Source organism: Microtus oregoni, unplaced genomic scaffold (assembly GCF_018167655.1).
Source record: "Microtus oregoni isolate MIOR12 unplaced genomic scaffold, Mior012 000072F_ref0000427, whole genome shotgun sequence".
NCBI classification, from domain to species: Eukaryota; Metazoa; Chordata; class Mammalia; order Rodentia; family Cricetidae; genus Microtus; species Microtus oregoni.
In genome coordinates this window covers 7,524,949-7,669,127 of record NW_024543979.1, presented here as the reverse complement: position 1 = coordinate 7,669,127, position 144,179 = coordinate 7,524,949, and the positions used below count along the sequence as shown (strand labels likewise).

The following is a 144,179-nucleotide window of genomic DNA, read 5'->3' as shown; positions in this document are numbered from 1 at the left end:
CTGGAAGTAATTCTAGAAGATGACGTTCCCTCTCCCAACAAAGTTTGTCCTCAGGGTTAGGGACATCATTTAGGAGTTGATTATAATTGGTATAGGGTTGGGGGGAAAATTATGTAGGATTAGGGGTTTCTTTAAAAAAAAAAGAGGAAGTTGGATGCGATAATATAGATTATTGTGAGCTTACTCACACTAATAATAATAGTAAGTAATAGAGTGAATACTTGTGAGCTACTATTTATAGGCAATTTACACTGGTATAGATTCTTGTATATTGATACAAACTTATTGAATGTTCCTATTCTCATCTACAATATTTATACATCTAGGCAAAGTTATTTTGTCATATTCTATGCACGCATGCTTCTCTACCTCTGCTTAAGACATTTTGAATATTGACACAATTTTAGGGTATATTTATCATATTGCAATATACATTTCTACTTCTGAACAAGGTACTTACACATTTTGAGATCATTATCCTCATTTGTTGCACAGTTGTTTAAAGATTGTTTAATGTTCCAATATGAAGTCTTAGTCTTTAAGTTATATAGGTATTAAGATTCATAGGTCAGTAGTCATGCATGTTTGTCAGTTAGACTAATCAGGTTCTTTAGATACATAGAGATTATATTTTGCATAGGTAGGTAATCTTCAACCACTTCAAAGAGCTGTAGAATATGGCATTTAAATAACATAGGGTTCTGTTGACCTGAAACAGGATTATTCCCAAGAGAATGTTGAACACTGAAAACACTCTACTTGGAGCTTGTCTTCTTCTTGGCACAACTGGCTTTTGGGCAAGGAACTGCCCATGCATCAACCACTGACAAAATGCACGATGTCCAGACAGGACAAGCAGGATACAAGAAAAAATCTGTCAAATCCTGCCCAGACAGGGAAAGATGGTTTTGAAATAGTCCCTGCCTCTGAAAGTCTGCTACTCTAGGCCTTAGCCAAAGTTGGTTGCTCCAATGTTGCAAATGAGACTTTGGGTGATTGTTCAGGTGACAGTTGTTTCTATCATTTGTTGTATATTTAGGAAGTTGCTGGATTGCACTTCCTGCCTACTCAAGTAATGTTGCGGGAGGTCCTTCCACTCCTCCAGCCAATAGCCGCTGAGATACCAGACCATTGGGGCGTGGTCTCTCTCTTTAAAAAAGTGGAGTCTTCCCTCCTCGCTCTCTTCTGCTTTCCTGGTCTCCGCGGGAAAGGTGGTTCTGTAAGTCTATTTCCCCATTAAAGCTGTATATATTTTTACAATCTGTCTGCATTCATTTACGCCGCTACAAAGTAATATTATTTCCCTTCTCGGGTCTTCGTTGGGGTTAAAGACTAGATAATTGTAGTTACTTTCCTCTCATGACTTGGCTGAGTTATTTATTATACAAGACTTAAACTCATTAGGATAGGATAATTATTGAAACATTTATTACATGTTTCTTGCTTGATATTGCTTATGCTGGTTGTAATTCTAATTTTTATACCTGTTATTTGTTCTTATTGTATATAACTTTGTGTTAGGCTTAGAACTTATTTTTAAAAAAGGGGGAAATGCTGTAGGAATTTCTACTGCCAGTAGCCTTTATGTATCACATACACTTGGGTGTGGTCTCTTATACATATATGCGATGTAAAATGTACATCTGGCCTCTTTTCCAGCCCTGGGATTCGTTGCTGTTCCCCATCCCAGCAGAAGATTATGATCTGTGAGTCTTCCCCTAAACATATAACCCTCTATTATACTCAATTCTGAGCTAGTGTGGGATTTCTTTTAAGTGTCCTTCTTCACAACATCTCACTATACATCCCTTGACAGACTGGAATTTATTATCCAAATGAGGCTGGCTTTGAACTTAGAGATCTGTCTGCCTTTGCCTGCTGAGTGCTGGGATTAAAGGTGTGTACCACTATATCTGGCTGAGAAAATAAAAATGTAAAAGCTGTTCCTTTTTATCTCCCCTCCTCCCTATTCTTTGGCTCTCTCCATGGCCCAAGCAACCTGGGAAGACTATAGCACACACCACATACGTCCAACTCAAGTTACCTGGACAGACTATAGCACACACCACATGAGTCCAACTCAAGTTACCTGGACAGACTATAGCACACATCACATGCGTCCGACTCAAGTTACCTGGACAGACTATAGCACACATCACATGCGTCCAACTCAAGTTACCTGGACAGACTATAGCACACACCACATGCGTCCAACTCAAGTTACCTGGACAGACTATAGCACACACCACATGCGTCCAGCTCAAGTAACCTGTAACCTGGGCAGACTATAGCACATACCACATGCGTCCAGCTCAAGTAACCTGTAACCTGGGCAGACTATAGCACACACCACATGTGTCTGGCTCAAGTAACCTGGGTAGACTGTAGACACTTACCACATATGCCTAGTTAAGTTACCATTCTTTAAAGGAGCAGTCTGACATAAATATTTAAAAGGAAATGTTTATTATTAAATACATATTCCCAAAACATTCACATTTAAAAAAAATACACACAAGACAAAATGTATATACATGCTGATCAGTGCTCAAAACAGGATGAGTTTTCTGAGTGACAGGTCCCTAGAACCTGTCGTTATCCAAGGGGACTCCTCAGTAAGTCTACCCTTCCAACCCCTGGGAAACCAGAGCAGTTTATAACGTAAAAAACGCACAAATTGCTATGCAAGTCCTTAGCTGCTTTGTTTACTTCATTATCCTTCTTCCCAATCCACCTGAGACTCCAGTAACTATTTTTCTCTGAGCAAGGTCAACTTAGAACAGAAACACAGAGATCTGGATGCTCGCAGCAGACAAAACCCCCCACAATGTTCCCAGCTGTACACTCACCTTTCCTTGTGGCAGATACCTAATTAAATAATAAACTAAGACAGTGTGGAAAAAATGGTTGTACGAGGAAAAAAAGCATTTCCGCCTTATCAACAGCACGCACATCATTAGGCTGTCAATATAAACATGGGCTACACTCGGCAACGCACCAGACTGCAGCAAGCACTGTGTAACCTCCTTACATCTCTGCGGTAACTACCTGTGTTTATACGCACACCTACAGGAAAGATCTCTATCTCTCCTATACACCCCATGTACACAGCGTAGACCGCACAGATCTGGAAGCAATCTTTGTCATTCATTTAGGCCCTGTCATACCTGTGAATTTCATGACCTGTTCCTTGAACCCATGAATCAGACTAAGGCTGCTCTAGAAGTAGAGAAAACCAGGGAACTAAAGATCGGACTCTACTTGGTGGTTTAACTCAAAGGTCACGCCAGGACATCTGTTTGCAGTCTTACATCAGAGCAAATACTGTAATTTTAAAATAAGTTATTCATCCTCCCTGGACTTGGATGCAAACAAGAACCTGTGGTTACCTGCCCCACCTCAGACACAGCAGAGACAGTGAACGGAGAAACTGTATCAGGAGCTCATATCTTTAAAGAATGGATGCAATAAGGCTGCTTCTGCTGTTATTCGTGAAGCTGGGTTTAGATCCAGAAGTTTATCAAGCAGATCATAGGCCTCATCAGGCACTGCGTCCCAGCCTTCCAAGTTGGTAGTACACTCCATGGGATGAGTCTCACAGCCACTACTGTCCCCTCGATCCACGGAATCCTTCGAGTGCTGTGGTGGAGGTATTTGTACGGGGGAAGACGTGTTCTCTGGAGAAGCACACCCTGGTGGACTAGCTGCTAACTTGGGGGTGTTAGGGTCCAGACCCCTTAGACTCTCACAGAGTTTTCTCAGGTCTTGTGCTGGAACTTCTTTGCTACACAAAATTGATTTGCCTAAAAGAAAAAACAATTACCTGAATTTATCAGAAGCAACTCATGGTGATATCTTGTTTGTACAAATAAAGCTTGCCTCAAGATCAGAGCATGGAGCTTGCCACTAGCTCACCCTGTCTGCACAGACAGGGAGTTACATGGCTGGGTAGAGAGAGGAAGTGATGGGGTGGGGGAGACAAGAACTCAGTCTTCTTTTGGCTGGGAAGTTGAGTAGGTAAGGTTGGTTTTGCTTCTTCATCTCTCTGATCCCTCAGCATTCTCCCCTCCCCCCAATATTTGACTCCGGGCTTTTAAAAAGACCTATTAGAACTCGTGGTACAGCAACTTATGAGAAACATGTAAGACCAGTCATGTGCCTCACGAATGTATTCAACCTACACAGCTGAAAGCCAGGTTACAAAGTAGGGAACAGAAAACAGAAAGCAGGGATTTCCTGAGCTGACTGCCAACTTCTCTGCATACCGCAGGTATGTTAGGATGTTCTGGTAAACACATTTGGGCTTAGCTCAAGAATCATATGTGTGAGGTCTGTATTTAGAAAGGGCCTTGTTAAGCTTCTGTTAATCTGTGGAGGGTTGTTACTATGGTAACGAATGAAACATGTCTGTCTCACCTACAGACTTTGAGCTCCTTCAAGATTCAGATGTTTGGATCTCCTCAAACCTATGCATTCCTGGTGCACACGAGACACTGTCAATGTCTGCTGTGCTGGTCTAGATGAACCTGTCCTAAGCAGTAGCCGTGCCCTCTCCACTCTACCATCTGTAGTAAACGTTGTCTTCGACTAGGACTTCAGCTCACAATAAAGTGCCTGGGACCCCCCCAAGGCATGCTCATGAACAAACCAGATCTCAGTTTTTTCAAAACTATAAGGGTCAGGCGGGGAGGTAATCAGTGGATACAGCACTTGCTGTGTTCAGTGTGAGGACTCACGTTCTCGTTCCCACAATCCACCCAAATGCCCAGTAAGCGTGACAGCACACCTTTAATTCCAGTGCTCAATAGGCAGAGATGGGAGACCTCTCAGGGCAAACTAGCTTGTAAGAATAGCCGTATCATCAATCTGTGCCTCCGTGAGGAAGGAGAGCAAGAGGAGGGCTCCTGTGTCAACTTCAGGCCTCCACAAGCACACACGCGCGCGCGCGCACACACACACACACGTTTAAAAATGTAAATGCCTGTAAAATAACCTGCCACCAGTCTGTTGCCAGAATGGGCAAAAGTAAGGACAGAAACAGGTCATCGTCAACTGTATACTCCGAATCAGACAGAAACAGGTCACTGTCAGCTGTACACTTCCGCATCAGACAGAGATGCAGCTGTTAACAATGAGGCGCACACACAGGTCCCTTGATGGAGCATACAGCTTGCCAACAAAGCAATCTTGGTAGTAAAAAGCCTCCTTTACATATTCTAATATAATTACTGGACAGGAAAGAGGAGGGGGTGGGCAGGAATGGAGAAAGCCAAGGAAGCAAATGAACACAGACTAAGCTTGTGAGAATTTAACATGTGAGCCCATTTTTACTTTTAAAACTCACTTCTACTTTTGACAGGAAATTCGACCAGAGGAAGCAAGCCATACAGTTTTATTCCTAATTTATTAGCTTGCTCTGACATAAGATAAAGTCCAGCATGTTCTAGTGGCAGGGAATATTATTTTAAGGTTTGTTTCTTTTCTTTATGTTGCATTTATTTAACTCTGTGAAGCTGTTACTTTGCCTGTCTAAAATACCTGAGGGTAATAAAGAGCTGAACGGCCAACGGGCTGGGAGCAGAGAGCACATATATGATAAATATGGGAGAAAAGGATCGGAGAAGGAGGAGAGGACATCAGGGCCAGGCACCCCACACAGCGGCCACGGAGCCAGAGTGAAAGTAAGATTCACAGAAGTAAGAAAAGGAGAAAGTCCAGAGGTAAAAAGTAGATGGATAATTTAAGTTAAGAAAAGCTGGCTAGAAACCAGTCAGTCTAAGGCCGGGCTAGGTAAGAATCACCCTCGTATGTGATTTATTTGGGAGCTGGGTGGGGGTTCCCTCAAAAGAGCCAAACAAGTAAAAAAACATCACATGGCATCCTGGGCTGTGTGTGCATAAATGTTAGCACTTGGCCAGGGTACATTTAAATAAAGAACTGAGGGAAACACCCTAACGAACACATTCAGCCAGGATATGCTGTGTCAGGCATTTGTTTCTGTTCAGTTTTCTTTGAATCTATTCACCACCGCCACCTACAGCGGGACAGGCTCCACCATGAAGCAGCGTGTCTCTGGGCACCGAGTCTTTAGCGCCCAGCTCAGGTTTATAAGATCTGACTGAAGGAATTCCATTCGTGGCCTTCATTATAATAACTATCAATGAGGGAAATTCAAGCTTTTCAACAAAATGTTTTGGTACTGGCTGACAGGCTGCAGATCCCCAGCCTTCTTTTAAAGCTGTTTAATGGGAGGTAGAAAGTTTCACGCAGTTGAGAACAATTGTGAGCACGTCTCTGGGACGGAGTCCTAATTTCAGGACAGGATGTCAGTCTTCCCACGTTAGCATGTTCTAGTCTCTGGGACGGAGTCCTAATTTCAGGACAGATGTCACTCCTACCATGTAAGCATGTGCTAGTCTCTGTGACAGAGTCCTAATAAGTATTCCATTTTTCTAAATTGTATTTTCCATGTAGGCAGGGTGGGGGCAAAAGTATGTAGTTCTTAAAGTTTGTCAGTCAATTCTGATATGTATTTCTGTTTACAATCCCCTGGTCCTGGGGCTGGGCACACAGCAGCTTAGCTGCTGTGGAGCAGGCCACCTGAGTCTGTCCACGGCACCCCCTGATGAGCTGGGGAGCAGCAGTTGTACTACTGTTTGGAGAAGAGACACACGGTGGGATCTGAGTCTGGGCCACTAGAGCAAGGCTGAGGTTATTCTCAGGACCCCGTGGAACACATCTTCTCAGTCTGAACTTATATTGCTAATATTTAAGCTCACGAGCTGGGTGTGCTATCACACATCTGTAACACAAGCACTCAGGAGGCACAGGCAGGAGGACCTGTGAGTTCCACGCTGGCCTGGTATGTAGTAAGTGCCAGGCCAGCCATAAGTATACGAGACCCTGCCTCAAAAAGTAAAGAAATGACACGTATGTGTGACAATGTGCAGTAAACGAAGGTCGGGTAGTCTTACCTCTCGGCCTCCCTGACCCCAGGAAACTACACATTACCTTCCCTAGGGCGGTCCTTCCTTCCGCGCCAAGAACCTGACGCTTAATAAACAGCGCATTAAATTTTACTATTAAAAAAATTTATATAGTAAAAGTCCAATTACCACCAAAGAGTTAAGATTACAATGCTGACTTCTAGCTGGCTGACAAAGAAACGCAGAGCCCGGCTTCTGGTACCAGAGCCATTAGTGCTGTGATCCAGCAAATGGTTTAATGCTGTAAACAACCGTTTTCAGGCAAGAGACAATTTCCTAGGAGTCAAGGACTATGAATACCAAGAAAGATATTTGCAAGAACTTTGTAAGAATTTATTTAGCAATTTATAGGCGATAATGAAAAGCATCTGTCTTGCTCTAGGACATGAAACTCACCGAAAGCTTTAGCAGCCTGGACAGTTTCCCTGGACCCTCGGACTGTCATGATCTGAGCCAGAGCAGTTAAGTCGTCGCTGGCCTTGTAGAACGGGTATCGCCCACTGAGCAGAGAGAGCAGGATGACACCTGCTGACCACATGTCGATCGCTGTGACAGGAAACCAACGTTAGAACCCAGCCTCTGCTGTGAGCGTGCAGCCATCTGACTGGGGCTGCGGACCTTTCCTGTGAACTGACATCAACAGAGTCCCACCAAATAGTTCTGGAATGGCTACCTAAGTTTCTGAGGAGAAACTTTAATGTATGACCACAGCTCCAGTTCAACACTTCCTGAAAAGTACTTTTCTCTCTTCAACACACTGGGATTAGAAACATTTCATCACTGTGAGTAAATGTACATCACAATATAATCAGAGGAAATTCAACAACAGCTACATGGGCAGAAATCTGGATACTCTTCAGGAATGCACCTTGGTAGTGAGACACCGGGCATTAACACCAGCGCAGTGCAACCCTGGGTCTGAGCCAGGGAAAAACACAGCCAACCTGACTCGAGCCTCCTTGTCGCTGTCCCCGGCCGCTCACCACTGTCTGCTCCTCCACCCTGTGCTGAGGTTCCTCAGAATTCCAATCTCTTCCCTGCATATTTCCCACCTCCACCACAGTACAGCTACAGCCACCATTTATATCCTGATGCTCAACTGTGGCTCCATCCTAGCTCCTGCCCTGAGCTTAGGACTCTTACTCTGCAGGACATTCTATTTGGACGTGCCATGAATCTCAACCCGGCTACGGCTCAGTCCAGTTAGATCTTTCTCTCCTTCATTCTCGGTCTTGTTTCTGGACATGCCCACACCCCTCAGGCTAGCAATATAAACACACTGGATGCCGTTTCCCTCCAGTACCCAACCAACACCTACTAGCTGTGCTTGTCAATCCCTTACCTTCACCCTGTTACCAATTCACTCATTCATGTACTCCTTCCCTCAGCTGGACCTCTGTAGGACACTCAGAAGCTATTCCTTCTGCAGTCTCCTACAATACAATTCCTACTGTCTGTCCTTGATGGCATCTATGGCCCACAGTCCAAAGTTTAACAAGCGCCATCCGTGTCTTTCCTGTGTACCTCCAATCATGTCTTCATTTTTATTTTACACCAAGCAACACTAGACTCACGGCTTCCTCTACTGCTGACCGTGCTCTTTCTGCAGAGTCTCGGGTATGGTCACTGCCAGTCTCCAACTCTACAGTATTTCCTCTCCAGTCATCTCGAGGCCCCCCTTCACATGCCCTCAGTGTCTTGTGACCACGCGTCCTAACTGGAATGGAACGAGGCAGCCATGCTCATTTAAACGCCACTAGTGTCGCAGGGCAGGTTCATTACGAACGACTTCTCCGAGGCCCATGATCCACATGAGCAGTGGGCATCATCTCGTCCATCTAACATGGTGTCTCCAGGCCCCACCTCCACAAAAAGAGGCTCCTGCACTTCTGACAGGGTCTTCAAGGCTCTACGACTTCCTGGATTCTAGAAATCTCTTCTCCTTTTCAAAGTCTGTTAACTGTTATTGCATTATTTTCATGGTAACAAAATATTAAAAAAATGTGTCTGTGCCATGGAAAGCATTGTGCAGAAATTTCTGAGGTGGAAGAGAACAGGAAAGTGCTGCAGCCCTGACGCTAACAGGAACACTGGACAGCGCCCCATACAGGGTAAGTGCTGCGGCCCTGACACTAACAGGACTACTGGACAGCGCCCCCGATACAGGGTAAGTGCTGCGGCCCTGATGCTAACAGGACTACTGGACAGCGCCCCCGATACAGGGTAAGTGCTGCGGCCCTGATGCTAACAGGACTACTGGACAGCACCCCCCCCCCCATACAGGTATCCTTAGGAAAGAGCAGCAGCACAATCAGAAAGAGGAGCTGCTGCAGCTGCCAGGACCTCAACCTCAGGCATGGGGATAAGCGCTCTGGATGACTCCGCACCTCGAGATACATACCTGTAGTTTGGTTAGGACACTTGGTCAGGACCTCTGGTGCCCTGAATCCTGGTGTGCCTGCCCGAGGGGCAACCTGCTGCCGCCTTGTAAGGAAAAAGAAGACACCTAGTTACGTTAAAATTGAGCTATTAGTGGGGCATGGGGGATACATGCCTCAATCCATCCTAGCTTGAGAGACAGAAGCTAGCCTGGTCTACACAGGTAACAGTTCCAGGACAGCCTGGTCTACACAGACAGACAGAGCTCCAGGACAAGCTTTATTTATTAGAACACAAATAATATACCACTATATAAGCTACCAAATTAGTTCACATGAATTCTGCCCTGGTGTCAGCAGAAATAAAATTCGCATAAGCACTGAACACTCCCTGTGATAAACATTCGCAACTGACTTTCATTCTCCTCTGCCAACCCCACAAACTGGTGCTAGCCCAGATGGATTTCAACAGTTTTCAAGTATAAAAACAGATGGTAGGCAATAAAGTGTGATATAAAAACAGAATACAAGAGGAATTCATATAAAAACCCTTTGGTTGGGGGACCTTGAATTACTGATATACTCAGTCACGTGTAGATTTGAGTTAATAGGGAAGAACCTATAAAAACCAAGCCTAAAGGAAAAACTTTCCAGGCAGAGAAGCGTATGAAGCCTTATTTGGTTCTGGTCACTCAACAGGCAGGAGCAGTAAAGTCAACAGAAACAATGACTTCTGCGAGCATGTCTCCAAGCGCCTCCCCACCCACCCATAGCCGCATGTGAGGGCAAATGTGCTTTCCAGAGAAAGAGTTCTCATCACACGAATACGCGACAACTGTAATTTACCAGCGTGCGGCTGTGTACGGGGCCCATGTTTACTCCCTGCACCCACTAAACCAAGATCCCACCAGTCCTTCCCAGTCTAAGTGTGTCTGGCTCACCTTGCCAGGCAAATGCTGCACACTCTGTCTGTTCCGTAACAGTCGCAGGTCGGCATGGCCGGGCAGGAACTGGCAGTTTTCCTCACCACGCTAGTCACAGCTTTGGTAGAAACGGTTGCCTTTTTTGTTGCTAGCTTTCTTGAGATTACGTCCACAGTCTTTGATTGCTTTATGAGCTACAAAAAAAGTTGTATTTTCTATTTTTGTGGTATTTAACAGACACTTTCAAATGCCGGCATGGTAAAAAGCATTATCAGAAGCATGAACTTCACTCAAAACTGCTGAAGGAGCTACAGACTGCAATCAGCAGCTGTCTACTAAAATGCGTTAAGGCCGCTGGGCAGGGTCCTATATGTTAGTAATAGCTGAACTGGGAAGGCTGAGGCAGGATTCCAAGTTCGATGCCAGACTAGGCTGGGTAGTAAAATCCTGCCCCCCAAAAAAATAGTTTGGCTTTCTGTCTACTAACATTAAGACTCACTAGTTAGCGGGCAGATATGACGCTGTATTAGAACATGTCCTGACACACTAGAGAATCACCTAACAGCACCTACAGTTGCTAATTACCAAGGTCTGACTCCACTTCACAACTGTAACACGCAGTTACACTGCGTCCATCTGTCGTCCGAGCGCTTGCCGCCAGAGTTCCTAAGTCAATTTAACATCACCTATCCTGAAGGCACATTACAGGTCTATTTAACCTACTGTGTGGGGACTGAGGTGCTGCAAGCTCAGGTGGAGTCTAGCCCTGTTCTAAATGTTCCTCTAGAGAAAGAACAGCAACAGCTAACCAGAATTAAAAACTCCATCAAAAAACTTCAACTTTTGAGTAAAACTACCTTCTGCCAAAGCCAAACTCTACTCTAGTGCTAACTCTGGTGGATTCCCTGAGCTCGGCGGGCAGTTGGGCTGCGAAGCTACATTACTTACTTTCTCTGCAGGGCTCTCATGTGAAATGGAGCTTTGTATATTGAAATCTCTTTCTCCAAAAACAGAGCGCTGGACAGAAAGGCCTACAGATCCCTCCTACAATACGAAGGGAAACAGGGAAAACAAGGATTACATCTGTAACACTTTCTGCCAGCGGTACTCTGCTCGAGTTTCAGAACAAGACAGCTGCACCCAAGACATGAAGGAGAAATAGCTAGGCAACTTGTAACACCCACACCATGTCACCAGTCCACACACACACACACACACACACACACACACACACACAGTCCTCCACCACCACCACCGAAGTCTCTAAAGCCACTTGCACAGATGCTTCACGTTCCTGAGCAGCTAAAATGGAGACAGACACTTGACATTTTCCCCCATAATGCTTTTCAAAAAGGAGGACATCTACATTTTGTAACACACAGGGAACCCCTCCCCCATTTTATTATATAATGCACTCTATAACTGCAGAGACTGCAGGCTAACAGAGCAGGAACCTTTAGCCTGAATGGAGTAACAACCCTAGTGACGAGGCTCACCAACTGAAACGTGTGACCTTTAAAGGCCCAGCCTTCTATCCCCCTCTGACAGCTGATGGAGAACACTCTAAATGTTCGTATTTGAAAATGTAAAAGGCAGAACCTTTCCATCTTTTCCTGGCTTAATGTGAATCTGCGTGTTTGCGTAGGATCTTTTGACGGACGTTTTTGGGGCACACTGCTGATCCGCATTTTTAGGTGCTGGGCGACTCAGTGATCCCTTGTGTCCAGTGACTCCGTGGTACTTGTTTCGTGAACAACCTTCCTGCTGGGCCTCAGACTGGACAAACTTGAGAAGCTCAATTTTTGTGTCATGGGTTCCTTGGGCCAAACCAAAGTCCACCAAGGCATACCTAAGGAGCAATTTAATAACCTTAGTAACCTTAATAACATCCATCCAAACCATATCAGAAACTGCAATTCACTCCAGAACGATTAAGAATTTATGATGGGGGGGGTGGCTAAGAGATGCCTCAGCAGTAAGGAATACTGCCTGATCTTCCAAAGGACCCAGATTCAATTCCCAGTACCCATATGACCACTAAAACGGTCTGTAATTGCAGTTCCAGGGGATCTGAATATCAGAAAGGATGAATCCTTTAAGCGACCAGTCAGTTAAGCACCCTCTCTCTGCTTCTGGCCTGTGCGGAGACAAGGCAGAGGAGAGGGAGTGACAGAAACAGAAGGCGACACCCGTGGCCATTCAGGAGTGGGAGGTGGGAGGGGCTTAGAGTGGGCAACTTCCACTGAAACAAGTACAAAGAAATTACAGAAAAACACAGGCTACAGAATTGGTCTTAGTTTCCTGATCATACTAAGTATGATATACAGCATAAATACTATTTTCAGCTTATAACATCTCTTCCATATTTAATCAAAATGCACATAACAACTTTGGGGTTAAAAGGGCTCTAAGGTCAAAAAGGGCTAGATTCTAAGTTTGTCTCATCTAAGTGCGTATCTCATGATGTCCATGTGTTATGAAGATAATTTTATTTTCCTCGTTGCATCTCCTCTCCCCAATCACAATAAAAACGTGAACAGAAACAACGTGAGCACCGTGGTTGTTTATATTGTATGTCTATCTAAGAGACAACGTGAGCACCGTGGTTGTCTATGTTGTATGTCTAAGAGACACCGTGAGCACCGTGGTTGTTTATATTGTATGTCTATCTAAGAGACAACGTGAGCACCATGGTTGTCTATGTTGTATGTCTAAGAGACACCTTGAGCACCGTGGTTGTTTATATTGTATGTCTATCTAAGAGACAACATGAGCACTGTGGTTGTCTATGTTGTATGTCTATCTAAGAGACAACTTGAGCACCGTGGTTGTTTACATTGTATGTCTAAGAGATGAACTCCACAGTGCAAATTCAACTCTCATCTTTTCTGGGATTCTTCCTACTTACTTTTTCAGGCGTCTATTATATAAAAAGTTGCTGGGCTTCACATCACGGTGAACAATACCAAACTGATGAATCCGTTTCAAAGCAATGAAGAGATTAAACATATATTCCCGCACTTCTTCAAAGGAAAGAGAATTCAAAATGTCCTAAAATAGAGTTATGAACCAAGTCACAAAACTACTTCAGCTAAACATTTAGCTAAGCAAAGCTATAAAACTATTGAGACCTACCAGAAACGACTCATGTTCCAGATACGGCATGGCAATCACCACATGGTCATCCTTCCTGAAGCAGTACTTAACTCCCATGACGTTGTCCTGTCCCCTGGTGGGAAACGAACACACAATGCATCTTAGAGGGCAGGTCAGAGCGCTGCAGCTTTATCCCTTAAAAACTGAATTAGTTCAGCAACGCACATGTACTTACTACTGGAATATGCAACAAAATCACATTAGGGAATACAATCATTTAATTGGCATATAAAAGGTAAATTTTTCAAACAAAAATAGCACCAGTTATAAGGTTACTATGACAATCCAAAGATGAGAAATCCCGAGTTTTAAGTGAGGACATGGGCAGACAACAAGACAGATAAGAGGGGTCAGAACGAATGTAAGAGCCAGAGGGGACGGAGGCCTCCAAGGAAACAGTGTCCTTTTATTTTTATTATTGGCTTTTATTTTATTTTTTCTGTCTTACTAGTATTTTGTCTATATATTGTGGTTTCTGACCTTGTGTTTTTATGGGTTTTGTTTGGGTATGTGTGTGTGTTTCTCTTTTCATCCATTCAGAGATCCTCCTGCCTCCCAGCTCCTAAGAGAGAAGGTGCGCACCACCACACCTGGCCTCCCAGCTCCTAAGAGAGAAGGTGTGCACCACCACACCTGGCCTCCCAGCTCCTAAGAGAGAAGGTGTGCACCACCGCACCTGGCTTCAGTCTGTGCTCTGTTTGCCTGTTTGTTCACTGTCCACACAGAGAAAGGGTGAGGAACTGGGTGGATGGGAAGGCCCTAAAAGCAACTGGGGGAAAAGGAAACCATGATGAGAATATATTGTATGAAAAGTTCTTCAGTTAAAACAAAACCCCAAATTTCAGTCTGCCAACACCTCATGAAAAAGGTTATCCTCCACCCTTCTCACAAATGAGGGAACAAGACAAAGGAGAACGTCCCCAAAGCCACAAAAGGAGTTAAGTCGTGGAGGTCTGACTGAACCCAGGCAGTTTCCTCTGGAGTAGAGACTCCTACTCTCTGAGCTAGAAGGGGACGTTAGAAGGAAGTTATCAGTAGTTAGCAGTAAATTAGGAACACAAGAGATAGAAGCATCTAAAACCCAGTCAACAAGGCAGTAAAACCACACCTTCCCAATGGGAAGCCAAGCAAGGGACTGAGAACACACTGGCAGAAAAGACACCTTTTTTAGCTCAGGTTCTCACGTTATAGTTCATCTGGTCTAAAACCTCACAGAGATCCTTCTGCCTTAGCACTGCTGAGATTATAGGCATCGCCCGACTTGGGCAATGCCAGTTCAGGAGTAAAATGAAGAAGCTGAGGATGGTATCTACGTGTCTGGCTTGAACAACTGAGCAGGCAGATGTAGTGTCTTTTACACACAGGCAGAGGAGAACAATTGCTGGACTGGTTATTTTCTGGCTAGGCAAGACAGATTAAACTTTAGGGGTGTATGCGCACATCCAATACACAGACAAATTAATACATCATCTTGTTCATACATGGAAGCCAATAAAGTGGATCTCACAGAGTAGGAAGCAAAACAGGATCACTAGGGATTCAAGGTTAGTGATAATGGTTATCAAAACACATCTGGCTGCCATCAATAAGGCCTGGTGTTGTGCTGCACAGTAGGGTGACTATAGTTCAGTGCAATTTATTTACACATTTCATCTGAGGTCTGAAATACAAAGCAAGATAAACCTTTAAAGAGACAGAATTATTACTGCACCTGATTTTGCTTATATAAAATTATTATATCATGCTCTATAAATGTGCAATTATTTTGTGTCTGTTAAAAAAGTCAATTATGTTCAACAAAGAGAACAACAACTGAGTCTGCAGTCAGAAGCGTGTAGGCACAAGTGTGTAGTCACAAGTGTGTAGGCACAAGCGTGTAGGCACAAGTGTGTAGTCACAAGTGTGTAGGCACAAGTGTGTAGTCACAAGTGTGTAGGCAGAAGAGTGTAGGCACAAGTGTGTAGGCAGAAGAGTGTAGGCACAAGTGTGTAGGCACAAGTGTGTAGTCACAAGTGTGTAGGCACAAGCGTGTAGTCACAAGTGTGTAGGCACAAGCGTGTAGTCACAAGTGTGTAGGCACAAGCGTGTAGTCACAAGTGTGTAGGCACAAGTGTGTAGTCACAAGTGTGTAGGCACAAGTGTGTAGGCAGAAATGGTACGTGTAAATAACTTCTGAGAAACTGGCCGTTAAGGAGAGCTAAGGGGTAGCAGGGCAACCTGATGACCAAGGACAACTCAGAGCGAGTGGACACTGGTCACCACATCGTGTGTCAACAGGACTAACCGAGCTGAGTCTAGACGCCTAGGGGAAAGACAGGAAACAACAGGAGGAAAGGTTATCAGTCCTGGAGAGGGAGACAGTTCTTCCCACTAAGAACAAGCGTGGACCATAAGCCAAAGCCAGTATTTGCCAGGAAGGAAGGTTACAAAGAGATATGGGATAAAAACAGGAAGCTATGCTGGAGCTCAGGAGAAATCCCCTCTAAAAGGATTAACGGAAATTTAACCATGCCAGGTGTGGGCAAAGCACTAGCCAAGAGCAAAGAGGTGGCGGGAACTTCAGGCACAATCTCATCATTCCTGCAAACCACAGCCAGTTCCGTGAAACGCCCGCCAGTCGCCTACCCCGCAACGGTCAGACACTGAAGCTCTGCAGCAATTCTTACAGGATGGCTTGTTGGGATTAAGTGTTTCAGCGCAATTTTCTCTTCGTGTCCTACTTGCAACTGTGCCGTGGCCAAATAAACAGAGCTGAAGGTGCCTAGAAGCAATTCAGTAGATTTTTCAGTATTAGGCTTTAAAAATGTTAAGGTAAACAATGTTATAAGATTAATAAATGTCTCAATGGGATAAAAGACCAATTATGACTGTCTGTTTTACCCTAAATATTTATCACTTTCATTCTTTCCAAGGGGGAGAAAATCTGTCACCATAGCTACTAACATTATCATGATTTCAACAGTTTCACAATATAAGATATACCCTTAAATTACCTTCTCCGATTTTGTCCTTGATTTTGAACAGACTGACAAGCTGTGGAACAGCTTCACAAAGCTTCTCAATATCTTTTTTAATGCCTATGAGGGAAGTAAGAATTTATAGTTAGAATCAATGAGAGGTATTTTAAGGGTTTTGTTGTTGCTCATTTTGGTTTGGGACAGGGCTAGGCACACCCCCACCCCCAGATGTCCTAGAAGTCTCTCTGTAGACCAGGCTGGCCTTGAACTCACAGAGAGCTGGGATAAAAGGTGTGCACCACCACTGCCACCAGGCTTGGACAGGGTCTGTGAATCTCCCCTCTGACTCTCAAGTACCATTACAAGAATCTGCCATCACTGCTCAGCTTCTACAACTCCTTAGGTGAAAGAGAAATCAAGTCAGGTGTGGTGGCGCACGCCTTTAATCCCAGCACTTGGGCAGCAGAGGCAGGCGGATCTCTGAGTTCAAGGCCAGCATGGCCAACAGAGCAAGTTCCAGGACAGTTACACAGAGAAACCCTGTCTCGAAAAACCAAAAAAGACAAATCAATGAAATACATTTTAAAGCAAGTAATTAACCACAAAATGATAAACATTAAAATCCCATAGAGTTGCTAAAAAGTTGCAAGCTACAAAAGTTACCAGCAGGAATAAAAAAGACAGCCTCAAAAGCAAACATGGCGAATTTCTACAGACTAAGAGATACACAGCCAGTACATAGCTGGCCTTTAAGATGAAAATGCCAAGTTTAAAGCAAAGAGACCTAAAGCTGGGCAAGGTGGCCCACACAGCAGATCCAGCTCCTCAGGACCCTAAGGCAAGAAGAGCACTGGAGCCCCAGGAGAGGATGTGATAATACGTGCTGGTACTTCCAGAGCCTGGGACGTGGAAATGAGAGGGTCAGGAGTTCAAGGCCAGCCTCAAACACACAGTGAATTTGAGGCCAGACTGTCTCAAACACCCAAAATATATGAGATAAAATACAAACAAACATGCAGTGCGTGCTGCGATCACTAGGTGGCACACTAAGGGCACAACGCAATAGTCTTGAAAACAATTTCCTTCACCAAGACCCAAAATCTCCCAGGCTGTCAAAGTGTCATGCACAGATTGGTCAGTCCATTCTTAGACAGACGGCCTTCTAAGGTCCTCTAGTATGGGGTGGGGAGAAACTCATTTAATGTGTCCCCAAAGTTAACAGCATTCTGTCTTTGACCCCAGAAAATGGCTAATTTTAACTAAACACAAAAGTATAGATAAAGTGGAAGCAGTAACATAAAATCTAGTAAACTATTGACACGAAAAGAACCCCATAAAAATCATCAAATGAGCACGAGCTAGTTTCTCAAAATTATACTCAAAGTATATGGCATTTTCAAAGTGCTTTTCTCCGTGGTTCTTCTCCCTGCAGGGGTGTGGCCAGAGCTCAGGGCTCACTAGCTAGTGCACACATCACCTGGTTTCTGACGCAGCCTCACTACATAGCTCAGGCTGGTCCCAAGCTTGCAATCCTTTCTTCCTGAATCCTGGGACTCCAGGCACACGCCACTGCTTGGCCCTCAGATTTTCCTAACAGCACCGTGATGTTGGCACACTGACTATCTTGCCAGGCACAGCGGCACACAACTTTAGTCCCTCACTCAGGAGGCAAGAGGCAGGCATCTCCCTGCATGAGTTCCCAGCAGCCTGTTCTACACAGGAAGTTTGACGCAGCTAGCTAGGGTGTGCACAGAGAGAGACCCTGTCTAAATCAGATTCAGAAATCAAGGCAGAGAGGTTACATCCTTTGCTCAGTATCAGGGAGGCACCATGACGCTTACACTAACTCACAATCACTACCTTTAAAAATTTTCGACAACGTGTATACTCTTAAAATGAACAAACTCAAGCAACTGAGCTTCTCCAGGAATTTTAGTCTAGTAGAAGAGACAGACTCTTTTTTGTTGTTCTTTTCCTAAGACAGGGTTTCTCTGTAGCCGTGGCTGGGATTAAAGGCGTGCGCTGCCACTGCCCAGCCTAGACGGGTTGTGTCCTAGTGTGGAAAATGAAAGGACATTTTAAGAAGACAGAACTATGTACGCAGAGACACTGAGAAAGGAAAGAAAGATCGGGGCAAAGCCGAAAAGGGCAAAGCAGACAACGTAAGCGAAGGCTACAGAGTTCAAAGCAGAGAAACGACAAGGAGAAGACAGATTAAAGGGGAAGAGGAACAAGCGTCAGAGACCAGAGTCCAAGAGGAGCCAAACAGCCTCACCTCAGGGAGGCAACAACTTAAGCTGCATCCAACAGAGGAGACTCCACACAATTTCAACACAGGAGACTGTGTAACAACCCTGGAGATGGGGAGAGTAGGGTCTGTCTTGAGCACAGAGTTCATCTCTGTGAATAATCTAAGTTTCCTATCTATAGGCTTACATACATCATCATCACTATGGTTACTGGAATGCTGAGGACCAAACCTTGTGCACAATAGCGCAGCGCTCTACTGCTGGGCTGCATCACCAGCTGGTGCTTTATCATCTACAGGAGAATATAAAAGTTAGGATAAGAAGGTTCTAATAGTATCCGTGTCATTTGGGCATTATGTAGACAAAGCTGGCCTCAAACTCAGAGATCCTCCAGTCCCTGCATCCCAAGTGCATGAAAGGCTATGCCGCCACGACCAGCTATAGGAGCTTGAGAAACATCAATCACTGATTTATCGCTAACATCTAGAAAAGCGCCTGCATATATGAATATATAGTAAGTATCCATCACTTAGACATGTTCTCGGTCTCACCATAGAGCAACAGTATGGAGTATACTGACTTAATTTCCTATACTTAGGGGATCATGTAGTTTCATACAAGCTGAAATAAATTTTAAATAAAAAGAGATCAAACCAATACCTGCAACCACTGCAAGCATGCACTCGGACACACGCGAGTATCCCATACCCACTGTAAGGCACGCACGCGGGTATCCCGTACCCACTGTAGGGCACGCACTCGGGTATCCCGTACCCACTGTAGGGCACGCACTCAGGTATCCCGTACCTATTGTAAGGCACGCACTCGGGTATCCCGTACCCACTGTAGGGCACGCACGCGGGTATCCCGTACCCACTGTAGGGCACGCACGCGGGTATCCCATACCCACAGGTATCCCGTACCCACTGTAGGGCACGCACGCGGGTATCCCGTACCCACTGTAGGGCACGCACGCGGGTATCCCGTACCCACTGTAGGGCACGCACCCGGGTATCCCGTACTCACTGTAGGGCACGCACGCAGGTATCCCGTACCCACTGTAGGGCACGCACGCGGGTATCCCGTACCCACTGTAGGGCACGCACGCGGGTATCCCGTACCCACTGTAAGGCACGCACTCGGGTATCCCGTACCCACTGTAGGGCACGCACCCGGGCATCCCGTACCCACTGTAGGGCACGCACTCGGGTATCCCGTACCCACTGTAGGGCACGCACTCGGGTATCCCGTACCCACAGGTATCCCGTACCCACTGTAAGGCACGCACGCGGGTATCCCGTACCCACTGTAGGGCACGCACCCGGGCATCCCGTACCCACTGTAAGGCACGCACCCGGGCATCTCGTACCCACTGTAAGGATGTTTTACTTAGACAATCACTGTGGGAAACAGTGATTGTTTGCTATTGTCTACAGAGCTGTGTTTCTGAAGGAGCTCTATGGTCTTGGCATGACTCTGGTCACAAGACCCTCCTGGCACACCCGGAACACCTTGCTTTATTGGGTACTGCAAACAGTGCACAGTAAGGAATAAGCTGCAGGGGTGTGATGCTTCCTTCAGAAAACATGAAGATTAGATCAGGGCTTTGGTGTGAGGAACTTGTGTTAACAATCAATAAAGACACCTTTGCATGGCTGTTCTCCCTGCTGTGACAGAGCCTGAAATCCACCTGGAGTGACCCTCCATCTTTGATTATTCCACAATAAACAGGACACCCCCAAAGCAAAAGAAGTGCATACCATAAATTAAAAGTCAAAATTAGTATCTTTTTGGACAAGACTAAATCTCCTTGGGACAAAGACTATGGCTGCATTTTAGACCACATGGGCAGCAGGTACAGTGTGTATGAAGAGATACTACTTCTGTGGGTGGCCCTGAGACTGGGTGTCAAGTAGCCCGGGCTGGCCTTGAACCCCCGATCCTCAGGCCTCCACCTGCACCTGAGCTTATGGCTGTGGACCCCCACGGCCAGCTGAAGGGGCACGCTTTAGCTGGTAAGATACCATATTTTCAATCATCATCTTGAGTGGTGAGCTACAAATCATTCTATTTATTTCTATCTGTGAATTCTGTTTCTGAATACTTAAGATTCCTTCCCTGACAATTTCTAAAACCAAGCTTTCCCAGGTAAGGTGGGTCTGGAAGGGAAGTGCCAGTTTAGGCTTCATCAAACACGTTTCCCTAGAGAGTACTTAATGTCTGGAATAAATATTTGTTATCTAAAAGGACAAAGTTGGATTCCAATCCTCTCAAAATGCAACCCAATCCCAAGTCTAGATTTTATGAATTTATGCAACAACACGTGAAATCCTACATAAACACACGACTCAGTTTATGTGGATTTTGGTTTGTTTGTTTGTTTGTATTTCCGAGATTGTAATTCAATTACAGTTCAACGAATTAGAAAATGCAGAGAAGGGCCGGCTGGGTGTGCATTGTCTGAATTGGGGCATTAAACACATACCTGAAAGTTTAACATTCTGCTCATATTTTTTTAATGAGTCATCAGTGGGGCTCCTGTCACAGCCCTGCAGAGCAGAAAACGCCACCGGCTCCTCCATCTGAGCACCCAGTGAGGCTCCCACCACACACAACTGGAATGCCAAATGCCAACTACGGAGACATGGCCACAGGGGAGAGCAGAAGCTGTGAAAAACAGAACACTGTGAGAAAGGAGAACCCTGCACCAGGCACACCGCGCCAACTGCCCTCAACGGAACTAACATTAAAAAACACACCGTCAGTCCACCTCCCAGCCTGGAGGGCGGGACGAGCGGGGACTCCTGCGGGCTGGGGTGGAGCCGGCTCAGGCCGGCCTGGACACCCGCCCGCCCGCCGCGGGCTGTGGGGGAGGAACGGCGGTTTGACCCGAGAAGACCCGGGAGCAGAGCGCTCGCCAGGAGGCTGGCCCACGGCCCCGCTCTAACCGGGTGCCAACCGAGCGCCGGGTCGGACCGCAGCGGAATGAATGAAGGGGAGAGCGGAGGGCGAGCACCCCCACACCAACGGGGAGCTCAGTGCGCAGGCGCATGCACCCCTTCCCGCCGCGGGAGCTCAAAGGAAGGATGCTCGCAGGGCGACCAAACCTAAGTCAGAGGGGAACTCACCCCGGATCCCTCACAGTGTAGAGCTGGGGAGCAGCCTGTCAGAAACTCACCGTTTAGGAGAGCCCGGACTTGGACGGTCGCGGCCGCCAGGAGCGCCCACCGAGGCAATGCACCAATGCGCCTGCGCGAGTTTTCCCGCGCTGCTTTGAATTGTCATGCGCGCTCCGAAGTGCTCGGCTGCAAAAGGCTCGCCGGGGGCCGCTGGCGGAAGAGGTGTGGTCTAAGGCCGGCCCGGCGGGTCTGCTGGGGTTGCTCCAGGAGCAACAGCTCCGTCGAACCCTGGAGAGATCGAGGTTGGAGAAGGAAGGCCGGGCAAGGGTCCGTCCTTGGCTCTGTCCCAGCCACACACACACTGTGGCCGTCCAGACACTGGCACTTCTCGGGTCAAAAGGCCCTTAACTGAGTCCATTTTACTTTTCTCCACTGAAAACAAAAAGTGTAATTGCTGGTTTGTTGTGGCAGTAGAGGTGGGCAGTGCCCGACCGTGTATGTGGTTCATTTAGCCATGACAAGCCAGTTTTCAGGGTTTGAGCTAATAACGGCGCTGAACACGGCAGTCAAAAGCCATCCCAATCTCGAATCTTTTTTAAAATAACCAGTGAAGTGCCTACGTGCGTGGGCGTGGGGCGAACATGCCTGGGATTCCCACCACCCGTTGCATCCTCAGTGATTCTTACTGACCTGGCCACGACCCACTGCCGAGAGCTCGGTCAGGGGCGGGCCCGGAAATCACCCACCCACTCTACGCTGGCGTTTTGGCTGATCTTGTGCAGGTAACCGCAGCTCCCCAGCGCCTTGCCTTACCCAAACGAGAGCATTCCACAGCGCTCCTCACCACCCCTGGCTCTGGCGTGCTCGGATGACGCCCACCTCCACTAGACCAGCCTAGCCCCTGCATTCTTACCCCTGCGTCTTTCAAGAAGTTCCCTGGCCCTTCGTCAGGGAGAGGGGTGTTGATACAGACGTCCCCTTTAGGGCTGATCCCTTGGTCTCTTATTCTCACGACTTTGACCAGTTCCGCATCTAAGGACAGCTGTTGGGCAAGATATTATCTAAGCATATATTATAGATATTGATGACTGAGTTCTGGCTGCTCGGTTTTCGTGTGGAGGAGAGAGAGAGAGAAAGAGAGGGAGGGAGGGAGGGAGGGAGGGAGGGAGGGAGGGAGGGAGGGAGGAGACAGAGACAGACAGAGGGGGGGGAGAGAGAGAGAGAGAGAGAGAGAGAGAGAGACTGCGAAAGGGTGGCCCTAAGAGATTAAAAGAATCAGAAATCAAGGAAGAAAGTTTTACAGTTACAGAGGAGTGACCAGTGGGTAGCAATTGCTACATGGAAACTGAAGACACAGATTTAGACCCCTTGGCACCTGGCAGTGCTGGCACATGCCTTAATCCCAGCACTTGGGAGGTAGAGGCAGGCCAGCCTGGTTTACAGAGTGAATTCCAGGACAGGTTCCAAAGTTACAAAGAGAAACCCTGTCTCAAAACAAAAGAAAAAGATAGAACCTGTGGCCAAAAGTGAGGCAAAAAGATGGTATAGTAAAGTCTGATTTAAGAAGAAAGGATCTTCCCTCAACCTTTCTATAATCCTAGGAAAGTTCAGAGGGGCTGTTGGAAATTAATTTTTAATATAGCTGCAGGATGGTGACTCAAAGGTGAATTAAATTTGGTTCAAGTGAATGCAAAAATGAGTCCTCTCAGGAGAAACAAAACTGCCTGACCAGTTCACACGACAGTAAATAGGCGCGAATTTAATTCCAGCCAGTCTTTTTGCTGTTGGTTTGTACATCGTCAGTGTTCTGCAGTGTGAATACAAGACAGGGCTTTGTGCTTCGAGACGAGTTCTCTCCCAGTGCTGCAGCCCTGGTCCTTATGTCCCAAAGCCTGTGCATCGTGCAGTGAAGGAGGGAGAGAGCAGGAAGGAAAACTAGCTACCCCTCACTCTGAGCTGTGCCCTGCAGAAGTTTGTACTCAATCGCCTCTACTGGGTGAGGACAAAATCTGCCTACTCCAGCGAGGCCACTCCTACTCCAGGGAGGCCACGCCTGCTCCAGCGAGGCCCCACCTCCACACAGTGTCACTCCCTGGTGACTAAGCTTTCAAATATCTGAGTCCCCGGGGCCATTCCTAGTCCGACCACTGCAGTACGCGTGTACGTTGCTTTCAGCTTAGAGACACTTTCTTTAGTAGTTCCAAATCTAAGTTTATTCAACACCAGACACCCCCACCATGTTGCCCGAGTTAGATTTCATCAAGATCAAAGTTGTGTACCTCCGATGCACCGGAGGCCAGCTGGCACCACATCCTCCTTGGCCTCCAAAATCCGTCCCCAGAATCCCCAAAATAGGTTGGTGATGACATTGCCAAAGCAACCTGTGATTGGAAAGGTCTGAGGATGACAGAGGAAAGCACAGTTCAGGACAGACAGGTCCCGATGAGGTGGTCCCTTCTACCTCTGCCCTAACCATCAAAGCCCTCATGGAGCCACAAGACACAGAAAGAAACAGGAAAACATTAAACACCTAACAGATGCAGTACTGGTCTTTAGCCACAGAAGTTTCTAGAACGGTTACGGAGACCCTGGGTACCCCTGCACGGTTTATAGGCAGCAATGTGGTGGCCGCCCCCCTCGTGAGATCGCCTATGACAGCAGTGGAATGCCAATCTACATAAGAAGAGAAAATAGCTCGATTAAAAATCATCGAACAGCCAAAATGACTTTTTATTTTATAGATATGGGGTTGGTTTTGTTTGCCTGGGTGCATGTCTACTGTTCAGGGAGGTCAGAAGGGGCATTGGATCCCCTACAACTGGAGTTCTAAGTAGCTGTGAACGTATGTGTGGGCACTGGGAACACAGCAAGTGTTCTTAATCACTGAGTTTTTCCACAGCTCTAGGGTAAATTTTTACACGTGGTGTTAGATAAGGGTCTAATCTTGTGCTTTTTTTTAAAAAAATGCTATTCTTTTGTTGTATATACTCAGTTTTACTAGTACACTCACCAATATTTTTGTTTTTTTAACATAGGTAGGTATCAAAGAAAATGCTTATCTTAAATTCCATTTAAATATCCAAGTGACTTCATTCTCTATAGTTAGAAGAGGATACTCATTTTTGTCTTATTATTTTATAGCATAGTTGAAAGAGATTCAAATCTCAGGATTAAGTTTGAAACAACTTCTTAGAGAGAAGTCTGCTTATTATAAAAATTATCTGTCTACCTTGTTTGTTTATCCGTCCTTTTATGTGACATCTGTGGGTAAATGCGACCCAGTTTCAAAAATTAAAAACATGAAGGCTGGGGAGTTCTGAGAGAAACTTCTTGAAATGTAGCAGTGCAGAGAAAAGGAAAGAAGGAAGCAATAATGTGACTGCATTGAAGGAGCCCGCAGCTCACAAACTAAAAATAAAAGGCCCCAACATGTCTCAGGCCCTGGAAAAATTACCTTTTTGTTACTAAAGTTTAGAAATATGATCAAATTGACATTTAAGTGCTCAAATGTAAACATGGGAAGATGAGGGCTGGGCTCCAGGGTACTCCTAGGGCCAAGAACTCAAGCATCAGTGGAAAAGTTTTGCTGGCTCCTGGAATATCACAGTTGCAGTTTTCATGCTACAGTCTGTGTGTGCACAGCGTGCAGGCGTGTACATGCGTGTAAGGACACACATAGTAAAGAAACGTTACTAAGGAGTGTATTATTACCATGTGTTAAATCAGTTAATGTGGAGGAAGGTCACAAGTTTTTATCTTACTTTAGTATTAATAATACAAAATTATGATTAGTGTTTTCTGATAGTTCATTTCCTCCCTCCCTCCCTTTCTTCTTCTTCTCTCTCTCTTTTCCTCTCTTTTGTGGTCTTTTTTTTTTTTGAAACAGTGTGGTGATTTGCATGAGAATATCCCCCCTATGCCCAGAATACTTTGATTTTGAATATCCCATCCCAGTTGGCAGCACTGTAGGTAGGTTTAGGAGGTGCACTTTGGGGATTCAAAGCCACCTGCCAGTCCCAGTTTGTTCTCTGCTTACCACCTGGGATCAAGAAGCGAGCTCTAGGCTGCTGCCATGCCTGGTCTGTGAGGGTAATGGAGTCTCAGCACACTGGAACTGTAAATCTAGCCCCTCCTTTCTATAAGTCACCTTGGCCATAATGTTTTATCACATCGATGGAGAAGTAGCTAAGACTTGGGGCCTCATGTAACTCAGGCTTCCTGAAACTCGCCAAGTAGCTGAGGATAACCTTGAACTCCCGAACCTCCTGTGTTCTCGGTCCCAAGTGTTGGGATCACAGACAGTACCAGCGTGCGTGGATTCAGTGCCCCATCTGAAGCCAAGGCAAAGACACACTGAACCTTTCCTTGCTGCTGCTTGTGTAGCTGGGAAGAAACTGCTAATGCCAATACCAGTGATTGGAAACCTTAACAATTCAAATCCTACACTGTTACTTTTCTTTTGTGGATGTTTATGCACGTGAGTGTTTCCCCTGAAAGTGTCTTTGTCACACATGCAGCTGTTCACTTCCCATGGAGGCCAGAAGAGGGAGTCAAACCCCTGGAACTCAGATGGCTGTGAGTTCTGGGACTCAAACCTGAGTTCCCTGTGAGAACACTGAGCCATCTCTCCAGCTCTGTTGCTGATCCCTTCTGATACATTCTCACTCCCCCTCCCCCGTTATGTGGAAACTGGGATGTCACATGATCTGAAAACTGGAGCTTAAGTATGTGTGATGCCCGTTTACAACCCTGGAAGCTGCTCTGGCTTCTCCCAAGCTACGATTAGCCTTCCGCCCTAGAAATACTTCCTTGTGACTGACTGTTCCTCCAAGACAGGGCCTTTGAGCTCAGAGAAGGCCATATAGAAAGAAGCCGATGGGAGAAGCTCTCCTCAGGATCTCGAGTGATACACTTCGTATGTGGGCGTCTGCACATGTGTGGGAGGGTGCATGTTCGTATGCACGTGAGTGAAGGCTAGAGGACATCTCCAGGGCTCAGCATTGCGCTGGTGCCATCCACGCTTTGTTTGGGCGAGAGCCAGGCCTGCAGAGTCCACCCATCTCACGACACAAGCTCTCACTTTTTAAAAATGGGTTCTTGGGACTCAATTCAGGTTCTCTCTCTCGGAGGACAAGGCCTTCACCAATTAAGCCACCTCTCCAGCCCAAGCTACACACTTCAAGAGTATAAAGTCTACCACCTCTTATAATCATTATAGCATAGCCAAGAAAGTGGCTGCCTGTGGGGACCAAAGTCGGAGGAAAACACAGCCCACAAGTGAGAGTTACTAGTACCTTCTTTCAGACAATGTATAAAGCAGAACATCTCAAATATCACTCTTAAAATTAAAATTAGGAACCAATATGCATTCTGGTTTTCGGCCCTAGAAAGAGGCAACGGTTGTCTAAACACTCACCTCTCAAGCAGAGATCACATCTCCGGGACGGTGTTGGGTTTCACTATCTCAGACTTTCTTCTGCTCACATGAATCACATCTGGACCCTGTCAGAGCAGGTTAACTTTACACGATAACTCCTTGTAGCGGCACCTCTGGCCAGGGCCCTCCTTCTGTCACTCGTCCACCATCTTTCCCCATGAATAGTCACCATGAACATTAGAAAGGAGGGTAAGTTCCCATAAACGCCAGGTTGTGCTTGGGGAGAGGTGGGAAATGAGATTCTAACAATGAGCATTGCAAGTTGTTTATCTTTTCTTTTAGCAAATGTGTTCCCGTGATCTGCCCTCTTCCACGCCATTTTTTCTGGTTATCATTTTATATTTGCTCTTCTACAGCATGAGATTAGGAAGTCTTTGAGCAAAAGTAACAGAAGTGCTATTCAGTTGTGGACGTCCTGCAAACGTCCCATTCCCAGAATCCCAGGCTGTTGTCACTAGACCCCTGGGTCGCAGTATGGACGCATCAGTAACCGATCAGATGCTCGCCAAGTTAACTCCGCCTGTTACGAGTAAAGCAGTGGGCTTTAGTTCCCTCTTCTCCCTGTGATACTCTTGCAGGCCTCCTCAGCAGATCGTGAAGAGGAGGGCAACAATCGGTAAGGCAGGTCAGGCCCATGAGGGCCCACCCCATGCAGTCCAAGAAGCCCCTTTGCCATGTGAGAAGGGAACAAGGTAGAATCAGGGACTGCACCCCTGCGGTTCACGTTTATTCATTACTATCAAAGACCTGGAGGTCATAGGATCCTCAGCTGGCATGTGGCGTCCAGGGAGGTAAACTTAGTCCTCATGTGTAATTTAATCATCATTTAGTGATCTCCTAGTCGGCTTCTTTTTTTTTTTTTTTTTTTTTTGGTTTTTTCGAGACAAGGTTTCTCTGTGGTTTTGGAGCCTGTCCTGCAACTAGCTCTTGTAGACCAGGCTGGTCTCGAACTCACAGAGATCCGCCTGCCTCTGCCTCCCGAGTGCTGGGATTAAAGGCGTGCGCCACCACCGCCCGGCTCCTAGTCGGCTTCTTAAGATCTCTGGACCGCCATTCATTCGTCTTCAGCGTGCAGGGTTGGCTTCATGACTGACTTGTAAACACAGTGCCTTGTCCTGCCATACCTCAGGCCTCCCCTCCACCCTGTGCACGCTGCTATTGCTGTGATTTTAAAGCATCACAGTGATTTACACAGACCAAATCTATTGCTGTCCAGTCCTAGAAGTCAGAGTCCTGCTGGTTTTATTTTTTCATATTCTACACTGAGCCTTATACCTCTTTCTTTTCTAGAGACCCCTGCATTCTGTGGGCACCCTTCTCTTCTAACTATGCACCCATGCACTCTGCTTCTGTGTTGAGTCACATGGCTCCCTCTTGCTCAACTCTTCTGCTCCTAATTGCTCCTAACCTGGAGACTCTGGGCTAATTTCCGCGTCTCAGACGTCTTAGCTTCTATGTGAGTACTTTCCTTTGATCCATAAGATAGCAAACCTATCTGTCATAGTTTGATCCGTAAGATAGCAAACCTGTCTGTCATAGTTTGATCCGTAAGATAGCAAACCCGTCTGTCATAGTTTGGGGGGTTGGGAGATGGAATACTGTGTGAGGCATTATTCCGTCTCTCTAACCACCTAACAAGATCACTGTGAGGAACGAGGTGAAAGAATGCATGCCCACACATGCTCCTCTAACACATCATCTAGACCATTGGTTCTCAACCTGTGGTCATGACCCCTTTGCGGGGTCATAGGTCAGATATCCGCACATCAGCTTTTTGCATTATGATTCACATCAGCAGCAAAATTACAGTTACGAAGTAGCAAGGATATAGTTTTGTGATTGGGGGTCACCGCAACATGAAGAACTGTATTAAAGGGTTGCAGCATTGGGAAGCTTGAGAACCACTGCTCCGACCTTCTGTTATGAGGATGCACTTGTCTGGGCTCTCATCCTGGCCTTTTCTCTACTCTGATTTCCTCTGGTCCTTTCCTTCTCTCCCAAATCCCCAAGAAGTTGTAAATTCTGGGAGGGTCATTACACTCAGAGCTGGGTACAGTGGGCAGTGGCATCCTGAAAAACAGTCCCACCCCACCAAAGGAGGGTTGCTTTAAATGTCCCCACCCTAGAGAGTGCGGAGGGAGTCTTGCTCGGCTCATCTGAAAAGAGCCACCTGGTCCTCACAGTCCTCGAGAGCTGTGCTAGCTTGACTGGGCTAAGGCAAGACTGCAAACCATCAACTCCCAAACGACGAAAGCAGGCATGGAGATCCGGAGGCCAGGGAGGAAATTCCTCTCAAATGCCAGGAAAGTGTAAGAATGTGTATTCTCTAAGATAGGGTCAGCAAGTCCCCAGAGGGAAGCTCTGCCTCTTCTCACAACAGTGAAAAGTGGGGTCCTCGTGGGAACCAAGGGGCTACTCCAAGGAACATGGAAGGAAGGAGCTGTGGCTAAGGGAAAGAAGAGAATCCATTCATGTCTGGTTCAGAGCAGCTGCATGTGTCTGGGCCGGCAGAGACATTTGATAGGAGATACCAGTAACCTCCAGCATGTACCGCTGGCCTGTAAGGATCACCAAATACTGGCTTACCATGTTCAGTACCAGAGGCTTGGGACTTGCTTGTCTTGCCTTTTTGTTAGTTGTTGATTGGTCTTTGTTTGTTTATTTATTTTAGGTAGATTCTCACTATGAACACATGGTGATTCTCCTGCCTCTGCCTGTGCCACCATGCTGGCATTGTTCCATTCTCAAACATCGTGTTGCCATGTGGTTTCATTCTATTTGTGGTACTTCAGTTGAAGTTTTCCTTCCTTGTCTTTGAACTGGAATGGGCCTCCTGTCTTACAATATGGCTGGGTGAGCTGAGTTTGAAAGTCTATGCTGACAGACAGACTTGGTATTTGGAGGATGTTCTGTTTCAAAAAGCACAATGTTAGGATGTGCCACAGCATAGAGAAAACGGCTTTAAAAAAACACTGATCAGATTATTTTTATCTAGAATTTAATGTCACATAGTTTAGGACAAGATAGTTCTTAAAAAGGAGGAATAGTAATTGGGAAAAGAGATGGAGAGAGATCGGGGTGGGGGGGGCAGGTGTGGTCCATTATATCCTCTCATATACAGGAGGGAGTAACTGTCAGGGAAGGTCCATTATATCCTCTCATATACAGGAGGGAGTAACTGTCAGGGAAGTCTGCCTAGGTGATGGGACCAGAGAGCAGACAGCAGATGAAATCAGATCTCCAGCACCCTTGTGAAGTGCGGTGCAAGCTGGTGTGTCTGTACCCCAGCCCTGGGAGGTACCCCAATTCTGGGGGTCCCCATCCCTGTGAGTCAGAGGCAGGCAGATCCCCGGAGCGCACTGCCCAGCTAGCCCAGCCAGCGCCAGATTCAGAGTGGGGTGGTATCTCAGGAAATAAAGTGGAGAGGAAATGAGGAAAACACCTTTGTTGGAGAGAGTCTTGATTACTAATATTTTTCCCCACATGTAGTGAGATAAATGAGAGACCCGAGTTAAGGAAGATATTTCTATAAATCAACGATAAAATAAGATTTTCCATATAAACAGAAGTATATTTAGCCCTTTCTTTTTTAAATTGTTATCTTTTTTTTCTTTATTTGAGATAGGGTCTCACGATGTAGCTCTGACTGACCTAGAACTTGCTGTGTGAAGGAAACTGATCTTGCACTAGCGAAGTGATCAGATTTATGTCGGCATTCTTGGGTTTGTTCACATGCACACATGTACACTGCAGGCTCTGACGGTCCAGCTCCCTGACTCCGAAGTGTACCCCACTGCCGTATTTTTGGGGGAGACAAATGCTGTGCCCTCACATGGTGACACATGGACACATGGTGAAGACAAAGATAAGATGAGGATCTTAGTCTCGTCCCTGAGGAAGGATCCCTCTAGTTTTAATAGTCTAAAGAAACCAGCTCTTAGTGCTGTTACATTGGAGATTAAGTTTCAGCATGAGTTTGGAAGACTCCACTGACTTTGTTAAAAATCTTAGTTTTGTATAGAGAATGCTATTTTCAGCTGTATTGTTGGATTCCCTTTCTCTTTGAAATGTTCTTTTATAGAACTGAGTCATTATACTCTGAATAGCAATAAGGCTAGAGAGGAGACGAGGCCAGGCTTGCTCCTCTTATCACAAGCCTTTCCGAGAGGTACCAAAGGAGCCACATGAGACTACCTGACTCTCCCATTCCATGGTCGACCTCTTCAAGGTGCTACCGCTTTTCAGTAATGCCACCCCAAGAACCAAGTCTTCAGCCACAGTGGACCTGAAGGGGCCCAGCCTGTAGTCACGACAGTCCATCAGATGGGAGAAGAAGCCTGGTCTTTTGCTTTAGGTTTTAAGAGAAACATTTCTTGAAGGCGAAGAAAGGGTAAGAAAGGCTTCATGCTTGTGAATGCTCCCGGAAGCAGGTCTGGTTCTGTGGCATGGAGTAGCTGAGTCTCCTGCTCTGGACCTTGAGACTCACCTCGCTACACTCCTGAAACCACGTGTATTCCAAATTCTCTTTCAGGTGATCTTCTGATTTTCATGTTTATTTATCCCATATGGTTTCCTGCAGCCAGAATGTCTCTTTCATACACAACCAATTTAGTTCACATTCTCAGGCACGGGTTATGACAATGGCTGCCTCATTAAGTCTTCCTGATTCCTGGTCTCCATTCTTTAACTGATCTTCTATATAAATCTTCTTTGTGACCATATCAAAGTTAAACTCCTCTTTCTGGTTAGCAAGATCCTCCATAAGTCCAGCACTGATCCTTTTATGAATTGGTTTTCTAAGTCTTCCTTTAAACTGTTTCCTAACTGACCTGTTCTGTACCACATGATCTCTGTCAGCTACTCTCATCAAAGCCTGCCTTTGTCTTCATGGCCTACCTTTTTGGTCTATTCTCCCCTACTAATCAAAGTTTGTCCCTTCTTCCTTCTCTTCTTGTTTTCTTATTGCTCCTGTTGCTTCCTAAGGCGGTTCATGGCCTCTAAGGCGGTTGGTGGCCTCTGCTGAGTGAGCAGCAAGAGGAACCTCTGAAGCATTAAAATGCTTGCCAACTTCTTTTTCTTTCTGTGCACCCTACGGTCATCGTAGGAGGAATTCCGTGAGTGCATCTCAGTGCCACAGTCACAGTTGGCTGGACCAGATGCCATTGGTTAAGCCACCTCAGAGATATTTGTCATGCACCTGACCCCACTGTGGCCAGTCTTCTTTTAGGAAAGGCTGAAGCATTAGGAGAATGGCTTATTTGCCTTTGGCTAGCATGGCAAATACAACACCATTGATTCCTCATGCAGACACTACATCTACCAGTACATGAGGAGCACCAAAGCCAGGTTCCCTCTGATACTCCAGAGTTCCACATATCTTTGTTAATAATCTCTATCAACTGCAGTAAGCCTGTGCATGGTTTTTATTTAAGTCAAGAAGTTTTTTTTTAATCTCTCAGAAATATTTCAAATGGAAAGCACATGAGTGACCGGGCAAGACTGCTTGGCTGCCTTCCAAGAGACTCCACAAGATGAATTATCTTGGTGGATTTATCGCAGCCCATATCCTGGTTCTCAGCCTATAGATTTAGACTTTAGAAACTGGATTTTATCAACATAACAGATCTATTTGTCATCACTGGTACACATTAATCAGCTCACAAAGACAGATAGAAAAAGCCAATATATCTATATATTAGTAGTTGTCTCAAAGACTGGAATGCTTGACGGAACATCACGTTCAGCCAAAATCGGAGTAAGGAGGGTCTGTGTTATAACATCCATGGAGGGAGGAACTGCACACAGCCTTCAGCTGATAGCATTGCCAGGGAAGCTGGCAGCAAACTACCCTCTCTGCTGGGTTCCTTGAAGAAGTGATGGTCTTGCTTCAGTTCGGTATTTGGCAATGGATCATCTATAATGGAGATTTATCCATTCCAGGGACAAGGCTCTTGCATCTGTGTCCAAGGGTACTCTCTCTCTTGAATGATGACAGTAATAAGTCATAGCTAAGAAGCTGGTTCAGTGATTGGGTCTGGGGATTGAGGTAGAATTAGGAATTAGAGACCCCGCTCCCAGTTGCTTCATGACTCAAATACTTGGATGCACGATAGAGCTGTTTTATTTATGTAGAGAAGATGGTGCGTTCAGGATGCAGAGTGATACAGGGATGCCTTTGATATTTCCAGATTGAACTGTGGTGGAGGCCATTCTCTGTGCAGACCTGTTACTCAGAGTTGGGAGCTGTGCCAGAGACAAAGATTTGGGGTTTGTCAGCAGATATACAACTGAAGTCATAGGAGTTGACATAGGAGCCCCTGATGTTTTTCTCAGGGGACTGCACAGAGAACAAGGAGTAGAAGGCCCAGGGCGGGATTCTAGCTCACCAAAGCTTAACTGTTGGGAGGAAAATGAGAAGCAGATGTAAAAGACTGGGAAGAGTAGCCAACAAATCCGCTTCCATGGAAACCAAGGTCTGAGACTATTTACGCAAAGCGTGTGGGCGTTTTGAGTGGATGTAAGTTCCGAGTACAAATCAACACCCAATGCTGCCAGGAATAAAGTGTCTCGGATTTAGCACACCGGACACCGCCACAGACCAGACAGTGTTGCCCCCAAACTCACAAGCCTCCTCTTAAGGACTTCTAGGAGGCTTGGGAAAGTCCTCTGCACCACAGTGCATCTACCCTCTATGTACAGATGAGGAATTTAGCAGGATTAGCAACAGAAGAGCAGCAGCAGGAAGAGAAGCCTGCTGCTGGGGACCTGCAAGTAGTACCAGCAGTAGTGACGGGTGGATGAGGGTGAGACCGAGGAAGCTGAGAAGCCCGGGCTTGTGTCGAGCAAAGAAGTGGGTGTGTGTGCGTGCACTTCAGAGAGACAGAGCGCCAAATATGTGTTGATGAAGAGTGTCGTGGGGAGCTAAGAGTACTACAAAATACCTTTCTGAGAGGTGGAAATTAGCATGGGAGGGTCTTGGCAGTAGTCTAGGGTAGCCAGAGCTCGCTATGTAGACCAGGCTGCCCCTGAACTTACAACCCTTCCTGTCTTTGCCTCCTTGGTGTGCACCTGGCGTATAAGGTCAGGGGACAAGCTGTGGGAGCTGGTGTTCTTCTTCCACCATGTGGGTCTGAGGGTAAAAATTAAGTTGTCTTGGGCCTGGAGAGATGACTCCTCAGCTAAACACCCGCTGCTCTTCCGGAGGACCTGAGCTCAGGTCCCAGCACCCATCGCCCAGCATCTCACAGCTGCCTGTAACCACAGCTCCAGAGGATCCAGTGCCCTCTGTGTACCCACCGCAGGCACCCACACACGCAGCATGTGCACCCTTGGACATAGTACATACACAACTAAAAATAAAATAGATTAATAAAAAAGAAACCGAGTTATCGGGCTGGTGGCAAGCTCCCACACCTGCTGCTCCAGCTCGCCAGCCTGTCTGTCAGGACTGTCTGTGATCCACTGCCTTGGCCTGTGCCCACACCACCGCGAATGCGCCCAGTCTTGCTAATACACTTTCCTTTTGCTTTGTCTCATTCGTGGCTGTTTTAGTGGGATCATAGACAGCATCAATAAACCTCAACTATAAAGTCTGAAGGATCTGTATAGAGTTTGGTCCTGGTGTCTGAGAATATAAGAATTGAGGTTTAGAAGGTTGAGAAGACAGCTTCCACCGCTGCAAGACCTGAGTGAGCGCTACCGACAATTGATGCAATATCAGTTTTAAAGATTTGCATGCTACTCAGCCCTACTTTGTGAGCATGACGATTATAGAGTTGTATATAATAGTGATCAATAATCTATGATCAGAGATTTTAGAATCTAGAAGTAAATAAGCTTTAAAAATTATATGATAATATAGTGAAAATTATTAAAATCAAAATTTTTGGAATGTAATTTTGATCTTAATGAAGAGAAAAACAGTAATAGAATGAATAACAGAATAAATTTAATTAACTCTACCAAATATTTTATTTTTATTAATTACTTAAAAATTAATTTATCAGACTCTAAATGCACTAAAATAGGTGGCACTGACCAGAAATAGGTAATCTTCTTACTTTATAATATACTCATTTAATGAGTATTTATTAATAACACTAAAGTTTGATTAACATTTATTATGGGTAGGGAGACAGCTCAGTGGTGAAGAACGTTCGTTGCTCTTCAAGATAACCCATGTTGGGGCTCATAGCCACCTACAGCTCTAGCTCCTGGGGACCTGATGCTCTCATCTGGCTTTTGCAGGCCCTGGCGCTCAGGTGCACACATGCACACACACACACACACACACACACACTACAGATAAAAATAAGTCTTTAAAAAGTAGCAGCATTTCTTGGGGCAGGAAGGTGGCTCATTCAGTTACTTGCATGTTGCACAGCATGAGAACCCAAGTTCTGATTCCCACATGAGGCTGTGACCCAGCCCTAGGGAAGTACTGACGGGAGGATCCTAAAGGCTCCCTGGCCAGCCCATCCTGCAGAACAAGGAGCTCCAGTTCAGTGAGAGACCCTCAACAAGCAGGTGAGTGCAATTGAAGAAGACATACACATACAAATGTGTACATAAAAACACAAAAATCATATTTGTTTGGCAATAGCGTACTTCACACACTGACAAAATCTTTATGCTTAGGGTTTTTTTAATGTTTATAATTCATTATGACTTCCAAAAGGCAGATATCAAAGAATAAAGGTCCAAATACTTTGTATCTCTGACAAAAACTGATATGAGTGCCTACGGCATATAAAACATGTTCTATCTTAGCAACAGCCCTGTCCAGAGGACAAAAGATCCTAGAGTCAAAACATTACAGTTGGCTTCACAGTTCAGCTCAAGTTATTGGCACCTAAGAAAGGCTGGATTTGGGGATACAGTAAATTTTGTTTTTATTGGAATTCAAACAGTCAGCTCATGCAAAATAGGTAGGATGTTTTCCTTCCTAGTCTGGACTCTACTATCAGGAAAGGAAACAAATACAAAATTCACTGTTGCTGGTATTTTGCTTTAAAATTAAAACCAGGGTATGAATGGGGTCAGAACATGTTTGTTGTGATTTCTCACGTATTCCATATAACACACAGTGGAAACTGTACAGGGCTACATCAATCAAGTTAACCAAACCAAGCTTCATCATGCATTTAGTATTACCAACAACGTGTGCATGCTGAGCCATTGTTATAGGCCCACAATGCAATTCTGTGAAGAGCATTGGGCACTGTGGATGGGGTAGATGGGCCCACAATGCAATTCTATGCAGAATCCTGGGGACTGTGGATGGGGTAGGTGGGCCCACAATGCATTTCTGTGCAGAGCATTGGCGAGTTGAGTTCAAAGTGTGGGGGAAGTGGTCAAAAGTGATAAATTAGGAAGCAGCATACATAGAAGCAAGAATGAATCCTCTAGGAAGTGACAGTGAACGACAGAAGTCTGAGGTAGGATTGGAAATGAAAACAGAAGGGTCTATCCACCTAGCTTGCGTGCTATCCACCTAGCAGGCCACGCGGTGGTAGCATGGGAAGGAAATGAAGAATGACCAGATATTGTGTGGGAAGCACCATTCAGGGCCCCTGACCATATCTCCTAGGTCACTGTGTTTGTCTCTTGAATCTGCCTTGTACATAGTCAGCTGGATCGGGTAGAAATTTCTGATCTACACTGAGCCAGTTACATGTTTGAAAATTTGGAATTTGAATTGAGATATCTAATATGTTTGAAATCTCCCTGTAAATGGAGGCGGTACTAATTTAGAGGCTGTATTGCCTATGTAGATAGGAAACAGGGAAGCTTTGGGAGAAAAGTAGATGGTTTAGATATGTCTTATTTTTGTTGAAGTCTTAGGAACTGTGTCTTGAAGGATGCTAAGATGGGTGCTAGGGAAGGAAGCAAAATCAGAGATACTATTCATCTAAGTTAGGGCTTATGTTGCTGTGAGGAGATACCATGACTACAGCAACTCTTATAAAGGAAAACATTTAATTGGGCTGGCTTACAGTTTCAGAGGGTTAGTCCATTGTCATTACGGTGCAACATGGACTTGTGCAGGCAGACATGGTGCTGGAGAAGGAGCCAAGTACCTTACATCTTGACTTGTAGGCAAACGGAAGTGGTCTGAGATACTAGGTGGTATCTTGAGCATAGGAGACCTCATAACCTGCCCCCCATAGTGCATACTCCTGCAAAGCCACACTTCCCAGTAATGCCATTCCCTGAGTTTACGGAGGGCAGTTACATCCAAACTACTATGCTATGCCATCCATGGGTTGGGACAAGGAGGTATGGAATTAAGGTTAGAATACAGATAAAAATGTCTCGGGTCTAGAGAGATATCTCAGTGGTTAAGACCACATACAGCTCTTTCAGAGGACCCAAAGCAGTCTGTATCTTCCAAATCCAGTGGCTCCCAGCCTCCTTTAACACCATCTGTAGGGGATCGGATGCCTTTTTCTCATCTCCATAGACATCTTCCCTCATATGCACAACTCCACTCACAAAGACACAAATTCACATTTCATTCATGTATAAAAATAATAAATATTTTTAAAGATAGAGATAACAAAAAGTGACTGAGAGTAATTTCTACTCTAGCCTAAGTCTAACTCAGGAAGACCCTGTCACACACCCAGTAAAAGTAAGTGTCTGGGCTATTGCTCAACAGTGAGTGCTTGGTTAGTATGTATAAGGTCCTGGGTTACATCTCCAGCAACACATGTGTACATATGCGCGCGCGCACACGCACACACACATAACAGTTTTATATAGTAGACTACATTAGAGTTTCTTTGGCCAAACTAAATTTTAAAGCATGCAAGTTGCTTGATAATGGTTAAGTTTTAGTGTAATAGATTTAAATTTTTGACTTAAGCATTTCAACTGAAAGATATAATTCCAACTAACCAAGATTTATTAATTGATCAAAATAAGTGTTAAACACTGGTTACTCTGTGGGAACATAAGCACGTAGCCAAGACTCACTGGGTGATAGACATGCGGGATTTTGCTTATTTTCTCAAAGGCATCTTCAACAGAGGCATATTGGCCTAGTCATCTTAAACACCAGTCTACTCTCTTTCGCTTATAAAAACTCAGCTTGCTCAGGACTCAAGAACAAGGTCAGAGAAGCAGGAGCTCCATTACCTCCGCTGTCTGCTCCCTCATCCTCTTCCAGGTCTCCTGGCTCGAGGGCAGGAGCAGAAACACAGCAGAAAGGCTTTATTCTTTTTGCTTGATTGAATACTTTGTTGAAAATCCTGTGCATGACTGCTTCTCTTGGAAATGTTTCCCGGGCGTCTGTGCCCTCTCTGCAGTGGGTGTCTATTGACCAGTGTCTGCTGGACACCAGCGCTGCTCTTAGAGAAATGGCTCTGTAGGGGAGGTATGTAAATAACACTAAGCTGGAATACACCACCTAGAGATGGGCTTCCGACTACAAACTGCCCAGAACAATGTCGAGGTGGCTACCAGAGACTTTCCTGCCTCACAGCCCACTTCAGCCCCGCTCTTTCCCTTAACACAGAGACTGAACAACAAATGTTACCTCTCCCAGGACTTGGCAATTGACCCCAACTTTTCTTTTCAGAACCCCCCTAAAGATACTGCTGCCCCCAGACAGCAGGCAGTAAATTTAAGAATACGACACCCACATTCTCAAGAGGTGGGGTGGGTGGTTTTTGGTCTTTCATTGGGTTTTTTGTCATTGTTTAGGGTGATTGGTTACAAGTTGTTATTGGTAATGGTCAGGAAAAAAAATTGAACAGAGGGGTTTAGATTCAAGGTTCTTGTTTTGAAAAGAAAAAATGAGAACTATAGATATGACAAGATAAAAAGGTAGATTGAATCTACTCTGAAAAGAAAAAGAAGGGATATAGAAATAGGATAAAAGGTAGTTATTTACTTGTAGACCCATAGCCTGGAGTCTAGCATGATCGTCATCAGAGAGGCTGCATCCAGCAACCGAAGGTGCAGATGTAGAGACCCACAGCCACGCATTACGCAGAGCTGAGTGTCTCCTTTGGAAAAGGTTGCAGAAGAAACATAAGAGCCAGAGGGTTCAGAGTAATCACAAGTAAACAGCTAACAGAGTAAACTAATCAGGGCTCACAGCAGCTCACAAAGGCTGCACAAACAACCAGGGAGCCTGTACAGGTCTGCCTTTGGTCCTCTGAATTTATATTATGGTTGTGAGCTTGGTGTTCTTACAAGACTACTAATGGTGGGAATGGGTACTATCTCTGAGTCTTTTGCCTGCTTTTGGAATGCTTTTCCTAAATCAAATAATCAAATCATTAGGATAAATAAGCAAACTTTTGAATTTTGCAAGAGATGTGAATAATATAAAGAAAATAGAAATCAGGTGTGGTGGCACCTGTCTGTAGATCCAGAGTCCAGGAGGCCAAAGTCAAAGGATCATCATGAAGTTGAGCCAGGCTGGGCTACACAGTGAGGCCAGAGCCAGCCTTGGCTACATAGTGAGCTTGATGTCAGCCTGGGGTATCCAGAGAACATGAAGGTATCCCACTACCTACTAAGAAATCATTAGATTCCCCAGATCCCAGAGCTGTTGGTAATGTCCTAGGATGAAGGCCCAGGCCCAACCAGGGCAGATTCTTACCCGGTAAACAGAATGATTCTGGTTTTTTGTTGTTGTTCTTTTTTTTTTTTTTACCTTTATTTTATTTTGAGTGTTTTGCCTACATACATCTGTGTGCCATGTACATGAAATGCCTGCGAGGCCAGAAAAACTCTGGGACCAGAGTTACAGCCAGTTGTGAGCTGCCTTGTGGGTGCTGAGAATCAAACCTGGATCCTCTGGAAGAGCAGCCAGTGCTCTTAATCAATGGGCCATCTCTCCAGCCCCAAACAGGATTCTTATCAGGTAAACAGAAACTAAACTCAGAATTCCTCAGAAACCTCAGAATTCCTCAGAAACCTCACGCACGATGTGGGTCTCTGTCAGGAGAGCCACTGCTTTCCTTCTTGGCCCTCCAAGGTCGGCTACCTCAGGCAAAGCACATCTGCCTCCCACTTACCCTGTACAGCCTGGAACAACCCCAGGACCCACACTGCTGCCTGTGGTGTAAGATGCTTGCTTTCCCACACCGCTGCCTGTGGTGTAAGATGCTTGCTTTCCCACACTGCGCCTGTCGTGTAAGATGCTTGCTTTCCCACACCGCTGCCTGTGGTGTAAGATGCTTGCTTTCCCACACCGCTGCCTGTGGTGTAAGATGCTTGCTTTCCTGCACCGCTGCCTGTGGTGTAAGATGCTTGCTTTCCCGCACCGCTGCCTGTCGTGTAAGATGCTTGCTTTCCCACCAAGCCACCACTCTCCACTTTCATGAAGCAGCCAGCACTTCATCTCCCAGCAAACCGTTTTTCTACCCACGGAGTGGTCACGTTCAGTGGTCTCACTGCACCTTGCTTACAGAAAGTTTCATGTAAACTAGTATATGCAAGAAACCTACATTCTTGTCTCTGATACCTTCCTAATAAGTAAGATTTAAAATAAGTTCTGGTCGGATTCTGATATGGAGAAGTGAGTCTCAGGCAAGTTAATAGTCATACCCGCACCAATAACAGCCATAAAAATTTGGACAGAATATAGGTGATCAAATAAAAGCCTAGCCGGGCGGTGGTGGCGCACGCCTTTAATCCCAGCACTCGGGAGGCAGAGGCAGGCGGATCTCCGTGAGTTCGAGGCCAGCCTGGTCTACAAGAGCTAGTTCCAGGACAGGAACCAAAAGCTACGGAGAAACCCTGTCTCGAAAAATCAAAAAAAAAAAAAAAAAAAAAAAAAAAGATCAAATAAAAGCCTTCCTAAGGGTTCTGGAGACCGAACAGAGGCACAGCTTGGAACACAGCAGCAGAACCCCTCAATTCTGTCCAGTTTTGTGCTGCCCTAGGCTTGTTTACCTCGTCTATGTCCTGCTCATCCTGCCCTCTCTGTGTATCATGGCTTCTTTTGTGACTCCATCCTTCTTCCTATTCCTTACCATGTGACGCTGTGGCCGTGGAGAGACTGGTGGCCACAGTGCTTGCTCTACACATGTGAGTTTATAATCTTCAGATCCCACATAGATGCTGGGTGTCTCACCTGCTGCTATTCAAGCCTTGGAAGTCAGAGGCAGAAAATCCCTGAGGAAGGTAGCTGGTGAGACTGGTGATGTCTATGGAAGGGTGGTCAAGGGTGACTTCAGTATCAACCCTCAACCTCCACATGCCTTGCCCTTGAGTGCATGCACACCCTACACACGTGCATACTACACATACACTTGGAAATGAAAACATACGTAAGAGCAATACAACAGCTATAACATAGAGGGTGGAGGGGTTGGAAGCAAAAGAACCTAGTTGGCTGTAAGTTACTATACTAATACCAAACAAAAAATGTAAAATTTAAGAAGGCATATCAAAATAGCCAAGAAACTACTAAAATAATCATTAAAAAGCTAAGATATAAATTTTAAAAATAAAAGACTATTTAATCTCAAAGAAGGAAAAACAGAAAAACAATGTGACATAGAAATTAGCAAAATAGTAGACATGAATATAACCATACTATAATTACATTAACTATACATGGACTAAATATTCCAACAAAGAAATTAATATGATCAAAAGAGGTTAGAAATCAGAACTAACAATCTGCTGACTGTAAGAAGTGTACTTTAAGTGCAAAGATTTATTTTGGATATATATGTAGATACATTAATAGGTCCCAAAACTAAATCACAAATAGCTTATTTATTTTCAACAAAGTTTCCCTATAAATTCATCAGGGAAAAGAGAATAAACAAATGCTTCTAGAAACATGGGATGGTTTGTATGAAGACAACAACAAAGGCAAGCTAGTTTTACTTCACACTGCATAGGTTAACTCACATGCTTGAAAGACCTAAAGATAAAGCTGAATTATAAACCTGCCAGGAAATAAAGTAGAAAATATCTTTGCCAACTTGTGTCCGGAAAAACCCACAAATCACAAAGTTAAACAATCATGAACTGAACTTTCCCCAGTGAAATGTTTTCTGTTTTAAAGAGGAAAAGGAAGTCACAGTGCAGGTGAAAATATTCTCTATCATACTCCTGTATCAAAGGGCTGAGTGGTGTTCAGAATAAAGATGCAACAAGATCGCAACTCACTAGCAGCTCCTAAGGCTATGTTGAGTAAATGGAAATATCATTAATTTCATTAATTATCTAAGACATGGAAAGATGCCATTCTAACCACTAGAAACAGCCTGTTCTACAAAGCAACTTCCAGGACAGCTAGGGCTGTCACACAGAAACCCTGTCTTGAAAAACAAAACAAAAGAAAAACAGACAAACAAACAAACAAAAACCAGAAAAAAAAAACAAAAGGAAAGAAAAAAGAAAGAAAAGGACAAAATGAGAAAGCTTGACACTAAGCAATGTTCTTAGTTTGTCTTAGTTACCGTTCTATTGCTGTGTAGACACACCATGACCAAGGTGACTCTTACAAAAGAAAGCATTTAATTGGGGGAGTGCTCATTGCTTCAGGGGTTAGTTCATTATTATCAGGGTGGTGGAGCATGGTGTCCTGCCTCAGGAAGGCATGGTGTTGGAACAGTAGCTGAGAGCTTTGCATCCTGACCCACGGGCAGCAGATCTTCCACATCCAGCAAATTCTGATCCTGGGCCTGGTGTGAGCGCTAGAAACCTGAAAACCCATCCCTGGCAATACCTCCTCCAACAAGGACATGCCTCCTCATCCTTCTCCAACAGGTTACCAGCTAGGGGGTAAGCGTGCACACATATGAGCCCGTGGGCCTTCTTATTCAGACCACCACATGGCTGAAAATTAACTGGGACATCTTCCACTTGAGGCAGGAACAAGAAACGATATGGCCACTTTGGAAAACAACGTAGGACCTTCCTAAAAAGTGAAGCATACACTCCTGTACAATCGTTCATGCCTCTCTATTACATACACAAGAAACATGAACACATATGGCCTATCATATAAATACTTTTACTGAGGGGACTAGAGGATGACTGCTGGGTGAGGACACCTGCCATCAAGCCTGACTTACTGAGTTTGATCCCTCAGACTCACGTGGTGGAAGGAGAGAACAGACCCATGCAAGCCCTTCTCTGATCGTCACACACGTGCCGTGACACATGTGTCTTCCCTTCCCCACCCGAACATGCACAGAATAATAAAAATGTAGCAAAAAATTAAAAAAAATACCTTGCAGCTTTATTCATAATAAGCCCAAACTGGAAACACAGCCAGTGGTGAATGGACAAACACTCTGTAGTGATCCACACACGGGCTGTACCCGTCTACAATGGTAAATGAACCACACAGAACAGCAGTCATTCCACACGAGAACTGTACCGGTCAACATAGTAAATGAACCACACAGAACCACATCATCCCATACGAGGAGGACTGTATTGGTCAACAGTGGTAAATGAACCACACAGAACCACATCATCCCATACGAGGAGGACTGTATTGGTCAACAGTGGTAAATGAACCACACAGAACCACATCATCCCATACGAGGACTGTACCGGTCAACATAGTAAATGAACCACACAGAACCACATCATCCCATACGAGGAGGACTGTATTGGTCAACAGTGGTAAATGAACCACACAGAACCACATCATCCCATACGAGGAGGACTGTACCGGTCAACATAGTAAATGAACCACACAGAACCACATCATCCCATACGAGGACTGTACCGGTCAACATAGTAAATGAACCACACAGAACCACATCATCCCATACGAGGAGGACTGTATTGGTCAACAGTGGTAAATGAACCACACAGAACCACATCATCCCATACGAGGAGGACTATACCGGTCAACATAGTAAATGAACCACACAGAACCACATCATCCCATACGAGGACTGTACCGGTCAACATAGTAAATGAACCACACAGAACCACATCATCCCATACGAGGAGGACTGTATTGGTCAACAGTGGTAAATGAACCACACAGAACCACATCATCCCATACGAGGAGGACTGTACTGGTCAACATAGTAAATGAACCACACAGAACCACATCATCCCATACGAGGAGGACTGTATTGGTCAACATAGTAAATGAACCACACAGAACCACATCATCCCATACGAGGAGGACTGTACTGGTCAACATAGTAAATGAACCACACAGAACCACATCATCCCATACGAGGAGGACTGTATTGGTCAACATAGTAAATGAACCACACAGAACCACATCATCCCATATGAGGAGGACTGTATTGGTCAACAGTGGTAAATGAACCACACAGAACAGCAGTCATTCCACATGAGAACTGTACCGGTCAACATAGTAAATGAACCACACAGAACCACATCATCCCATACGAGGAGGACTGTATTGGTCAACAGTGGTAAATGAACCACACAGAAGAGCAGCTATCTGAAGGCATAAGATGCTGGCAGACAACCAATAGGGATGAAGGTCAAGAGGATTAGGCAGAATGAAAGAAACCAGACCCGAGATGCAGATTCCACTGATAGAGAACAGGAAGTGCCCCTTACGGATAAAAAGCAGGTCAGTGGTTGCTAGGGCTCAGGGCAGACAGGGCCAGTTGACTTTAGGAAGGAGGACCTCAGGGTCCTGGAGATGCTCTGTCAAGGCGGTGACTTCTTGAGTAGATACAGCTGTTATAACTCAGTGAGTTGTATTTTTAAGTGGGTACAGTTTGAGGTACATAAATTATTTATTCATAAATTTTATGATACAAAAATTGGCCTTGTTCATTACTCTTCCGGGCTGGAATCTATTTCTCATTCAGCACTGGTTTTGACTTGGTGATTCTGGGTCTGGTTTCAGAAGCCATGCCTATGAAAACATGGCCAAAGAATAAACATAAATACACTGCTCCAAGAGTCCCCGGAGCATCTGGAAGAAACCAGCTATTTCCTGAGTCTTCTTCTCTGGGTTATAGACTGCTGGATTTCATCCCAGGCTGTGTTTAGATATCCTTTAAGCCCCAGGCTGCCTAGCTTGCCTATTTTCCCACGGTAGTTTGTCAACAGTCCTGATAGGACGAAGTAGAAGCCAACGCTCTAGGAACCACCTGTCAAGCTTTGCTCAAGAGTAGCAAAAGAAGGGCCGCAGCCAGATAAACAATGTGAGTTTTCTGGCTCGCTACTCTTTTTAGTCTTTACAATCATTTTGTTTTAATATTCTCTGTGTATGGGCTTTGTATCTGTATGTATGCCTGTGTATCATGTGCATGCCTGGTTTCAGCAGAGACCAGAAAAGGGCATAGGATTCTCTGAACTGGAATAACGGACAGTTGTGAGCTACCTCATGGGTGCTGAGACTCAAACCTGAGTCCTTTGGATGAGGAACTAGTACTCTTAACCACTGAGCTATCTTCCCAGGTCCTAAGTTTTAAATCTTAAAGAAATTAATTATTATAGAATTTGCAGTATAATAAAGAGGTTTAAGTTATTTATTTGCTTAAGTTTTTGCTCCATTTTAGAACCCAGAAATGAAAATAGATAAGAATGTTCTGAGCGATCGTATCAGTTAGGAGACAGACTCCACTAGAGATAAATGCTTACAAGTGAGGCCTTAAGATGGCTTTGGGGCTGGGAAAGGGTGTTCAGCTCTGTGTCTGGATCTGCAGAAGTGTGCGTTCCCCCATTCACATCACAATTCCTACCTCCTGGAGTCAAACTTCCTGGAAGCTCCATGATCTTAGCCTTGGCAAAGAGGCCAAGAAACCATGACTACACGTATGTTTCATACTGAGGAGCGCAAAGCAATCTCCGTGGAAGGGAAACTCAAAGCATATGGTGACTGGATGGTTGGTGGTGGGAAATAAAATATTAACAAATGTCAGAGCAGCTCTGAGACTGTGCGGCACATACATGTTTTATGTGATCTGTGCATACCGTGGCAGAGCTGCCACTCAGGAGCAAAATCAAGAGAAAAATACTTTGTATACTCTATTTAAATCTACCCTGACAGTAGATGCTGCAAATACAGTGGAAATCTCTTCAAAGTTTTTAAACTTTTTTTTTTTTTTTGATTTTTGAGACAGGGTTTCTCCGTAGCTTTTGGTTCCTGTCCTGTCCTGGAACTAGCTCTTGTAGACCAGGCTGGCCTCGAACTCACAGAGATCTGCCTGCCTCTGCCTCCCGAGTGCTGAGATTAAAGGTCTGCACCACCACTGCCCGGCTTTTTTTTTTTTTTTGAGACAGGGTTTCTCTGTGTAGCCCTGGCTATCCTGGAACTCACTCTGTAGACCAGGCTAGCCTAGAACTCACAGAGATCCACCTGCCTCCAATTACTGCCTGGCCTATTAAACAAAAAAAAAACCAAAAACAAACAAACAAACAAACAAAAAAAAACCCAATGTCAATGTCTGTTTAAGGGCAGAAAGAAGAGCTAGGGGCCAGACAAAGGCAATTTCAGGTAATATAATATTCAATAACTTTTTTTTTTTTTGGTATTTAAAGGCAAGGTTTCTGCGTGTAGCCCTGGCTGCCCTGGAACTTGCTCAGTAGACCAGACTGGCCTTGAACTGGGATCCACCTGCCTCTGCCTCCTGAGCTCTGGGATTAAAGGTGTGTGCTACCACTGCCCAGCTTTGATGATAAAATATTTATATCAAGATATTTTCTAACTTACCTTGCTTTGCTTTAAGAATTTATTTTGTGTTTGCTTTTTGCCTGTGTATGTCTATGATAAGATGCTAGATCCCTGGAACTGGAGTTAAGCCATGATGTAGGGGCTGGGAATTAAACCCAGGACCTCAGGAGGAATAGCCATCTCTTCAGCCCTATCTTTCTTTGTTTGAGACAGGGTGTTGCTGTGTAGTCCTGGCTGGCCTGGAGCCCACTCTGCAGACAAAGCCTGCCTTTGCCAGCATTGACTCTCTTTTCATTAGAAAGATTGTTACCATGTTGGTACTTTGTAAAACTAAAGCTTAAGGAATAAGATCACTAAAAACAAAGCAAGCCACCCCACTTGCATTTGTATTAACTGTCACTATCTTGGTATTTCTAAACTTTAAATTTTTCATATTTGTATTATTTTGGTGAAAGGTAAGGTTCTATAGAATACTGCATTCTTGTAGGCTTTTTGAGACAGGATTTTTCTGTGTAGCCCTGGCTGTACTGGAACTCACTCTGTAGACCAGGCTAGCCTGGAACTCACAGAGATCCTCCTGCCTCTGCCTCTCCAGTACTGGGATTAAAGGCGTGCACCACCACCTGGTGAATACTGCATTCTTAAATGACTGAAAGTTTATTTTAAAGGAACATAGTAGCCATTTGCTGCTCTGTGCGCTGAACAGGGACAACTTCTCTGCACCCTTCTGCTGCTGAGTTCCATAATTTAAGACAACATCTTAGTTCGGCTGCTTTAACAAATTTCCACAGAATGGATATCTCAAACAGGTTAATGCTCTCATTTCCAAGATCTGAGACATCTAAGGCCACATGCTGGTAGATTTAGCTTCGGGTGAGAGACTTCCTCTGACTCTCCATGCATCTGCTTGGTTTGTTTGGTAGACAGGGTCTAATGCAACGCAGGCTAGCCTTGAACTGAATCCTGCCTCAGCTCCCCAGCTTCAGGGAACTCAGCCGCGTGTCCCTGAATCCGCCAACCTTTCTGATCTCCTACAAGGCCACTGATCTTATTCACTAAAGCTCCACTTTGAACTAATTGTTCCTCAAAGGTCCCACCTCTAAATACCATCACATTGGGAATTAGATTTCAACATTTGAATTTCTGCAAATTAGGTTAGTAAACATCTGGTCCATAGCAAATGTATCCTGTTTTGCTAAGACCCTTGCCTTCATTAACCCAATGCATCCTGCTGCTAGAGAGATGTTCTTCCAGAGGGCCTGAGCTCTGGGCTACCACCCACACTCCTTCAGGAGACCCACAGTCCAACTCCAGCTCTAGCCTCTCAGGAAACTGCACAAACATTTGTGTATTTTTTTCATCTTAAAAAACAAACGAACGGCTGGGCGGTGGTTGCGCACGCCTTTAATCGCCTTTAATCCCAGCAGAGGCAGGCAGATCTCTGTGAGTTCGAGGCCAGCCTAGTCTACAAGAGCTAGTTCCAGGACAGGCACCAAAGCTACAGAGAAACCTTGTCTTGAAAAAAAAAAAAAAAAACCCAACCAACCAAACAAACAAATGAACAAACAAACCCTATGAAAGGAACAGTAATTCAGCCTTTCTACTATGAACTATTTATGGAGCCAGAATTAGTCAGGCTTGGGCATGGTGGCGCACGCTTTTAATCCCAGCACTCGGAGACCAGAGGCAGGTGGATCTCTGAGTTCAAAGCCAGCCTGGTCTACAGACTGAGTTCTAGGACAGCCAGGGCTGCACAGAGAGATGCGGTCTTGGAAAAAAACAAACAAAACTCACAACAACAACAAAATAAAAGTTAAGAAATCTGTCTCGAAAAACCAAAAAAAAAAAAAAAAGAAATAGTCCATTTATTAGTTTATGTTCTGAAATAGTAGGTTTCGCAAGTTACAAGGATTGATTTTTATAGTCCAGGAGAGTTGAAAGAAATTGATATTATTGAACATTTATGAGTTAGGAATTAATACCATAGAGGATGACAAATTAAGATTTGAAGTTCAGTTTTTCCCCGTAAAGGTTATAGGTTACATAGTTGTTAGGCAGTAAACTCGCAAAGGGAAAAAAAAGACTAAGTCAGAAGAATTATATGGGGCCTGGTGGACAGAGGTGGAGGATTTTTTTTTTTTTAATCTAAACATCTCTGGGAGAAAGGGATCATTGAATCGCTATTTTGCCAGCTACAAGTTTTCCTATAAAAATACACCGGGCCAGTCCTCACAGGACAACTTTGCTAAAGACGTTTAAAAAGGTAACTTACGTTTGTAATTTGACTTTGCCGTTTAAAAACACGGCATTCTTGACTTGGTCATTCATCTTTAATCAATTCAAAGTCACTGAGACTTCTTAAATTTTTATTTGGTGGATGATTGATTTTCATTTTTCATGACAGTGTCTCTGTAGCCTTGACCGTCCTGGAACTCGCTCTTTAGACCAGTCTGTGCCCGAACTCACAGAGCTGTGTCTGCCTCTGTCTCCTGAGTGCTGGGAGTAAAGGCGTGCACCACCACCGCCCGGCTGCGCTGCGACTTTTAAAAATACTTATTTCTGGGGCTGGAGAGATGGCTCAGTGGTTAAGAGCATTGCCTGCTCTTCCAAAGGTCCTGAGTTCAATTTCCAGCAACCACATGGTGGCTCACAACCATCTGAAATGAGAACTGATACCCTCTTCTTGCCTTCAAGCAAACACACAGACAGAATATTGTATACATAATAAATAAATAAATATTAAAAAAACACTTATTTCTGAACTAAAGTTGTCATAGTAATGGTGACCTATTGGTTGCCATTTTAAACGAGACACTTAAGGTCCTTTTTAGGTCTGAGAACACCGGGTCCCAGAGCAGCGGTGGTTAGGACGGTTAGCAGAGCCCTGGGTGTCCTGCCCAGCCACGCGCGGCTCGAACCCAGCGACCCTGCCGCGGGGAACGGTTGCGCTGGGAGCGGGAGGGGCGCCGCCAATCCATTCCTTGGAGTTTGACTGAGCCAGGCTTGGGGGGGGGGGGGGGAGGTCGTTGGAGGAACCGGCGGATCGGCACTCGGCGCTGCGGCCTGGGCCTGGCGGGCCTCAGGCGTGGGGAGCGAGTGAGCGACCGGCCGGTGTGAGGGGGCCTGAGTGAGTGGGGAGGGCGCGTGGGCGAGCATGGCGCGTGGGTGAGGGGGAGGCGTGGGTGAGCAGGGAGCGTGAGCGGGGATGGGGCGCGTGGGTGAGGGGAGGCGTGGGTGAGCATGGCGCGTGGGTGGGCAGGGGGCGTGGACGTGGAGGGCTAGTGGGCAGCTCCGCCTGGCGCCCTCTGCTGGGCGGACTGGTGAGCGCGCTCGACTTTCCTGTCAGTGGGAGGCCTGAGGCGCGGAGCTGTCGGGGTGGGGGTGGGGGTGGGGGGTCCCCGCGAGCACAGGGCCGCGGACCCGGACCGAGGGGTCCCCGCGTGCACAGGGCTGCGAACCCAGAGCCCCGGGTCCATTTTTCCCTCAGCTCCTATCAGATTCGCTGGGGGCGTTTGCGGGGCTCCGTCGTCACTGATGAATGACTCTAGCTAGGCAGTAATCGTGTGAGGACTCGTGCCCTTCTGAAATAAGCATTTGTTTGTTTATTGTGTCGCCTCGGCTATCCCGGAGTTCCCTGTGCAACCCTCCACCTGCTTCAGCCTCTCCTGTTGGCATCACCCACCCACGTCTAAGTACGTTTTTAAATGTGCAATTTTTAAGAAACCCACAACCCGGTAATTTTATACACTAAGTGAAAGATTACAGAGAATGCGATATTAAAGTTGCCAATAGAGTTAGAGAAAGGTGTGTTAACTTCTACAAGCAGCAAACTATGAACTGTAAAAGTGAGGTGATTGCTTACTGCGTTTTGGACTCCATTTTGTGGGGAAACGGTTTTTGTTGTGGCCCAGGCTGACCTCAGCTGAGACCGGCCTTAGATGCTCCTGACTCCACCTTCCCAGGCCTGGATTTTACACTCCCACCACCATGCTTAGATCTGAAATAAGAATTTTGAGGTAATTTAGAATATCTAAATATAACCCTGAAACATTAATTAAAAATTTATCAACTCATGTCAAAATGTGGCAGGGTTTATTTTAGATACTATGTTTTTAAAAAATTATTTATTTACATGATGTAAGTTCCAAATTCACCATCTTTTTAGAGCCTTAATGGTGTGACTACATGAATCTTGAGCTAGAAGAAAAACTCAAAAATTAAACTTAACATTAATTAGGGGTAATCAGTTAGCTGAAATTGTCTTATTTTATAAGTTGGTTGCTAGTACATGCATTCCACAATGAATTTTTATTGATTATATGCTCTCTGTCAGGAACTGTTTTAGGTTATTGAAACACATAAGAAAAAACAATCCCTTCTTTGCAGAGAGAAAGATAAACAACTAAGTACACAGTACCAATTATAGATAAATGTTATAAAGAAAAATAATGCAGGAGAGAGGGATGGGAAATTTGAGATAAAAATTTTACCATAGTGCTTCAGAATAATATATATATTAATATATGTGTGTGTATGTTAATATATATGTGGTGTTTTTATTATGTACTACAATGTTTGCTGTTACTTTGTACTAGAGCTAGAAAAAATTCTTGTGACAGTATTTTCTGTTTATTTAGGTCTTTTTGTATAGTATAACATTTAAAATTAGTTTTAATATGTTTTGTTGTCTTATTTTCTTTTAGAAGAAAAAATTTGATCATACATGATAATAATGAGATTTTCTACTTAAACACTGAGGTAGCAGAGCCATGTAAACCTGGTTTGATGGGTTTTAATAAACTTCTTGTTGATTAAAATACAGTTCTGACGCTAGACAGGAAACATTGCAGCTTCTTGAACAATAAATACCAAGTTGATTAGCATAGGTTTTTCAAATAGCTTTTCAAGTTCTGAAATTGTTTGCATAAGTAGACGTAAAGATTTGTTAGCGTGTTTCAGGATGACTCCCTTGTTCTTTCTGCCATTTTCCTAGGCATGTTATCATGCAGTCAAGATGGTGTTTATAGAATCGTGTTTACTTGTTTTATTTTTTTGCTTTCCTTTTGTTGGTGAGTTTCCGAGAGCTTTGGGGTCCAGCCCAAAGACTCTCTTCAGGGTTCAGATTGGACGCTACAACAGGTGAAAAGAACTTTTTTCTTAGGTTATCTGAGGGTGACCTCTCTCAGTATGTGCTTTTCCTCATCGATCTCTTTATTGTTCTGTTACTATCCTAATTCTCCCGTCCTACTTCTAATTCCTCCTAGCGTTTTTTCCCCTAGTTCTTCTCCTAGCTTCAAAACTTGTCTTCTTACAGGAGCCCTGAAGCAATAAAAAATTACAAGAGTTACCTCTCATTGGTCAGAAGCACATTCCTAGGTTAAGCAATAGGGAGCTTTTAGGACGGAGGCTGTTCATTCATTTCCGGCTGCCCAGACCCTAAGTAATCACACAGAAATTGTTATTAATTAAATCATGGCTCAGCCTATTAGCTCAGGCTTATTAACCTACTATTACATCTTAAATTAACCCTTTCCTATTATTATGTATTTTGCCACGAGGCTCATGGTTTACAGGTAAGGTTCCAGGGTGGGGTGTCTGTCTCCTTCAGCAGCTACAGACAGGTTTTGAAGTGGCTATGGTCCTTGTAGGACAAATAGATCTAGTTATGAAGCATGTCCCAGCACATTGTCTGTACACCAAAATTTTATAGCTAAATGAAAAGTCATCTTCCTGACCACCCACAGATACATGTGCCCACACGTCTGAGATGCAATCATGAGATCACATGTAGACACCACATGAAAATGCATGGTACTGGAGAGACACCAAACTGCTTTAGCAAAAGTGGGCAACAGAGTCCAGGGTTGATGTCCTCCAGACCTGGCCTGGAGTCACTCCTCTGGTGGGCTGATAGCTGGATTATCAGTTGTCACATGCTGTATGTTCCCACAGCCTCTGACAGGGACTGGGTGATTAATACATTGAGAAGAGTAAAATAAATAAGTAAGTATAATCCAAATAACTAAAACAATGAACCCCCCCCCCCCCCAATGTTCTGGTTCAGTAAGAGTCATCCTAAAGTGTGTGCAGGGTTGAGCCTCTCTCCTGTGGCGTCTTGGCAAGATCTGCAGCGGAAATAGCCCTCCTCCTACGTTCCTCCTACGTGTGATTATGTCTTCATTAGAGAACTCTCAGTCCTCCTATGTGTGATTATGTCTTCACTAGAGAACTCAATCTTGGTGACGTATATTCTAACATGAAATGGACTTTTGCCATGAGAACGTATTCACTTAGTTTTTAAAATTTTAATTTCTGTCCTGAGGAGAAGTTATTGACTATCTCATAAGAAATGGAAATGTAATTTATGTTTTATGATTTGTGTATCCAATTTCATGTTTTGACCTATATAAATGTGATTATGTTTTAGGATTTAGAAAATGAGGGAAGTTTCGATGTGTAGTGGGGGTGATAATTAAAATGAAAAATGAGCAGTGTGTGGTTTAAGTAGTGGTGAGGATTTGTCAGGTGAAGAATATACTTTCTGAGCATTCATGCAGTATAAAGACAGGAACACGTGGGAAACAAAGGAACGGACAGGCATTCGTGTAGTATAAAGATGGACCACATGGGGAATCACAGGAACGGACAGGCATTCATGCAGTATAAAGATGGACCACAGGAAAACACAGGAACGGGCAGGCATTCGTGCAGTATAAAGATGGACCACAGGAAAACACAGGAACGGACAGGCATTCGTGTAGTATAAAGATGGACCACATGGGGAATCACAGGAACAGACAGGCATTCGTGTAGTATAAAGATGGACCACAGGAAAACACAGGAACGGGCAGGCATTCGTGCAGTATAAAGATGGACCACATGGGGAATCACAGGAACAGACAGGCATTCGTGTAGTATAAAGATGGACCACAGGAAAACACAGGAACGGGCAGGCATTCGTGCAGTATAAAGATGGACCACAGGAAGACACAGGAACAGACAGGCATTCGTGCAGTATAAAGATGGACCACAGGAAAACACAGGAACGGACAGGCATTCGTGCAGTATAAAGATGGACCACAGGAAAACACAGGAACGGGCAGGCATTCGTGCAGTATAAAGATGGAACACAGGGAAACAGGAACGGACAGAGAATGACGTGTTTCGTGTTGAGGCATTTTCAGAGAATTTACAGAAGACAGAACTAAAGAGTTGCATGTGGCTGTATTTAGAAAACATTCTGGGAAATTAGTGATTCTCATTTACCTGTCTAAAAATCACTTTTACATCCCTGTAAATGAATATAAACCTTTTCTTGTATCTTGTAGATTTCAGACAGTCTGGTGTTTAGCAATGCCGAAATCAAACGATTGCTTGTTCCCCCTGGATAATTTGTTTTTCAGCAGCCCAGATGAAGCTGGAAAGTAAGTGTGCCTGAAACAAGGGTCGTGCAATGTTTTCTTTTCAGTTTTATGATTTTAGGGGCTTCCAATTTTTCATACTTATGAGATTAATCTAGAATATAGTAATGGTGACATTTACGTGTTGATTACCTGTAGTTATTGGTGAGGTATGTCATAAGTGGTTGTCTGCTGAAGCTGAGTGAGGGGACAATGGAACGGGGTCCAGCTCCCATTAAGCTAGTGTCCTCACACAGCAGTGTGTGTCAGTCCTGTGACACAGGGACAAGATGAGAGCATTGCCATACAGGGGAAAAGCAAAACCATGGCAGAAAACTTATTTACAAGAGTTTGTGTAACATGAGGGCCTGCTTGTTGGGGTTTCTGTCCTTCTCGGTTCTACACAGGGAGTCTAATGATAAACTGATTGGCCCATTAGCTCAGGCTTCTTATTAACTCTTGTAACTTATATTAACCCATTATTTTTATCTGTGTTAGCCACATGGCTTGGTACCTTTTTCAGCAGGGCAGGTCATATCCTGCTTCTTCTGTGGTCTGGGCAGGACTGCAGGAAGAGCTTCCTTCTTCCCAGAATTCTCCTGTTCTCATTGTCCCACCTCTACTTCCTGTCTGTTTTTTTTCACCTATACTTCCTGCCTGGCTACCAGCCAATCAGCATTTATTTAAAATATAATTGACAAAATAAAGAATTGTCCCACACCAAGTTTGTATTTGAGTCATGTTTAATAAATAAGTGATTTTTGATAGCCTGTCCTTATTAACATATATTCACATTTTGTTTTCTATGTAGCTTCCCAGTTAAGGGGAAATCACTGGATTGGTTTCTCCCTCCAGCTCCACTGATTTCAGAAATTCCAGATATTCAAGAGTTAGAGGAAGAAATTGAAAGTCATAAACTGTTAGGTAAATTATCATGTTTATTGTGAAGTCAAACTTGTATAGTTGATGCCAGTATAAAAAAACCTACTAGCATATTAAAGTATTAATTCCTTTTTTCACGTGTCCATCAAATCTCAGGATCTAGAGCATTTACTTCTATAAACACACTCACATACAACACACCACACTGCCACACTCTTGTGTGTAATGCTGCTGACACACTCACAGAGTACAACACTGTCACACACTACAAAAAATTTCTCTCCTAAACAAGCACATTCAAATAATGTATATTTCTTATACGATAATATTCAACACTTTAATGTTTTAATATGGCTCATAATTTATATATGTTTGCATATGAATTTTTTTATGCTGGGTTCACTGTGTAGATGAGGTCTGTCTGCCTCCAGAAATAAGCATCTTTGTTTTATGACTGCAGTGTACAGATTATAGTACTATTGCACTGAGTCTTTCAATTCTTGTATTTATCTACTAGGCTCTTTAGAAAAATTTGAACTTTGTTATGTTTATTTAGTATCTGTGTGTATGGGAGCTACTACCACAGTGTTTGTGAGGTCAGAGGATAAATTATAGAAGTCACTTTCCTCTTTCCACCATGTGGGTCCTGGGGCCAGAACGCAGGTTTTCAGGCTTGACAGCAGATACTTTTACCCACTAAGCCATGTCACTGGCCTCCTTTAGAAACTTTTAATTGAGATTTTCTGTCATTATTTAGAAAATTTCTTTTCACAAAGAACATGGAATATGTAATAATTAATAATTAGTATATTTCTTTTCTTGTAGGCCAAGAAAAGGTACCAAAAATGTTAACATCAAATTTGAAGATCATTAATGAAGACAAAAAGTGTATTTCACCAACACAAAAATTCCATTTTCCCTATAATATGGGTACACAGGACTACCTACATGTAGGAGGCTCAAGTAACAATGACTCATCCCATATTGCTGGCAAGCTGGTGTATAGCTCGTCTCAGAGATATAAAGACCACGTGGGCGCTAAGAATGGTCCTGGTGATTCAAAATCACCTAATGTCGCAGAGGATAGAGGAGAGTGGACAACAGCATTCAAAAAAAGGTAATTAATAGTTACATGATACTCTGAGCAAATCTGAGTACTAGGTGTACGCTGAACAGAATTACATTCAATAGGAGGTGGGTGAGAAAGACAGCAGCAACATAGTCCATGATCTGACATTACCAGGCCTGGAGTCCACTCCTAGGGACCTACGTTCCTGCCTTTCAGGAGCTGACATTACCAGGCCTGGAATCCACTCCTAGGGACCTACGTTCCTGCCTTTTAGGATCTGACATTACCAGGCCTGGAATCCACTCCTAGGGACCTATGTTCCTGCCTTTCAGGAGCTGACATTACCAGGCCTGGAGTCCACTCCTAGGGACCTACGTTCCTGCCTTTCAGGAGCTGACATTACCAGGCTGGAGTCCACTCCTAGGGACCTACGTTCCTGCCTTTCAGGAGCTGACATTACCAGGCCTGGAGTCCACTCCTAGGGACCTACGTTCCTGCCTTTCAGGAGCTGACATTACCAGATGTGTGTATTAGTTATTTTTTGTTGCTGTAATGAAGTACCATGACCAAGCGACTTTCATAAGAAAGTGTGTTTGACCCCTGTTCCAGAAGAATAAGATTGTGTCATGGTAGGGGCTACAACAGCAGGCAGCAGGAGATCAGGTCAGGAAACTGAGAGCTAACATCTTCAGATGCAAGCACAAAATAGAAAGAGAAACCCGGTGGTGGCTGAGGTGGCTGCGTCATCTAAACCTCCCCAGGCTGCACCGCCAGCTGGGAACTAATGTTCCAGTATCAGAGCCTGGGGGACACTTCTCATTCAGACCCCCACAGTAGTATTTGGGGAGTTTAGTTTGTTAATATACTTAGCTCATGGAGCTAGAAAGATGGCTCAGTTGGTCAGAACACTGACTGCCCTTTCAGAGGACCCAAGTTCAACTCCCAGCACCCATATGGTAGCTATCAACCATCTGTAACCTTAATCATAGGTTATATCTTCTGGCCCTCCATGGGCATTGCACACACATACACACACAGAGAGAGACACACACACACACCACGTGAATATAGGCAAGGTACCTGCACACATAAAAATTTTAAACATCTCAAAAAATTCTTTAAATAAAAAGATAAGAATAAATATACTTAGTTTACTTCTTTTCCATTTGTAGGGAAAGGAAGTTGGGTATCCAGTACAGATGTGGTTGACCAGGAACTGTACTTATGAATATATGTATTAGCATCTTCTGGCACAGATGGCATGATTGATAGTTATCATATGCTTTACAAATGAGAAGTTTTGCTTGTCAGTAATATCCTTTCAATTTGTAGATAACAGGCATCTTCTCTGTCTGGTCATGGCTGGGGTTCTCTCCAGAGAAAACACACACACACACACGACTGTGTTAAAGACAAAATCCTATTTCATAACCTAAAGACCAACCTAAGGCTAAAAAATAAAAAGAAATATGACTGAAGGCAATATATAAAAATGGGAGGAAAAACTGTCCCTTTAGAGCATTGGTTCTCAACCTGTGGGTCATGACCCCTCTAGGGGTTGAATGACCCTTTCACAGGAGTGACCTAAGGCTATTGGAAAACACAGGTATTTACATTACGATTCATAATGGTCAAATTGCAGTTATGAAGTAGCAATGAAAATAATATGTGTGGGGCCACCACACCCTGAAGACCTGTATTAAAAGGTCGCAGCATTGGGAAGACCGAGAACCTCTGACAGAGAGTACTTACAGAACTACATGCTAGACTGTGGCTGGATCACGGTCAGTTCTGACTCAGTGCCTCAGCTTGTAGATCATAAAGCCTGTGACTAAGAGACAAGGATCACTGGATCCATCTTGGAGACAAGCTGTCATAAAATCTTAGATGAGTTTTAGGAAAATAAAGAGACATATCAGTGATAAATTGTAGTTATGGATATTTTAAGAGGGTATTTTGTGCTAGTTTGTAAGCAACTGTTAGAAGCAGAAAACGTGGGGTGTTTTTTTTTTTTTCAGGTTATTTAGAACATATGGCAAAATACATGAATGTGATTGTGCTAATGAAATTATAAACTTGGATTCTCATGTTAGCCCAGTGAAACTTACCCAAACAAAGTTAAACAAGGAGAAATCATGGCACGGTAGCAACAATAAACAGAAACTTCAGTATTCCACAAATAAAGGGAAAGCAAAAGACGGGTTTCCTGCTTCTGAAACTGGAGAAAACATATTCGAAGTGCCGGCCTTCTCCATCGCATCCCAGCCTCGTGACGTTCAAGGTAATTGCTTATCAGTTGCTTTTTGTGAAAATGTAAACTAATTTGCATTTCTTAGCATAAGGAAGAATACAGAATAGAGTAAGTTTTCTCTCCATGTGCAATTTATGCATTTCTTTATTGTTGCATTATTTATAGCTATATCTTAATATTCTTCACTTATCTCTTAGTAAAATGTTATACAAATTTTATTGGAGTTGTTTTATGGAAATGGTTAAAAATATCCATATAAATATGTGATATCTTTTGGTTTTAGGTATAACTCCAAGTGGCTTAGGTTCCTTGAAGGCTGTCACAGAAATTCGTATCCTTTATTTTAAAATAGCTACTTTATATTTATGAAATTGTATATTTAAAATATTTCATTTCATTGTACTCCTGTGTGTTTATTTGGTTAGCATAGAAAAAGATGGAAAAGTAAATATTTTGGGCCATGTAAGAGATACATTGTATGCTAATCAGTGCTACTCCAAGTGTGGTGTGCAGGCTGGTCCAGTCAGAGAACTATTTTCAGTTTGACAATTTAAGCACAGAAATTTGCTTACATTAGATGGTGGGATAAGAATAGAGATATTGGGTTAAATCAAATAGGGGAACTTAAAGCAAATGGACATTTTGTGGATTTGAGTACAATTTTGCTGTTTTAGAGGGAACCTCATTTGGACGTTGCCTATGATCAAGTTTGCATGTTTGGGCATTTCTAATGTGATACCTGAGTGCATTCAGATTATTCTGGTGGTAATATCACTGTTACATCTGAAAAGCAGAAAGTAAATTTCAGATATTGAGCAGTGTCTTTGTTACTTTTCTACTGCTGTGATAAAACTCCATGACCAAAGCACTTTATAAAAGAAAGCATTTAATTGGGCTTCCAGTTTCAGAAGGTTAAGAATCAACCATGGCAGGGCAGAGTGGCAAAGCATGTGAACTCACATCTTGATCAGCATCTGGAAAGCAGAGAGCCTAAGAATGGCTGGAACCCACCCCCATTGACACACCTCCTCCAACACCTCCTAATCCTTCCTAAACAATCTCACAAACAGAGAACAAATCTCAGAATCAAGTAAAAACTGGATTGGCATGGTAGCCTGTCACAGAACTAGAAAGGTGGAGAAAGAATCACCAGAGCAAGCTGACCAGCAAGCTCCAGTTTTAGTAAGAGTACCTGCCTCAATATATGAAGTAGAGAGCTAAGAAAAAAAAAATCACCTGAAGTCAGCTTCTGGGGCACCACATTGTGGTAGATTGAAAGAAAATAGCCCCCAAAGTGAGTGGCACTATTACAGGTATGGCTTTGTTGGAGGAAGTGTGTCACTATAGGGGTGGGCTTTGAGGTCTCCTAGCTCAAGCTACTTCCAGTGTCACAGACCACTCACTTCCTGTTGTTTCTGAATCGAGATGCAAGGATTCTTAGCTCCAGCACCATGTTTGCCTCCATGCCACCATGTCCTACTATAATAACAGTGGACTGAAGCTCTGAAACTGTAAGCCAGCCCCTATTAAATGTTTTTCTTTATAAGAATTGCTGTGGTCATGGTGTCTCTTCAAAGTAATAGAAACCCTAACTGTTGCACCAGTAAAAGGGAAACATAAATACTTTCATAGTAGGCGATTAACTATTATCTAGTTAGTCCTAAACATCCCATCTCTGAGGACTAGCTTTCATAGTACCAGAAAGCACCATGCAAGCTTCCAAGAGGGAGCAACCAACCGGTCAGCTGTGACGCCTGTGCACCACATCAGCAACCAGCACAGCACATGAACACAAGGTGCAGTGTGGCTCATATACCTTGTAACCAGCAGCTCAGAAGACCTGCTCCGTGAGAGAGAAATCATGCTGATCCTGGAAACCTAGCTCGCAACTCAGTGAAGTCATGGATCTCAGAGGAGAACCTGCCAGCATTCTAAACTTTACCTACAGATACCTTAACAAGGAAGCTTGTAGTGTGAATTCTGTTTGGTCCTAATAATAAAAACCCAGAGTCAGATATTGGGGTAAATGCTGAGAGATCAGAGAAGTAAAGGAGCCAGCCACTAAAGAGACCTTTTGCCTCTATCAAATCCTCGGACCGAAGGGAGCAAAATCCTGCTCTACAAATCCTCAGACTGAATCCTGAGCTCCTGTCTCTTGCTTTATAGCCTCTCTCTGCCCAGCCATATCACTTCCTGTCTCTACCTCCTTAGTGCTGGGATTAAAGCCTTCACCACCTGGCTCTGTTTCTCTTTCAGATTAGATCAATCCTGTGTAGCTCAGGGTGGCCCTGAACTCACAGAGATCCGTCTGTCTCTGCCTCCTGAGTGCTGGGATTAAAGTGTGTGCCACCACTGCCTGGCCTCTGTGGCTAACTAGTGGCCTAGTTCTGCGCTCTGATCTCAGGCAAGCTGTAAATGTTAGATCACAAAATATCACCACAGAAACTTCTCTTTGCAGCAGACAGAGTCTATTACAGAAAACCACAACCAATCAATTTGCAGAGTAGTGGGGTCCAGTCCCAATGAATACATCTACAAAACACTCCCACACTTAGGGCTCAAAGAATATTGCAGAAGAGGAGCAGAAAGCTTGCACGAGTTTCCTGTCAGAGTGTGGCTCCTAGTAACTGTACTCATGAAGTTCAGGCAGCATGGCGACCCAAACATGAGCTGAACAAGGATGCCACCCACAGACATGGCAATGTGGATGGGGAAATCCCAGGAAGCCTAACCCTACATGAGGAACAATAGGCAGTTGAGGAAGGCTGGGAGGGGAGAGCACACCAATCGTTTGTTCAGTGCCAACAACCCTGAAGACATATACACAAATAACATCATATAGGCTGAACAGGCAGTTTTTATAAATGTATATTATGTAGACATATGCGTACAATGATGGTGAAAAGAGGCCATGGATTGAAGGAGGGCGGGGGCGGGGTATATGAAAGACTTTGGAGGGATAAGAGGGAAGGGAAAATTTAATTGTTTCTCAAAAATGTAGTTAAAATATTTTCTGATTAGCTCTATGATGGGAAGTTCTTTTGTTAGAAACATGCTCATAATTTAGTACTATCCTTTGACAAGTTTTAAAGACTTTTCATGTTAAGGCAGCGCACTGAAGCAGTGCTACAGGCACCAACTATCTGTATTTATATCCACTGGCTTATTTTTTAACAGCTTCCTATACAGCCAGATCCACTGATCTGGTGTACTTCGTTATTTAAAAGTATGTGTTCAGAGTAAAAGACAGAAGAGTTTGTGGGTTGCTTAGACTTGTGTATTTGCAGTTCTCTCTCAGTATGTTGCTCTTGGTGAGATTGCTCTGGCTGTCGTAGCCAGCTCAGTTGTGCAGACATCCCCAGGGTAGCAGTACCTGCAGTAGTGCTGAAACAAAAGAAAAATGTGATGTTGGGTGCTCACCGCGATGAGAGATGTTGTATTTAATGGCAGAGGTTTGTCGTGCACTGGGAGACTGAGTCTGCCTGTACTCCAAATCAAAGATTCACTTCTGTGAATGTAAACTGATGCAGACCTACTTAATGAGAGAAAACCCAGCATGATTGGCCACTCCTAGGCTTGTTATGAATAAATATTTTATATGAAAAAACTTCCTTGCAGGAAAATGGGATTCTTTAGAATGCTGATGGACTAACTCTAAATTTTGTGGGTTTTTTGTCACATATTTTCAAATATGTTTTTTAAAGCTTTTATTTTCACTTGTGTTTGTGTGTGTAGTTGTCTGTATATATTATAGCATGTGGAAGTAAAATGAAGATTTAGAAATTAACCATTTGGTTTAATAAGTGCAAACCTACATTGTTAGGCACTGTTCTGGACTTATGGGATATGGCAATTAAGAAAAGAGAGTGAATCTTTGTCCTTGAGTTACTATTTTCACTGTGGAAGACCGGGGAGAGATAAAACTGAACAATAGCACTGTGTAAAATGTCATATGATATTTTAGAAGGTGATGAGTTCTGTGGGAAAAGAAAAAGTAGAGTAGGAAAAGAATTAAATTGAGACTGCTGGAATTGAAGGCTGAAGATACAGAATTTAATAAAACAAACAGGACACACCTAAGATGGTGAGGAGTGAGCAATAAGATGGAAGAATAAAGGAAGTTGGGAGAAGAATGAGGCATGGGGCAGAGGATGATGTCATGGCAGGTGTGAGGCTGATGATGTCATGGCAGGCGTGAGGATGATGATGTCATGGCAAGCGTGAGGTTGATCCGTTGGAGAGTGCAGGAGAGGAGTATGAAGTCAGAAGAAGAGGATCAGAAATCAGAGCAGTAAGGGCTGGTGGGAGATGGGATGAAGGGCCAGGGGGAATTTAGACAGAAAAGTCATATAATCTGTTTTAAAAGCATTACTGCAGCAACCCACGAGTATTTAAATCCCTCAAAAATACTTTTTAGACAACTATGTTCTTTCAAATATATGTTTTAAAGGTTTTATATTTTCATTTGTGTGTATGTGTATGTATGTATACCTGCTTGTATGTATGTGTATGTATATGTGTATGTGTGTATACCTGTTTGTGTGTATGTGTATGTATATGTGTATATATGTGTGTGTATACCTGCTTGTGTGTATGTGTATGTATATGTATATGTGTGTATACATGCTTGTGTGTGTATGTGTGTGTATATACCTGCTTGTGTGTATGTGTATGTATATGTGTGTATACATGCTTGTGTGTATGTGTATGTATATGTATATGTGTATGTATGTATACCTGCTTGTCTGTATATGCACTACCTGCATGAAGATGTCCGTAGAGGCCAAAAGAGGGCAATGGATCCCCTGGAACTGGATCACAGGTGTTTGGGAGCCACATGATTTTGGTGCTAGGACAGAATTCGGGTTCTCTGCAAAAGCAACAGTACTCTTAACTAGTGAGCTGCTGTTCCTGCCCCAGTGCGTCCTGAAGGCCTCACTTTAGGGGCTCCTTTTCTGTAGTGTCCTACATCTAGTAGTGCCAATAAATGTAGCTGACCAGCTGCAACTTCATACAAAGAGTGCCATTAAAATATCCTGAGTCTGGCAGTAGTGCCTCACCTTGGAGATGGGATAATTATTTACTAGCCTGTTAAAATTTTTAAACTTTGTAACAATCCAAGTTCATTTTACTGAGCAAATATGCTGATAATTATAATTAAATCAAACAACACAAATAATATAAAAATGCAGAGATTCAAGATTAACTAACCAGAATCAGAAATGCAGTAAAAAACAGTTAATAAGTGAAAATTTGAACATTAACAGCAACATAAAAATTAAGTGTCTTAGTCAGGACAAGAAATAGACCAAGAATAGCTCTAACAGGCATGTCTCCATATGTTCATATCTCCATCATAGTTAACTCTCAAACTATATTCCTTTTATCAGGCATGTTTAGAATAAGGAATGTGGAAGCAGAGTAGAATAATTTCCATTACTTTTATTTTACCTTTAAAAAATTGTATTTTATTTGTGTGCGTATTTTGCCTGCATCTGTGTATGTTGCACCGCATGTGTGCCGGGTGCCTGGCAATGTCAGGAGAAGGCATCAGGTTCCGTGTAGCTTGAACTTTGGCTATGAACCACGATGTTGGTGCTAGGAATTGAGCCCGACTTCTCTGCAAGAGCAAGTGTTCTTACCTGCCCAGTCGTCTCTCCATCAATTCTCAAGGTGCCAAAACGCAATTGTTAAAACCTTCTCATTGGATAAGGACAATAGCATTAAAACTGAGTTCTTAAATTAAAAGTAAACATTTCTAAATTCTGAAATATTTAACTCCTTAATGTTATTCTAAGCAGCAAAATTTAGGAGTATATTCAAAGAATTCCCTTACTTCAACTATATACAATCCAAAGCCTTTGATGATGTAAGTATTTTATAATTATTTACATATCTTCTCTTCTCACTAACTGTGACTCTTTGAGGAGAGGGAATAGTCTCTACCACATTCAATTACTAGCACCTTTTAGGAGATTAGAAAATCCTTGTTAAATGAGTGCATGTGAGTCACATTGGTGGACTACTTGTATTTGCTAAGTTCATTATAATTTCTCTTAAGGGTAAAGGAGTGGTTTTCTCTTAGATCCAGCATTGATTTTGACAAAATAGTATGATATGGCAGAATATGTTGTTTTTGAGGTTGAAATGTCCAGCACAGGACCACACTTAGCAATTGTAGAGGTAAACATATTTGAAGCAATATTTCTAATCTTAAAGCATGTTTTCCAGAATATTGAGAATATAAATAAAAAATTCTATATATTAATAATCTGTTGACTTTTTTTCTCTCTTAGCTTCTTTACACAGATAGGAATTTTGTGATTTGTGCCCCCACTGGTTCTGGGAAAACTGTAGTGTTTGAACTTGCAATAACTAGATTGTTAGTGGAAGTTCCATTGCCATGGTCCAACATGAAGATTGTTTACAGTGAGTATATATTATAAAAATGTTGATTAATCATAATCAGAGAGTGAAGCAGAAATGAAGTCAATTCAGAGCATAGAGATTATCATTTGGTACAGCTTGGTAGCTCATACATTAAGAAGTGTTATTAATTTATGTGTTTGTGGTACTCTGAATGAACCTATAGACAAGTGCTCAGTGCCTACAGGGTCTTTCTCTGCTCCTGTGTCTGGTGTAGACGCTGAGCTTGGGGAGGGACTTGCACATGCTAGGTAAGAGCTCTACCACTGAGTTGTAGCTCTGACCCTTTGTACATTTTAATAGGAACATGCCACAATTAGCTTCATCTGTTATATTAAATTTGAAGCACCTTTTCCCAGAATTGTACATAAAAATAGTATTTGAGTTGAGGTTTTGAACTTTACATTTTAAAAAAGAGGACAGTCAAGATGTGGTATAGGAGATCCTTCTATCTATGTGTTGCTTTCATTGGTTAATTAATAAAGAAACTGCTTGGCCTGATAGGGCAGAACGTAGGTAGGCGGGGTAGACAGAACTGAATTCTGGTAGGAAGAGAGCAGGTACAGAGATTGCTGCCACAGAGCTAGCCGCCAGGTCAGATGTGCTGAATCTTTCCTAGTAAGCCACGACCTCGTGGTGAAATACAGATTATTAGAAATGGGTTAAATCAAGATTGAGAGTTAACCAATAAGAGGCTAGAGCTTATGGGCCAAGTAGTAATTTAATTAATGCAATTTTGTATGGTTATTTCGGGGGTTAAGCTAGCTGGGTGGTGGGATGCGGCTCATACCTTCTACAACAAAGATGAGCAAATAATCATATATTTCTCAATTGTAGAATTTTGTATAGAAACATTTGTTTCCTCTTTTGGGTGTATATTTCATAAGACTCCCCAAGTAGTGTATGCATGCAATGTAAAGAAATGACTGATCACAGAACGCTTCATAGGAAAAAGCGACAATCACTTGTCCATCTCTCCCCATCTTTACATGGCCTGAGCGGTCACTTCTGTTTCAAACTTAGCTCTTCTTGGTGAGCTTACTTTTTAGCTTACTGTGTTTATTACTTTAACAATATTACATAGCAATAATAAATACACACTTATTTTTAGACAAATTTATTAACTAGAGCTTGAGAAAACAATTTTAAAATTGCACTGGTGTTCAAAATAAATGTATTATTTTAGTGGCACCAATAAAAGCCCTTTGTAGTCAGCGGTTTGATGACTGGAAAGAAAAATTTGGATCATTGGGCTTGAATTGTAAAGAACTTACTGGAGATACAGTAATGGATGACCTATTTGAGATTCAACATACCCATATAATTATGACAACTCCAGTAAGTATTATTTGTTTCATTATTTACTTGAAAATAAATTTGTTTGTCTTCATTAAGAAAAAAATTTTTTTTTGAGGCATTCAAACATTAACTCTTTATTCCCCACAGTGACTTTCTTTTTTTTTTATTGAGAAAAGGAGTAAAAAAAAAAAAACAAAACAAGTTTCCACCTCCTCCCAGCCTCCCATTTCCCTCCCCCTCCTCCCACCCTTCTCCCCCTCCCCCCACTCCTCTCCCCCTCCCTCTCCAGTCCAAAGAGCAGTCAGGGTTCCCTGCCCTGTGGTAAGTCCTAGGTCCTCCCCCCTCCGTCCATATCTAGGAAGGTGAACATCCAAACTGGCTATGCTTCCACAAAGCCAGCACATTAAGCAGGATCAAAACCCCGTGCCATTGTCCTTGGGTTCTCATCAGCCCTCATTGTTCGCCATGTTCAGAGAGTCCAGTTTTATCCCATGCTTTTTCAGTCACAGTCCAGCTGGCCTTGGTGAACTCCCAATAGATCAGCTCCACTGTCTCAGTGGGTGGGTGCACCCCTCGTGGTCCCGACTTCTTTGCTCATGTTCTCCCTCCTTCTGCTCCTCATTGGGACCTTGGGAGCTCAGTCCAGTGCTCCAGTGTGGATCTCGTAGTTAGTCCTTGACTTGTGATTATTTCAAAGTCTGGAGACCTTGCATTTTAGGACTCTTAAAATCACTAACTATTAATCCATGACTCTTTGGGAGAAATTTTAAGGAATCAACCAAAATGTTTCCTTGTTTGTAATATGTCTGATAAAATTTATCAATGTCTTAAACAATATTTGTAGTTCCTTATCAGAATAAACTGCTTGTGTTTTTTTCTGTAGGAGAAGTGGGACAGCATGACCAGGAAGTGGAGAGACAACTCTTTAGTCCAGCTGGTTCGACTGTTTCTCATTGATGAGGTAGTGAATGCATTCACTTTCAGGGATAAATATAGAATGTTATTTAAAATGGATAGAAAGAAATGACATTTTCAGTAAAATAATGTTTTTAGTTCTTCAAATTGGAAAATATGTATTTTTCCAGGGGAAAAATATTGGGTATTTTGATTGACTAATTAGATTTTTGGTTTTATTCCTAATGATTCCTTCTTGATTTCTTACCTAGGTGCATATTATAAAAGACGAAAACCGTGGTCCAATTCTTGAGGTTGTTGTTAGCAGAATGAAAACTGTCCAGTCTTCATCTAGGGCTTTGCAGAATGCCAGCCCTGTCCCTATGAGATTTGTAGCTGTGTCTGCAACCATTCCCAATGCTGAGGACGTAAGTCACAATCTTTACTTGCTTCATGTTGCATTATGTATGGAGTATTTAGTCAATTCGATCTCAGAGGAGATGGAACTTTCTGTCAGTCACTTAATGAATTGTAATGATATTTTCTTTGTATTTTAATAAACAAAGCTTGCCTGAAGATCAGAGTGCAAAGCTAAGACACTAGACATCAGGCAGTAGAGGCTCACACCTTAATCCCATGTTTGGGAGTCCAGGCATAGGGAGGTAGAGACAGGAGCCATATGGGTGGGTGGAGAGAGGAATATAAAGGGGAAGAGACAAGAGCTCACTGGAGTGTGGAATCTGAGGTTTGGTGGAGACAGAGTACAGTCTAGGTAGTCTTAGGATTGCCCCTTTGATCTGAGCATTAGTAAAGGTAAAAGGTCTATTTAGTGGCTTACAGCTCTGCTTTTCTGGTCTCTGAAATCTATAGGGGTTAAAGTGGAAGATCAACGATTACTAATCTTGACTGAGAGACCTTTTACCTCTAATGAACGTTTGGGTGCCATTTGTAGACAGAAGTTTCTATCCCACCCAGTCCCGTATCCATTTAGTCCCAAAGAAACAAACAGAGGTTTATATTGGTTTTAAACTGTTTGGCCTATTAGCTCAGGCTTATTACTAACTAGCTCTTACAACTTAACCCATAATTCTTGTCATGTTTAGCCACGTGTCTTGGTACTTTTTCTCAGTAAGGCATTCTCATCTTGCTTCCTCTGAGTCTGACTTGTGACTGTGTCTCTCCCTTTCCTCTTCCCAGAATTCTCTTAATCTATTGCCTTGACTAAACTTCCTGCCTGGCTACTGGCCAATGGGCATTTTATTAATTAAACTAATATGAGTGACAAATCTTTAGAGTGTGCAAAAGTATTATCCCACAGCTTAACTGAGACCAAGGGGTTAGCCGCTGGATTTTTCTTATTCACACTACAATAAATTTAGTATATGTAGAAGGTTAATGCTAGATTTCATTGGTATAACAAAATTATGGCCATAAAATTTGATAAAATTTAATAAAATATTTTCAATGCAATGCAAATCTGTTACTTGCTTTTATCTAAAATTCCTAGTTTTCACTTATTTTGGACACCTTGTAACTTGGATAGTAATGTGTCATGATCATTGAATGAGCTGACTTTTTTTTTTTGGTTTTTTGAGGACAGGGTTTTTCTGGGTAACAGTCCTGACTGTCCTGGAACTCTTTCTGTAGATCATGCTGGACTTGAACTCACAGAGATCTGCCTGCCTCTGCCTCCCCAGTGCTAGGACTAAAGACATGCATCACTACCACCCCGGCTAGAATGAGCTGACTCTTAATTGTACAATAGAATGTGGTGACCATCCACTCCCTCATCCTGTGCCCTGTGTGTGGCAGCATGAGTGGTTGTTTCAAAAGGACAAATATGTGGACTTGTCCTTAGGTGACCACAAGGGTGATTTCATGGTTATTGGACATGGTGTTTAGACCAAGAGTTGTTTGCTGTATTATACTTTCTATAATAATATATGACTTTTTCCTTAATTCCTAAACAATCTTTTCTTTTTATTATATGTGTATAGGTGTTTTGTTTGCATGTATGTTTGTGCATGTTTGGTGCTCTTGGAGGTCAGAAGAAGGCATTGGATCCTTTAGAACTGGAGTTACAGATGCTTGTGAGCCACTGTGTGGTTGCTGGGAGTTGAACTCAGGTCCTCTGGAAGAACTGCTAGTGCTCTTAACCTGTGAGCCATCTCTCCAACCCCTAGGCAAACTTCTTAAAAGCTAGTATATGGCCTTACTGTTTGTCACTCCTGTTTACTTCGCAGCCTTTTATGTTTTGGGTACTACTTAGAAACTATTTTTGTAAATAGTTGCTATATTGTCTCTTCCAATAGCAAATTTTGTTTTTTATCTTTAAGTTTCTTCTTAAAATTACAACTGGTTTTGTTCATGTTCAAGAACAGTATAGAATTTTTTAAGCAGGTAGACAGAATATAGATGGCAAAAATTTCTGTGCACACAGATAAGCACTGGAGAAGCCAGAAAAAGTTGAACACTCAGATTATTGCTTCAAAGGAATGAGGTTGTAACTGGAGGTTTCTGTCCTACCCACCAGTCCCTAAATAACCACTCTGAGGATTAATATTAATTACAAACTGTTTGGTCTATTAGCTCAGGCTTATTACTAACTAGCTCTTACAACTTAAATTAACCCACTTTTATTAGTCCACATTTTACCATGAGGCTCATGGCTTGTTACCTCATATCTTGCTTCCCCAGTGACTACTGGCATCTCTCAGACTGTGTCTTCTTTTTCCCTGTATCTTTGTTTGGATTTCTCACCTGGCTGTATTCTGTTTAGCTACTGGTAAAATTGGCTTCTTTATTATTAACCAATATAAAACATATTCATATCATACAGAAGGACATCCCACATGGTGAGGTGCTTAACTGTTTCTCCTGGAATGCTGGGGGAGAATCTAGTTTATAACTAGATCCTTTGTTACCTGTTGAGCCAGATTCTGTCCCATATTCTCCAGGATTCGTTTTGCTTATCCCAGACCCTTCTGCCCTAAATCTTGAGTGTTATATCTAGGCCATAAAACCCTTATGAGTGATGTTACTTGTACTTTATGATAGCCTAAGGTAACACAGAAGGTGTTACCTTAGGGCCAAGTCAAGTACCCATCTTTGTGGAAGAAGCCAGGTGTACTTTGTAAAGAATTTCAATGTAGACATGTCTTATTTTATTGTTTGAGAGGGGCCGTGCAGGTGTCAGTGCAGGTGGTGGTCTGCAAAGAGGTGAGAATGAACTCAGTTCAGATGGCTCCTCAGCGTGGATCAGACTTGGGGAGTCTGATGCCAGGTAGTTCTTAGTCAGCATATGTGAAACAGTATAATTTGGAAAACATTTCTGGGCAACAATTGTTCCTGTTCCAGATCCCCAGGCAGCCATCATTCCAGTTCCAGGTGCACAATGAGGCTTACGGTGTGACTACTTGGAAACTCCTGTACAGAGTGCACGTGCCCACGAGGGTGGGTTCTAAAGGGTCTAGAATCTGGTGTGGTCTCTGACCAAGGTAGCAGAGAGGTCAGCAGGCTATAAAGTACCGTGACACCCCCTAAGGATGGGTTCTGTTAACAAGGAGATGGAGATAAAGGTCTAAGGAGGGAGAGTCTGTGGTAGACGGTCTGGGAGGGAAGACAGGTGTTTGTCTCCTCACTGAGAAGAGAGGCTTCAGTGTTTAACATTCCTGGCTTCCAGCAATCTGTAGGCACAGTGACCTTTGTGCCCGCAGCATTTGTTCACCTGGGACTGAGTTAATTCTTATAAGATTTTTTTTTCCAAAACTGTGCAATGCTTAAATATAGCTAAAATAAATCAGTTGATGTCAGACTCTTGAGGTTCGGCCCAGCACCGTTACTTAAGTTGGGCTGAATTGAGTCTCATTCTCACCTCACCTGGATCCTTTCCCACTGTGCAGCCTGCAGGAACCTTCACAACAGGGTCTTAGTGGGAAGCCCGACTGACCTGGAGCTCACAGGGGTCTCTATGCCTTTGCCTCTGAATATTGGGATTAAAGGCACATGCCACCATGCCCCAGACAGTTTTGACGTATATAAAAAGAATAAACTTGAAATGTATAGAATATTCTTTTATATCTACATGTGTATCAGCCTGTTTTCTGTGGCTGTAACAAAATACCTAAAGCTGGACAGTTGATTTTTTAAAAGAAGCTTATTTTTCGCATAGTTAGGAAAAATAAGACTTTAAGGCTGAGTGACCTCATTTGTTCAGTCTGGTGACTGCCCTCCTGGCTGCCTCGTAACGTGACAAATGGCTCGTAATGAGCCAAAGAGATCCAGGGGTCAGACTTGCCCTTTGGTCTGAACCTCTAGCCTCACGGATGCTAGGGAAGTACTCTGCCCTGATGTACATCCCCTGCATTCTTTTTCAGTACATTCACCCTGCAGCTCAGGCAGGCCTTAAATTTTATAGTTTTCCTACCACAGCCACACACATTGCTGGGATTTCAGGCCTGCAGCACCGGAGCTAACTAGACTCACCCTTTTCTAACAGGACTTCCTCTGTAAAACCAACATCCCTCTCCTCTAGGGGTGGCATCCACAGTGATGTAATCACCTTGCAGTAGGTTTTATTTTTAAAGACTCTCTCTCTACATTGTTGCTACAGTGGGACCAGGCTTCTAACATATAAACCCTTGGAAACATGTACAAAGTACATCTTTACCATAGCATCATGGAATCATTATACGTAGTTTTGTTTTACCTATAAACACTCCCATGTTATCAAATATTCTTTACTTTTTGTGGTTTTACTTTTATATATTTATTTAACCTACTAATACAGTGTCATTTCCCTTTTTCTGTTATAAACAGTGCTGAAGTTAATATATCTTTGAAAATACTCATACTTTTTTCCTTAGCATGATATGGAGTAAAATAACTAAGTGAAAGGCTAGTTTCAACTTTCAGGAGACATTGCTTCTGTTTCCCCAGATCGCAGAGTGGCTTTCGGATGGCAAGAGACCCGCCGTGTGTCTGAGAATGGATGAGAGCCACAGACCCGTGAAACTTCAGAAAGTGGTGCTGGGCTTTCCCTGTGGCAGTAGCCAAACGGAATTTAAGTTTGACTTAGCCCTCAACTATAAAGTGTACAATGTGATACGGACTTACTCCGATCAGAAGCCCACACTTGTGGTATGGATTATTAGTTGCTGGTTTTGTGTGTGATGTTCAGTTTTTAACCTGGTTGATACAGAATTCACTAATTTATTTCCAGTTTTGTGCAACAAGGAAAGGTGTGCAGCAGGCTGCTTCTGTTCTTGTGAAAGACGCTAAATTTATTATCTCCATGGGACAGAAACTCAGGTTTGCACTTTAATTTGTTCTTGGAAGTGGGAGGACTTCTGGGGATCACTTAGGGGAGATGAGAAAGTGGCTCGTCCTTAACCCTGGGCAGGGTACCTGATATTTTCAAGCCTAGGATTCTGACCCGCATGGTAAAAATAGTAGTGGCTTTACAGAGTGGGGGAGAAAGTGTAAAAGGAGAATGAACACCAAAAGCACAGGTCTAAGGAAAAGAGGCCGTGGGTAGTTGTAAGTAGTTTGGAGCCCTTTGCTTGTAGGGAGTGCACACCGTGTTCAAGTTGTGCTGTCCCCTGTAGTCAGAAGTAAGATGTGGCCACTTAGAAACTCGTCTCCTTGTCCAAACGCTGATTCTGAAAGCGGTGTTGGAAGATGTGTGGAATTGTTGTGCTATGGGAGACTCATTTGCATAGACGCAGTCTTCTCAGGCAAACACTTCCTGTCCTTAGTCGAATCCACCTGGGAGATGGAAATGTGCAGGCTGTAGGCTCCCATAGTGTGGGGCCACAGACCTCCTCTCTGTCACCGCACGCAGCGTCTCGAACAGGAGCATTTCCTCTTCTTACCTCATTACTTAAGGAAAGTTTCCTTGACTCTTTTCTTCTCTCTCCCACCGCATTTAATCTTTATTTTTTTTTTCAGCTTTGAAGGTTTTCAGCAGTGAAGTGCCAGAATTGGAAGGAGTGTGACATTAGAGACACAAACATAAATTGCACACTCCACTTCCACCTCTGACGAGCCATCGAGCCGTCTCTCTCAACTTCAGTTTATAAAGCTTTCTCTTTTCTTTCCTTTCTGCATGAGACTATTTTCAGCACTGGAGATGACTCCCAGGGCTTTGTTCACATAGGCAGGCAGGCTGGCAGGGGTTACATGCTCAGTCTTCCAGCTTCAATTCTTTGTTTTACTTTACTTTGGAAACAGAGTCTGACTATGAAGCCCTGACTGGCCTCAAATTTGCAGTCTTGCCTCAGCCTCCTGAATGCTGGAATTACAGCATGTATCACCATTTTGGGATCAGTTTGCTTCAGTATCTTAACCAGTCTCAGTATGAGTATAAACTACCTTATAATAATTTGATAGTCACATATGGCAAAGTTTCTACAGATCCTGTGTGTAGTACAGTTCATGTCGCTAGTAACACGGCATGTCTTCTTGCCTCCTCTTCATTCCATTGTGAATCCGTAAAGAAAATCGTGACTGAGAAAATCGTACCTCATAGTTTTATATCTGCAGTAAGGAAATAGAAAACAACATGGGGTTTCTTAGATGTGCTCAAGAGCCAAGCTTACCAACCGTCCACATCCTTGAGAGTACCTAGAATTCCTTTCCAAAATTACCAAACCTCTTTAAGGACTTCCTCCTGCCCTTTAGTTTTCTTTATATACTAGAAATGTCCTTAGGAATATATGCCATTGGCAGAGACGCATGCAATGCAATAAAAAGTTTGTCTGTTTTTTTGTTTCACTTGCTAATGATGTAGCAGCTTTAAAAGTTGCCCTTTTCCCCATCTCTTTGACACTCGGAATCGAAGTAGAGCCTGTGAAAGCTGAGCGGGCTTTATTGCTGACAGCCTCCCCAGCCCTATCTTTGCTTTTACTTTGCAGCACAGGCAGTGCTCGTGCTTGCGGTCCTTCTGCCTCCATCTTCTGTTGTGATTGGAGGTTGCTCTCCCACCTGCCAGTTCCCGAATAACTGCTCAGAGGCTCAATATTACTTTTAAATTCTTGGCTGATGGCTCTGGCTTATTATTAGCTAGCTCTTAGATTTAAATTAACCCATATTTTTAATCTATGTTTTGCCACATGATTTGTGGCATGTTACCTCATTTTCTGCATGTCTTGCTTCCTCTGTAGCTGGCTGGCATTTCTAAGACTCCACCCTTCTTCTCCTGTATCTCTGCCAGGATTTCCCACCTGACTCTATCCTGCCTTGCCATAGGCCAAAGAAGCTTTATTTATCATCTAATGGGGCAACACATATTCACAATGTACAGAAAGACATCCCACAGCTGTCACCAAGACTGGCTTGAAGCTTCTTATTTCTTGCACGCATTATTAGACAAATTACAGAGTAGCTTTCTTGTTCTGATCCCATGCACACAGTAATCATTTGCATTGGTTTTTTCAAATGTGGGAAAATGAGAGAATTTTTTCTAAATTTTTGGTTTAGAAGTGAGTTTAAATGTTAAGAGCTAATACATTCTGAATAGGAAAGCTAGACTTTCTATGCTTTCCTTGTTGGTATACGTTCATTAGGGCGTTTTATATAGTGTGTTCTGTTTCTATTCCTCCCCCCACTTTTACCCCCCCTTCCCACTTCTCCTTGACATGGCCCCTGCCTTTTAAAGCTAGCTTTCAATACTTTCCACTGCTGTAGAGTAGCTGCCAGTACTCAGGGGATTCCCTTACTACTGGAAGCGTGCCAGGACAAACTCATAAAAAGTATATGGGTAAAGTTTTCCTTTAATAAATCTTGTCAGAACTTGTGGTTCTTGTTTGTTTGTTGTTTAAAGATAGCTTTCAGATGATGGCATTGTGAAGGTTATTTATTTTTAAAATAATAGACTATTTTAGATTTTTCTAATGTTACAGGGAGTAACTTATTAATTTTGTATTTTAAAAGGTTACAGAAGTCTGCATATTCTATAAGGGATTCGAAACTTAAAGGTAGGTTTAAAGACAGTTTTCTTTTTGTTCTGGAAACTGAACTTGGAGCCCTTAGATGTGTCAGGCCAAACATTCTACCACAGAACCACACCTCCAACCTAGAGATAACTGAATAGCATGTTTAAGTATAGATAGTTAGGACAGTGCTGGCGAAGTGAGAGCAGTGGCTGTTGGGTGTGTTCCTGCTGCAGATGTCGTGGTGTGTAGTGTCGGCTATCACCATGCTGGGATGGGTGTGAAGTGGGGCTGACGGGTGTGTTCCTGCTGCAGATGTCGTGGTGTGTAGTGTCGGCTACCACCATGCTGGGATGGGTGTGAAGTGGGGCTGATGGGTGTGTTCCTGCTGCAGATGTCGTGGTGTGTAGTGTCGGCTACCACCATGCTGGGATGGGTGTGAAGTGGGGCTGACGGGTGTGTTCCTGCTGCAGATGTCGTGGTGTGTAGTGTCGGCTATCACCATGCTGGGATGGGTGTGAAGTGGGGCTGATGGGTGTGTTCCTGCTGCAGATGTCATGGTGTGTAGTGTCGGCTATCACCATGCTGGGATGGGTGTGAAGTGGGGCTGACGGGTGTGTTCCTGCTGCAGATGTCGTGGTGTGTAGTGTCGGCTATCACCATGCTGGGATGGGTGTGAAGTGGGGCTGACGGGTGTGTTCCTGCTGCAGATGTCGTGGTGTGTAGTGTCGGCTACCACCATGCTGGGATGGGTGTGAAGTGGGGCTGACGGGTGTGTTCCTGCTGCAGATGTCGTGGTGTGTAGTGTCGGCTACCACCATGCTGGGATGGGTGTGAAGTGGGGCTGACGGGTGTGTTCCTGCTGCAGATGTCGTGGTGTGTAGTGTCGGCTATCACCATGCTGGGATGGATGTGAAGTGGGGCTGACGGGTGTGTTCCTGCTGCAGATGTCGTGGTGTGTAGTGTCGGCTATCACCATGCTGGGATGGATGTGAAGTGGGGCTGACGGGTGTGTTCCTGCTGCAGATGTCGTGGTGTGTAGTGTCGGCTACCACCATGCTGGGATGGGTGTGAAGTGGGGCTGACGGGTGTGTTCCTGCTGCAGATGTCGTGGTGTGTAGTGTCGGCTATCACCATGCTGGGATGGGTGTGAAGTGGAGCTGAGGGGTGTGTTCCTGCTGCAGATGTCGTGGTGTGTAGTGTCGGCTATCACCATGCTGGGATGGGTGTGAAGTGGGGCTGACGGGTGTGTTCCTGCTGCAGATGTCGTGGTGTATGGTGTCGGCTACCACCATGCTGGGTTGGAGCTGTCCGATAGGAAACTGGTTGAAGAACTGTTTACTTCTGGAGATCTCCCAGTTCTTTGTAAGTAAAACATTTCTTGCATATATTAAAATGTTTTGGAAAATTATTCTTAAGAGGAAAAGCTTAAGTGTTCTGATGAATTTCTTCCAAGAACTGAAAAAGAGCTGTGAATGCAGGTATCACACCAACCTCCTTGGCAAAGTTAATGCTTATCATTTAGTTGAATATGGTGCAATTTGAAAAGATCTTATTAGCTATTTTATTTTTAGGGTACATTATTATTTTAGATTATAAAGTCCTGTATTCCTTTTTCTAAATTTAGTTTTCATTCCATTTATATCCGTATATCTTTTATAATAAAACACCATCCTAGGATAATAAAATTATATCACTTGATTATTCTCCAATCTGCTAGTTACCACGAGCACTCTTGCCATGGGGGTGAACTTGCCAGCTCACCTGGTAGTTATAAAGTCTACCATGCACTACACTGGAGGCATGTTTGAGGAGTACAGCGAGACAGACATCCTGCAGATGATCGGGAGAGCCGGCAGACCTCAGGTAAGGGGTAATCGCTTTCTCTTTTTAACATTCTAAGTATAGCAAAGAAAGGGGGTTGTCTGTTTTTAATTTGCATCTTATAAATAATGTAATTTAAAAGTCAGATTTAATTGAGGAATAAACAAGACTCATTCACTGAGATTAGAAGAGTTTAAGTGCTCTTGCTATTCCAACCCTGTCTGAACTACTCTGTTTTTGTAGTAGTGATTATCAATCACTGCCCTCCCTCACTTGTGAAGGACCCTTTATTTCCCTCGAAGTCACTCTCAGGTGTTTGCAAACCAAGCCAGCGGTTATTTTTTTTTTATTGATTTTTATTGAGAGCTACATGTTTCTCTGCTCCCCTCTGTGCCTCTCCCCTCCTCTTCAGCATCCCCCCCAAGGTCCCCATGCTCCCAGTTTACTCAGGAGATCTTGTCTTTTTCTACTTGTTTTTTTTAAAAGGCTTGTTTATTTATTATGTATACAGTGTTCTGTCTGCATGTATGCCTGCAGGCCAGAAGAGGGCATCAGAACTATTTATCAATGGTTGTGAACCACCCATGTGGTTGCTGGGAATTGAACTCAGGACCTCTGGAAAAGCAGCCAGTGCTCTCAACCTCTGAGCCATCTCTCCAGCCCCCCTAAACTACTCTCTGAATGTAGATGGATGGATGTGTGAGTGAGTGTACTGGTAAAGGAAATGTTGGTTTTTTTTGTTTTGTTTTTGTTTTTTGAGACAGGGTTTCTCTGTAGCTTTGGAGCCTGTCCTGGAACTAGCTCTTGTAGACCAGGCTGGCCTCAAACTCACGGGGATTCACCTGCCTCTGCCTCCCGAGTGCTGGGATTAAAGGCATGCGCCACCACCGTCTGGCTACTGGTAAAGGAATGTTAAAAGGCTTTTTTTCATCTTATTTTTATTCTGAATAAGGATGTTTTTGCCATTTTTGTGTCTATTTTAGAAACTGGATCTCTGTGTGTAGCCTAGACTGAACTCAGACTTGCCATCTTTTGTCTCACCTCCTAAATGCTGGTCCGGCATTTGGGGGCAGTTTTTCCTTGTGAAGGATTATTGTACATTACAGAACATGGGCCATCCCAGGGTTGTAGCTCTAAATGCTGCAGTTCAAAGTCTGCCAATATTTATCTCAAAATATGTTTGACAAGTGCTTGAATGGAGTCATTCATTTAGATGCCATAAGAAAATCCTGGAAAAATATCTTTTTCAAAGTATCAAAATGTTATTTACACAAGTTTTTAATTTTAGAGGAAAAATTAAATATATCAAATTATGTGGTGTCCTAGTTAGGGTTACTATTGCTGTGATAAAACACCATGACCAAACGCAGCTTGGTGCGGAAAGGGTAGATTGGGCCCACGCTTCCCCATCACTGTCCGTCATCGAGAGGAGTCAGGGCAGGAACTGGGGGCAGGGGCTGATGCAGAGGCCGTGGAGCGGGGCTGCTTACTGGTTTTCTCAGCTTGATTTCCTATAGAACCCAGAACCACCACTGCCCAGGGATGGCACCACTCACTGGGAGCTGGACCCTCCCACATCAATCACTGATTAAGAAAATGCCCTGCAGGATTGCCTACGGCCCAGTCTTACGGAGGTGTTTTCCTAGTGGAGGTGCCCACCTCTCGGATGACTTTAGCTTCGTGCTAACTTGTGACATGGAACTCGTCAGCAGATATGGAAACTATACTAAATCTTAAGTTTTTATTTTAGCTTACAAGATTTGACATTCACATTGTCAAAATTATGTTCCATTGAAACAAAAGTGGAATTTGCAGTTATACTCTTGGGCGTTTTTTAATTAAACTTTTTGTAAATATTAAAGTTCAGAAGCAGATTTTAGTCCTTTTGGCCTGCTAAGGCCAGGAACCATTCCGTGTGAAATGTAAGTTTGGGGAAAGGTTGGCCCTGTAGTGTGTTCTAGTCTTTGCTGACCTCTGTGCTTTGGCTGCTGTTGCAGTTTGACACGACAGCTACTGCAGTTATCATGACCCGGTTAAGCACAAGAGAGAAGTACGTTCAGATGTTAGCATGTAACGACACCATAGAAAGCAGGTAACAAAGAACAGTTCAGAAAGAAAATTAAACTAATAGGACTTGTTGTTTCCTTTACTATCTGGGAAGGATTTCGTTGTGGAGTTTTCTAAGGCTGTTTTCTTGAAATAATCTTAACAATTTACCTATAAAGCATGTCATTTAAGGAATTAAATAGTTTTATGTATTGACAACATAGTTTTATTTGGTGTTGGTTTTTAGTACACAATAGTACATATCTTTGTTATAAAGTCCTAATAGGTAATAAGGTCTTGCTAATTATCATTCTATTATAACTTAAGAGTATTAAATTTGCAATCACTCACTTTTAATAAGAGAAATATTTTCACACCTTAAACTTTGTTTTATAATGAGAGAATATGAGTGTCTGGGACAGTTTTCAGTATGTCGTAAGTGCGCCTCTTTGGGGAAAATCAGACATAATTCACAACCACACTACTATCACCGTGCTGGCTTATTATACAAAAATGTATCTTCTAGAACTATGAAATAAGGAGAAATCTCAGATTTTTAAAATGTTGAACTGACTTTTTAAGATTTCCTCCTATATTTTTGAAAATTACTTTTTATGAATTATTAAAGTAGCAACTAGTATATATTGTATATTATTAAAGTTTAAAAAGTAAGTTTTATGTTTTTGAAATTCATGTTAGTTTGCACAGACATCTGATCGAGCATTTAAATGCAGAGATAGTGCTGCATACCATCACAGACGTGAACATTGCTCTGGACTGGATCCGGTCAACCCTCCTGTACATCAGAGCTCTGAAGAACCCATCTCACTACGGTTCGTGACTTTGACCTCGAAATGCAATGACATTTTTCAGACCAACTGGGTTCTTATTCATACTGTTAAAGAATAGATTATAGAAACTAATAAGCAACAGGAAAAATAGTTACCAGTCCCCAATGTGTTCAGAGGCAAGAGTGGATGAAAATGAGAACACACTGTCTGCTCTGTACCTATTCTTTTAATGTTTTAAAATGGACTCAATGAGAAAAAACCTTAAGTACCTAAACTAATTTGAAATAAGTTAAAGTTTTAAGTTCTGATTCTTTTTCATATTTAGCTGCTCTCTTGTTTTAAATTTGTAACTGTTAATTTTTCAATTTTAAGAACACAAAGCAAATAAGGTGTAATTTTATTTTCCATTTTTTAATGCAAGCCATGTCCCGTTGTACTAGTTTTCCAACAAATTACTTAAAACATAACTTCAAGGAACAGCCAGAATTTGTTATCATGCACGTGTAATTAGCCAAGAGTCAGCCAGTGTCGTTAACACACCTGTCAAGGCTGCAGTTGTTTGAAGGCTGTGGTGGGGCCTGAGGACTCTCATCCAAGAAGGTTGTCTCATGCAGCTCTTGGTTGGAGGCTTAGTTGTTTCTTGTGGGCTTTTCCCGTATCTCTCTTCCTGCAAGATGAATAATACAAGACAGACTCGCTAAATAAAAATTGCCTTTCCTTATTTGTTGCCGTGGCCACACATTATCATTTATTTTAAAACAAGTTACTATTCCTGGCCACATGAAGGGAAGAAGGACTAAAGAATTCAACCTTTGAAGGCATGGGTATCAAAATTCTTATGAACATTTTTAAAGAGATAAGTTCTTGCTTTGTAACCTGGCAAACTGCGAATCACAGAAATCTCTCGTCTTAGCTGCTCAACATTTGGAGCTGTGAGCCCCTACCGTCGTCTGTGGGTTATTCTCTGTGAACCCCTACCGTCGTCTGTGGATTATTCTCTGTGTGCTCCTACCGTCGTCTGTGGATTATTCTCTGTGTGCCCTACCGTCGTCTGTGGATTATTCTCTGTGCTACCGTCGTCTGTGGGTTATTCTCTGTGAACCCCTACCGTCGTCTGTGGATTATTCTCTGTGTGCTCCTACCGTCGTCTGTGGATTATTCTCTGTGTGCCCTACCGTCGTCTGTGGGTTATTCTCTGGTCTGCACTGCTCTTTGTAGTTCCCCATATGTCTTGGAGGCTTTCTGATCAGTTGGCTTTTAGACCAGCGTATAAAGTGGGGCTCCTCTAGGAGCCATCGAGCTTCCTTACTCTTCTTCCCTCCCACTGCTCTCCCTGCCTCCACCTCCACCTGGTGCCGAGAGGTCACCTGATCCATCACCTTCTCCCACCATGCTAAGAGCTCTCCTGTCATGGTCTACCTTCATCTCTCTCTCTCTCTCTCTCTCTCTCTCTCTCTCTCTCTCACACACACACACACACACACACACACACACACACACACACACATTAGGGTAGACACGCACGCACATGATATAAATGTAGTCTTGGGCTTTCTGAGCTGGGCTTACTTCACTTAGCATAGTGTCTCCAGCTCCATCCATTTTCCTGCAGATGTCATGATTTCATTTCTCTTTATGGGCAGAAAAACACAGTGTATGGATTACTGTACTTTCTTTATCCATTCATCTGTTGATGAACATTCCGTTTCTTTCTGTTGTGATAAACACAGCAACGTACATGGACAAATGTGTCTCTGTGTAGTATGTTGGCTAAGAGTCTTTTGTGTATTACCTTGGAGTGGTAAAACTGGGTCATAACCTAACTCTGTTCTGCTTGTTTCTTAAATAAATACCTAAAGATTTGTTTCTTCTACTTACATATTTTTGTGTGTTTGTGTTTGTGTGAGTGCTCATGTACAGGTGGGTGGGGTGAGTGCTCCAGGTAGAAGAGAGCCTCCCATGTCCTCCTCTGCTACTCTCTCTAGCTGAACCTGCAGCTCATGTTGTCTCAGCTGGGTCATCCTCTGCCCCACCCCCTTGAAGGTGTGTTTATGGGCTTGTGGAGGATGTTCAGCTTGTCCTGTAGATACTGGGATCCGAATTCCAGTCCTCATGACTGAATAGCAAGCCTTCTTTTTTGTTGTTTTAGTTTGTTTCTGTTTCCCTGTATAGTCCTGGCTGTCCTGGAACTCGCTCTGTAGACCAAGCTGGCCTTGAATTCACAGAGATCCTCCTGCCTCTGCCTCCCAGGTGCTGGGATTGAAGGTGTGCACCACCACCACCCTGCCAGCAAGCTTTCCTAGCTGAGGACATTTCTCTAGCCTACCACCCCTTTTTTTGAGGAACTTCCACACTGACTTGGAAGCTTTTAAAAATAGCTAATAACATTCCTTGTTAGCTGTGTATTATTTCTATGTTTGTGTATAGGGCATGGGTTGTGTGTGCTCATGAGTGCACATGCCCACAAAGCCCAGAAGAGGACATTAGATCTCCTGGAGCTAGAGTTACAGGCACTTGTGAGCTGCTGATGTGGGTGCTGGGAACAAACTCAGACCCTCTGAGCTCTCAACAGCCCCATGTGTCATTTCTAAGCCGTTCTAGTTGGTGAACATGTTCATCTGAAAACTTATCTGCTATTATCAACAATGCATTTTCACATGTGTAAATTCGTTTGCATGATAAATTCTTGGAAATGAAGTTTCTAGATCAGCGGGTACATGCATTTTAAAATGTAATAGCTGTTACTAAGCTGCTGTCTTTAAGAGGTTACATGGTTGTGAGCAGTGGCTGAGAGCACTTTGTTCCCACAACCCTGCAGGGTTTATCTTATATCTTTTCATCCATGTCACTCCAGGTTTATTTGTGTCTTACCTGCACTTCCTTCTCATGAGCACTTCATTTTATAGTGATTTTTATGTTGCATTATCACAGTAAAGTGCACAAATATTAGGCATGGAAGTCAATTAAATTATACACATATAGACACAGACACTGACATATAATCACAGTCCAGCTCAGTATATAGAATATTTGTTTTTTTCCCTTATTATCTTCCTTCCTTCCTTTCTGCCTTCCTTCCTTCTTTTTTCCTTTTTTTTTCTTTTTCAATTCAGAGTTTCTCCATGTAACAGCTCTGGCTGTCCTGGAACTTGCTTTGTAGACCAGGCTGGTCTCAAACTCACAGAGATCCACCTGCCTCTGCCTCCTGAGTACTGGGATTAAAGGCGTGCGCCACTGCCCAGCATGTCTTCAGTTTCCTTAAATTCATAGTATTCATGAGATTGCTTCATATAATTGAGTCTCTTGGTAATAATTTTGTTATTATAACCCCAGTTATATCAGTATCTCACAGTTCAGTCAGCTGTTTTGTGGATGGAAATAGATCATTTCCAGATTTTGATGTACACCTACCTCAAGTGTACTTACCCCCACACAAATACACATGCACATAACTAAAAATAATAAAAGTAAAACTTTAAAACTGAATCTACATGTTTTTGTTGAAATATTGTATTTATGATTACTTAATACAGTTTTAAAAAACAAAATAAAGCCAGTTGATATTGAAAAGATTTCAAAATAGTGGTTGTGTTCTATGAATAATTGAGCCTCTCTGAGCTTGTTAGATTGTGATTAGTCTATATGAAGTGTAGATGCTTTTCTTAATGTGAACTTTAAATTGAACCTATAAAGATTAATTAAATACATTTCATTTTTTAAAATAAAGTTTCATGACTTATACAGGTTTTGTATCTGGACTGAACAAAGATGGAATCGAAGCGAAATTACAAGGTTAGATATATTTCCTTCTATTAGCTCTATATATTATATAAATTTTTAGGAAAAATGTCAGTTACTAAAGAAATACAGATATGTAAATTACTTTTAAAAGTAAACTTATCTGGATAAAAAATGTTGAATTGTTTGCTTTCCATCACAAACTTGGCATGTGTAGCTTTTCTATATTTGTTGAATAATTCTGTTAGAATATCTGCCCATATATATATAATATAGTAACTTGGCTTATTTGGGCTTTGTCATTAAAATTATCCTGATCTTTGAAAACATTGCTAATAAACACTTTATTTTTCTTTCTAACCTTAATTTTAATTTAAAATATAATCCTAGATTTATTGTGGAGTTCTCATCCAAATCTGTGCAATATTTCCTTTTCAAATTCCAACTTTTTGAAATTTAGCTTTATTATTTTATTATCTATCTTTAACTATAAAAATTCAATAAGCACTTATAATTAAATATTAATATGTCTTCATTGTGTTAATACTTTAAGTAAAAGCAAAAATTTTTGATCTACTAAAATATTAATTTTAATTTGTTCTCTGAATATTTGTATATAAAAATAAAAATGCAGAGATAAGGATAAATAACAAATTGTCTCACTTGAAGAATAAACACGTTGCTGGGTGTGGTGCATATACTTGTAATCCTGGTGCTCAAAAAGGTGCAGGAGGAGGACGGCAGGTTGAGCTCCAGACAGACAGGCCTGAATGGTGAGACCCTGTCTCAGCAGTAGAGAAGAGCCAGTATGGCATTTAACATGGCAGTAGTCACGTGTACTTATCATGCTGCTGTGAAAATGTTTATTAAGTAGTTCTTTTATTCTCTGGCACCATTTTGTAATTGAAAATTTAAAATTAAATAATACATTAATGATAATGATAATTGCACATAAGAAATCAGATAGGTAAAATTATATCTTTCTCTGTTCTGATAACTTGAGTGTTTAATTTTCTGTTAAATTAGCAAATCACTGTTAATATTTGCCTTATTTTCCATTATCAGTTGATACAGTGAGTTGTCTGTATAGAAGAGTATGTATTGTATACATTAATAAAAAGATATAGTTATAGGAGAGGAAAATAGTTTTTATTTCTCATTCATTGCAAAGCCCACGGACAATTTCCCTATAACAAAAGGTTGAAACATAATAAATTTTTTAATCAAAGTTTTGCATGCCATGGGAGCCTCTGAAAGTGAAGACCTCCAGACCTGGGGGAAATTGTCCTCTTTTGCTGTCTGATGAAAGAAGTGGACATCTGTGATGTCACATGACTGAGTAAACAGCCGTCATCGTGTTGATAAGCATGGGAGAACATGCCCTGCTGTGCGTGCTTAGACTCTGCTTGGCCTCTCTGTGTGAAGTCTCTTCCCTCAGACATGGAGTAGTCTCTGGAATGAAGGTTCTGTGAACGTCTCTAAGGACAGAGCTGCTCTGTGACTCTGTGTGGGATGTCAGGGTAGCCGTTCTGAGACTTCTCAGTCATCCTTCGAAGGATGCTGGGCATAGTGTTTTCTGACAGTTCCCTTGGAGTCTGCCTCAGGTCTCAGGATGGACAGCGCCACAGGGTAGGCTACTTCCTAAATGATTATGATTCTTGGTCAGTAGCCTCTAAGAATTACAACAGAGGTTTTCTTACATATATTTCAAGGTTTTTCTTTCTTTTTAAAAGACTTCAGCTCTTCCAGAGCAGTTATGCTATAGCATACATATCTAATAGTAAATTCTATTTTCATGTCTTCCTTATTTTACTAAACTTAAAATGTGTTTTCTATAATTGAACAGAATTGTGTTTGAAGAATCTGAAAGATTTATCATCACTGGACTTAATAAAGATGGATGAAGATGTTTATTTCAAACCAACAGGTATTTTTCCTTATGATGGCATTGAGTTTAATGCTTGCTAAGACTAAAATTTAGACAACAGTAAATAGACTATCATTATTTTTAGCTGTAAGGCGTCAGTTCATGTAAGTTCCTTTTGAAACTACAACTTCTTGACACAGGATTGATCTCACTGTTCTGGTGACTCTCAGCTGATGATTTGAGTCTGTAGGCCAGTTATAACTAATAAATTCCTCTGCCCCTGAGTGCACAGCCATGGATTATCTGAGTGGCATCGCCTTTCCCATCACAGGTTTGTTGACCGAGGGTCTGTGAGCTTCGTGCCCCATGCTGGGAGACTCAGTAACTCCAGCCTTTCTCACTCTCTGTGGCCTTTGTCCTGCAGGCACAAGGCGGGACCTCTCTGCTTCTGGCAGTGCTTGCCTAAGGTGCACTGTGTGAGTTCACTGCAGCCTTGCTTCTAAAGACACACATGTACTTTGCACAGCTCATGATGTCACTCCATGACACACTTACACACAGCCTTAAAATACCCCAGATCTGAGACTGTTGTATGTTACACAATGTTTTATATGTACAAAATTTTATTCTCTTATAAAATAATTAAATTATGGGAAAGACTTCCAATATCTTGAAAAGGGGGAGGCTCCAGGAGGTCATGCCTATTTTATGCTAACGTTACAAGTCCTTCTCGCACAGGCTGTGTCTCTGTTTAAAGCTTTCAGTCTGCCAAGACACTACGTGTTCCTGAGCTCTCTCCCCCTCTCTGTCTCCTCTCAGCCTTTCTCTTTTGTTCTCAGCTTAGTTTTGTTCAGTATTTAAGGAAAAGAATGAGGGGAAGTGTTTCACAGTTTTTAGGATTTAGATCTAGAACTGATTATGGAGGAAAATACTGACTTTATTATTCTAATTAATCATTGTAAGGAAAAGTGTATGGAAATTTTTTATAAAATTCAGAATCTATTTACTTTTGGCATTTATCCTTCTATTTTTAATGAATATTTTACGTATTTGTGGCCATTTCCTAGAAATGTGGAGTTTGTGTCATGCTTCATTTATAGTCAGTGTAAAGTTAGAGTCTAAAACAGTTTGCTGCCAAGTCTCAGCCTTGTGTTTTAAACCTTTCTGTTACAAGGGAGAGGGCCCTTTTGTTTGTCCTGCCCACCCAACTAGCTTACATCCAAAATAACCACACAGAAACTGTATTCATTAAAACACTGCTTGGCCCATTAGCTCTAGTTTCTTATTGGGTAATTCTTACACCTTAATTTAACACATTTCTATTAATGTGTGTATCGCCACGTGACTGTGGCTTACTGGAAAGATTCTAACCGGCGTTCGTCTCAGGCAGGAGATCCATGGTGTCTCTCTGACTCTGTTCTTCTTTCCAGCATTCAGTTCTGTCTTCTCCACCTATCTAAGTTCTGCCCTATCAGGCCCAAAGCAGTTTCTTTATTCATTAGCCAATGAAACCAACACATGAACAGAATGTCACTCTGTTGACATGCCAAAAATTCCCTTCTTCAGGAAAACCTGTGGCTCACACACACTCCTAACCGTTCCCTTGAAACCTGTAGCTCACATACACTCCTAACCGTTCCCTTGAAACCTGTGGCTCACATACACTCCTAACCGTTCCCTTGAAACCTGTGGCTCACATACACTCCTAACCGTTCCCTTGAAGCCAAGTGTGCTGCTGCTTTTTCCAGCTCCTTTCTGCATGTTTGTAAGGACTGGATTCTTTGAGATCTTCTGAACAATAATTAGATTTATTTCATTCTATCAGTTCCTCTTACCTGCTGCATTCATCCCCCTCCTCCTAACCTCCCTACTGTTTTATTTCCAAAACAAGTTATTCTGAAGCTCCAATTTAACTAAGAATATTGCTCAAGAATTGTAAGTAAGCCTGTTATTTTACAAATCTGATCCAAATTTTGAACTCCTTTAAATAGCCATAAAAGCTCCTTATGGCCCCTCTAGTTTATTATCTATCATTTCTTAATTTTAAAAATTAGGCAACATTTACCAAGCATTAGGCACTACAAACAAATTTTGAGGTATGTACTTTTGTCATTCAGTATATTAAGAAAAGTGCGCACTATCTTCTGCCATGTACTAAATGGAGACTCAGGCCAGGCCAGCTGCCCGGAGCTCATGATGATCATCAAGCCATAGCCCTTTCTAAAGCAGCCACAGATAGTCGTCTTCATTCCTCTGGTTTGATAAATCTTGATTCTCCCTAAGATAATGGCTTTGTTTCCTCTCTGCCAGGTCATATTAATCACTTTAAAAGTCCTGCTTAAAACTCATATTTCCTATTAGGTTATCTCATACTGACCTGGATTTTGTTCTCTGTCTTACCTGTGGTTATATCTAAGGTTCATAGATTGTGTTTTCTACATTTTTGAGGGTATCTTCGCTTAGAGGTGTATGATATTTTGTTTATCCCATAACAAATAAAGCTTTCCTGAAGATCAGAGTGCAGAACTAAGCCACTAGATGCCGTAGAGGCCAGGTACTGATGGCATGCACGCACCTTTAATCCCAGCATTCGAGAAACAGAGGCAGCGGGATCTCGTGAGTTCAAGGCCACCCTGGGCTGCATGAGATTGAATATGTGTAAAAGAGAAACAGAGCTCAAACATGGGTGATCCCAGCACTTGGGATTCCATGCCTTTAATCCAAGCACGAGGGAGGTGAAGACAGGAGTGAGATGGCTGGACAGAGAGAGGAATATAAGGTGGGAGGAGACAGGAGCTCAGAGCAGTCTGAGGAGCCAGTCTGAGGACAGGATCACCCCTTCTGTCTGAGCATTGATAGAGGTAAGAACTCTAGTGGCTGCCGCTCTACTTCTCTGTCCTTCAGCTTTTACCCCTTGATGGCTGACTCTGAGTTTTTATTATTAATACCAGTTAGAATTCATGCAATACAGGGGTCATTACAAGCACACAGCGCCCACTAATTAAGTGTTAAGGAAATACTTGTTTAACTGATTGATGTGGGATTTCCCTTGGTATGCTGTGATTACCATTGATAAATAAAAAAACTGATTTGGACCTACAGCAGAGCTATAAGAAAACAGAGCTGTGTGGGGAAAACTAAGCTGAATGCTGGGAGAGAGAAGGTGGGGTCAGAGAGAAGCCATGTAGCCCTGCCTGAGCCAGATGGAATGTTGTAGGAGCTGCGGGCTGCTTTCCTGCCACCCAGCTCCCAGCTGCCTGGTTAGCTTATGCCCCGAAATAACAACACACAAATTGTATTTTTTTAAACACTGCTTGGCCCATTAACTCTAGCCCTTATAGGCTAATTCTCATATCCCAATCAACCCATCTCTAATAATCTGTGTAGCATCAGTCTTACCGGGAAAGATTCAGCATGTCTGACCTGGCAGCTTGCTTCATGGCATCTGGCTCTGAGAGGAGCTGCATGATTTCTGAGCTCGCTTCCTCTTCCTCCCAGCATTCTGTTCTGTTTACTCCGCCTATCTAAATTTTAACCTATCAGGGCCAAGGCAGTTTCTTTATTTAACCAATGACCTTCCTCCATCATGTCCCCTTTTTCTGTTTAAACAAAAAGGAAAGGCTTTAACTTTAACATAGCAAAATTACATATAACAAAACAGTTATCAAGTAAACATTACAATATTTACATCTATTTTATCTTTTTTCATAACTAAGGAAAACAATAACTATCTATGTATTCTTTAACTCCATCAAAGACTCCAGAAGGATATAATATTAAATGAGAAGTAAGCAACTTACAAAACTCTAGAAATCACAGAGACATCTTGCTGCCTGGACAGTCACCCAAAGTTCCTCTGCACCATTGGGGCATCCATCTTTGGCCTACAGTCCCATAGTTTCCAGCAGACATTTCCATGAAGCAGGAAATTTCAAAGGCCGTCAGTCACTATCTGTTGTGTCCTGCAGAATGTCTCGCAGACTCCTTCATGAATCAGGAACCCTGAAAGATCATCTCACCTTTAGGCAAGTTCAGTAGTCCTCTCTCTGTGGGTTCTCTGTGTCCAGTTTATGCAACAGTCCAGGCAAGAGCAGTTTCTTGCCCAAATGGCTATCAAACTCCATAAGGTGCCTCTTTGATGCCCATCTTCTTCTTGAAGTAGATTGGTGCTGCCAGGAGCAGATGTGTCTCATTGTCATGAAAAGTCCTAAGTTATTAAAACATTTAAAATGCCATATTCTATAATCTTTTAAAGATATGAAGAATGCCTATCTAAAATATATCTATGTACATCTAGAAAACCTTAACTAACATGACTACAAACTTGACTATTATGATTATCTATTAACAACCTATATACATTACATTTTTAAATGAACTACACAATCACAATACCTTAATCAAGAGCAGAAGTACATATACATATAACAAAATTGACATTAAAATCCATACCAATGCAAATTATTCATATCTATATCATATCCCCCTTTAAATGTAAAAGAACATTTATAAACAATATTTGGGAACATGGGCACAGTTTTTTCTCTCCAAACTGCTTCCTGCTGAATGGGGCATCGTTAATTAGGTCTTTCATGGTATAACCTGTGTGCTAGTTTCATCTCAGTTGGCAGTTGAGCAAAGCAATTTTTTAAGGGTGTTCACAGCAACCTTTCAGGAGGACGTGGTCTATCATACCATATTGGGATAGATGCAATCCAAAGGGTCACATCCTCTGTGAAAACAAAAGAAGAATCTCTTTTCCAAAGTATCATATCCTTAGATCCAAATTCTGAAGTCAAGGTATTTTCAAAATCTCTACGTTGGATTAGTTCAGCAACATTTATAAACAAATATCTTTTAGCAGCTGTTGCTCCTTCCTCAGCATTCAAACAATTCAAATAGAGCATAATAGCATATAGTATCAAGATTCTCTGTGTATTTTCCATCTTTGTATGGCTTCATTTTAACTCTATTTTGTTTATTTTTACTTTTATTTTATATTCTCTGTATATCTTTGTCCTGGAATAACTCTGTAGACAAGGCTGTCCTTGAACTCTCAGAGATCCACCTGTCTCTGCCTCCCAGGCATTGGGATTAAAGGTGTACACTACTACACCTTGAACTCACAGAGATCTGTTTGTCTCTGCCTTCTAGGCACTGGGATTAAAGGCGTGTGCTACCACACCCAACTACTCTCTTTCTTCCTTTTTTTTTTGTTTGTTACTTTAAGAACTTTAACTTTTAGCCTGCATTTATTTTTAACACACAGTAAACCATTTAGAAATTTTCTTTGTCTTTGAATCTCTCTTTACTGTATGTCTCTCTTTTTCTGACCACATGAGCCTTTAAATTACTGAGCAATATTGGTAGGACTAAAGCTGTTGCTTTGGCGGCTGGATTCAGCCGATTCCTTAGTTTCCCAGCCTCATGGCGGAGATACAGGCTGTCTCCATGTTTATCGCCACAACTCTATGGCATTTCAAGGTCCCTGCCAGCAAGCGAGCTTCAGCAGCCTGTGCTCGCAAACCGCACGAACTGCCTGTGTAAAAGAGTCAGAGTTTGCTCTGGCAGGACGGCCCAGAAAGTCGGCATTTTTAAACGGCGCAGCTTTTTTCCTGCTATGGCTGAAAACCGAAAAGCATGCTTTCAGCTTTTCGTCAACACCATTTAAGTGTTTCATGGCAGGACCTCTTAATGAGCTGCAGGGTTTTGCAGCTAAAGCTGAGTCAGGAAGCCTCTCTTAGATGAGATCACTTGCTTGCCTCTAGCAAGCAGAGTAGACCCGAGAAATTGTTGCTACCAAGAAAACATGCTTTACTCTTTCCCAAGCTTTCTCAGGCTTTCAGTGGATTCAACTGTCCACACATCTGGGCGCCATTCTGTTGTGATAGGAGCTGCGGGGCTGCTTCCCTAGCACCCCGGCTGCCTGGCTAGCTTATGCCCCGAAATAACAACACACAAATTGTATTCATTTAAACACTGCTTGGCCCATTAACTCTAGCCCTTACAGGCTAATTCTCATATCCCGATCAACCCATCTCTAATAATCTGTGTAGCATCAGTCTTTCCGGGAAAGATTCAGCATGTCTGACCTGTAGTACACACCTTTAATCCCAACAATGGAACTTTAGCCTGTAAGCCACAGCCACATGGCAATACACAGATTAATAGAAATGGGTTAAATTAATATGTAAGAGTAGCTAATAAGAAGCTAGAGCTAATGGGTTAAGCAGTGATTTAATTAATACAGTTTCTGTGTGATTATTTTGGTTCTGGGCAGCCGGGATGAACAAGCAGCCCCCTACAACAACTGATTTCTTAAAAAGCAAGTTTTTCAGCTAATGTGAAAATGTTTGTCTTTCCGTCTTTCCTAACAGAGGCAGGAAGACTAATGGCTTGGTACTATATTACATTCGAGACAGTGAAGAAGTTTTGTACAATCAGTGGAAAGGAAACTTTATCAGATTTAGTAAGTTTTCATTAGAAGTTAATAATTGTAGAATAAATGTAATATTGGAGAGACAACTGATTTATATATCTCCTATAGTTTAAAATTGAATGAGCAGAAAGGAAAAATGATTTAAATGGTTATTTTTCCCTTTGATCCTGAGTTAAGGAATATAATGCCTAAGAATATATTATATTGTCATTTGTGTTTCTTATCAAAGTTAAGAAAATTTATATACAAATAGGTGTGGCTACTATTCTGCAACTTAAAATTGACTTGGTAATGACGATTACCTCAGGAGTGCTTTCCACATGTGGTATGTGATAAAGACTCCATGAGAGTATGACAGGCAAGCTAGCAGATCTGCCGTGAGGGAGTGGCTGTGAATTCTAGCAGGACAGCGTGTTGCTGTGCTGACCCTGTCTGCTGTCATCTGCCTGAGTGCAGCAGTAGCAGTGGAGATTGAGTGGGGATGACCCAGGAAAAAAGAGCAGATTCTGGAGAAAGAGACCAAGAAATAGATTGTGCTTACAAGTCATCAGGACCAGGCTTGCAGCTACAGTAGAGGACAGACACGGGCATTCTGCTGGGTCCTTCCCCTGTTGCTGGAGACATGAGCATAAAGGAAAGGACTGGTAGAAGAAGATATTTGTTCTCAATTTTAAACCATGCTTTTCTCTTTTAATTATCAATTAGTTACCACAATAAGGTTATTATATTAAAGACTGCACAGTAAGAAATCTGTTTATTGTTAGGAGTCATGTGAGCAAGCTTTGATGAAGTAAAAGGTTTGTATTTTTGGGTAAATATTGTTCTCTAAGAAGATTCAAGATTAACAAATATTCAGTGTCAGCACCATCTGGCTGATTTTATCATGTGAGAGGTTTAGAGCATGTAGTCCCATCTCCCACTACCAGTCTACAAATCCAAATCTCTCCGCATGTGAAGCCTCTTTCCATTACTAAATTATCGGAATGGCGGTTTGCAGCTACGGGAGGGTGCAGAGAGCAGTGAGGAGAGCAGCCTGCTCTGCGTGCCTCCCTCTGTACCACGTAGGACACAGCCGATCTCGTTCAGCCTTGTAATCTGTCGGATGCCATCCTGATGCTGCTCACATTATATGCTAATGTCTAGCATTTAGAAGCTTCTAAGTGTTTGGTAGTGATTGAATTCTTGAAGAGGTAAGATATATAAAGCCGTCTTTTAAATTCTGCTTTGCTAATGAATAAACCTAGGGTGCCCCTGGGCAGCATGAAAAATAAGGAAATTCAGAGAAAGGGGCTAAGAAAAAGTTTAAAATGAATTTTTTTAAACTGGCAAATACTTAAACCATAGATTTCGATGATAGCCAGCTGTAATGAGTTCCTGGACGTGCAGCTGAGGACAAGTGAGAAGAGAGCACTGAACACTTTAAACAAAGACCCAAACCGGATCACCATCAGGTAGGAAGTCACACAGACTGGATGAAACTTCAGAGGCTCTGTTCAGTTAAATAACAAAAGCTCTTGTGTGTTTTTATTTGCAGATTTCCAATGGAAGGAAGGATTAAAACAAGAGAGATGAAAGTAAATTGGTAATGAAAATTTTCTAGCATCCTAAAATATTGTATACCTGTTCATATTTCATATGTATGAGGGTTTTTCTCCTCTCCTCCCCCATTTTTTTTGAGACAAAATCTGCATTAGTTCCAGCTTGTAGTAATAAGAGCGGCGGGGCTGCGTCCCCAGCAACCCAGCCGCCCGCACGGCTAGCTTTACCCGAAATAACAACACACAAACTGTATTCATTTAAACACTGCTTGGCCCTTTAGCCCTAGCCCTTACTGGCTAATTCTGTTATCCTGATCAACCCATCTCTAATAATCTGTGAGAACTGGTCTTACCAGGAAGATTCTAGCCTTGTCCATCCTGGGTCGGAGCTTCATGGCGTGTGTCTGCCCTGGAGCGGGGCATGGCGTCTCTCTCAGGCGTCTGCTCCCGAGAGGAGAGCTGTGGAGTCTGACCTCACTTCCTCTTCCTCCCAGCCTTCTGTTCTGTTTACTCCACCCACAGGGCCAAGCAGTTTCTTTATTGCTTAACCAATGAAATCAACAGATTGATATATGACACTCCCACATCACCAGCTGGTCTCAAAACTCAGTTTTCTACCATAGCCTAATGTAGCACAGTTAATAAAAACTCAGAGACAGAAATTGGGGTTCAACCTGAAGGTCAGAAAAGCAAAACAGCCAGCTACTGGCTCTTACCTTTACCCCAGTCCAAAATGGCGATCCTGCCTCCAGGAATCTCAGATGAGACTGAGACTGGAGAGCTGTCTCCTCCGTTCTATAATCCTCTCTAGTTCTGGGACTGAGGGCGTGCGCCACTACTTACTGGTGTCTGTGGCAAGCTGGAGTGGCTATGTGGATCAGAGGTGTGTGCAACCATAGCCTGGTCTGTGGCTGTTTTACTTTTCTGATCCTCAGGAAAGCTTTGTTCATTAAAGTACAAATGAAATGAAGTACATTTCCTCTTTCTGTCTAAAATAAAAAGAGGCTATAATAACATAAAGGAATACAATAAGTACAGTAACTATATACAATATATATAGGCAGTAACTACAACAACATGTCTAGTCCATTTGCCTCTGACAGACTCACAGAAATACTCCATTATCCTATCTTGTGAGTCCAAAGTCTTGTGCCTAATACTATAACTATTTAGTCTTCAGCCCCCTCGGAGACCCAAGAAGGAAATAATACTAACTGAGTAAGCAGGAACTGCAACAAGCAAGCGACTTCCAAAAAATGTGAAGTAATGACAGAAACAGCTGGCTGCCTGGACAGTCAACCAAAGTTCCTCTGAAATGTTGGCTCCATCTTCAGCCTACAGGCCTTGCATATTCGACAGATTTTTCTGTGAAGCAGGATATCCCTCCTTGTTTTTACAATGTTTGGCAGTCACTTTCTTTTGTGTCCTGCTTGTCTGATTAGGACAGCATATTGTCAACAGTTGAGGCACTGACATTTTCTTGCCCAGTGGCTTACTTTTACCACAAAGAAAGTAAGCTTCATCTTTAATGCCCATTATCTTAACTGACGTAGATTGGTGCTGCCTGGAGCAGACATGTCTCATTGTCATAAAAAAAAAAAAAGGACCCTAGGGTTATCAAAACCTCTTAAATGCCATATTCTGTAGATCTGTAGAAGTATTTGAAGATGACCTATTTATCTAAAATATATCTTTGTTTGATCTTGAAAACATACCTAATGTGACTGTAAGTTCAATTATAATAGGTGACTGATTATTAACCTGTTATCCCAAACAGTTCGTAATAATAACTTTCAAAGACTAGGAATTTGCATTACATAATTATATGAGATATATAGGTACAATGCCTTGAACAAAAGTAGAAATATATGTACAGTATGTTCTAACAAAAGTAATCTCAAATAGATATATACAAAATTTGTATGCAATATAAAAACATCCAATCCAATGTAAAACATTTTAAACCAGTAAGGTTAATTTCAGTTGTAAGAGCTGATTAATAAGAAGCCTGAACTAACAGTCCAAACAGTTTATAATTAATATAAGCCTCTTCTTTGGGACTGAACGGCTGTGGGGCTGGGCAGGACAGAGACTTCAGTTTACAGCCTTCTGTGTGCCAGGATGGCTGTTAGGAGCTACCACGCCCAGCTTCTTCTGTTTTAAAATGTATTTTCTTTTCTTTATTTTAAAAAATAATGTGTTTATAGAAAAATAAGAAGTCAGAATTTTTATGTGAATTTAATTTCCAAGAACATTCAGACTTTAGTTAAAATAAATTGTGAGTCTGGGGATGTAAGTGAGTGGTAGAGTGCTTGCCTAGGTATTCCAAGTGGTAGAGTGCTTGCCTAGGTATTCCAAGTGGTAGAGTGCTTGCCTAGGTATTCCAAGTGGTAGAGTGCTTGCCTAGGTATTCCAAGTGGTAGAGTGCTTGCCTAGGTATTCCAAGTGGTAGAGTGCTTGCCTAGGTATTCCAAGGCCCTACCCTCAGCCCCACTATTGTGGAAGGGAAGAGCAGGGGAGAAAAGAAGGGGAGGAAAGACAGAGATATATAAAGAAATAAATGAAAGGAAAAAATGTAATTAGACAAATCTCTTGCTGACAATCTGTTCTGCTGAGGGAAAGCAGACAGTAGAAAGACATGTGCTTTTGTTCATCAGGGTCCAGTGAACATGCATGAAGCATGCGTGAGGATGGGCAGCATCAGAGCACAGCCAGCGCAGCCAGCTCAGTGGGAGTGGGATTCTAGGAGAGAAAAGTGCATGGTGCATGGCTGACTGGATGACCCTTCTGTCGAGGTGGGGGAGTTTGTAGCTAAGGTTTGCTGTAACCTCTGCCTTCTGTTGAGATGGGGAGTTTGTAGCTAAGGTTTGCTGTAACCTCTGCCTTCTGTTGAGATGGGGAGTTTGTAGCTAAGGTTTGCTGTAACCTCTGCCTTCTGTTGAGATGGGGAGTTTGTAACTAAGGTTTGCTGTGACCTCTGGCTTCTGTTGAGATGGGGAGTTTATAACTAAAGTTTGCTGTGACCTCTGGCTTTTGTCGAGATGGGGAGTTTGTAACTAAGGTGCGCTGTGACCTCTGGCTTTTGCCCAGTTTGTAATTACAAATGCAGAGATTTACTTTTCTGCTATTAAAAGTGATTTCCTGGGTATTTAGGCATTGACACTTAGGTATTTTGATTTAAATGATGTATTCAAGGTAAAAAGCTTTTTGTTTGTCTTTGGCTTTTCTTTTTGTTTTAAGACTGAGTCTCTCTATGTAGCTTTGGCTATCCTGGAACTTGCTATTTAGTCTAGATTGGTCTTGTACCTACAGAGAGCTGCCTGCCTCAGCCTCCCAAGTGCTAGAATAAAAGCTGTGCACCACCATGCCTGGCCAGTAAAATGATTTTTTAACTTAACTCAGTGAAGCCAGTTAACTCGGGAATTTTTTCTTCTTTAGCTATAGGAGGTCATTCTTTCTTAGGTACTTTTCAACCTCTTAGTCAATTTTATCTCCCAGATATTCAGAAAACAGCCTTCTAACTAGACTGTAAAAGGCTAACCAACCCAATTATAAAATGGGGCATTGAGCTGAACAGAGAATTCTCAACAGAAGAACTTCAAATGGCCAAAAGACACTTAAGGTCATGCTCAACTTCCTTAGCAATCAGGGAAATGCAAATCAAGACAACTTTAAGATACCATCTTACACCTGTCAGAATGGCGAAAATCAAAAACACCAATGATAGCCTTTGTTGGAGAGGTTGTGGAGAAAGGGGTACACTCATCCATTGCTGGTGGGAATGCAAACTTGTGCAACCACTTTGGAAAGCAGTGTGGCGGTTTCTCAGGAAATTCGGGATCAACTTACCCCTGGACCCCGCAATACCACTCTTGGGAATATACCCAAGAGAGGCCTTATCATACAACAAAAGTATATGCTCTACTATGTTCATAGCAGCATTGTTTGTCATAGCCAGAACCTGGAAACAACCTAGATGCCCTTCAATGGAAGAATGGATGAAGAAAGTATGGAATATATACATATTAGAGTATTACTCAGCAGTAAGAAACAAGGACTTCTTGAATTTTGCATACAAATGGATGGAAATAGAAAACACTATCCTGAGTGAGGTAAGCCAGACACAAAAAGAGGAACATGGGATGTACTCACTCATATTTGGTTTCTAGCCATAAACCAAGGACATTGAGCCTATAATTAGTGATCCTAGAGAAGCTAAATAAGGAGAACCCAAAGAAAAACATATAGGCATCCTCCTGAATATTAACCTTCAGCAAGCGATGAAAGGAGACAGAGACAGAGACCCACATTGGAGCACAGGACTGAATTCTCAAGGTCCAAATCAGGAGCAGAGGGAGAGAGAGCACGAGCAAGGAACTCAGGACCATGAGGGGTGCACCCACACACTGAGACAATGGGGATGTTCTACTGGGAACTCACCAAGACCAGCAGGCCCGGGTCTGGAAAAGCCTGGGATAAAACCGGACTCTCTGAACATAGCGGACAATGAGGACTACTGAGAACTCAAGAACAATGGCACTGGGTTTCTGATCCTACTGCACGTACTGGCTTTGTGGGAGCCTAGGCAGTTTGGATGCTCAACTTACTAGACCTGGATGGAGGTGGGGGGTTCCTTGGACTTCCCACAGGACAGGGAACCCTGATTGCTTTTCGGGCTGAGGGGGGGGACTTAATTAGGGGAGGGGGAGGGAAATGGGAGGCGGTGGCTGGGAAGAGACAGAAATCTTTAATAAATAAATAAATTAAAAAAAAATAAAATTATCATGGCAAAAAAAAAATTTTTAGATTTAGATCCCTTTTACACTGCCCTAATTGTTGGCAGGCAGCACATGTAATTTTATGTGGAATAGGCATTTAGGAAGGAGGATACCTAAGGCCAGATTAAAAGGTGAATACTGGGTTTGGAAAATGCCCTTTCTTCTTGTCTGGAAGATGGAGTTATTGGTGCCCAAAATTATATCATTATATTTTGTTTGAGGAGCTCCTCACAGCCTTTTTATTAATGATAGACGCAGGGGCCCAATGACGGGAGTTAGTGTGGATCCTCGCCTGAACAGCACACTATACAGAGGTTGTAGAAACCGGCTCAACAATGGCATGGTGCCAGGCACGAGGAGTGCCCTCTACATAGCCTAAGACAGGGTGCCCTGTGATCTGTTTACTTTAAATCTCGCTAGATACTTTCATTTGAGGAGCTCCAAGGACGGGTGACTTGTGGCAGGAAATCCCCCAACCTAAGACAGGATACTGGGAATCCTAGGACGGGTAAGGGGGATAAAGACCTGGTCCCCACTCGACCTAAGAATCATAAGGCACCCCTCTGTTCCCAGGAGAGGTAAATTGCTTCACCATTCGAGAGGAGGGTCTCTCCTTGTCCCAGTCCCTTCTCCTTTAGATCTGACACCGTGGTTGGACTCTGACCTGATGCCCTTCACTTAATAGCTGCCTGTCTTTATAAAAGAAAGGGGGATCTGTCAGGAGCCAATTTCCTCCTAAAATCATTACAGGAACCATCACCCTGGGGAGTCTGCAGAGAACCCCACACCCTTAATTGTGTTAGGAATAGTTCTATTGACAGAGCCTACCCCACACCCAAATTGGCTGTTAATGAGAGCTATCTGTTAGCGGAACCCACCCCACATTCCAAACTATCTAGGGATCTAGGTGTGTCAACTCAGTGACTTCTTGGCCTACAGTGACCTGACCGAAGACAACCTCCTGCCTACGTGACCAACTCGGACCATGTGACCAACGTGAACCATGCGGCAAGAGCCCAGGCCCCTGCGCCCACCCCCCAACTCTTTACCCTATAAAAGTTGTACCCCGTCTCTAATAAACGGAGGCTTTGACAAGAAAAAAAAAAAAAAGAAAACAGCCTTCTCCCTGCAATTATTAATGCAGACCTATGGCTTGGAACTAAAGTTAATGTGGATTATCTACTGTATTTCTGCAACAATTCAAACAGCTTCAGAGATCTTAGAAATCATATGACCCAATCCTGTTATCGCACAAATGAAATGACATTCTGATAAGCAGTGACTTGGCCAGGAATGTGGCTGTGTGGGAAAGTAAGCCACAACTGGAGCTCTTGAATTGGCGGGTTTTCCCAGTGTGCTCTGTTTCATCAGTTACTGAGTCAAATCAAGATTTCTTCCCACAGACATCTGTAGAATGCTTTTTTTTGTATTTGAGGTGCTTCCACCAACCCTGCCTTAAGTTAGACAACATATTATTTTATATTAAGTTAGATAATACATTCTTTTATATTAAGTTAGATAATATATTCTTTTGTTTGAGGCAATGAACTTAAAAGTTGGTGATTTTTCCCATGGGAAACCTTACCCTCTCTCAGAAGTGGGTGGGGGTAGGGGAGAAAGTAGAGGGTGCAGGAGGAAGGAAGGGAGTGGGAACTGGGATTAGTATGTAAAATGACAAAAGATAGTTTTTTAAAATTAATTAACTAATTTAAAAAGTTGGTGACTTCACAATTAGTTTCACCCATATAAAATATGTATATATAATATACATATATATAATATTCTACTTTTGTGCATCTTACTTGAGTATAGGCAAGGAAAGAGTGTGTATGGTGGAATTGGTCTCCTAATTCAGAGTTTGTATAATGCATTCAGTAGATGCTGGTGTCTGGTTTTATCACTTTCATGGCTTCCTTGTCCTTGCTTTAGTGAATTTCAGATCTGTTCAAGTTCCTGAATGTTGTACACCCCTCTGTGCACGGCTCTGGTTACTGCGCCTTCCCTCTTCAGCAGTAGTTGCTTTCTTGAGCTTGGGTATTGGGTTCAGTGGTTCTAGGAGATGGCATGGCACCCTGCACTGACGAATTCTAGCAATTTGTATTGGAACCATCGTGGTCTGGTACGTTGAAGCTAGTCCTCTCTGAATCAACACTTTATGAGTTAGTCGTTACTTAATTGCCATGTGCCTCCATTACTTGAGATGGCAGAGGAACCACCTTGCTAGAGAGTGAGATTTCTCTTTCTACTGAAGACAACACAGGAAAGTAAACTCCTATAACATTACTGTTTAAATTTTTTTTTCTGAGACAGTCTCTCTGTGTAGCCCTGGACATCTTGGAGCTTGCTGCGTAGACCTTACTGGCCTCAAACTCATAGAAATCCCCCTCGCTCCTACCCCTGCTTTACTGTTGCCAGTTTTGATATGGTTTCTAGCAGGAAAACATAATTTTGAAATGTTCTACTTATTAATGAAGTACTGTTATTAAATGTAAATTTTAATTTAGAAGTAGTTTATGCCATTAATTTTACTCATATCCTACATTTGTGTCTGTAGATAGCTTTACAAGGACATTCCTGCAGTGTTGAAAACACCTCATTCAGTACTTCATCCATTTTTTGCTAAATACTTTAAATTTTTGAGACAGTGAGAAATTGGCTGAATAAAAAGTGTGAGAAGCTAACAAGAATTTGAATTTTGTGAGGTTGGGAAAGGGAAGTCAAAAGTGACCTCCAACGTAGTGACATAAACAGAATCCCATAGCACCATACAAATCAAAGCAGAGTGAAGTCCTGAGGAACGCTTCAGCAGTCATGCCGAGTCCTGTGCAGTAACCTTTCAAGGGAAATAATGAACTGTGTTCTCCCTAGTCTCATACAGGCTCAGCTGGGATGCATTCCTATACAAGATTTTACTTTGACACAAGATACCTCGAAGATTTTCAGAAGTGGCTCACGAATTGTAAGATGTATGTTAAATCATTAATGGATTTTCATTTTTCTCAGTAAATTAATATAGTATATTTAATATTGGAAATTTTGTTTTAGGGTTGTCAGATTTTGTGGCTTGCCAGGAAAAGAAGTTTGCTGTGCTTTTAAACAGTGTGATTTTAACTAAATGCTTTAAGTGTAAGCTTTGGGAAAACTCTCGACATGTATCTAAACAGCTGGATAAAATCGGTAGGTACTCAAGACAGACAGGCTGTTTGTCATTGTCTGTAGTTTCTTCTATATTTTACTATTAATATTACTTTATGATGGTTATAGAACTTAAGGAAAACATGCCTGTATAAAGAACTGTGCTTATATTTGAAAACTAGAATGTTATTTGTTCTTGTTTAAATGATTACCAATGAGAGCTGGTGAGATGGCTCCATGGGCAAAGGTGCTTGCTCCCAAGCCTGGCGACCTGAGTACCGTCCTCCAGACCTCATGGTGCAAGGAGAGCCTGCTTCTCTGCCTCAGCCTCTGTGTTTCACACACGCGCGCGCACACACACACACACACACACACACACACACACACACGTAAATAAACAAATGCAAAACAGTCAATTATGCTGGGTGATGGTGCAGGCCTTTAATCCCAGCACAGGCAGGTGGATCTCAGTGAGTTCAAGGCCAGCCTGGTCTACAAAGTGAGTTCCAGGACAGACATAGCTACACAGAAAAACCCTGTCTTGAAAACCGAGAGAGAGAGAGAGAGAGAGAGAGAGAGAGAGAGAGAGAGAGAGAGAGGGAAACTAATCAAGTGCAAAAATACATGAGAAATCTAATCTTGTTCTTCTATTGACAGTGCACTGTGTTTTAATGATTAGGTAATATATGACATTATCTCTCACTTCTGAGTAATAATTTACTGTTTCCTTAGTGACAAGATACAAAACTTTCAAGAACAAACCCAGGCCTTGTGTAGTCTAGAAAATTATGCCATTTATTTGACTTTTTTTTTCTGTTTTCAGAAACAGCAGGATATTAGTGCCCATCTTAGTGTTTCTGCAGACAGGAGGTTACTCTGTTTCTGTTAGAACCCAGTGTAGGGTGTGCTATAAAATGCTACAATATGCTTGTCATAAAAGCTGGATCAGACTGAAGAATTCTGCTGTTTCCCAGTTTCTTACCTTGACTTTGTGACCCTACTTCCTAAATAAGTAATATTTTAAAAAGAGTTATTATTCCAAGATTGACAGCCTCATTGGTTTTGTGATTGTATATGTGTCTTGGGAAGATTAAAAATGGAAATTATATAATGGAAGCTGGGTGTGGTGGTGTGCTCCTATAATCATGCCATTCAAGATATAGACCAAGAATACAGGAGTTCAAGGCCAGCACTGGTTATAAGTAAGTTTAAGGATGGCCTGGACTATTAATTCGTGAGACCCCTGTCTCAGAACCAACCGAAGAGCTGGGCATTGTGGTGCACGCCCTAGCCCTATCACGTTGGCAGAAACAGGCAGTTCTCTGAGTCTGAGGCATCCTGATTTATGGAGGAAGTTTCAGGAAAACCCCAATAAACAAAACAAAACAAAAACCTAACTAAACAAAGTATTATGTGATGGATCTTTAGGGATTTCATTCAGTTGGTTTGGGTTTTTCTGCCCTGGGCGGGGTGCCAAAGGCGGGGGAGTCAAGATCAGACCAAGGGCACAAGCTACACAAGCAATCTACCACTGAGCCACAACCCTACCCCCTGTCCTGTTGTTTTTGCTATGGATTGAATATGTAGTTAAGACTGCTTTGGGGAATTTGTGATCCTTCTGGCTCAGTCTCCTGAGGGTTGGAATTACAAGCATTCACTATCACAAGACTTTTTTAAAAAAAATAATTTTTATTTTCTTTATATTTTAATGTATGCATAGGTACCCACAATTATTACAGACGAGAGTGCCAGATATTGTAGAGCGGAGTTACAGGCACTTGTGAGCCGTCTGCCATGGGCGCTGGAAACCAAACACAGGTCTTCTGGAAGAGCAGTACTGGCTCTTCACAGACCGATTCCCTTAACTACAACTTTGTTATTTGAGCAGAGATCTCCAACTGCTTTTTTTTAATCCCACTGGTTTTTTTTTTCTTTTTTTGAAACAAGGTCTTACTATATAGCTCTAGCTGTCTTATACCTCACTACATAGACCAGGCTGGCCTCTAACTCACAGAATCTGCCCGCCTCTGCCTCTTCACTGCTGGGATTAGGAGTGGAAGTGAGCCACCATGCTCTGCAAGTTCTACTTACTGATTTCTATGAAATGCACAGTCAGTGAGGGTGACAGAACTGGGATAGTGGCGGTGTTAGCTGCTGAGAGTGGGGTGAAAATAGAAATCCCTGCTGGAACCGGGCGGTGGTGGCGCACGCCTTTAATCCCAGCACTCGGGAGGCAGAGGCAGGCGGATCTCTGTGAGTTCGAGACCAGCCTGGTCTACAAGAGCTAGTTCCAGGACAGGCTCCAAAACCACGGAGAAACCCTGTCTCGAAAAACCAAAAAAAAAAAAAAAAAAAAAAAAAAAACCAAAAAAAAAAAAAAAAAGAAATCCCTGCTGGGATTCAGTGTATTAGCTGCTTTTCTCTGCTGAGTCCAGATAACTGACAAACACCATCAGAAAGGAGGAGATTGCTTAGGCTCATGGTTTGATGGGATAAACTCCATCATCGGGGCAGACCAGGGCAGCAGAATATGGTGTGGCTCCTCACACTGCGTCTGCAGTCAGGAGGCGAGAGAAGTGACTCCTGGTGCCTGGGTTGCTGGCTTTTCTCCCTTTTCATTCAGTTCAGGACCCTGGCCTTGGTGACAGACCCACTGCATTCAGAGGGGTCTTCCTTCATCAGCTGACCCTCTCTGGTGTTACCCTCGTCAACATGCACATAGTTGTGTTTGCTAGGCAGTGTTTGTTTTATTTTGTTATTTTGTATGTTGGGAGTGTTTTGCTTGTATGTATGCCTGTATACCACATGCATTCAGTGCCCTCCTGGAGGACAGGAGAGGGTGTTGGATCCCCTGGGACTGGGATTACAGGTGGTTGTGAGCAGCCAAGTGGGTGCTGAGGATTGGAACCCCTGGAAGAGCCATTGCTCCAGCTCCTCCCCCCAGCTCCTCCCCAGTTCCTCCCTCCAGTTCCTCCCCCTCAGCTCCTCCCTCCAGCTCCTCCCCTAGCTCCTCCTTCCAGCCCCTCCCCCAGCTCCTCCCTCCAGTTCCTCCCCCCAGCTCCTCCCTCCAGTTCCTCCCCGTTAGCTCCTCCCTCCAGCTCCTCCCCCAGTTCCTCCCTCCAGTTCCTCCCCTCAGCTCCTCCCTCCAGCCTCTCCCCCAGTTCCTCCGTCCAGCTCCTCCCCCAGTTCCTCCCTCCAGTTCCTCCCCCCAGCTCCTCCCTCCAGTTCCTCCCCCTCAGCTTCTCCCTCCAGTTCCTCCCCTCAGCTCCTCCCCAGCTCCTCCCCCAGTTCCTCCAGTTCCTCCCCCCAGCTCCTCCCTCCAGTTCCTCCCCCTCAGCTCCTCCCTCCAGCTCCTCCCCCAGTTCCTCCCTCCAGTTCCTCCCCTCAGCTCCTCCCCAGCTCCTCCCCCAGTTCCTCCAGTTCCTCCCCCCAGCTCCTCCCTCCAGTTCCCCCCCCCCCCCCCCCAGCTTCCCCAGCTCCTCCTGGTGGTTCTTGCTCTAGTCAATCACGGAGAAGATGACCCATCACACTGAAGGCCAGGCAAACTAAATGTCCCAGTCATCTATAAAGATAGGCATTCTAACCTGGGAAGGAAGTTCCATACAAGATTTAGAAAACAGCATCTTAAAAGAAAATTTTGAAAGTAGTTCAAGGCATCTAATAAGTTTTATTCTGCTAAATTACTGTTTTTGGCTTTCTAGAGAACTGTTAGCCTGGGTGTCTGTTGTATTCAGTCTTTCCAGATTAATGAAAAACCAGTCTGCTTTCACACATGCAGTGGTATTTCAATTGTATAGATAAAACTGCCTGAAGATCTGAGAGTAAAACAGCCCGACTGGCCAGCCTTACAGACCAGGTTATGGTAACACACACCTTTAATCCCAGGAGCCACCCTAGTTGCCATAGAAATCGGGTGATGCATGCCTTCAATCCCAACCCTAGCAAGGAATATAAAACGGGTGGGGCAGGGTGAGGTGAGACAGCTCTCAACACACAGTCTCATTCTGAGATTCCAAGAGGCAGGATCAGGATCACCATTTCAGCCTAAGGTAAGAGCCAGTAGCTAGGCGTTTTGCATTTTGGATTTTCAGGCTGAACCCCAGTTTCTCTCTCTGAATTTTTATTAATCTTGCTTCACACACATGAATCGGTACTATTGAACATAAAAGAGAATGTAGCTCTAAAACCAAACTTGAAAGAAGCAAGGAGTATGAAGGAGTTGCTTATACTAGAAAGTGACTGAAAAGTTAGAGTAAGGAATGAGATGTCTGTCACACCTTCAGCAGTAACACATGCTTAGATAAGTAGGCCTTGTTTGGAATCTCTTTAAATAGGATTCATGTAAATTTATTGTAAAACATGAATTTAAAATTATAGGTTCTGAAGGTGTAAACAGGTGAAGTAGTCCTAAGTAACATGGACTTGATGTGTGTAAGGAGCAGAGAAAGGAAATGTGACCCAAGAATACTCAGCAAGAGCGAGGAACAGGGAATCAGGTGGAGGCGCTCAGCCTAGGAAATTCAGCTCCAGAAGCAGAGTTGACGCTTGATTCTGAATGCATCAGAGGTTATGCAGGGACATAAACCGTAACTTCAGCACGTGGTCTTTGGAGGACACACTCAACAGTACACAGACTACAGCTGTTGGATATTTGACTCAATGTTTTTAAAATATTTTTTATTTAAATTTTTTAAAATTTTGCATAATAACTCCTCCCTCCCCTTCCTCTGCCCCTCCCCACATCCTCCCATCCCACCCCATCCACTCCTCAGAGAAGATAAGGGCTCCCTTGGGGAGTGAATAAAGTCTGTACACCAAGTAGAGGCAGGATCAAGCCCCTTCACCCTATATCAGAGCTGAGCAAGGTATCCTACCACAGGGAAAGGGCTCCAAAAAGCCAGGTCATGCACCCAGGACAAGTCTTGACTTAATGTTTTTTTTTTATTGTTTTTTAAATTTATTTATTTATTAAGGATTTCTGCCTTCTCCTCGCCACCGCCTCCCATTTCCCTCCCCCTCCCCCGATCAAGTCCCTCTCCCTCATCAGCTCGAAGAGCAATCAGGGTTCCCTGACCTGTGGGAAGTCCAAGGACCGCCCACCTCCATCCAGGTTTAGTAAGGTGAGCATCCAAACTGCCTAGGCTCCCCCAAAGCCAGTATGTGCAGTAGGATCAAAAACCCATTGCCATTGTTCTTGAGTTCTCAGTAGTCCTCATTGTCCGCTATGTTCAGCAAGTCCGGTTTTATCCCATGCTTTTTTGGACCCAGGCCAGCTGGCCTTGGTGAATTCCCGATAGAAGATCCCCATTGTCTCAGTGTGTGGGTGTACCCCTCGCGGTCCTGAGTTCCTTGCTCGTGCTCCCTCTCCTTCTGCTCCTGATTTGGACCTTGAGATTTTTGTCCGGTGCTCCAATGTGGGTCGACTTAATGTTTTTATGTTTTTTTGTTTTTTTTTTTGGTTTTTCGAGATTACTTAACAGTTAATTTTTGCAGCCCTGGGGATTGACACGAGGGTCCTATATATTCTAGGTTAACTGCTCTACCACTGAGTACATACCTAGCTAAAAAAGTTTTTATTCATGTAGTTGCTGAAGTTTCTATTTCATTTAAAATGGCTTAAAATCACTCTTTGGTTAATTTTCCACAGGCATATCATTGTCAAATACCATGGTAAATGCAGGTTTGACTTCCTTTAAAAAAATAGAAGAAGCAAATGCAAGAGAAATTGAACTGGTATGTAGTATTCTCTGTTCCTAGTGTTACTGGGTTCTATTTAAATTCCAAACCCCACTGTGTATGTCTTTATTTCTATTAAATTTATTTGTTTGGGCGATGACTCTGTCAGTGGAGTACATGTACACAAGCCCGAAGATCCAGGTTCAGAGCTCAGCACCCATGTCAGAAACTGGACCTAGGAGCACACATCTGTAACTCCAGCTCTAAGAGGTGAAAACAGGGCAGCCTGGTCTTGCTGCTCCTGTGTCTGGAGGAGTCAGTAGGCACCAGTCCTCCTGAGACAAAGGTGGTGAGCAGTGCAGCGATAGCCAGTGCTGACCTCTGCTCTTCTCATACTGCACAGACTCTTAGTGCTACATCACACACACAAATATTTCCTTTTTCATTGTAAGCATTTCAGTTGCTGGTGTTTGGGGTGGGTGACAAACCTGATTAAGCCTGTGAGTTCTAAGAAATATTTCAATGAGAGTTTTAAGTGTTTGTGGTAAGAATATAATGATATAATATGTTTAGATTTTAAGTAGACTTCCGCCTTTCGGAACCCTGATAAAAGAAGCTGTGATGTATCTACCAAAGTATGAGCTTGAAGTGGAGCAGGTGAATATTCTCTTTCTTAAATATTCTGTCTCCTTAAAAGTAAAGCTTCCCATGGCTAAAATTGAAGCTGGGTATGAATAGTAAGATTATTTTAAAGTTTTTTATACTTGTTATTTTTTTTGAAGATTTCTAGATACAGTGACACCAAGGCCGAGATATTGGTGACTGTTGTATTAAGAAACTTTGAGCAGCTACAGACCAAAAGAACAGCACCAGACTCTCACTACACTACCTTAATCATAGGCGATGCAGATAATCAAGTTGTTTTTAAGCACAAAATTATGTGAGTGATTATGAAATGCTTAATTAATTTTATTTTTAAGTATATTGTACATGAAACTTTTACTGTAAGATACAATAATTAGATCATCACATAATCAACTAAATTACAGTTCCCTGATGTAAGAATGGCAAGTGTTCCACTTGTCTGTTGAGGAGGGTCAACGCTAACTTTAGGTCTCTATTTAGAACTAGATGAAGAAATTATAAAATTTGTCACCATGGAGGGATTGGTAACAAGAGAACAGATGCCCCCGGGGCCTTTCTGATTTGCTGTTCTTCTTCTTTTTATGGCCTGACTCCTCTTTGAATACAGTCTTGTACTTAACTCAGAATATAGCCTCTATCTGTAGATTCTATCTCCAGATTAACATGTAAACAGCTCCTGTAACTCATTTTACCTAGTTCCTCTAGTGGGCCTTTTGTAATTTTTACTTCAGCGTCTTCTAAATATTATTTTTCTCTCACAATGTAAATCTCAAGATGTCAGTTTCTGTCGTCGCTAGTCCTTTTTTAGTACTTAGTAGGCCACAAATGGTGATTTACTTAATATTGTATGAGATAGGTGCTATCATAATTCACATTTTGTAGAGGAAGAAACTGTAGCTAGTTGATAATAAAGTCCAGATTGACCCTGCCTGAGCTCACGGTATCACTACAGCGCTAAGTTAGGAATGGCAGAGCCTGTACGACTGGAGTCTGCTAGCTGTCAGGACGCAGGAGGATCCATGAAGATTTCTAAGGGGCTGAGCAGTAGGATGCTCTTCTCAGTCACTGCTCTCCCACAACCAGCCTCACACACTTAGAACAACTTTGTACAAATCCTTAATCCTGGGGACTACGAGAATGAATTAAGCTCACTAATTTTTTTCTTGTCTGTGTCAATATTAGATATAAACTATTTCAAATTCAATTTAAAAGATTGTTGAAGTTGTTTCTCACAAATAAATATAACTTATGCACAATCAAATTAAAGAAGCAACTCGTGTCTTAGTAATAACAACTGTGTATTTTTGTTTGGCCTCAAATGAATCGGTGCAGCTTGGGATCAACAACTGTTAAACAATTAGCTCCGTTGTCAGGTGTAGCTTATGCCTGTAATCCCAGCTGGTGGAAGGGGAGAATGCAAGAGGATCCGCACTTCCAGGTCATTCTGTGTGAGGAGTGAACAACAGATCCATTGACAACTCTTCCTCCTCACAACTTGGTGGAAGTCCCAGTGGTCGTTTACTGCTACTGCAGATCTGTCTTAGAACAGCTCATCCCTGAAATCAGTAGATTAGTTCATTTAGGGTTTGCGTCGTGTTAAAGTTGACATTACTGTTTTTCAGGGATTCTGTTTTGTTAAAAAATGGAAATTGGGCTAAAAAAATTGATGTGAAGAGAGCTCTTATATCTGAAGATCTTAGCATTAATCTAATTAGTTCTGATTATGGTAAGTTAATTGACAATGAAGATATCAATACAAAAATGTGACAGCATTTAAAATTATTTCCTTTACGCTAGCTGATACAGAAAAATAATAAAACTAATATACTTACTGTGAATAAGCGTTAAGGGAAATTTCATATACTTAGGTAACATAATTCAATTTTCTTTATTCACTTAAAGACTTTTGTTTTCTAATATAATTAAATTTCAATTATAGCATTTAAAAATGTTATTAAGATAAATGTACATATTTTCTTTATCATATTTTAATCTTTTCAAAAATATTTAAATTTCCTGTACTTCTTACCTGTAGTGCTACAGTAATAAGGGATATAAATTAAAATAAATAACCTCATGTAAAGACTTAATATGATTTTAATAAGCATTTGCATGCATCTTTTTCTCTTTCTAGTTGGTCTTGATATTCAGCAGAAATTTACAGTCTTTTATTTAGGCCCCAGGAGGTATGTAAATCAAACAGTTATGCAAGGAAGGTTAGAAACAGACATTTCTCATCCCAAGCACTCAAACAGAGCTGCTGCAGCAGTGTACAATGAAGGTAAACAGCACTATTCATTTCTGCTTTCCATAACATCAGTGTGGCCTGGAGGGGTGTTACCATAGGATCACTCTCTCAATTGCTGGTCTCTGGGATTGCGTATTTAGGCTTCAGATAATAACAACATACTAATAGTATATAGTAGTAATTATCTGTTATGATTAATATTTTTCAAATTGAGATGTTAGTTGAGCAATACATTATTTGATCAGTCTTTATATATATTATCCATTTTCATGTGTATTTCACTTTTTGGGTCATTCTCTGGGGAGGATGGTGATTTTTGGGAGTCCTCAGACTCGATGAATCAGACCAGAGTGAAAATGAATTTAGCTTTTTACCAGGAGTAATTTTAAACATACATAAAGTGTGTAATGAACTCCTGGATACTCAATAGCCACCTTAAACAAGAATCAACTCATAGCTTTTACTGTGTACCTAATGTCTTGTTCAGTTTTCACCTTTTGTAATCTGAAGCCAATACCAGATAGTGCACCATTCCCATGCAAATGTTTCATTGAAAATTTGTAAATGGTAACGATTTGTAAAGCTATCTTTTACACATAAAAGTTGATGCCATCCATTACTTAGTGTTCAAATTACTGTCTCATAATTTACATGGCCATCTAAGGACTGCGTCTGTCATCTTGCTATGATGTAGGTATACAAACTCTGGGCCCTTTCGGCTCACAGCTAGTCATTTCAGCAGGTGTTTGACTGCACCACGACAGGGGCAGCTACGCGAATTGCAGGAGTCTGCACTGGGACTCGGTGTCCCAGTGGGCAGCCCTGAGCTAACACTGGGACCTCTGCAAACATCACAACTGTTAGCTGCAGTCAGTTCTCCTGAACATCATCCAAGTGAAGATAGTCAACCAGGAATAGTCACATTAAAAAAAAGAAGGGGGGGGGGACTGCAAACAGGAGGACATATATACTCCAGAAGATACGCAAAAAAGAATGGGGGGGACTGCAAACAGGAGGACATACATACTCCAGAAGATACGCAAAAAAAAATGGGGAGGACTGCAAACAGGAGGACATATATACTCCAGAAGATATGCAAAAAAGAATGGGGGGGACTGCAAACAGGAGGACATATATACTCCAGAAGATATGCAAAAAAGAATGGGGGGGACTGCAAACAGGAGGACATATATACTCCAGAAGATACGCAAAAAAGAATGGGGGGGACTGCAAACAGGAGGACATATATACTCCAGAAGATACGCAAAAAAGAATGGGGGAGGGGACTGCAAAGAGGAGGACATATATACTCCAGAAGATACGCAAAGCAAAACAAAGAAAAGGTAAGAATGTGAGACAGCTTCCCATCCCAACACCCTACAAGCTGACCGGCCCCTCAGCACCCGACAAGGGAGATGAAGAACTAAAGGTCATGGCGAACAATGAGGGCTGATGAGAAGCCAAGGACGATGGCAGGGGGTTTTGATCCTACTTAATGTTCTGGCTTTGTGCGAGCCTAGCCAGTTTGGATGTTCACCTTCCTAGATATGGACAGGGGGGAGGACCTTGGATTTTCCACAGAGCAGGGAACCCTGACTGCTCTTGGGACTGGAGAGGGAGGGGGAGAAGGGTGGGAGGAGGGGAAGGGGATTGGGAGGCTGGGAGGAAGCAGAAACTTTTTTTCTCCTTTTTTTCAATAAAATAAAAAAATAAAAAAGAACTAAAGGTCAGCGGCTACAGGACTCAAACAGATAAGGAATTAATTTAGGACCTGGCCAAGAATGTTAAAGTAAGTTTAACATTTAGACAACAAAGTTGTCAAAAAGTAGATAAAAGAATCAATAACATCGTGGAAACTTTTAAAACATGGAGGGTAATTATGGGAATTACCACAGAAATTGAGATGCTTAAAAACAAAAGAAAACAACAAAAAACCCAAATTCTGGAAGTGAAAGGGAAACAACAGCAACAGCAGACAGAAACCAAAGAGCAGCTTCAGGGATGGAGAGCAAGGCTGGAATAGTAACATACAGTCATATGTAGAGTGGGGAAATTAATGAATATGACCAAAAACTTGTACAAAACATGCGATACATTCAGGAGACCAAATTTTAGAATTCTCAGGATATATGATGTCATAAATAATTTAGACAATCTATTAATGAAATCATGGGTGAGAATTTAAGCCTACAAAAAGACGGTTAAAGGAAACATTTGGAACCCCAAATAGATTTGACCAGAAAAGAACCTTTCTATGATTTATCATAGTCAAGATGTCAAAAGTAAAAAACAAACAATACTAAAAGCTGTAAGGCTGTGGGCAAAGAGGCAAAAAGATCATAATAGCATTTAGATCTGTCTTCAGCAACCCTGAGCTAGGAAACATAAATGATGCCTTTCAAGCCCTGAAAGTAAATATCAACTGTCAAGACTGCTGTACTCACCAAAGTACTCTGTTCACACTGGAAGTAATATCAATTGTCAAGACTGCTGTACTCACCAAAGTACTCTGTTCACACTGGAAGTAATATCAACTGTCAAGACTGCTGTACTCACCAAAGTACTCTGTTCACACTGGAAGTAATATCAACTGTCAAGACTGCTGTACTCACCAAAGTACTCTGTTCACACTGGAAGTAATATCAACTGTCAAGACTGCTGTACTCACCAAAGTACTCTGTTCACACTGGAAGTAATATCAACTGTCAAGACTGCTGTACTCACCAAAGTACTCTGTTCACACTGGAAGTAATATCAACTGTCAAGACTGCTGTACTCACCAAAGTACTCTGTTCACACTGGAAGTAATATCAACTGTCAAGACAGCTATACTCACTAAAGTACTCTGTTCACACTGAGGAGGAATGGGAATATTTCAAGACAAACACAAGCTAAAGCAATTCATGCTAAGTCAGAAATACAGAAAATCCTTAAAAAAACAATACAGAGAAATAAGAAGGACAGTGTCACCCACTAGAACATAGGAAAGAATACACAGCACAGATGAGCACCAGGAAGCTGGGAGGGAATGAATATTGTCTGACACAGCAAATTATCAAGCATCCAGTGCCACCAGGAGAGAAAAAAGAGTAACCAATAAATCAGCGAACAAGAGTGACAACCAATAGACTCATCAGTAATAGCAACAATATACTCATTAATAATAGCAATAATAGACTCATCAATAATAGAAACAATATACTCATTAGTAATAACAACAATAGACTCATCAGTAATAACAACATATACTCATTAGTAATAGCAATAACAGACTAATCAGTAATAGCAACAATAGACTCATTAGTAATAACAACAATAGACTCATCAGTAATAACAATATGCTCATTACTAATAGCAATAATAGACTCATCAGTAATAGCAACAATAGACTCATTAGTAATAATAATAGATTCATTAGTAATAACAACTATAGACTCATTAGTAATAGCAACAACAGACTCATCAGCAATAGCAATAATAGACTCATTAGTAATAGCAACAACCAATAAACTCATCAATAATAGCAAACCCTTCACTAATTTGAAGTCTTTAAAGTAACTTGTAGGGCTGGAGAGATGAGTCTGTGGTTAAGATCACTGACTGCTCTTCCAGAGGACCTGGGTTCAATTCCCAGCACCCACATGGCAGCTCACAACTATCTGTGACTCCAGTTCCAGCGTACCTGACACCCTCACACAGATATGTTTGCAGGTGAAACACCAGTGCACATAAATAAAAAATTTAAATTATAGAAATGAAAGAATCAAAACAGCAGAAACTATCATCAGCACCTTGAATGCACTTACCAATGAGAAGACACAGCCTGCCTCCTTTGCTTCCTGTTGCTGTGATAAACCGTCAACCAAAAGCAGTCAATTTACGTGTTATGGACCATCTTCCCCTAGAAGCAGAAACTTGAGACAGGAACCTGTAGACAGGAACTAAAGCAAAGGCCATAGAGGAACTCTGATTACTGGCTTGTCTCCTAGATTACCACTCAGCTACGTTTTTTATATAGCTCAGACCCACCTGCCTAAGCCCACAGTTGGCTGGGCCCTATCGTATCAATTGGAAATCAAGAAAATCTCCCCACTGACACTCCCACAGTCCACTCAGATAGAGACAGTTCCTCAATTGAGATTCTCTCGTCTCAGGAATGTCAAGTTGACAGTCAAGATTAGCCACCACAAAGACTAAATAAATACAAAACAAACAAAAGAAGATCCAATTATCCCTTGTCACCCAAGAAACTCACATAACTAGAAAAGACAACCAAATATTTAGAGTCTAAGGTTAGAAATAAACTTATCAAGCAAATAGAAACCACAAACAGGCTGGGTTAGTGATTTCCATCTGATAAGCAGACTTCAAAACTACTCAGAAAAATATTAACCACATATTAATAAAGGGAACCATTCACCAAGAGGATATAACCATTGCAAATATTTATGTACTGGGTCTTGGGACCCAGAGTCCCATGAAATAAACAATAACAATTTCAAAGGTCACATCGGTCCTGACACAGTAATAGTAGACTTCAATAACTCTCATATCTAGAGAGGCTTTTCACACTAAAACACAGCAAATGAACGTAAAACAAATTATATCACCAGTCAACAGGGCTTAACAGATATCTACAAGATTGCATCATCAATAGATAGAGCATAATCTCCTCACTCCTGACAAGACCTTGCAAACCTGTCTTGAAATACTGGGGCGCTTGTGGAATTCCTGTCAGGCTTCTAGACCCAGTTAATTTCTGCTGAGGGGATCGCAGGCACATACACTGTCCTGGTACACCATCTTGTGGCAGTCTTACAAAATGCAGCTTGCAAATATCTTGATTTATGACAAAAAAATTATAAGGCATTTCCTCGTGGTCATCGCATCTTTCTCTAAGTGAATTAAATGAACCCTTTGGGAGAGAATTAACACTGCTAATGTAATTCAGGAGGTGGAACGGCTGATAGACAAGGCTCCAGAAGTGGGCTGTGGAGATCACTCTCTCCGTTGTCTTTGTGTTAAACCCACAGTTTGAGCATGGACCCTGCATCTGCTATGGGTTAGGTTCTCACATGTGCAGTGGATATGCAGAAGGAAGACAGCTGAGGACGATCAGATAGTGGAGGAAAACGCGGAACATAGAAATCCCAGAGTAGACAAAAGTGGTGAAAGAGTCATAGGATAATGCCAGAATTAACAGATTTAATATTAAAATAGCAACCTTAGAATAAGAATAGGCACAGAGAAGTCAAATCTGTGATTAGAGGCAAACACTGGAGGCAAAGTACAATCTAAGTGAAAGCAAATCAGAGACCAAGGAAATAGACCAAGAGACAACCTAGGAGCCTACAGTCAAGTAAGTGTCCTAAAAAGAGAGAACAAAAAAATCAGAGGAAAAAGTAGGGAAAAATTTTGAGACCTACCATAAGGTATAAGTCTGTCCATCCAAAAAGAAAAAGAAAAAAAAAGCACTTCCTGTTAGGACAGATGAAAGAAAATCTATTAATGAGGCATTATCACAGCATTCAAAAGACCATCAGGGTCAGGAGAGATGGCTCAATGGGTAAAAGTGCTTGCTGCCATGCCTGAGGACCCACGTGACAGGAAAGAACCAACTCAGGCAAGTTGTCCTCTGACACACACACACACACACACACACACACACACACACACACACCTTGTTTTGTTTTTCAAGACAGGGTTTCATATGTAGCCCCGGTTTCCTGAACATGCTTTGTAGACCAAGCTGGCCTTGAACTCACAGAGAAATGCCTGCCTCTGCCTCCCGAGTACTGTGACTAAAGGCGTGCGCCACCACACCTGGTCTTTTTATTTTGAAAGTATATTTTTAAAGTTAGTAGTCATCTGTATTAGCCAGAAGATGGGGATAGTCCATTATTTTTGTGCTTCTTTCTTATCTCTCACTTCAGACGTCTTACCTATCTTCACTGTGGTCACAGAATGACTTTATATGAGTGTTGTTTGTATTTTCAAAGTCAGGTTTAGTTAACACTATGGTGTAATTATCTACTTTCAGATGCCAGGGATTTGTTATTATTATTATGATGATGATGATGACTTTATCAGCAACAGTGTGTGATGGTTGTCCTTTGCTATGGATTTGATTGGATTTACCTTCGGCTAGACAACACATTTCTGGTTTCAGAGAAGTGTATATCATTGTGCTTGGTATGTGCATGTGAGGCTGGACGTGTTGAATCTTCTTGGAGCCAGAACTGCAGGCAGTTGTGAGTCACCCCGTGTGGCTTCTGTGACCTGACTGGGTCCTCCAAAGGCAGTGAGTGCTCTGGTTGTCAGCTGTCTGTCACAGGGACAAGACACATAGCTGACATACTGTCAGACTCCATCACTGTGACACCTGGACCGGTTTCACAGAGGGAGTATTTCTTTCAGCTCAGTGGTTTTCGTGCACAGGGCCAGCTGCAGTGATTCTGTGCCTTGTAGTGGGGTAGCACCCCACGGGGTAAGGGTGTGGTAGAGCAGAGCTGCCCCCCTGATGGCATCTGGAGCAAGAAAGACACAAGTGGGAGCCAGGGAAGAGACGGGCCCTTCACAGTCATCCCTCTAGCAAGCTTAGAGCCAGACCCCTGCCTCCCGTAAGGGCACTGGATTATTTCACTGGGGAAAGTAGGAGCCTGCAGGCATCAGTCACAACACAAAGGTTGTACTCAGCAGTCAGGGACCAATACGGGAGCCTTGGGGGACCTTTATACCCAGACAATAACAGAGCCTAGCATACTGACCTTCTCAGTCCTCAGAGACCAGACATCTGCCGTTGTAGTGAGAAGCCTCATCCATTAATCCCAGGCTGCTAAGGATACAAGTACCTAGTTGTTCCATGACTTGACATGACTGAACAACGACACTGAAAATGAAAAGGTCCTCAGAGCTGTTCAGTATTTCTAGGTCGACTAAGGTTTGTGTCCCGCAAACTCAGATCCAGGCTGTTTGAAGGTGTGGCTGTATAAGGCTGCAGACTTTTCAGGAGGACACGTCTGGGTTTGGAACAGAGCAGAGATACAAAAGCAGCTGCTAGGCAAGTGAGGTGCTGCTCTCAGTGGGGCTGCCTACCACAGTGTTGCAGCAGGTCTGCAGTACTTATGTGCACACCCAGTTCCTGAGAAAGATTGTGTTGTCTCATTCTTTGGGTGGTCTCAGCTTTGCAGTGACAAAATGTGTGTTTGTCACTTAATCCCAGTTGTTCTGACAGTGAGAAAGCAGGTGGCAGGGAAACAAAGGGTTCTTGACTATCTCAGACTTCAGTAGCAGTGCTCAAAACATGGCTAGATCAAAAACTTCTTGTGGGGGTGGAAATGTTAAAGCCATTGGGAGTGTTGTCAGTAGTCATAGAAAACTTACCAGCAATAACTGAAAAAGCAATTCTTATTCCTCAGAACTTCTGTATGCCTTTACTTAGTTGTCAGTGTGATGATAATTAACTAATATAGAAGTTTCCTAGTCTTAATAATTTTCCTGAGACTTCATTGAGCATGATTGTATAACAAATAGACCTCATACTTTAGAATCATTTAAGAGCATTATTGTCAACTCGGTTCAGTTGCCTGCGTTTACCTTCCTTGTCACTAGTCCCGAGAGTGTAAAACCACCTTGCTCTCTGGCACACCAGCCTGCACACAGTGGTGTTCTCTAGACACTTGCTGTGCTTAATCCCAATCAAAAACTACACCCCCTGGTTTGCCACCTCAGTGCCTTTTATGAGTCATTTTTAACTTTCCTGAATTTAGATTTGGAGATTGTACAAAATGCAGCCGAATGGGTGTTAAGATTCTCTTTTGTTTGTAAAAATTCTGTTTGGGAGCCAGGTGGTGGTGGTGCACACCTTTAATCCCAGCACTTGGGAGGCAGAGACAGGCGGATCTCTGTGAGTCTGAGGCCAGTCTGGTCTACAAGAGCTAGTTCCAGGTCAGGCTCCAAAGTTCAGAGAAACCTTGTCTTGAAAAAAAAATTCTGGCTGGGAATCGGGCTGTGGTGGCTCACACCTTTAATTCCAGTACTCAAGAGGCAGAGGCAGGTGGATCTCTGTGAGTTTTGAGGACAGCCAGGACTGCAAATAGAGACCTTATCTCAAAAAAAAAAAAAAAAAAACAAATAATTCTGAGTCAAAATGTTTAGGGTTTATTTTAATGTGACAAATGAGTCAGAAATACTACAATTGAGATTTAGGACTTTGGATTCAAAGTTTATTACATGAAGGGTTTTCATTTCCCTGTGTAAGCAACAAAATATAGTGACCTGAAAACAATCCATTTCTAAAAAGATAATCTTTGTTCTCAAAAGAAACCAAAATCCATACATTATATATCCAGCTATGATCTTGTTTCCTTACCATTTTGTCCTGTTTTGTTATTTTTGTTGTTTTGTCAATACTCAAATAAAAATTGAAGTACTAAAAAAATTAAAAAAATTAAAAAATAAAATTCGTGGTTTACTGTCTTTGAGTACTGCGATCTGTATCTGGAATATCTTCCCCTTGTCCCCTTCCCATGTCCAGATCCCGTCTATTCTATGAGGACAATTAAAATAGTCTCCCTTTCCTAATGTTACTAGTCAGAACTAAGATCAAGAAAAATGTCTTTAAAGCATAGCAAACGTGGCAGGCCTGTAATTCTGTTTGGGGAACTGAGGCAGGTGGCTCAGGAAGGAGTTCAGGGCCAGCGCAGGCAATAGAGTGCCTGTTTAGCATCCACAGCCAAAGGCTCAATCCCTAGTGCTGCAACACAGTGAGAAACCAGAACGCCCACATGTCGGTGGATATCATATACATATATTTTAATAAATCCTATATTTGGATACATTTGTTACAGTTTAGAGACACTAATCCGGAAGTGGTCTTTTCTTTCTTCGAATTATTGTAGCAAATTTTGTGTCTCTAAATCACTTATTAAAACTCAAAAATATTTATGACGTCCTCTCTACTCAAGATGCCGTTACAATGCTGTGAGATTCACTGGTTTTCAAATGCTCAGCCTTGAGTAGGGAACGAGGTTTTAAATCCCTGTCTTCACTCTCACTTCCATGAGGATAAAACTTACTGCCACTATCTGCTGCATTGGTTGTACTTACATTAGATGTAATAATTATATTAGCTGTGGGTGGCTAGAAGCGCCATGTGAGAAGCTGGAAGGGACTGAGAGTGGACGGAGTGTTACTAGAATATCCTTTTTAACTGTGTGTGTTAATATGTAAGGAAGTATGAAAGTCGTATTCTTGCCACTACCTAGAAAAAAAGAATAAATTGAAAGACTTTGTATTGAATTTGTAAGAGTATATATAATAACAAATGTATTTTTCTCACATTAATTTAGGAATGGCTACCTGCAAAATACCTGGGAACCGAGAATGCAATCATCATTGTAAAAATAAACATACATGTGCACACGATTGCTGTGAGTTCTGCTGAGATTATTTCAGAATCGAAATGTCTGTAGTGAATATGGAGTGGAGAATGGCTCAGTGGTTACCACCTGCTCTCGCAAAGGACGAGTTTAGTTCCCATCACCCACCGCTGTCTGCAACTTCAGTCCCAGAGCTCTGATACCCTCTTCTGACATCCAAGGGCCTTCACTCTTGTGCACACACACACATTTATAATGACGGATAAAATAAATAAAAAATAAACGTCTTGAGTTAATAATAGTGATATGCTAATTTTTTATGTATAATATTTATACCATTCCTACTCCAAACTCTCCAAAGAATTTTCCTTTGTGGTAGGGAGAACAACAGGAAAAAAGTAGACATTAAATTTCATGTTTCAAAGACATTTAGTTTTTTTTCATACTACCAAAAATGTAATACAAAAATTCTAAAATTGTACTGACCATATTGGTCAAATCTATTGTCCAGTACTTGGGAGGTGGAGGCAGGAGGGCTGTAAGTAGAAGACCAGAATGGGCTGCATAACAAGATCCTGTCTTACTTAAAAAACAAAAACAAAAGAAGATAATCTACAATCTCTTTTAATAGGTAAAATCGGAGTTCCACAAAAGGCAGAAGTTAAAGAGTCAGCAATGTCTTCGTATTTGTCTGACTTAAAAAGCAGAGATGCTGTCTCTTCTCTTCCTCCAGTGAAACGACTCAAGGTTAGCTTTAATGGCATCTGTCCTTTGCTCTGCATCAGGAAGGGGGGGTGGATAATTATATCATCATTATAATCGATCTATAAATCTACTTTTGGAAGATAACTGTCCAGCTCTTTCCTTACCTTAGTTTAGAAAGAGAAATCTGAGCTTGACTTAGTTTAGTCACGGTTGGAACTAGACAGTCTTGCCCTGTCTTGGCTTTGAACTGGAACGGACTGGAAATTCTGACGTTTACTTGGACTCTTGGCCTTAAGAACAATGAAGAGCCTTCCTCCCAGGTGATGAGAGAATGAGCGTCAACCTGCTCGGTAGGACAGTCATAAGCAGACTTCCTTTAAGCCCAAGTCATCACGTCCTAGAGGAGTCCTTGTGTGGGCTTCATACAATGACAGATTTCAGTGAGGCTAAATTAAGGGCAGACTGGGAAATAATCATGAGATGTAAAGTGATCACCACTTCTTCTGAGAAAACAGTTTTGTGGCCTGGGTGCTGGTGGTGCGCATCTCTAATCCCGGCACTTGGGAGGCAGAGGCAGGTGGATCTCTTGAGTTTGAGGCCAGCCTGGTTACACAGTGAGTTTCAGGTCAGCCAGGGCTACACAGAAAGACCCTGTCTCAAAAAATTAAAAAGCAAAATAATTTAAGTTTTCTCTCCCTCCCTTCTTTCCTTTTCCCCACCTTCATGCCTACGTTTCTTCCATACTCTTGTTTCTTCACATCTTTTAAAAAACCAAGTTTATAGTGGTAAGTAGGGAAGATGTAGTCTCTGTCCTCACTGAGTTTCTAGTTGAATAAAGAATACAAATAAGCCTTTGCCCTAGTGTAATGAGTGTTTCTGTAAAGGAAGCGTAAGACATGTGATTTTAGGTAAAAAGTGTGCTCAGCCCATGTCTGATGAGCTGGGAAAGGCTCCTCATAGATGTGACTGAGGCTGAGGATAATCCAAGGATACAGAACGGGCACCAAGATAGTGATGGAGACCTATAGACTAAATTTTAAAGTTCTGGAGTATTTGGTGGCGACAAAGAGATCTTCCAAGTAGCTGAAATAATATAGGATGTCTGGAAATTAATTTTAGATAGTGAGCATTAAGGCTGAAGAAGTAAATAGGAATTAGATCATGCAAAGCATTTTGTTATTTTAGAGATTTATTTTTTATCCTCAAATTATTTAGAAACATTAAAGTGCTTTAATCAGTGGCCTGATCTGAGTTGGGTTTTTTTAAAGGACATTCTGTTTGTAATGAAGAGAAAGAATTAGAAGATTAAAAAATAGGAACATGGAAAGCCAATAGGTTGTTTTGTGATAATTGAAGTAAACTGATGGTAATGTAAGTTAGTGGTGGCAGGTAATGGTGAGACGTGACTGGACTTGAAACATTTTTCAGAGGTACATTAGTTTGAGGGGTGAGGTGGAAGAAGTCAAAACCAATGATCAGCTTTCTGGCTGATTAACTGGGAGGAGAGGTGGGCCCCTCTAGGACAGCGAGAGTAAAGGGGAAATCAAGTTTGGGGGAACAAAGGCAGAACAGATTCAGTTTAAGAGACACTAGATATCAGGCTGGGATAATAACATGCTCAGTGGTTTAGTCTAGCTAGAGAATTGTATTCGCTACTTCTCTCTTGATATGGTAAAACAACATGGCCAAAGCAACTTACAAAAGAGTTTATTTGGGTTTATGGAGCAGTAAGCATGGTGGCTGAGCAGAAGCTAGAGGCTCACATCTTGAGCCGCAAGCATGAAGCAGAGAGAAAAGAGTAATTTGCAATGGTAGGATTCTTTTAATATTTAAATTCTTTAAAAGCTACCTCTAGTGGCCTATTCCTCCAGCAAGGCCATTCTTGGTAAACCTTCCCAGTCAGTGGCGCCAGCTGGGGCCAAGTATTGAAATGCTTGCACCTGTGGGGGGCTTCTCATTGGAATCCCACCTTCAGTTCCCAGTGCCACTGCCACAAGAAATGAGATACCCATGCAGAGGTGTCCTAGAGGAAGTTGGCTAACTGGAAATCAGAAGGGAGGCTGAAGTAGAAATGCAAACTTGAGAGTTGTCCATAGTGAGATAATAACTTAAGTCTTGGGAGTCAAAGATCTTTTTCTGAAAATATCACATAAAGAGCCAGAAGAGAAGGCAAACTTAAACAAACAAACAAAAAAAAAAAAGCAAAACGAAAACTGTCTATGTTTAAGAAGGGCCTGAGAAGAACATTTGAGTTGAGAACTAGCCCAACACTCTCCAGTCCCTTGAGTTCTGGGCTTTATTCACCAGTGGTGTCTTTACTCTTTGGTTCACTTGTGAAAGTGATAGTTGAATTTGGAATGGCATTTTTTTTTTTATCAACAGATACAGATGAACAAATCTCAAAATGTGGACCTTAAGGAGTTTGGTTTTACTCCAAGACCATCCCTTTCCAGTATATCAAGGTACAAAACCAATGTTAATATCTAAGATAAAGTGTTCATTTAACTGTTGCTCCTCCAGATAACCACTTACTCAAGGGAAGTTAGTCACTGACTACTCAATGAAAATCACAGTAACCATTTAATTTCATTATAAAGCAATACTACTAAAAGGGTTTCGGTATCTCATATGTTGCCATTCCCTGAGTGCCCTCTTCCCTAGGAAACTACCCATCCCTAGGTCCTCCCCTGTTCTCTGAGACAGGAGATACTGTGTTTTAGAAGGAAAGCCTAACCTTTCCCTGCAGGTGCTCATTCCATACCAATAACACCTTAGGCTTGAAAAATACTTTCTAATTTGAGATTTTGCTTGTGCAATATATCTTCTGACCTTCATGACAACCTAGCTCATAAAATAATTTTCTTATGCTATTTTTAATATCTATTTACTGATTGATGTTTTGAGACATATTGGTTTGTAGCCCAGGCTTGGTTTGAATTCATTATATAGTCTAGACTGGTTTTGAATTAATAATCCTATTGTCTTAACCTCTTAGGTGCTGAGATTATAATTGTATACCTCAATACATAATGTTTATCTCATTTTCTTAATAAAAAAGCAGACCTCACTCCCAATTAATAAGAAGAGGACCTCAGATGATAATTCATTGTTCTTTTCTTATATCATGATTCAGAGAAGAGAATATTTTATATATAATTTCCTATTCATCTTATCCTATTCAGAATATTCTTTTCTGCATTATAAACTAATTTTTTATTCTTTGCAGTTTAATACTTGCACAAAGTGAATTTTAGTTCCTTCACTCTATTCCCCATCTTACCCACTTTCCTTCCCCACTGAAACACTTCTTTCCTGCACACCCTCCTGCTTTCATGTCTTGGCTGTGTGTGTGATCCACTGAGATTAATTAGAATTCTTTGCATAAGCATTTGTGGGAGATTGTTTGCTGGAGCATAGGCAACTTACCAGTGTCTACCTCACTGAAGAAAGTGATTCCCCTCCCTCCAGCCATCAGGACTTGTCCTGTCTCTCAGATAGGAGGAGGATAGCAGAGTCCTATCTGCCAAGATAACATTCTGTTTATTTAGCAACCAATATGGAGCAAGAGCCAACCAATCAGAAATCTAGATCCAGCACTATTTCTAGAGATCTTGACTTCGGTTATCTAACTGAGAGTAGCCTTATTAATAGATTTTTAAAGACTGCATACTGATGGCAGGTGTCTACTGGGGCACGTAAAGATGATGGAGTATTGGACTCTTCCATCACAGGCTACTGGAGGCCAGGCAGTGGTGATACACACTTTAATTCTAGGACTCAGGAGACAGAGGCAGAGGGATCTCTGTTAGTTCAAGGCCACCCTGGACTATAAGAGATTGAATCTGTCTGAAAGAGAAACAGAGCTCACATAAAGGTGATCCCAGCACTTGGATCCCATGGCTTTAATCCCAGTACTAGGGAGGTGGAGACAGAAGTGATATGGGTAGACAGAGATGCTGAAAGAGGTTTTCTGTCCCGCCTGGTTCTGTAGTTGTTCAGTCCCCCCCAAAAACATACAGAGGCCTACATTAATTATAAACTGGTTGGCCTAGTAGCTCAGACTTCTTATTAACTTTTATATCCTACATTAACCCATAATTTTTGTCTGTGTTAGCCACATGGCTTGGTACCTTTTATCAGTGAGGCAGTCACATCTTGCTTCTTCTGTGTCTGGGTAACAACTGCAGACTCAGCCTTTCCTCTTCCCAGAATTCTTCTGTTCTCGTCGCCCTGCCTATACTTCCTGCCTGGCTACTGGCCAGTCAGCGTTTATTAAGGCAGTACAAATGATAAATCTTTACAGTGTACAAGAGCATGGAGAGAGGAATATAAGACAGGAGGAGATAGGAGCTCAGGGCAGTTTGAGGTTTCGTGGAGACAGTAATGAAATTCCCAGAATTGTCAAGTTAGTAGACCATGCTCTTTTTATTTATAGGAGTATCTAGTTTCCAAGGTCAACTTCATCATACTTCTTTTCTGTGGTTTTGTTTTCATCGTAAAGGTCTGGATCTTTAAACATCCCAGAGTTGCCAATGTCGAAACCGTGGAGTGAGCATGAAATCTATGGAGAAGTTCCACAGGAACCATCTGAATATCATGGCAAAGGTAGATTATTGTTGCTATTGACTTGTGCAGGAATTTGGCATTACTAAGGTTAACAAGTCATTTAAACAAAAACCCAGCATCTAAAAAAATTATGAATATCAACTGACCACAGTTTTTTCTTGTATTTTTGAGCCAATTTTAAACTCTTAGGTTATTTCAAATTGTCATGTTGTGTATCAAAGATTTTTCAGTATCTTCCCTACAAAGTGTTGACTGTTTATCTAAAACTAATGTGAGGGACAACTGGGAAAATCAGAAAGCCTTGTGTGAACAAAGTCTTAAACCGATGAATTACTACTTTTACATATTTTTAGAAATTTAAATAATGGCTGTAAAATTAGTCCAGTTTCATAAAATAGTTGTGTGACCTCGGGGAAGTATTGGGAGCCAGTGAGGGGGTTTAGTGGATCAAAGTATTTGTTTCTGATGACCTGTTCTCCAGAGGTCACTCGGTAGAAGGAGATTTCCCTCCTGCATGCTGTCCTTTGACCTCCACGTACACACAAGGGCATGTGTGCAATCACACACACACACACACACACACACACACACACACACAAATGTAAAAAAATATTAAAATGAAGGTATCATGCCAGGTGGCACAGCCTTTATTCCCAGCACCCAGGAGGCAGAGGCAGGTGGATCTCTAAGTTCAAGGACAGCCTGGTCTTCAGAGTGAGTTCTAGTACAGCCAGGCCTACACAGAGAAACCCTGTCTCAAAAACAGAAACTATGAATGAATGAATGAATGAATGAATGAACTGAGAGTATCAATATGGCTGACTGTTAGTATTTCCTCCATTCCTAAATCTATGATTCTTACAATCTCTAGGCACAATGAGACGATTGCTAGTTTGAGAGGCACAAAAGTTTTGTGATCTAGATTTGCTTTTATCTGTGTCTTATCATTAAAAATGCAATAATACATAGGAATTCTTCAGCACATTTATGTTGGATCCCCATGTTATTAGTGCTATTTCCCTGGTTCATTCTATTAATGGTGTGATATACTGAAAGATGAGAAATAGCCCTAACCTGTGAGTGGTTTGTTCAAGAGGCTGTATGTCAATATAAATGAAGGTGAGCTTTGGATTTCCTGGGCACACTTTCATTCTGTTACTTTGTTTCCTTTGGTCACAGTTTAAGGCCCTGGGCAGCCTCATGTGCAGCTCAGTGGAGCAGGGCTTGCGCAGGTTCCTGACATCCTGGGTTCCATCACAACGCGTCACAATGATAAGTAACTGGATATGTAATCTGAGAGGCGCAGAGTTAGGTCTGCTAACTCTGATGACATCATGACCTTCATTAGCCCTCTGACTTGTGCCTTTCCTACACTGCTGCAGTTCTCTCTGCTCCTCCTGTGCACAGCTTATTCTTCCCCCCGACTGCGTCTTCTATGCCTATTGTTTCCCACTTTCTTCTACTCATTACTCTAACTTAAGTATGATAGAAAAGCCTTGTCCGGATAGTTTAACCCCAGCAATAGCCGTGTTCTTGTTTTACTGAACGAGCCACTTTGTCTTTCTCTCTCTCATCCTCCCTCTCCCCTCATTTTAAGGAAGGAGCCATATGCAGGATAGTGAGGCTGACAGGACCCAGACAGTCGTTCTGGGTCTGCATTCTAATTCTGCCGTTCACTGCAACCCCTCCTGGTGCACCCAGGACCCTTATCTCAAGTCTCTCACCCAATTGTCTCAGATGTTTTAGGATTAAATGAGACGATGCTTATAAAGATCCTGAAGTAGCATCTGCTGTTGCTAATGACAGCAATTACGTGTGTTTGTTATACTTCCCATACGTCAGTCTTTATTGTGAAAACATTCTAAGTATTGGGAATGTTTTAAGAAAAACATGGCAATTTTATTATCTGTATTCCAGTTTCACAAAGAGAAAAAGGAAAAAGTATTAGAAATTATATGAGAAAGCATTTTGAATCATAAGATTTAATTTGGAAGGGACCTTTGTGCAGTTTCTCATTTTACAGTAAAGGAAGCCAAGATTCTAAGAGATTAAATGACTCGCCCAAAATCACACACCTAATTAATGGCAGGGCCAGAAATAGATTCCACATCTCCTGATTCCCAGTCCAGTGCCATCTCTAGAAAATGAAATTGACTTTTAGTTATCAGTAGAAAATTGAGTGTTGAACTTATAGTATATGAACTCTTTCGACTTCCCACCATCTCATCCCACCTCACCCAGCTGATGTATTTCTCTGATTTTGCATCTCTCATTAACCCTCTGTTGTCTTAAAAGAATTATTTTTTTCTTCTGTTCAAGGCTTAATGTGAATTCTGTCTAATCTTGCTTTCTCTGGGAATTTAGAAGGTCACTTATTCTCTCCTCTATCCAATATTTGCATTGTCTATGTTTTGGTTTTGGTTTATTTTTTGAGACAGGTCTCTCTGTGCACCCTGTCTGGCTTAGAACTCACTATGCTGTCCTTACCACCTTTTAATTTGTTATTCTTTTGCCTCTGCCTCCCAGGTACTGAATTACAGGTGTGTGTCCCCCACACCCAGTTCACCATCTGCTTTCTATTGTCCTTTTCCCTTTAGCGTATAAACATGCTTAAGGCTTTTCCTTCTTCAGCTGTAGCAAGTTTCCCTCTAGCTAATCATGCATGACCTTTGTGATAACAAGTGATCTGAAATTCACACAAAGGGACTTACACACAAAGAGATAACTGGTTACTCCATATAAACTGGAGGTCCCAGTAGGCCTCTGGCTTTAACCTTCTAGCTCCAGGCGCTCAGACTGTCCTACCACACCTCCGGCTTTCTCACACAGTAAGTCCTTCCAGATTTCCATCTTCCCAGTTTAACAGTCTCATAGAGAAAGATACTTTGCACTTGTAGGTGTACAGACATGAAACACTCTGACCAGTCTGTTTTGAGTAATATAAATCTCTATAGCTGGAGGAGTGGTTATTCTGTCCCTGTGGTCCCAGGAAAATCTGGGAATTGTGATCGGTGACCTCATCAGGATCGCCTAGAGTGACAGAGGCTGTTTTCCCTATGGGAAAGGAGGGTGCTTCTACTCATGGGAAGGTTAGCATGCCAAAAGGATGATGATGGCGATGAGGAAGAGGAGGAGGAGGAGGAGGAGGAGGAGGAGGAGGAGGAGGAGGAGGAGGAGTCAGCATCCCGTGCTCTCCCTGTGTGTCTTGCTTTCTTGTCAAATTAAAAAGTACGAGAAAAATTCGCACTCATTTCTTCCATCTTGGTCCTTTCTTACTCACTAAACTTTGGGTTCTTCATCCTTACTTTGAAACTGCTCTTCCTTCGGACCATTTAGTGACTCAGGCGCTCAGGTCCATGAGTTCTCTGGAAGATTTCACACTTCTGTTCCTTCCTTTGGAAAGCGTCTCCCTGGGTTCCAGTGAAGCCATCCTATTGATTTCTTTTCAGACTCTTGTTGGACTTTTCTTGCCAGTTGATGTTCCACATGGATCCATCTATCCTCCTGTCTCTGTCTCCCTCCTCTGCTTCCTGCTTCACCCCATCTCCTCCTTCCTCTCTCTATATTCTTTTTACTGTCAAATGTCTACACAGATCATCTGAAGCCATGTCTGAAATCACCAGCTAACCCTTGGTGATTGCTAAGCTTGTCTTTTTCTCAGTACAAATTCATGCCTACAACCACACTCCCGGCGATAGCTGCCTGAAAGTTAGTGGTTCCTGCCCTGTCCTCTGGTCCTTGTGTGCCGCATTCCATCCCTTCTCCCCTCAGGTCAGTGCATGCTCTGAGAAAGGCAGAGAAAGGATGACTATGACTCTCTTACTCGACGTGTGCCTCATCACCGCGACCTGCACATCTGTGTCACGCACGCACTTCCCCTCTGTCCCTTCTGTTCCTGTGTTTACTGGTCCTAGATGTAAATGCTCAGGGCCTCTCCTTATTTCACTAACTTTCTTACGTTTCCCTGCTGCACCTTCCATAAGTACTCCAGTGTCTGATCACATGACCTGCTCGGAGAAGCCTCTTCAGCAGTTGTCTTGTGCTGGTAAGAAAAGCCTCTTCACGTGTCTGGTGACTTTGCCATCATCTGACACGGGCTGCCTGTGCAGTTCCCGTGGGTCTTCCTTTCTCCTGCTTCGTGCTCCAGAATTTCTGAAGACTCCTAGGTCCGGCCTCTCTCGCCTCTCCCGCTGTTCCTTGTCCTCTCTGCACTGCTCAGGGAATGTTGTGTCTGCGCCACAGCCGCAGTCCCACAGCCGAGAGAGTGCTGCTGCTTGTTCGCATGGTTAGATCTTCAATGGCTCTTACTCTAATTGTTCTCTTCACTGTACTCCATGGCATTAATACCATTTCTGTTCTTAGTGTGCATCAATCAAAGTGTACTAACATGAACTGCAGTTGTGGGCACACCTGACAGAAGAAATGGGCGTGAACAGATGAAGATGAGGACGGGATAGTTGAGAAAATAAGGCTTATACCGCCTTAGAAGTTCTTGTTACATTCTCAGAAATCTTTCAAACACTGTTAAAGTACTAAGAAAATGCTAAACATTTTATGATAATTTAAAATGAATTCCTACCAAATAAATCATGTTATAAACAAAGATGATAGTACTGAAAATCTAAAACTTTCTAATCTACTGTATGTTACTGTTACTGGTGTTCTCAACATTTTTCTGTACAGGAAAATAGCATGTGCTGCCACAAAGCTATTTACTGTAGGAATTAAAATCCATTAAAATCATGGGACTGGCAAGATTGCCCAGTGGGTGGGAGCTTGTGGTGGCAAGTCTAGAGACCCAAGTTCAATCCCCAGGATCCATGTAAAGGTGGAAGGAGAGAACTGACCCCACACAGATATGCTCTGCTCTCCTCCAGTGTTCCTGGCATGTGCAGCCTCAGGAGTACACCACACACGCATGCACAATAGTAATGACACACACCACACACGCATGCACAATAGTAATGATGCATACCACACACACATGCATGCACAATAGTGATGATGCACACCACACACACATGCACAATAGTGATGATGCATACCACACACACATGCATGCACAATAGTGATGATGCACACCACACATGCATGCACAATAGTGATGATGCACACCACACACACATGCACAATAGTGATGACGCACACCACACACGCATGCACAATAGTGATGACGCACGCCACACACGCATGCACAATAGTGATGACGCACGCCACACACGCATGCACAAAAGTAATGATGCAAGCCACACATGCATGCACAATAGTGATGACGCACACCACACATGCATGCACAATAGTGATGACGCACACCACACACGCATGCACAATAGTGATGACGCACGCCACACACGCATGCACAATAGTAATGATGCAAGCCACACATGCATGCACAATAGTGATGACGCACACCACACACGCATGCACAATAGTGATGACGCATGCCACACACGCATGCACAATAGTGATGACGCACACCACACATGCATGCACAATAGTGATGACGCATGCCACACACGCATGCACAATAGTGATGACGCACACCACACATGCATGCACAATAGTGATGACGCATGCCACACACGCATGCATAATAGTGATGACGCACACCACACATGCATGCACAATAGTGATGATGCATGCCACACACGCATGCACAATAGTGATGATGCACACCACACACACATGCACAATAGTGATGATGCACACCACACACGCATGCACAATAGTGATGACGCACGCCACACACGCATGCACAATAGTGATGATGCACGCCACACATGCATGCACAATAATGATGATGCAAAAACTAATTGATTAAAAATGGAGTTTAGTGGGCCTATCAGTTCATGTTCCAGTAACTAGAACTGTCTGAACGAAATATCCGTCAGTGCTTGACAGCATGTGCCTTTGAAAATTGGGGCTCAAAACCTCTGCATAGCAGTTGAAAGATGTATTGCATATCAGTTCAAAATGCTGCTTGTGTGGTTTAACAAATGCCTACACTCTTGTACACACATAACAGATTTTCTCAGGTGGAACTCTTGTATAACTTCAAATGAAAGGACTCCTCAAACAGTGATGTTCAGCAGACACGCTAACACATCTGGAAACCACAGTGTTGCGGGCGAAAGCAGGTGTTCTGAAGGTTTGGATGTGAACTTTGAGTTGGGAAATGAAGTTTGGGATGACTTTGATGACGAAAGCTTAGTAGAAGTTATGAGTGTTTCAGCTGGTGCCGAGAAGACAGCTGTATCAGGTAAAACTGCTTTTTTCATAAAGTCATTCATTAGAAATTCTTTGGCTATTTTTATTTTGGTCCCTGAGACTCCTTTTTCTTGCCTTTTTGTATGTGTTTATTTAAGTAAGGTTATAATTTTTATCAGAACTAAAAAGAGAAGTGTGTCTTCCACAAAGAGTGTTTTCCCTTGAGGGTAGAGGCCAAGGTTGTTCCCTTGTGAGGATATGAGAAACAGAGTGGGCTTTTCTGCCCTATTTTCCCTCTCTTTTTTAAAATTTGTTTTATTATTTTACCTTATATGTATAAATAAGTATTTTGCCTATATGCTGTGTACATACATGCAGTGCCCATAGACACCAGAAGAGGGCATTTGATCCCCTGGACCTGGGTTACTGTTGGAATGAGCAGCCCAGTGGGTGCCGAGACTAAAACCCAGGTCCTCTGGAGGAGCAGCCAGTGCCCTTAACCATTGAGCTATCTCTCCTGCCCTCTTGTCTCTTCTTAAAGGTTCTATTTAAATCCATTCTGTTTATTAAGCTTTCCCTCATAAAATGGGATACTTTGGCCTTCCTTCTGAGTTCATACAGGTCCACTACTCTGTGGAATAAAAAGGTACTATGATTTTAAGAATATTTTTCTGCTTGCAAGAAAAGAAAATAGCCTTGGCTTCTGGTGGAAATGCTTACTTTTCAGGAATAAATAATTGAAAAGTAAGGAAAAAGGGCTTTATCAGAAGGTGCATTTAAATCATACATAAACCCACAGTCATGAGACTTCACTATTGGATACAGACAAATTTGCTAAAACAGATAATTGAAACTCTTAGTAGTTATGTGACTAGAGGCAAAAATGGTGACCCTCTTCCCATGGGGGCAGAGAGAAGAAGCCAGTTCCTCAGCCTGTGGAACATCCTTCCTCCCACAGTTGCTTCTTGATATGCTCCACCTGCAACTGTCTAGACAATCAGAGAAGAGCAACAGCCTCAGGAGCTAGCGAGAATTCAGATGTGATTGTCTTGGAATCCTGCAGAGCGCAAGCTTTTCTCAGGACATCAGAATTTGTTCAGCTACACAGAATAGGCCTGGAAATGTGTGATGTGGGCCACTGGGTGTATTTCTTACATCCCGAACTCAAGACTGGATGTGTCCTGCAGGCTAGAAGTCGGTATATGCTGACCTGTGAAGGCGTAGAGCTGTTGCTGGGAGACCACTTTCAGTGAATACCTCTTCCCCATGTGTAGAGTACTTAATTACATGCAGACCATTAAAATACTGAATAAGTTTCCATTTGTTATATACTTGAATTTTAAAAAAAATAACTAAATAGTGGTGGCTTTAGGATTTGAGACATAGTGGCTAATAAACTAACTTATGTGCTTCATAGTTTCATTTTCTTAGCTTTGCCTGCACTTACTTCCTCTGTGTAAATCAGTGTTGATTACTAAGAATTAGTCATTGTGCTGGCTAGTGTTTTGTCAGCTTTACACAGATTAGAGTCATCAGGAAGAGGGAGCCTCAACTGACATGTGGGAGGGTACCATGGGCAGTACCGTCCCTGAGGAGATGAAAGCAAACTGAATAAGCCATTGGCAGCAGCCCCGTGAGCAGCACTCCCCCCGCCCCCAGCCCCGTGGTCTCCAGTCTCCTGCTCTGATGTCCTCCATGATGATAAACTATAAACGTCCTTCTTACCATCCTGGGTAGAGAGAGCCCTTGCAGAACGTGTACCACACATCTGTTAGCTGTCAACTTGCATTGTGTTTCTAAAGCTTCTCTCTTCTCGTAGGATTTGGAGACACTTGTGATTCGAGTCCCTGGGGAAGTAAGCTACCCTTCCAAAAGTCAAGCAGCAAATTCCAAAGAGAAATCTCAAACAGGCAAGCTTCAGAACTTTGGTCTATAAGTCTTAGAACTTTATACTTTCTTGAAACAGAACTGGAGATGGGGTTTATCTCATTAGATGTCAGAGAAGCATTAACGTGTTAACCATCCTAAGCATTGTTAACATTTGAGGTCCCTCTCTCACAGTGCTGTTGTCAGCCCCTCTCATCAAAACCACCTGGGAATGCTTATCAAAGGTGTGAGTTCTTCCCACATCAGACCTCCTGAACCATGGTCTCTGGGGTGGAGTCCAGAAATTTCATAGTTTCTAAAACAAGTAGGAAAGAGACAAATAGACAGACTAGGTTTAAAATTTTAAACAAAAGGACATAGGTCTTAAAAAGACAGGCCATGCACGAGGGTCATTGAGGTGTGTTTGTGTGGCCATAGAAGTAAGGCTGACACTGTTGAGTGGGAGGGCCTTGGGTGCTGTAATAAGGAGTAGATCTAGCAGGACAAGATTCACAGACTCGGGGGCCTGCAGGATTTGGGGAACCAGGGTGAGCCGTGGACTATCCCCATAAGGGGAAGACACTGTTAAGCTCTGGCTGTTTTTGCTGTCTATGAAATATAGGTTTAGTCTTGGCAGACATTGTGATTTTTCAAGGGAAGTCAGGAATGTGACATTTATGTGACATTTTGCAATTTTTAAATTTTGGCATCTATTGCCAAGAAATGAATGCCCTTCGCATCACTTCCATCACAGCACCACAGGTGTTTCTGTGGACCAGACTCAGCTGGGGAGTTCCAGTGGCTCCCCCACGACTGCTGGTGCAGTCATTCAGTTTACTCATAAAAGAATTAGTTATTCTAGCAGCAATTAAAGAGTGAGTCACAGAGGGTAGGACCATCAGAGGTGTTGTGGCCAATAAGACAGACAGCCCTGGGGGGCTGATGGCGGAAAGGGCTGGCAGGTGGACTTCTCACGCATCTCAGAGACGCTCCTGTGGGATGGTTGGCTGGAGAGCACTGGCCACCAGGCTGGACGACAGTGTCCATCTTCAGAATCCACATATTGGAAGGAGAGAGACAGCTCCACACCTTATCCTTTGACCTCCATACTTGTGCCCACACATGTGCAATGAGCACCTGCACCCCTCCCCCCCACACACACACAAAGTAAAACAAAAAGTTTGTTGAGACAGGATCTCTCACTGGTCTGGATTTCCAAGTAGACTAGGCCGGCTGGCTTCCATAATCCTCCTGTCTCCATTTCCCAAATCCTGGGATTGCAGCATGCACCATGTCACACAGCTGTTTGTACCTGAGTTCTAGAGCTCAAACTCAGGTCCGCGTGCTTACAAGCCAAACACTTTCCCAAGAGAACGGTTTTCCCAGCTGTGATGTTTACGTTCATGTGTGGTCTGTTTCTGTGTTAGATGACCTCACCCGTGACTGTTTACTGCTTTGTGTCCAGCTCCTAGCTAATATATGGTGTGAGTAATAAATGTATTCTAATGTGTGAATATAATAAAATGTTGTGAGTTCTAGTATGTGGTTATATGAAGGAAGATGGTAACTGTGCGAATCCAGACACAGAAGGGGGATAAAGGTCAAACAGTGGGAGTTTAGAAAGGACTTACAGGTTTCTAGGTTAAAGAAAATGAGCAAACCCTGAATCGTAATATTGTTAGATGATTACTTCTTAAACTAGGACTCCGATCTAGTCTGGAATATGTAAACTGGGTTTGTTCTCAAGGAGAGAAATTAGCCAGGTGTGGTCTTGGCACACCTCTGTGAGTGGAGGCCAGACTGGTCTACACAGTGAGTTCCAGTACAGCCAGAGTTATGTAATGAGACCCTGTCTCAAAAGGAGGAGGAGGAAGAAAAAGAAGAAAGAAGAAAATATACTAGTTCTCAATGAGTATAGGAAACAATATCAACTCTTTTGTAGTAAATATAAGCTTTGTATTTTCCAAAGTAACTGTTAATATAGAACAGTTTGTTTTTCTTGTCATATTTCATAAATAATTTATTTTAACTTTCAGTTATGCTTCATCACATGAAAAGCCAGATATTTATCTATCAGATTGTGCCGTGTCCAAGTCTGGTCCATCTCCCGTCACAGAATCACCTCTACAAACTGGAGGTGCAAACCTTGTAAGTCATGTACTTTTGGTTTTTATTCTAACTTTTGTTTGAATGCTTAACTGTCAGTGATTGCTGTTTGATTGTTTGTTTTTTACATTAAAACATAGGTCAATTTTCAAGAGAGAAGGCAGCCAACTCTCTCACCAGTGATTGAGAGGGTAAGTTTTACCCGCTCTAACAAAACGCCACAGTCTCTCAACCTTCAGGGAGTGGATATTTTCATTGGAAACGGTGACTCTAGAAAGGAAATTGATCTCAGGTATGAACTCTTCAAACACAGTCCAAGGCCTTACCAGCAAATACTTTTACAAACAAATTTAGCATTGTTTGATTCATTTTAAAGATGTGTGTGTGTGTGTGTGTGTGTGTGTGTGTGTGTGTGTGTGTGTGCGTGCGTCTACTAGTGAGTGTAGGAGTCAGGTCCTTCTGGAACTGGGGTTATAGGCAGTTGTGGGCTGTCTCATGTGGATGATGGCGTTGAATTCGGGTCTTTTGGAAGAGTAATGCATGCTCTTAACGACTGAGCCACTGCTCCAGACCCAAGATCAGAGACAAACCCCTTTGCTTACTTTTAAAAGCATGGAAATTGTGAATCTCCTGAGAATAGAGATCCTTAGTACCATCAAGAGTAGATACTAACTTTCAAACCCTATGCTATTTAACTGTAAAACACTGAGTTGATAAAGCTGTTTTTACTCATTTTATTGACAGTATAAACTGTAGTGTCATTGGAGAAATACAAATGACATCAGTCAACTTATAGATGTTCCAGTTAGCCGTTCCACAGCTCAGCAGGCTCGGTGTCTCTCTCTCTCTCTTTCTTTCTTTCTTTCTTTCCTTCCTTCCTTCCTTCCTTCTTTCTTTCTTTTTCTTTCTTTCTTCCCTTCTTCTTCTTCTTCTTCTTCTTCTTCTTCTTCTTCTTCTTCTTCCTCCTCCTCCTCCTTCTTCTTCTGTTTTTTTGGTTTTTTGAGACAGGGTTTTTCTGTTGCTTTGGAACCTGTCCTGGAACCAGCTCTTGTAAACCAGGCTGGCCTCAAACTCAGAGATCTGCCTGCCTCTGCCTCCTGAGCACTGGGATTAAAGGTGAGCACCACCACCGCCTGGCTACTGCTGACCTTTTTTTTAAGGGAATCTCTGCAGCAGTTTCTCTCTCTCTGGAGAGTCCGAGCTTAGAAACCTGCTCACGCTTGCTTTTATTGACTAGCTTTACTTCCTAATGTAGTTAAAGAAATAATTAAGAGGTTTGTTCCTTACCCTTCGCAGTGTACAGTCTCTTGTAAACTTTTACCCACAGCCAAGGTCATCATACTAAGTATGTTTGTTGTGTTAGCTTGACAGCAGTCTTCACGCTTACCCACACTGTAATGTTACGCTACTTACTCTGTGTTCTAAAATAAGCTGGCTTACATACACACACACAAATCATTTTTACATTTGCTTTTCCCTCCAGTAAGTATTATCCTGACGATGCAGCTGAAGAAATGAAGGCTCTTCTGGGAATATTTAGGGATATTTTCTGAAAAAAAAAAGAAAGAAAAGAAAAAAAGAAGTAATAATTTTGTTAATAAGCAAAGTAAAACATGTCTAATCCCCAAAGAATGCTTTTTTATTTTTAAAAATAATTGACAACCATTCAAAATTTTTCTCTTAAATTTGATCCATTTCTTGACTTTCTTATAACACAATATGTGAACTGATGTATTTTTATTTCTGTTATAAATTCTTGAAGAATAGTTTTGCTTCAGAAAACTGGTAATTATTATTATAAGTAATTTTTATTAAATCAATATTAATAGAAACTAAGGTTTCATGTTGTATTTCTTAAGAAAGGTGTCTGAGAGCGACATAAAGCTGTGAGTCTGCTCGGTGTGCAGTGTATCACGAACGCGTTCTCACCTGTCCTGTCCTCTCTCTGGGCTTTCAAGAGTCCAGCTTTTGAGCAGTAGTAAATGAAATGAATAAATAATTGGTATGGATTATTGTTTAATTTGCCTTGTTTTTAAGGTATTTTATTTATTTATGTGCATATGTGTGATCCTAGATGAAATTATGTGCACCATTGAGTGCAGGAGCTCACAGAAGCCAGAGGCTGCACTGGATCCCCTGGAACTGAAGTCACAGATGGCTGTGGGCCGTTATGTGGGTGCTGGGAACTGGCCCTGGTTCTCCGCAAGAGCACGAGGTACTCAGCCACCACACCATCTCTGCAGCCATGGCTTTACCATGGCAAAAGATGAAACAACTTAAGAAATTTTATAACTGTGATGTGTCTCTAAGCATAAAAATATAGAAGCCAGAGAAGAAAAGAAGAGGAATTTGTTAGTGAAATGATTATTGCCATTGCTAACAAACATTAGGGAAGTGTACTAATCTCCATCAGAAGCTTGGACAAAGCTGAGGCGTCTGTCTCTGCTGAGGAAGCCTGGGGTCTCTGTGTCTGAACCCAGGACACACAGCCTGTGGAGGTCCTTCACATCCATAAAATGAAAAGCAGTGCAGATTCAGTGCGATCTGTTAATGAAAAGCACTGTGTTTGGTCCTTCAAAGGACGAGGCACCATCTCTGCTCTTACAGTGTTTACACGCTAGCAGAGACAGTGACGCCGTTTCCTGGAGAGTGTAAAAGCTACGCTTATACTATGCTGCAGTCTATTCAGTACACAATATCATTCATAGGTTTAAAGCCATGTGGGCATCATAATTTAAAAAATACTCTGTTGCTAAAACATGCTAACAGTCGTCTGAACTGTTGAAAACTGGCAGCAATAAAATGCTGTGTGACCTGCGGGTTGTGCACGATGCAGTATTTGCAGAGGACTGCACTAAAGGAAGACGGGGTGAAGTGTGCCTGCAGAGGTAGCATATAGAGTGCACCGCCGTCACTGGAGGGATGGCTTGCAGACAGCGTGCTCTGTGGTGTGCCCAGGGTTTCTGACTTAGGTCTGGAGCGCTCCTAAGCGGTTTTCATTTCCAACAATTTCCCCATAGGTGCTGTGCTGTAGACCCAGGGACCAGACTGTCACCCAGGTTTTAAGAACTGTGGGATACGGTCCTGGCTGCGAAGTTAAGGTGACCTTCAGAGAGAAGTTAAAACTTGACCCTTAAAAAAATGACTGATACTTTGTTAAGGGAATATATAAGAATGGACACTCTAGAAAGAGGTAACAGCCTGAACACAGAGCCAAGGAGGAAGTATCTGTTTGGGGAATAATGAGGTGTGTTTTACAATAGGTCAGTGCAATCGAGGTTTAGATTGTAGCAATGCCGTACTGTGAAGGCCTCAAAATGAAAGCCATGCTTTAATCAGTAGACTAATGTTTCTCAATATGCGTTTTCATCAAAGTATGTGTAGGATATTAAATATATAAATTCCTGGGCTTTATCTCAGGTCTAGTGGATCCCTCCTTAGAGGGACTAGGAAATCCTGTACTTTAAATAAGCACATCAAATGGGTTCTTGTGGAGGGGTTAGAGACGGGAGACAGGGTTTCTCTGGAGCCCTGGATGTCCTCGAACTCGCTCTGTAGACCAGGCTGGCCTGCCTCTGATTCCCGAATGCTGGGATTAAAGGCATGTGCCTCCCCCACCTGGCATAAATGATACTTATAATCAGATCAGTTAGGGAAGTCTTACACAGTAAATTCTCATCTTAAGTAATAAAAACCAATGTCAAGTTGACAGTGTTGTAGCTGTGTGCCATTTTACAAGAGTTACCTGAACAAGTGTTGGTGTGTTCAATGTGTGCAATGCCAACAAAAAACCGGTTATTTATACTAACCCCTTATAGGAAACCAATTACTGCTGTTCTTTCCATAAAGTGAGTAACCACCCTAAATATTCCTAGTTACAAGTCAGGTTTGTGTTTATTCATGGAATGAATCATATGTTAGAGCTGCTAATAAAATCTCTGTGTGGAGCTGGATGCAACTCGGTGGTAAGAGCCCTGGCTACTCTTGCAGAGGTTTGGTTTCCAGCACTTCCATGGCCTTCCAGCCACCTCTAAATCCAGTTCCAAGGGATCCAACAGCCTCTTCTGCCCTCCATCGGCACTGCACACATTCGGTACACAGATACACATGCAGGCAAAACATTGTACACTTTTAAAAGTTTCATTTGAGAGTTAAATGTCTTCAAATGTTTCCTCATTTTAGACATTCCTCAGGGGCTATATTTGTCATCTTGTTAGCATAATGGCATCCGCCTAACAGGTATGTATTAAGAATTTAATGAGCAGCAGGCAGTGGTGGTGCACACCTTTAATCCCGGGACTCAGGAGGCAGAGGCAGGTGGATCTCTGTTAGTTAGAGGCCAGCCTGGTCTACAGAGCGAGTTCCAGGACAGCCAGGGATGTAACACAGAGAAACCCTGACAACAAACTTAATAAGTAGCCATTGCATAAAAGCTTTTAGATCAAAGATGGATGGCCCCAAAGTAGCTGTTGGGGTGCACACATACACACCCCCCACACCACACCTCCCACACCACACACACACTACCTACACACACCACACAAACACACCACACACACACACACACACACCATGCACACACCATACACACACACTATACACAAACACACACACTACACAGACACACACACAGATGTTTTTGAAAACCACTTTAAAATGGCCTACTGAACAATGGGGTAGGAGGAGATAATGGAATATTCCTTTGAATTACATAAGGACTTGAGAAGCAAACCTTCAATAGATGTATTATCGGCATAAAAATACTGTTCCTAGACCTCACTCCTATACTTTCTAGTCCTCTCAAACATATCTCACTACTCACAGATGCTCTTCATCAACTGTTAGTTGGTGTATGATCACAACATATAAATTGTTATTATTAGCATAAATGAAATTAATTACAAAATAATTCTGGAAGTTCTATTCTAGAACCAAATAAATAACTTTGAACTGTTCTAAATTTTGACATGATATACTCCTTAGTAGAGTCATGTCTTTATTGTGAACCTGTCTCTAGGAAATATCCTCACCAGGCATAGTAGGAACCACTCTTTGCGAACCCCTAGCCTGGGGTCATAGGGTCATAGTCACCTGTGGAGCTATAGATGCTAACTGGTGTCTGCATTTAAGGACATTAAGGGAGTATAAAAGTGCCAGGGAAGACGTTAGGGGAAGTACAAGTGGGTCTTAGCATCAGGCAAGGTCATCAAGCTAGGAATCTCAGCTATGCTGTGGTCAGTGGAACAAAGCAAACATCCTCTAAGCCAGGGAGCAGGAGATGGACAGCCCAGGGCTCGGAGGGAATCTGGATGTTAACAGGGCTCCTGGTGATCTTGTGCATACTAAAGTGTAAGAAGCTCCTAAATGATATTGCCATTTTAGAAAATCCAACCCAAAACACATCTCAAGAGTGATGACTGTTCCTGTTTTCTGCGCGTTTCCCACTTTGTTATGTTCTCACTGTGTAGCCCTGGCTGACCTGGGGCTCGCTCTACAGAGCAGGCCAGACCTTGAACTCAGAGATCCTCCTGCCTCTGCCTTCTGGTGCTGGGATTAAAGGTGTGTGCCTGTGTTCTGCTTGTGTTTCCTACTTATAAGGATATAAGTTTAATTGTCTTTCAGAGTTGATGGAGGAAGGTCATTGGCTAATAAAGGCACTGCCCTGGCCCATTTTATTGGTTAGAGGATAGGTGGGAGGAGTAAACAGAACAGAACGCTGGGAGGAAGAGGAAGTGAGCTCAGAGACTCCACAGCTCTCTCGGGAGCAGACGCCTCAGAGAGAGACGCCATGCTCCCGGCTCCTGGGCAGACACACGCCATGAAGCAAGCCACCAGGTTAGACATGCTGAACCTTTCCCGGTAAGACCGGTGCTCACAGATTATTAGAGATGGGTTGATCGGGATGTGAGAATTAGCCTGTAAGTGCTAGAGCTAAAGGGCCAAGCAGTGCTTAAAAGAATACAGTGTCTGTGTAATTATTTTGGGGCATAAGCTAGCCGCCAAGCAGGTGGCCGGGGTGCTGGGAACGCAGCCCCGCCGCCCTTATTACTTCACAGAGTAGGTGTTCTTCAGCAACTGTGTAATTACATTTTTAATGCTCTTGCATCAGCCGGGTGGTAAGCTTGAGGGTACTCAAATTCTAGAGGGCTCCAGAGTTCTATTTTAATTGCCATAATAAAAGCAGATAATTCACAAGAGTCATCTTTATTTCTGTTTGAAAACCTTCCCCTAGCCTAACAGATCCCTTAAAGATTCTTACACACGTCAGCAAAAACCCACAGAAACATCGGGCAGTGGTGGTGCACACCTTTGATCCCAGCCCTCAAGAGGCAGAGGCAGGCGGATCTCCGTGAGTTAGAGGCCAGCCTGGTCTACAGAATGAGTTCCAGGCCAGCCAGGGCTACACAGAGAAACCCCGTCTCAAAAACAAACAACCAAACAAACAGAAAACAAAAACCTCTTACCATTCATTCCAAATGATTGAGAAAAATGTGAGTTAGCTTGCATTTGTACATACATGTTACAGCTATGATTTTTTATGTAATAAAAGGAATTAGGGCACTGGAGAGATGGCTCAGCCTTTAAGTGCACTGACTGCTCTTCCAAAGGTCCTGGGTTCAGTTTCCAACATGCACACGGTGGCTGACAGCCATCTCTAACTCCAGTTCTAGGGGATCCAGTGCCTTCTTCTGGCCTCTGTGGGTATGCATGAGGTACACAGATGTATGTGCAGGCAAAATACTCATACACATAAAACAATTTTTAATAATAAAGGAATTATAGTTAGTTATAGTTGACAGCAGTTGGCTTTGGTCCCTTAGGAACTGCACAGACAGTGTCACTGTGCTTTGATTCCTTTGTTTTGTGAGCTTCTGTGGTGATTGGTTTGGAAACTAAAAGCCCTTTTATCTGTGAGAAATTAGAACTCTACCCTTACATATACCCTAGGGGCTTAATCCAGAACTTCAAGCCCATCCAAGCAAGTTCTGTACCACTAGGGCTACATCACCAACACAAACATTTCCTTAAGCCCAAATAATTTTACTACTATTTTTTTTCTAATTTGAAATAGCATGTCAAAGTTTTTAAACAACTAATTTTCAATTTCGTTTCTCTTATAAAAATATTTTTATCCTTTCTTTCACTAGTGGGTACAGTTCTAAGTATGGGGACTACTTGAACGGTGCAATAAACGGCACAGAAACTCTAGTTCAAAGCTTCGGTGTAGGCGAGAAAGAACCCTTCCAACGCTAAATTATTTGCCCCTGAATTCTTGGAAAATAACTAGTCGTCCCAGCACCGGAACCCGGATTGTTTCTACACTTTTCTGATTTTTTTTCCAGGTTCAGTTATTCTTTGGAGCCTTGTGTTCCTGCTTTTCTTCATTTAGGGTGTGACTTTTAACAGAACACACATTTTTCTTCCTGTGTGCCTCTCTCCTTTGAAATTCTGTAATGATTCCGTATGTAACAAACGAGACTTCCATACTTAGTTCCCCATCTGTGCCATGTATTTACATACGGCCACCTTTGGCTGTGTGGATGGCGTTATCGGGCGTGGGGAAGCCACAGCACATGTGCAGGACAGTGGGCGTGCAGGAAGGAGCCAGTTATTTCTTCCCACCTGGTCGCAGGAGTCAACAGAGGCGGCCAAGCTCAGGTGGCAAGCTCGTTTCCCCACTGAGACCTCTTGTCACCTTGGAAGTCAGATGTCAGCAAAATACACTTAGAGGACTCGCTGGGATCATCTCCCAGCAACTGCATCAGGCTGCTTCTCTGCTGTGTAAGCCAGAAGGGAAAGAAACGGTTTTTCTGATGCTTTCTGCTGTCACATTACTTTAGCGACATCCGCTTTGACACAGAACTCCTATACCATGTTCTCCTCACACTGTGCAGTCATGTGTGACTTTTGGACCTCTCATTAGGTGTGTGATATGTCAAAGAAAAGTCTGAAAGTTGAACACAAATCATTACTATTTGACAGCTATGTTATAAAAAGTATGGCTGAGTAAAGTTACTCTTGAACTTCTACTTTATCCTTAAATTAAACTTTAAAAAAAGAAAGGGATTAGCAGTTATTATTAGATTCTTAAGTTTAAAATTATGAACTTTCAGTATATAAACTTTGAGGTTTTCCCCGCTGATTTCATTACTTCCTCCGCCTGTTCATTTTCCTGTACTGTCCATCAACTGTTCCCTGCCTGCGGGAATTTTCCTTAATTTTTGTTTGCTTTATAATGTCATGTTTCTTTTATTTTAAATGATATTCATTTCATTTCTCATCTATAGTGAGGACACAGTGTAATAAGTTCATCTCACTGCTTTTCACTCTCAAATAAGTTTGTCTTTTGAAATTTCTGCCTCCGAGGATCCGTCAAGGACTTCGGAGTCTACCCGGGAGAAATGTTTGCTTTTTGCTTTGCATTTTCTACACCAACCATGAGGGATTTTTTGTCACTAACAAAGCAGCTAAGAGAGGAAGGATTTATTTTAGCTCAGTTTTGGAAGTGTTGGTCCATGGTCTTTGGCTCTGTTGCTGCTGGGCCTGTGTGCTGTGCTGTGAAGCAGCTCACCTCTTGGCAGACGGGTGGCAGAGGGGCCAGGAGGAAGACATGGGGGCAACACAAACCCTAAGGTCTGCCTAAGGCTCCTCGGCAGAATTGTCCCTGTGGATGTGTGGGGAGAGTGTGGTGGGGGTTGGGCAATCTAGGTAGGAAGTGGATATGAAAGAGAATAAAAGGATTTTCAGGCAATACAGAAATGTACAGAGGAGGTGAAACCATTCCTGATCTCAGGGCTCGGTGATAACCATAACTCATGAAAATGCTTGAGCGCGCACACACACACACACACACACACACACGCAAAGAGAAACATTGCACAGTGATGTAAGTTGCACTTCACCTTTAGTTAGCAATACAGTATGAGTGTGTTCATATGCATAACTGTTTCATGCAGCACTTTCGTGGGTATGCATAATCAATATCAGTCCTATTGACTTGTGTACAATTTGAACTTTTGGAAACAATTATCAAATTGCTATTCATGAAAGTGTCGTTTTCACATTCCTAGTATGATCCTTTCTGACTTCAAATCAAAGTCGTAAAGACTTTAAATGCTTGTTACAAAAACTCAAAAATCAGACCAGACCTGCTACCGTCAGGTCCAAAGTAAACTCCATTCCCCAAATCCTGGCAGTTAGACAAAGCAAGCATTCCTCAGGAACTTGTGAAATCAGTTCCCTTATGGTGGAAGGGAAGGTGGATATCTGTGGGGCCTGCTAGCTTACCAAAGCGCATGCTGACCTCCAGGCTCCCCCAGTTTCTCTTCTCACCTCCTCCCTTACCCTAAACTCCGCCCAGCTCATGGGCTTCTCATTCTCCCTTTCTGGCCATTCTCAGATATGCCCCTTTTGCTGGTGCTGTCCTTGTCTTCCTCTCTCTGTCTCGTCTCCCCCACTCTCCACTCTCCCTTGTTTCCCCTCTCTTTCCCGCAGCTCTGCCCCTGCTTCTCTCATGGCCATGTTCAGTCTGCTGCTTTCTCCCTCTGCTCAGGACTCTTCCGGATGCCTCCAGCATTCCCTCACATCTCCAATGAAAACCTGCCCCTTAACCACACCCTGAAGCGGCCAAGTCATCATTTTATACACTCACTCATCTCAG

General features: G+C 42.6%; 2 protein-coding genes across 4 annotated transcripts; one reads left to right on the top strand and one right to left on the bottom strand.

The window, feature by feature from the left end:
- Nucleotides 1–2,455: 2,455 nt before the first annotated feature.
- Cdc7 (cell division cycle 7) lies at nt 2,456–21,907 on the bottom strand. 3 transcript variants are annotated; one of them, XM_041642059.1, is made up of 12 exons: nt 21,828–21,907; nt 21,135–21,316; nt 16,437–16,520; nt 16,069–16,204; nt 13,423–13,516; nt 13,196–13,338; nt 11,887–12,136; nt 11,236–11,331; nt 10,306–10,481; nt 9,388–9,470; nt 7,383–7,532; nt 2,456–3,803 (listed from the first exon to the last, which is right to left on the bottom strand). In XM_041642059.1, exons 2-12 carry the CDS (start codon nt 21,229–21,231, stop codon nt 3,436–3,438), a joined length of 1,677 nt encoding a protein of 558 aa, XP_041497993.1. In that variant the 5' UTR covers nt 21,232–21,316; nt 21,828–21,907; the 3' UTR covers nt 2,456–3,435. The 3 variants fall into 3 exon arrangements, with proteins under 3 accessions (XP_041497993.1, XP_041497994.1, XP_041497995.1); XM_041642060.1 differs by lacking the exon at nt 21,828–21,907 and adding an exon at nt 21,409–21,611; XM_041642061.1 differs by lacking the exons at nt 21,135–21,316; nt 21,828–21,907 and having other exon boundaries at nt 16,110–16,204; nt 16,437–16,455.
- Nucleotides 21,908–54,141: 32,234 nt separating this feature from the next.
- Hfm1 (helicase for meiosis 1) lies at nt 54,142–136,071 on the top strand. The gene is made up of 39 exons (XM_041642082.1): nt 54,142–54,235; nt 55,023–55,135; nt 55,919–56,210; nt 58,181–58,443; nt 58,697–58,744; nt 64,212–64,282; nt 64,710–64,842; nt 66,026–66,177; nt 67,022–67,099; nt 67,305–67,460; nt 71,971–72,171; nt 72,254–72,342; nt 74,965–75,008; nt 76,227–76,328; nt 76,684–76,829; nt 78,785–78,879; nt 79,533–79,666; nt 83,369–83,416; nt 85,209–85,289; nt 91,607–91,698; nt 93,013–93,119; nt 93,203–93,250; nt 100,853–100,950; nt 101,030–101,161; nt 106,767–106,852; nt 107,369–107,452; nt 107,578–107,735; nt 109,063–109,166; nt 109,575–109,721; nt 119,039–119,119; nt 119,700–119,815; nt 122,156–122,235; nt 124,275–124,378; nt 128,601–128,603; nt 130,488–130,598; nt 132,366–132,456; nt 134,449–134,560; nt 134,659–134,810; nt 136,002–136,071. Exons 1-39 carry the CDS (start codon nt 54,165–54,167, stop codon nt 136,069–136,071), a joined length of 4,293 nt encoding a protein of 1,430 aa, XP_041498016.1. The 5' UTR covers nt 54,142–54,164.
- The last annotated feature ends 8,108 nt before the right edge of the window (nt 136,072–144,179 follow it).

Excerpts from the sequence above, each read along its gene's own strand:
- Cdc7 (XM_041642059.1), bottom strand. The coding sequence starts at position 21,231 with ATGGAGGAGCCGGTGGCGTTTTCTGCTCTGCAGGGCTGTGACAGGAGC. Across the intron at positions 13,339-13,422 it reads TGGAACATGAGTCGTTTCTG|GACATTTTGAATTCTCTTTC; the intron begins GTAGGTCTCAAT and ends ACTCTATTTTAG. Across the intron at positions 7,533-9,387 it reads GTGTCCTAACCAAACTACAG|CGATCGACATGTGGTCAGCA; the intron begins GTATGTATCTCG and ends TTCCTGTCACAG.
- Hfm1 (XM_041642082.1), top strand. The coding sequence starts at position 54,165 with ATGCCGAAATCAAACGATTGCTTGTTCCCCCTGGATAATTTGTTTTTC. Across the intron at positions 78,880-79,532 it reads AACGACACCATAGAAAGCAG|TTTGCACAGACATCTGATCG; the intron begins GTAACAAAGAAC and ends AATTCATGTTAG. Across the intron at positions 107,453-107,577 it reads ATGAGCTTGAAGTGGAGCAG|ATTTCTAGATACAGTGACAC; the intron begins GTGAATATTCTC and ends TTTTTTTTGAAG.